At 42.7% G+C, this 143,034-nt stretch overlaps 5 protein-coding genes, 1 long non-coding RNA gene and 1 other non-coding gene across 25 annotated transcripts in view; 3 read left to right on the top strand and 4 right to left on the bottom strand.

The window, feature by feature from the left end:
- MPHOSPH9 (M-phase phosphoprotein 9) overlaps positions 1-38,917 on the bottom strand; it is a 61,747-nt gene extending 22,830 nt beyond the window's left edge. For 4 of the 14 annotated variants that reach the window (XR_003516788.1, XR_003516789.1, XM_027575228.2 and 1 more), the window contains exons 1-13: positions 38,734-38,914; positions 35,473-35,737; positions 32,854-33,007; positions 27,730-27,819; positions 26,998-27,518; positions 25,983-26,106; positions 22,105-22,195; positions 20,086-20,192; positions 16,500-16,625; positions 15,844-16,304; positions 15,361-15,516; positions 12,104-12,191; positions 10,325-10,540 (exon numbers count right to left, since the gene is read on the bottom strand). Coding sequence is in view for 11 of the 14 variants with exons in the window: in XM_027575228.2 (XP_027431029.1) it covers positions 10,325-10,540; positions 12,104-12,191; positions 15,361-15,516; positions 15,844-16,304; positions 16,500-16,625; positions 20,086-20,192; positions 22,105-22,195; positions 25,983-26,106; positions 26,998-27,518; positions 27,730-27,819; positions 32,854-33,007; positions 35,473-35,579 (2,241 nt within the window). In the remaining 3 variants the exon portion in view is untranslated. Of the gene's footprint in view, positions 1-10,324; positions 10,541-12,103; positions 12,192-15,360; positions 15,517-15,843; positions 16,305-16,499; positions 16,626-20,085; positions 20,193-22,104; positions 22,196-25,982; positions 26,107-26,997; positions 27,519-27,729; positions 27,820-32,853; positions 33,008-35,472; positions 35,738-38,733 lie in introns of those variants that run through there. The other 10 variants (XR_003516787.2, XM_027575221.2, XM_027575222.2 and 7 more) reach the window with 9 other exon arrangements.
- LOC113912285 (60S ribosomal protein L36a-like) lies at positions 36,281-36,688 on the bottom strand. Its single transcript, XM_027575238.1, has one exon. It carries the CDS (start codon positions 36,666-36,668, stop codon positions 36,348-36,350), a length of 321 nt encoding a protein of 106 aa, XP_027431039.1. The 5' UTR covers positions 36,669-36,688; the 3' UTR covers positions 36,281-36,347.
- A 10-nt stretch (positions 38,918-38,927) lies between the features above and the next one.
- Positions 38,928-51,118, top strand: C14H12orf65 (chromosome 14 C12orf65 homolog). Of its 2 annotated transcripts, none has more exons than XM_027575233.1 (3): positions 38,928-39,190; positions 49,406-49,713; positions 50,893-51,118. In XM_027575233.1, exons 1-3 carry the CDS (start codon positions 39,052-39,054, stop codon positions 51,109-51,111), a joined length of 666 nt encoding a protein of 221 aa, XP_027431034.1. In that variant the 5' UTR covers positions 38,928-39,051; the 3' UTR covers positions 51,112-51,118. The 2 variants fall into 2 exon arrangements, with proteins under 2 accessions (XP_027431034.1, XP_027431035.1); XM_027575234.1 differs by lacking the exon at positions 38,928-39,190 and adding an exon at positions 47,273-47,340.
- Positions 51,119-53,363: 2,245 nt separating this feature from the next.
- Positions 53,364-63,078, bottom strand: CDK2AP1 (cyclin dependent kinase 2 associated protein 1). 2 transcript variants are annotated; one of them, XM_027575236.2, is made up of 4 exons: positions 62,732-63,078; positions 58,094-58,191; positions 56,417-56,543; positions 53,364-54,119 (listed from the first exon to the last, which is right to left on the bottom strand). In XM_027575236.2, exons 1-4 carry the CDS (start codon positions 62,784-62,786, stop codon positions 54,052-54,054), a joined length of 348 nt encoding a protein of 115 aa, XP_027431037.1. In that variant the 5' UTR covers positions 62,787-63,078; the 3' UTR covers positions 53,364-54,051. The 2 variants fall into 2 exon arrangements, with proteins under 2 accessions (XP_027431037.1, XP_027431038.1); XM_027575237.2 differs by lacking the exon at positions 62,732-63,078 and adding an exon at positions 59,114-59,174.
- An 11,580-nt stretch (positions 63,079-74,658) lies between these two features.
- Positions 74,659-132,387, bottom strand: SBNO1 (strawberry notch homolog 1). Of its 3 annotated transcripts, none has more exons than XM_027575425.2 (32): positions 132,157-132,387; positions 122,966-123,097; positions 122,375-122,479; positions 120,464-120,776; positions 116,017-116,117; positions 112,508-112,604; positions 110,523-110,683; positions 109,005-109,138; positions 108,731-108,821; positions 106,940-107,101; positions 105,885-106,020; positions 105,701-105,806; positions 105,412-105,565; positions 104,229-104,411; positions 103,168-103,265; positions 101,417-101,568; positions 99,671-99,868; positions 98,702-98,869; positions 98,433-98,608; positions 97,873-98,004; positions 95,538-95,673; positions 94,315-94,427; positions 94,154-94,225; positions 93,589-93,688; positions 89,670-89,744; positions 88,812-88,958; positions 88,632-88,726; positions 88,445-88,537; positions 84,599-84,736; positions 83,913-83,989; positions 82,312-82,505; positions 74,659-81,158 (listed from the first exon to the last, which is right to left on the bottom strand). In XM_027575425.2, exons 2-32 carry the CDS (start codon positions 123,095-123,097, stop codon positions 81,016-81,018), a joined length of 4,182 nt encoding a protein of 1,393 aa, XP_027431226.1. In that variant the 5' UTR covers positions 132,157-132,387; the 3' UTR covers positions 74,659-81,015. The 3 variants fall into 3 exon arrangements, with proteins under 3 accessions (XP_027431226.1, XP_027431228.1, XP_027431227.1); XM_027575427.2 differs by having other exon boundaries at positions 81,016-81,158; positions 112,508-112,601; XM_027575426.2 differs by having other exon boundaries at positions 81,016-81,158; positions 120,464-120,773.
- Positions 132,388-132,392: 5 nt separating this feature from the next.
- On the top strand, positions 132,393-136,596 carry LOC118356247. Of its 2 annotated transcripts, none has more exons than XR_004819569.1 (3): positions 132,393-132,602; positions 134,137-134,235; positions 136,288-136,596. It is a non-coding gene; the product is annotated as an uncharacterized LOC118356247 (long non-coding RNA). The 2 variants fall into 2 exon arrangements; XR_004819568.1 differs by having other exon boundaries at positions 132,396-132,581.
- Positions 136,597-138,885: 2,289 nt separating this feature from the next.
- Positions 138,886-138,958, top strand: TRNAQ-CUG. The gene has a single exon. It is a non-coding gene; the product is annotated as a tRNA-Gln (tRNA).
- Positions 138,959-143,034: the final 4,076 nt, after the last annotated feature.

Here is a 143,034-nt window from a genome sequence, read left to right as displayed (position 1 = left end):
TCTTTTTATCCCAAGATCCCACTAAAGTAACAATGAGGCAGTTACAGAGAAACCAAGAGTTGAGTGCAACAAAGGAGCGATCTCAATGAAGATGCAACAAGGCAGAGGAGCTGTAAGCTTCGGTGCCTGTAAACGGGATGCTAACGGTGAGCCGGCTGGTATCTTCAGAACCCGGAGAGGCTCAGCACTTGACTCTCAGGTTCAGTAGCAGGCAGGGTGGAAGCACAGGCTGGCCAAAGGGAGCTGGTTAAAAGTCCTTAAGTTGAGTGGCTAGAGCCTAGGACAGCAGTGGCCCGCCCAGCCAGGCGACAGGACACAGGAAATGTGAGTGAGAGACGAATGCCACTCCGGAAACCCAAGTCTAACAAGTGGAAGAAGCAAAGGGATAAGGAGATGATGATTAAGGAAAAGTTTAAAACAAACAAAAAAAAACCACCTTGGCTCCCCATCCCTCACTGCCACCAGAGCATGACAAGAGACTGGGAGACTCTTCTTTGGGTAAACCAAACAATCCCAGAAAATAGACTTCTACATACTCACATCTGGAGGCTCCCTAACCAAACGGCTGGTCCGTCACTCTATGACTGCTTATACGGAAAGGCTACCAGGCTAGTAGGAAATAGGCCCCATCTGTGCACAGAGTCTCCAAATGGCCTTTGACCGCCTCCCCCTTAAATGTGAGTCTACAGTAAAAGAACCAACACTTTTTAAAAAAAAAAAAAGCAAAAACATCCAATATGAAGCTGACTTCAAAATGAAAGGTTAACTCAGAAAAAATAATAAATCAAAACTAAAGAAAGCATTTAAAAAGCTAGTAATATCCTCAGAGAAATCAGGGTTATATTCATAAAACAAGACCAGAAAGCAATGGAAAACTAGCAACTGAAGAACAAGAAACAGCTCTTAGAAGCTAGAAATGAGAGCAAAAATAAATGTAATACTAAGACGGGCGCCTGGGTGGCTCAGACGGTTAAGCGTCTGCCTTCAGCTCAGGTCATGATCCCAGGGTCCTGGGATCGAGTCCCACATCAGGCTCCCTGCTCCTTGGGAGCCTGCTTCTCCCTCTGCTTCTCTCTCTCTCTCTCTCTGTCTCTCATGAATAAATAAATAAAATCTTTAAAAAAAAAAATGTAATACTAAGACAAGGAGATAAAGAACAGAGAGGCCATGATGGAAACTAAAGCACACAAAAGTCTTAGAAAATCAACCCATGCAATACAACATCTACTGGCAAAAGTTCCAGAGAAAGAGAACAGAGAAGGAAGGAAGGAAATCAACAGAGAAATAACATTAGCAAGTCTATAGAACCAAAGGACATTAATTTCCAGATTGGAAGAATCTGTGCCTCCAACAGTGAATGAAAAAAGACTTGTATCAAGACATATAATGTTATGGAATTTAAGGGTACCAAGGATAAGATGCTAAAACTTTCAGAAGGAGCTTTGAACTCATTTATAAGGAATGAGAAACGCACTTACTAAACGCAATGTGTGGTCCTTGATTGGAGTGTGAATTAAAAAGCAAAAACCAAAACACCTATGACGGACATTATTTAGACAACTGGGGAAATCTGAACACAGACTGTATATTAGATGCTAGTATTGCATCAATATTAAATTCCCCGAGTGTGAGAACTGTGTTGAGATTTCGTAGGAGAACGTCCTTGTTCTGAGGAGACACCTGTTGAAGTATTTAGGAGTGAAATCTCAAGTGTCTGTAATTCACTCCCAAATTGTTTGGCGAAAGGAAAAAAATCTATAATGTTGTGAAGACATAAAGCAAATGTGGTAAAATATTCACAATTGGTGAACTAGACAAGGAATATACAGAGGTTTTCGTCATACCACCTGTACCATTTTTCTGTAGGCTTAAAGCTTTCAAAATAAGAGAGATGGGGGGAAAGAAGAAAACACAAAAGACACAGGATTGGGGCAGGGGGAGAAAGGAAGAGACTCAGTCATCAGGTATATTCTCACGGCAACATAAAACAATGGGACAAAATCTTTAAGAATCTGATGGGAAGAAAATATACCCTAGAATTCTATACTCTTAGCCAAATGACATGTGAAGGACCTAAATCTTCATCCATGATAATTATGGATAATGTTAAAAATTCAAGAAATAGGGGCGCCTGGCTGGCTCAGTTGGAAGAGCTTGCGACGAGGCACCCCTGCTTTGTTTTTTTTGAAGTAATCTTTTCACCCAGGTGGGTGAAACTCAAAACCCTGAGATCAAGGATCACATGCTCCACCAACTGAGTCAGCCAACTGCTCCAAACGCAGTTGTTTTTTTTTTTTTTATAAAATGTGATAAGCCGACAGTAATATTTACATGAAATAAAATGGCAAAAATAATTTTTAAAAGATAAAAAAAAAAGTTAAGGAAGCAGTACACCAAAAATCAAAGCTCCTTATAAAATGCTATTAAGATGATGTAGTTTCCTTTCAGGGACAAATAAACCAGCGAAACAAACTAGGGAAGCCCAAAACGGACTCATCCAGGAAAGCAACATAATATACAACAGAAGCGGCATTAGAAGTCAGTAGGGAAAAAATACTCTATTAAAAAATGGTGCCATCAGGGACGCCTGGCTGGCTCAATCAGTGGAGCGTGCGGCTCTCAATGCTGGGGTCGTGAGTTCAGGCCCCACACTGGGTGCAGAGATTGCTTAAATAAATGAACTTTTTAAAAAAATGGTGCTGTGACACTTGGTTAATCGTTTGAAAAAACAACCACGTTCAATCTCTATCTCACACCACACATAAGAGGCAATCTGGGGGTAGATTAAAGGCCTAAATGTATAAAGAAAGGCTGTATAATTTTGGAAGGCAATATACAGGATAGTAATTTTCTGATCCTTGAGTAGGAAAAGATTTTGTACACAAGACATAAAAGAGGCCCAAACCAGAAATGAAAAGACTGTATTTTGGACATCAAAATACAAAACTTGGGGGCACTTGGGTGGCTCAGTCAGTTAAGCATCTGCCTTCCACTCAGGTCATGATCTCAGGGTTCTGGGATGGAGCCCCACGTTGGCTTCCTGCTCAGCAGGGAGCCTGCTTCTCCCTCTCCCTCTGCCCCTCTACCCATGCTCTCGCTCTCTCTCTCAAATAAATAAATAGAATCTTAAAAAAATAAAATACAAAACTTGTACCCACAAAAGATAACACCAGGTGAAATGCAAGCCACAAGGGAAGAGAACTGCAATACATATTAACCATTTCACATCAAACAGAGTGGCAAAAATTAAGAGGTCTGACAATAGCAAGCATTGGAAATAATCTAGAAAATAAGAGTTCTCATACATTACTGGTGGGAAAATGAACTGGTAAGACCATTTCAGAGAGCAATTTAGCAATATCTAACGAAGATGACTGTTCATATTCTAAGTCCCAGCCACTACACACAGACGTACCTAGGTTCAGGGGACAGACTATATATCCCCAAAACGGCAGCAACAATATCTGCTCAGTCTTCCAGAACCTTGCTACACCCATCAAGAGGTGGTATCTATTTCTTCTTCCCTTGAACCTGGGCAGGCCTTTGAGATTATTTAAACAAATGGAATGTTGGGGTGCCTGGGTGGCTCAGTCGTTAAGCGGCTGCCTTCTGCTCAGGTCATGATCCCAGGGTCCTGGGATCAAGCCCCACATCGGTGTCCCTGCTCGGCAGGAAGCCTCTCCCACTTCCTCTCCCTCTCATTCTCCCCCTGCTTGTGTTCCCTCTCTCGCTGTGTCTCTCTCTGTCAAATAAATAAATAAAATCTTTAAAAGAAAAAAAGAGCAAGAAAAAGAAACTGACAAAAGGAAAATAGCTAATTGTGGAAGATTCAGAGTGACTGGACTACTACACAAGGATGAGAACAAATGAACTAGTGCTAATGCATCTGCTTGAATAGATCTTACCAATGAAAAAAGTTGCAGAATAGTAAAAACAGTGTGACAGCACTTATAAAAAGCTCTACAATATGCCAAATAAAACTGATTAAGCATACAGCACATGTAAGACACAGACATGGGAAGACATTCACACTGTTCAGATCAGTCACTCCCAGGAAGGCAGGGGTGAGCAGAAATGGGTACATGGGGGATGGGGGGCTTCAACTGTATCTGTTGTATTTTAAATCTGAAGATGAGTGGTGGGTCCACATGTAATATTCTTTTCATATACCTGAAAAACTTCAAATATGTTTAAATAAAAATGAGTAAAAGCTGCATGTATCAACATGGTAAATCTCAGAAACAATACTATGGAAAAACAGGTTGCAGGAGGGGCACCTGGCTGGCTCACTGGGTAGAGTCTGTGACTCTTTATTTTGGGGTCATGAGTTCGAGCCCCATTTTGGGCATGGAACCTACTTAAAAAAAAAAAGGTTGCAGGAAAGTATATGTGGTACAATACAATTCATATACAGTTTAAGGATACATCAGACATTACTATATATTGTTTACAGACACATGCATATGGAGCAAAAGTAGAAATGCAAGGGGAAAACCAACAGCACATTCAGCACAGCAGGCAGGAGAGAAAGGCCTGGAAGAGGGTATTTCAGTTGTATTTGCGGACGGCTGGTGTGCGGGTGTCCTACGTGTCACCTGGTATACCGTTCCCTGCGCTTAAAATATACGGATGTTCTATGTGTCACCCGGTATACCTTTCCCTACGCTTAAAATATTCGACATGATAAATGCAAAGGAAGACAGTGTTATCACTGGCAACATTCATATAATTTCAGCTCAAAACAACACTCCAGTGATCCCGTGCTCTTTCATGTTACTCCGACATAACTACGGTGAGTTGATGAATAATTAAAAACGATGGCATCCCAGTAGCAGTGAACATACCTAGTGTTAAGATCTTCCTTTCTCTTTTTTTTTTTTTAAGATTTTTTATTTTTTATTTGACACAAAGAGAGAGAGAGCACAAGCAGGGGGAGCGGCAGGCAAAGGGGGAGGAAGAAGCAGGCTTCCCGCTCAGCAGGGAGCCTGACGCGGGGCTCGATCCCAGGACCCCGGGACCATGACCTGAGCTGAAGGCAGACACTTAACTGTCTGAGCCACCCAGGCGCCCCTAGATCTTCATTTCTAAATATTATTTTCCACCTAAAGGAACCAGGGCTCCATGGAAAAATGACTGATTTAGGGCTGGGACTGGGAAAGTACAAGATGAGCCTGGAATATCTTGCTGGATAATGCTCAAAGAATGACATGACCATGTCCAAAGGACACAGGAGTCAGCCAGCCTGACACTTATCTTACTGGCCAAAACTAGGACAATGCAAGCATCAAAATTATAACTATAACAACAACAACAAAAAAGAACTGTAACTCACTGAACAAAATAAGAATTCGTGAATCCACACTAATATAAATAACAGAGAGCGGAGAGCTCCTCCTTTCAGTAAAATGTAGAAGGAGTAATAGAGGAACCACCATTTGGCAACCACAACAGTAATTACTTGTTTCAGGAAAGACTCCTCAGTGGATGCTAAAGCTAGTGGGTAAAAGTTTGATGAGAGAAAGGTGATTTACAAAGTCTTAAAATATCCCCTAATAGAACCCTCCTACACTGTTGGTGGGAATGCAAGCTGGTGCAGCCACTCTGGAAAATAGTATGGAGGTTCCTCAAAAAGTTGAAAACAGAGCTACCCTATGACCCAGCAATTGCACTACTGGGTATTTACCCGAAAGATACAAATGTAGTAATCCAAAGGGGAACCTGCACCCCAATGTTCATAGCAGCAATGTCCACAATAGACAAACTATTGAAAGAGCCCAGATGTCCATCGACAGATGAATGGATAAAGAACATGTGTTATATATATACAATATATATACCATGGAATATTATGCAGCCATCAAAAAAGAAATCTTGCCATTTGCCACGATGTGGATGGAACTAGAGAGTATTATGCTAAGCAAAAGAAGTCAATCAGAGAATGACAATTATCATATGATCTCACTCCTATGTGGAAGTTAAGAAACAAAACAGAGAATCATAGGGGAAGAGAGGAAAAAATAAAACAAGACAAAACCAGAGAGGAAGACAAACCATAAGAGACTCTTAATCATAGGAAACAAACTGAGGGTTGCTGGGGGGCTGGGGGGGAAATGGGGTAACTGGGTGATGTACATTAAGGAGGGCATGTGATATAATGAGCTCTGGGTATTATATAAGACTGATGAATCACTGATCTCTACCTCTGAAACCAGTAAAACATTATATGTTAATTAACTGAATTTAAATAAAAAAATAAAAACAACCCAATTAAAAAATGAACAAAGGGCTTGAAAGAAATTTCTCCAAAAATGATATACAAACACTTCTGAAACCAATAATACATTATATTCTAATTTAATTTAAATAAAAAGTGTGAAAGTGTGTGTGTGTGTGTGTGTGTGTGTGTATACACATATATATCTCCTAATACTTTTTAATTTCCAAATGGGGAGATAGAACTTTACAGTGGAGACACCTGGCAAACACCACCTTAACCAAGAGATAAGAGTTAATACAACGTTAACATGTGCGTCCTGCTAGGATGTGCTAAGAAGGGCTCAGCTTCCTTCTGCGGTATTCCTGTGCATTCATTCTAACAACCTGAATCTAACTGTGCAAAACACAGACCCAAACTGAAGAATATTCTACAACTGTGCCATCCAACAGAACTTTCTGCAATGCTGGAAGTGTTCTCTATACCTGCACTGCCCAATAGGGCAGCCACTGTCACATGGAACCACCGAAAAATAGATGAAGCACATACTGTTAAATGTTAAGACTTCGAATCATGAGATGCCTGGGTGGCTCAGTCAGTTAAGCATCTGACGTCAGCTCAGGTCATGATCTCAGGGTCTTGGGATTGAGCCCAGTATCAGGCTCCCCGCTTAGCAGGAGTCTGCTTGTCCCTCTCCCTCTGCCCCCCCCATTCATGCTCTCTGTCTCTCTCTCAAATAAATCTTAAAAAAAAAAAAAAAGACTTAGACTCAAGATGAAAGGTATATGGAGGGGCGCCTGGGTGGCTCAGTCAGTTAAGCATCTGCCTTTGGCTCAGGTCATGATCCCAGGGCCCTGGGATTGAGCTCCATGTCGGACTCCCTGCTCAGAGGGTAGTGTGTTTTTCCCTCTCCCTCTCCTGCTCCCCCCAGCTTGTGCTCCATCTCTCTCTCACTCTGCTCTCTCATATAAATAAAATCGTAAAAACAAAAAAAAGAAAGGTATATGGAAAGCTTTTTTAGTATATGTGCTGCCGAAGCGAGCACTATATGGAAAGCTTTTATACAATTTTTGCAACTATCTATAATTCTGGTATTATGTCAAAGTAAACATACAAGGAGCACCTGGGTGGCTAAGTAAGTTAAGCGTCTGACTTCTCAGGTCATGATCTCAGGGTCCTGGGATGGAGCCCTGTGTGGGACTCCTCGCTCAGCAGGGAGTCTGCTTAGTCCCTCTGCCCCTCACTCTGCTTGTACTCACTCTCTCTCAAATAAAATCTTAAAAAAAAAAAAAGTAAAACATACAAAAAGTCTTAAAAATCAGGATCTCATCATGTGTTCACACACAAAAATTATACTGTTAATATACATGAATAAGAACAGTAATAACCAAAATCTTGTGAAGTTCTAATCAAATATGACATACTGAACAGAGTATTTATATCCACTCTCTCCCAAAACTTTACTGACAGTAAGGAAATAAAAAAACATAGGGCTTGTTGATATGATGTGCTGAAAATGGTACTTTACCTCTGTGGTTTTCCTCCCAATATCCCATAACTACAGTCTAAGCATGAGAAAAACATCAGACAAATCCCAAGGACATCCAACAAAATCCCTGATTAGTCCTCCTCAAAACTGTCCAGGTCATCAAAACAAGGAAAGTCAGAAACTGTCATAGCCAAAAGGAGCCTAAGGAGACATGATACTTAAATGTAATACAGGATCCTGGAACAGAAAAAGAACATTAGGTAAAAACAAAGGAAATCTAAATAAGCTATGGAATTTACTTAATAGTTTACTTAATAATTATGTATCAATATTGGCTCATTAATTGTTACAAACATACCATACTAATATAAGACATTAACAACAGGTGAACCTGTACAGGGTATATGGGAACACTGCACTTCATTCTCAATTTTTCTATAAATCCAAAACTGCTCTAAAAATTAAAGTGCTTTTTTAAAAGCGTGACTGCAAACTATAAATGTTTTCAGATATAGAAGGCTTCAGAATTCATCTCCCATGTATTCTTTTTCATACATTCTCCCATGTATTCATCTCCCCTGTATTTCTAGAGATATACTCTAGCAAAACAGAATTAAACCAAGAAAGAAGACACAGGATGCACACAAGAGATCCATGGGGCGCCTGGGTGGCTCAGTCGGCTGAGCGTCCAACTCATGATTTCGACTCAGGTTCTGATCTCAGGGTCTTGGGATCAAGCCCCTCATCAGGCTCTGCACTCACAGCACAGTCTGCTTGTCCCTCTCCCTCTGCTCCTCCCCCCACTCTCTCCCTCTCTAAAATAAATAAAAATCATAAAAAAAAAAGAGAGATCTAATACAGGAAAACAAGCAAAGACCATCCCCAGAATGATGGTGAAGTCAAGTCCTAGACATCTGTGTATCTGACCTCAAGAGAAAGCAGCTCATAATGAAGCAAAAGTATCTGGAGGTGGGAGTAAGTGCTAAACAGAGGATACTAAGCAGTTTTAAAAAAGGCAATTACCAATTCCAGGAAAAATATAAGTTGTTAGAGAAAGGAAACATAATCACTGTACACTGCAGCTTAGCTCTGAACAATATTTACACGGACAATAAGAAATACTGAATACTGATTTAACTGGTAATGATAATCCATCTTGTTTTAAATCTAAGACATCACTGAACAGAAATCATACCATTACTTTATTTACTATTACTTACTACTAAAAGGGGAAAGAAATGCTGCCAATTAAGTAACACCATGGCATAAAGATGTATACCAACATCTCAGAGTTGTTAAAATGTAAAAGAATAGCTTCTCAAAATCAATTTAATATATTAATCACATTGAAAGGAGAAAGAAGTGTTTGCATTGGGAGCAGATGGTGTAAAAAAGCTAAACTGTGACCTTCCTTATACAGAAGGAAGTCAATATATAATGTCTGAAATTGATGGGGGAGAAAAGAAAGAACAATATAAGTTTGTTACATAGAAACATGGAGAAAAATGCTAGAAGAAACCGCTAAAAGAGCTGATAGTAAGGGCTTCTAAGGTAGGGGACACCAAGGTAGCGGGGAGGTGGAAAAGACTGCCGTTTTTCATTTGAGATTTGCCTATTTAAACCATTTGCATGTATTACCTTCATAAAAATAAATGTAAAAAATCAAAGCAACAACAGCAATAACAAAAATCAAAGCAACAATAATCTAAAGCTATCAGGAAGAAGATTCAACAGCTGAAATACTTGCAGATTTTTTTATGTACCATGACAAAGGATATCAAGAAAAACCTGAGAAAAAAGATATACAACCCCAAACCCAAAGCAGTCTCAATGTTATACAAATCCAAATTTTTTTTTTTTTTAAGATTTTATTTATTTATTTGGCAGTGAGAGACACAGCGAGAGAGGGAACACAAGCAGGGGGAGTGGGAGAGGGAGAACCAGGTTTCCCGCGGAGCAGGGAGCACAAAGCTGGGCTCGATCCCAGGACCCTGGGATCATGACCTGAGCCGAAGGCAGACGCTTAACGACTGAGCCACCCAGGCGCCCCTACAAATCCAAATTTTAAGTGACATTATAGCAAAGTGAAAATATTCAATCAAACCTATTCTAAATGGGGTTCATTTTACCCATCCAGCCACACAGAACTTGATTTAAGATAGCTCAAAAGTTGACCTGCTAGAGGCAAAAAGGCGTGGGAGTGACACCACAGCTCTGAAAGCTGACTTCCTGCTTCAAGATAAGACCCAACTGACTCAATTAGGAGGGTATATTATTTCCAGCTACAGCAAAGTTACATTACACAAAAATAAACTTGGAAAAAGTCATAATTGCCTGTAAGAGTATAACATCTAAAATTACTGGGCGCCTGGGTGGCTCAGTTGGTTAAGCGACTGCCTTCAGCTCAGGTCATGATCCTGGAGTCCCGGGATTGAGTCCCGAATCGGGCTCCCTGCTCAGCAGGGAGTCTGCTTCTCCCTCTGACTCTCTGACCCTCTTCCCTCTCATGCTCTCTATCTCTCATTCTCTGTCAAATAAATAAACAAAATCTTTAAAAAAAAAAAAATCTAAAATTACTTTTAGCCTACCCTGCCATTAAGTTTCCATTATGTGTCACTTACATCTTGAAACATTTTGTTTTCTTGTTTCAGTCTCGCTTCTTTATCATCTGAGAGTTTGTAAGCATTCTCAAATGCTTCTTCTAAATCCTGCAGTCGAGATTTTAGTCGAATGATGGTATTGTCTTTTTCTTTATTACTTATTCTCATTTCCTCAATCCGTTCCTGCAAAATTTTGGAAGCATTGCTGGCTGCATTGAAGCGTTCTCTGAAATCACTCTACAAAATAAAAACAAAGATAATAAATTGTTTTTAATTAAAAAACACAGATGTTTCAAAAGCACTTAACAAATTGTGGACATTAAACTATAAAAGAAAAGTAATAAAATAAAACCTAAAATGGGAATCACAAATTTAATATTTTGTTATGCCTTGGGATGGAGACTAAAAAGGATTACTCTACTAAAATAACAACTTCAGGGGCTCCTGGCTGGCTTAGGCAGTAGGCATACAACTCTTGATCCTGGGGTTGTAAGTTCGAGCCCCACACTGGGTAGAGAGTTTACTTAAAAACAAAATCTTTAAAATAAATAAATTTTTTTAAAAACCAGCTTCATGAGATTATCATGAAGTATAGACAAAAAAACCAGTGTTTGAGGCATTATAATGCTGGACTCACTTGTAGGCCACTTTAATGAAAAAAATAACCATGGCTATCAGGAAAATTATTTTGAAAGCACAGCTGGAATCTGTTGCCCCATGTTAATATTTAGAGAATAATAAAGCATTTCTTACCTATTCTCTCACTTACTAGGAAAATAAAAGAGAAAATTCAAAACACATCTGATATGTTAGTATTCATTCAATAATCATTTCTTAAATATCCACTAGGTGCCAGGCAATAGAGTGCCAGAAATACAAGATTAGCAAGAAAGACAAGTCCCTGACCTCAAGAAGCTTCCAGTTTAGGAGACAAAGACAACTAAAAACACATCAAAGAAAGACAAAGAAACAGTGCACAGAACATAACTGCATCTTCCATTGAAACATTACTTATAAAGTTACATATAGAAGAATAAAACTTCATAGTGAATGAAAAAAAATTTAAGTTTATGCATTCCAGTTATACATTCAAAAAAATAAAAACACAAGTCCACATAAAATCTTGTATACAAATATTCATAGCACTGTCATTCATAACATCCAAAAAATGAAAACCAAAACATCCATCACCTGGTGAATGGATAAAAATGGTCTATCCCTAGAAGGAATGTTACTTAGCCATAAAAAAATAATGAAATACCGATTCATGCTACAACATGGATAAAACTTGAAAACATGCTAAGTGAAGGAAGCCAGACACAAAAGGTCATATATATGATTACATTTACACCAATGTCCAGAATAGGCAAATCCAAAGAAGAGAAAGAAGAGTAGTGGTTACTAGGGACCGGGGAGAAGGAGTTTTGGAGTTAGGAGGGAAAGACTGACAGTTAAAGGATTCGGGGTTTCTCTGAGTGAGAAAATATTCTAAAACTAACTGTGGTGACGGTTGCACAAGTTTGCAAATATACTAAAAACCACAGAATTATACACTTCCAAAGAGTGAGTTTTATGATATGTAAATTATATCCCAATAAAAAAATAAATATTTTAAAGTGTAAAAGTTTATCCTAGCATATGAAGCCAGCAGCATTCAAAATATAAATAAGACATCCTAACAACAACAAAAAAACACATAGCCAATATTTTTATAAAACTATTAATTTGTCTCTAAAATTCGGTTAACAAAAAGGTTTCAGCTTTTAACATTAAGCCACTAAACAACAAGAGAGTACTTACGACTTCTATTTCCAGTAAGTTATTCTTATTTTCAAGTGTTCTCACATGACTGGTAGCTTCATTCAGAGCACTATCTAAGTGGCCACATCTAAAAACCATAAATTCAAACAAAAAAATTAGAAGATAAAATCCTTTCCCTTAAAAACATGCTATAAATCTCATTCTCTAATATGTAAACAAATTCTCCAATGTTAGTGAACACTAAGGATGTCATTTTAATAAATATATCCCAATAAAACTGATGATACTGTTTTCCAGAGAAAATAATATGAAAATATCCCTAATAGTTAAGTGAAAAAAGCTAAAATATGAACAGACATTTGTACACCCATGTTCACAACAGCAAAGTGCACACAAGCCAAGATGGAAGCAACCCAAATGTCCAGAAGGATGAATGGATAAACAAAGTGTGGTTTATCCATCCAATGGAGTAGTATTCAGCCCTTTAAAAAGGATGAAATTCTAGGGGCGCTTGGGTGGCTCAGTTGGCTAAGCATCAGACTTTTGATTTCAGCTCAGGTCCTGATTCAGGTTGGTGAGATCAAGCCCCTCATCGGGCTCTGTGCTGGGCACAGAGCCTGCTTGAGATTCTCTCTCTCTCCTTCTTTAAAAAAAAAAAAAAAAAAAAGGATGAAATTCTAACACCTGCTATAACATGGATGAACCTTGAGGGCACTATGCTAAGTGAAATAGGCCAGACAGAAAAGGACAAGTATACGTCCACCTATACAAGGTTCCCAAGTTCATATGAGGTGTCAAATTCATAGAAAGTAGGATGCTGGGTGCCAAAGGCTGGAGAGTTGTTGCTTAATGGGGACAGGGGTCAGGTTTGCAAAATGAAAAAGTTCTTGGGTGTCTGCATGGCTCAGTCAGTTAGGCATCTGCCTTTGGCTCAGGTCATTATCCCAGGGTCATGTAATCGAGCCCCGCATCAGGCTCCCTGCTCAGCGGGGAGCCTGCTTCTCCCTCTCCCTCTGCCTGCTGCTCCCCCTGCTTGTGCTCGTTCTCTCTCTCTGTCAAATAAATAAAATCTTTTAAAAAATTATATTTAAAAATACAGGATACAGAAGACTGCAAAGACTGCATAAAATAGCTTGATCTCTGTTATAGAAAAAAACATATATACATCTGTGCATTATAATTTCTAAGATATAAAACTTAAGTTTGGAATGTAAGCATGGAGGTTGGGTAGGGAGACCTTTCATATTACATCCCTCTGTACTTTACCAAATTAGCATGAAAGTATTATTCTTATAATTAAAGACCTTCGTAAAGTCAATCATCACAGAACCTCAAAATCACAAAATACACATTAGGATTCTGTTACCATTTTGACCTGGTGTTACTGAATTCTGAATAAAAGCTAGTATCTATTTGGCACTGATTATATGCCAAGTCTATGTTAAGCACTTTACATTCATCCTCACAATCCTATGAGTTAGGACTGCTATCATTATCATTTTACAGATGAGAAAACAGAGAAGCTGAATTCCTCCTGGGTTGTGAGCAATCACTGGAATTTGAAACCTGTCAGTGTGACTCCAGAGTTCACGCTCCTAACCACTGTGCATTAATGCCCTGCAGAAATCAAATACTGATGAAACTGCTCTTGAAAGAGGGCGCCTGGGTGGCTCAGTCGTTAAGCGTCTGCCTTCGGCTCAGGTCATGATCCCAGGGTCCTGGGATCGAGCCCCTCATCGGGCTCCCTGCTAAGCGGGAAGCCTGCTTCTCCCTCTCCCGCTCCCCTTGCTTGTGTTCCCTCTCTCGCTGTCTCTCTCTCTGTCAAATAAATAAAATCTTAAAAAAAAAAAAACTGTTCTTGAAAGAAAGAGCACTAAAGAGTCAAGTGTAGGTGTGTTAACTATAATTTCCTATTTTTACCACCACACCGATTGTGGTAGGAGACCGTGTGACAGAACAATCTGAGAGCACAGCTGGCCCACAATGAGTCAGTGGCCCCATCTGCAGTACCAGGGGGATGCTCCCACTTGCAATTTTAAGTTTGAAAAAAAACCCGATGTGTATGCTGACAACTTTAAATTGGCTTTGTCTTAGGTGAATCATTTCTCCAGTCCCGGGTGACGGCTCTCCGTACCCCACCTTCCACGCCCCTCCTGCTGCTGTCGCCTTCGATCCTGCCTTCCAATCCGTCCCACCTACACGGCCTCACCGCTCTAGCAGCCTCCGGACAGAAAAAGGGCTTTCCTCAGCTATCCTGTCGCAGGCGCCTTCTCCGGCAGCCTGTTGTTAACCTAAGGAGGCCTACTGGGGGGCTGCTTTCACACTTCCGTTTTCCACAGGAAGTACCTGTAGTCCTCTTTGCCGTCTTAAAAACAACAACAAAAAAAACAAGAACCGACTTCCCCTAGCCTGCCAGCTACTCTTTTCCTTTTATCCTAGAAAACCTAAACCTGGCTTCTTTCTGGCTTTTTTCAAACTACTGCTCTTTACCACTACCACCCAGGCCTACCCCAGCAGCAAAAGCTGCGGTAACTCCCAGGAATAAGACAGCCTGTTAACTACCACAGAAACAGCAAGCTAGTATAAAGGCTAGTTTACCTAGAATTCTGCAAGTTAAACTATTAACTGGACCAGATGATTTCAGTTCCCTCCTAATCTTTTCTCAAGGGGCTTTGTCTTTGTCTGCCTTAGAGAACAATTCTTTGCTGCTATATCAACCTCAGCAGTTTTCAATCTGTTTAAGTCCCATTTAAATGTAAAATATGAAGCAAATATGCTGTTATTACAGTTAGAGCATCGAATTTTGTTAATGATTCTCTCTCTCAAACAGGTATTCGGCTATCCTTAACGTAATTGTCCCCTGTGTTTCCATGTTGGTTTCTTTTTTCAGCAGGATAATTGCTTCCACAGGTTCATGAGTGTCTGGATTAAGTTATGTGAAATCTGGGTTTAAGAAAAGATTGAGGACTGCTCAAGGACGTTAGTCAGAGATTTCTTAGGAAATCTGTCCATAGTTCTAATCCACCCATAAATGACATTCCTTTAAATATACAAAATCTGCTCAACTATTTTAGTATTTTATCTGTATGAAACAAATGCCCTCATGTCAGCTACCAGTGTGCTATATAAGGTTGGTTCAAACCTATAAAAATAATTACTTAGGCAAATATATCTGTTAAGATTTTCAAATCTAAAACATGTTTTCAAACTCTTTTATCACAATATAGTATACTTGGAAAAAATAACATATCCAAGTTCGAGAAACACTAACTTCATAGTTGAATTATAAATTTTACCTGTCTACAAGAATTTGGTTGGTTTTCTTCCAATCTTCAACTGCAGAAATTTCCTTTGCCTCCAGTTTCTGTTTCAAACTATTTATTTCTGATTCATAATAAGCTCGAAGATCCGCTATGTGTCGAGCATGCTTTTCCTTCAGGTTCTGCCTAATTCTGGTGTTGAGGGCAAAAAAATGTTTTAGGAGAGCATTTACTCACTCTCTATCCCACAAGAGAAACCAAGAACACAATCTCTCATAAGCAAAAGTACAGCCTTTTTCCTCTGCGCACCCACATAAAACATAATAGATTAATACACACGTTGACAACTAATTAAGCAAAAAAAGAAAGACGTACATTAATTTTTAGATGTCCTACCTTAAAAATGCTGTATCTCTAAGATTTTATACATTAGGGAAGGTCAATAAAAATCATTTTCATCATTCAAGCAGACGTCATACAAAATCGATTAACATTACAAGCCATGCACTGAATACATACTTGGACAACATCACAGGATCTTCCAGGGAAGCCAAGGAAATGCATTCTGGGACACTGTTGACTGTCCCTGGAAGCTGGGACTGACTGACTGAGGCTGAGGTTACTATGGCAGTGTTTTCTTCATCTATAGTGTTCACTGAGATGTCATTACTAGTAATAGTATAAACTGAAGGAAACGTGGAACTGGTCCTACTTTCATTTTGGAATCCATGATTTTTCCAAGAGTCCACTGGTGAAGCTTTTGTATTTGAAGGATATTTTGGGAATCCAGGTAACTGAGAAGCGATATTACTTGCTTGTGAAAATGAGTCTATGTCAGAGTGACTAGACATACTAGGTTCTAGAACAGAGTCTGGTGAAAAGGATATTCTGTCATCAAGGGCATTCAAAAAACCTTGTGGTTGAATCCCTGAAATCTGCTGATTTGGCTTCATGTGTAACGTTGGATCTAGAGTTAGTACCTAGAAATAAGACAGAAAACAGTAAGGTTTTGCCCTCAGTTTTGCCCTTTGTTTTTGAGTAGGCTTTAGATCTCCTAGGGAAAATTGTTTTTAAGTGAGTAGGCTTTAGGTCTCCTGGGAAAATAAAGCTTAAGATGAAAGTTAAGAACCATAAAGCATCTTTCATTTTCACTCAGCAGAGTGTTGACAATTTACCTCTGGTGGATGATTTGGGTTGGAAGCAGAAGTGAGATTCCTCTCAGGTAACTGCTTGTTTTCCCTTTGTTTTTTATGATAAATATCCTTCAGTGATGGTAGCTTCATCTCATTACTAGTATTAGACTTAAAGATATGAAACAAAATTTAAATGGTATTATCAACGATGAAAAAAGTTTACTGATATCAAGATCAGCACCACAAAAAGATTTTTGAAAGATTTTAAATGAATTGAGACTCTAGACTTTCGGACTTATAAAACAAATTTAGAAGTCATTACCTGTTAATTATGAGTCTTCCTCAGAATGAAAAAAATTAATATCCCCTAACAATAAATATTAAGGTGATAATCTGAACCTAAGTTATTTAGTAGCCTAAGAATATGTCTAAAGAACAAAAAACTTTGGTAGTGCCCCCTACTCAAGATAAAAATCAAGTTTTGAGGTAAGAAAAGACTTCATCATGAATGACCAAAGCAGGAAGAGAAGACTTCTGGCTAAATTAGTATCATATGACTCAAGAGGACAGGTATAGGGGTATCTATATAGTTATTTTCCTTTTTTTTTTAAGATTTTTTATTTATTTGAGAGAGAGTTTATTTGAGAGAGAGAGAGAGCATGAGAGGGAAGAGGGTCAGAGGGAGAAGCAGACTCCCTGCTGAGCAGGAAGCCCGATGTGGGACTCGATCCCAGGACTCCAGGATCATGACCTGAGCTGAAGGCAGTCGCTTAACCAAGTGAGCCACCCAGGCGCCCTCCTATTTTTTTTAAAGGTTTATTTATTTTAGAGGGAGGAGTGAGCACACGCACACAAGCAGGGGGAGGGGCAGAGGGGGAGAGAGAGAATCCTCAAACAGACTCCCCACTGAGCGAAGGACCCCCCCGCCCCGCCCCCCACATGGGGCTCAATCCCAGGACCCTGAGGTCATGACCTGAGCCGAAATCAAGAGCTGGACGCTCAACCAACTGAGCCACCTAGGCGCCCCCCCTTCCTATTTTTTTAAGAGTTGGCAGACAAAAAAAAAAAAAAAGGGTTAAGAAACAAGTTACCCTATGGAAATAAGCCCCTTTTAAAAACTCATAAGAAGATATGACCCTAATTTCTACAGCTTGAAATCAGTGCTCTGCCACACTGGGAATGTTACGAAGAGGTCTAAGCTCCAAACATTAAAACCTCAGCCTTACATTATTTCAAGGTGGGATGTATTGTAGGGCAAGACAGTGGACCATTTAACCCTGGACCTCAAATTTAAACTGTGGACGTTCTCTTAAATGAGATTATAGATTTGGGCGCCTGGGTGGCTCAGTTGGTTAAGCGACTGCCTTCGGCTCAGGTCATGATCCTGGAGTCCCGGGATCGAGTCCCGCATCGGGCTCCCCGCTCAGCGGGGGGGGGGTCTGCTTCTCCCTCTGACCCTCCCCCCTCTCATGTGCTCTCGCTTTCTCGCTGTCTCAAATAAACAAATAAAATCTTAAAAAAAAAATGAGATTATAGATTCAGCAAGAGATACACTGAAAGCATTGAAAGAATACATTTACATGTAGCTTTAAATTGGTGTCCAATTTCCAGACCCTACACAGACTGCAGAATACCCACAAATATTTTTTAAATAAACCCTATAACTAGCTTGTGAATAAGATGATCAAACTTTTTGTGTGTGCATGGGGGCACCAGGGTGGCTCAGTCCATTAAGCGTCTGACTTCAGCTCTGGTCATGATCTCAGGGTCCTGGAATGGAGCCCCACGTGGGGGGCTGGGGGGAGGTCCCCAGGCTCAGTGGGGAGTCTGCCTGTCCCTCTGCCTCTGCCAGTCCCCCTGCTCATGACTCTCAGACTCCCTCTCTCTCAAATAAAATCTTAAAAAAAAAAAAAAACTTTTTGTGTGTGCATTAAAGGCATTAATTTGTTGAATGTACACCCTTAAAATTCATAATTTCTGTAATTCTACTGTGGAATTTTACTTTTTATATACCAACAACCTAAAGGCCCTTTCAAGACTTCCAGCCTGTAACAAGCAGAGCACTCCGGATGTGGCCTTGAGCCTGAGGAATACCTGCCTGGTGGTTTGGGTGAGCAGTTGCAATTCCTCTATTTAGAGCTCACCGTAGTACAAGGAACCATTTTTCACATTTTCCACTTCTATGATTTCTTTTCATATTTTAACATCTCTGAAGTGAGGATGCCTCTTGTAATTAACGGCATCTTACGCTGCTTCCAGTCAAGTAGCAATTGTGACATAATTGTCATTACCTGCTCATGAGCAAATTGTCGAAGACATCAAAATTGGCCAAACAGGTGTCAACAGTCTGGAAGAAAATCCTAGAGACTACACCTGAACCCCTGAGAACCAATATTTAAGGGACGGTGAATCCTATATGTTTAAGCAATGTTCCCCCATCTGGGAGCCAAACACAGGCCAGTTCTACATAACCACTAAGCCAGGTAAAAACTCAGCACCAAGGCCTTTCCGCCTTTTTTAAAGAATGTCAAATCCTCAAAGCTCTTGATGGCTCAAGGAAAACAGTATGTGGAAAAACACAGAAACTAACACTGAGTTGAAAAGAGTGTAAGCCTCTGTAGGTGAAGAAGTTTTAACAGACTTATTTCACTTATAACGTCCTTTTTAAGTGTGTATAAGAGTTCTTTGATAAAAATCAATGTTTAATTAGTCTACAAGCTCTTTCAATAAGAATAAAATATAAATTCTACTGTATCAGTGCTCTCTTGGTCCTTTTTGCTGGGTTCGAATATGAAACAGGAAGTCTTAAAGGTGACAGTATCTTAGAATCACCAAAATACAGTATTCATTTACTGATGGTGCAGATAATGTCATACACACAGTGAGCCCTGTCATCATGAAGCCCACCAAGCCTTCCGGCGGCTCAGAGTGTCATTCCTCAGTCTTCCTCTGTGTTTCTCTCTCTTTTTCACTCCTTTCCTGAAGGATGGGATGCTGGTTTCTGCCCCATTGTGGGAATCTGATGTGTATGCTGATATGTATGCCCTCTGCCCTGCTGATGCCGGTCACTCAGGCTTACAGCTCTCCTGGTTACTTTCATTGTAATCTCTCCTTTTCCCCAAACTACTTTCTCACCACCTGACCAAAAGACTGAAGTGAGATATGTACATGGATGTACACAAGCTCGGTAGTTTTATTTCGTTGTTCTGAAGCAAAGAAAATATTTACATTTCTTGCTCAAAGAAAATTACTACAAAATTAAAATACTCAAAATTATGATACAAATGGATTAGCAGGAAGGCATAATAGGATGGAGAATCAAAACCAGGTGTAGGAACAGCAGAAGTGGTTGTCTGCAGACCTACTATATTTAGAACAGTAGGCACAAAATCATCTCATTTAAATTTGCAACACATTAACTGGACATTTTTAATTCTACTCTTAAGTAACTTTCCTATGATCATATAAGGCAATGAATGAGAGACCCAATTTGAAAGCAGGTATAATTTAAAGCCCAGGCTTTCTTTAGTATATCAGAAATTGGAAAACACAAAATTCATAATGAAATGGCATACTTAACTACAATTGTATAATGCAAACACCCACACACAATGTGTTTTTAAATTACCTGGCTTGGGGACCTATCTGTGGAGGAGGCCGGTGCAAACGTCTTCTCTAGAGTCTCAGGCAAAGAGTGATACATGTCCTTCTCTTCCAGCTTCCAATAAGTCAGTCCTATCGCACACAAATATACAGAATAGAAGACTGAGGACAGAGAACAAAAATGCTTTCTAGGAAAACTTATTTCTACTTAAAGAAAATTAAATATGGGAAGTTACTAGTTTTAGGTCTATATGGGAAGTTGAATTTTGATGGCATAGACTCTTAATTGCCTTACCATGTAAGAGTTCTAATTTAATGATCCAAATATTTAAAACTGAAATATATTATTAAAAGGCAAGATATGGGGCGCCTGGCCGGCTCAGGTGATAGAGTATGTGACTTTTGATCTCAGGGTTGTGAGTTCAACCCCACGTTGGGCGTAGACTTTATTAAAAAAAAAAAAAAACTTAAGAAAAGTCAAGATAAACTAGTGCAATCTAAAATATATCTCTTAAAAGACAACAATTTCTTTATGAGCAGTACAGAAAAAGCAATATAAAGAATTCAATGGTTCAAATATATATTGAGTGTTTTCTGTGCCAGGCTGGGGAGCAGGAAATGTGAGACATGAACAGTAAACAAATCACAAGGTATATCCAGTAGGTTAGAAGGTGGTAAGCACCCTAATAGTTAAGATTTAAAAATCAGGTAAAACGGAATATGTAGTGTGTGTGGAGGGGTGCTCAAGGTTGGCTCACTGCAAGGTAACAAGATAGAGTAAAAGCATTTTAGCCATGTATGAGGGAGATCCCCTATATAAGAGGTGGGGGGAACATCTCAAATATAGGAAGCAGCAAAGCAGAAGCTCTAAAAGGAGAACGTATCGGGGCACCTGGGTGGCTCAGTCGTTAAGCGTCTGCCTTCGGCTCAGGTCATGACACCAGGGTCCTGGGATCGAGGCCGGCGTCGGGCTCCCCGCGGAGCAGGGAGCTTCTCCCTCTCCCACTCCCCCTGCTTGTGTTCCCTCTCTGCCTGTCTCTCTCTCTGTCAAATAAATAAAATCTTTAAAAAAAAAGATTTTATTTACTTATTTGACAGAGAGAGACACAGTGAGAGAGGGAACACAAGCAGGGGGAGTGGGAGTGGGAGAGGGAGAAGCAGGCTCCCCGCGGAGCAGGGAGCACGACGCCGGCCTCGATCCCAGGACCCTGGTGTCATGACCTGAGCCAAAGGCAGACGCTTAACGACTGAGCCACCCAGGTGCCCCATAAATAAAATCTTAAAAAAAAAAAAATATCTGGCACATTTAAGCGAACAGCCTCTCTGCTGAAGCAGAGAAAGGGAATAGCAGAAAATGAGGTCAAACAGAGCAAGACTAGATCTTGCTGGGCCTGTGGGTGCCTATAAAGACTCTGGCTGCTCTTCTGAGGGAAAGAGCACAGCAGGGTTTTGAGCAGAGGACTCACATGATCTGACCTAGCTTTAACAAGGATCCTAGAGGCTACTGTGTTAGGAACAGATGGAAGGGTGCCAGGGTGAGGGCAGAGAGGCTGGGCAGGAAGCTGCAGAACCCCAGGTGACAGGTGATGGGAGCTGTCTGAGGGTGAGAGCATGACGGTGGTTCAGTTCTGGCAATTTTCAGCCTGCAGTGCTAATTCATCCTGACAAACTGGATGTGGGATTGTGCAGGCGGGGGGGGGGGGTGGGGTGGGGTAGAATCAGTATGTTACATCATTGAAACTAAAATAAGCTTACCATGGAGAGTAAAGAATGGTTCACAAAGGGTTTGAATTTCTTAATTCATTCTGGAGCACCTGAAAAATGCTGAGATGACTTCTGCAACTGTTTGAAATAACTGTAAAAGTATTTTTCCATCTATCTTTACAGAATGTGTAACACAAATTAATGCAAGTAAGGAAATCAGACTTAGCAGAGGCACAACACAACACACAACAGATTTACAGAAACCCCTCTACTACACTGTATAGAATTATCTTCCTATTAGAAATGCAGATAAGTTGTTATAAAAAAATAAGTATCATACCTGTTCCTGAATCAGACATCCAAGAATTTGGACTCTCATCTGGTTTATTGAGGTAAAAAGCATGAGGATGCTTAGCAGCAGTGAAATTAGACTACAAGGCAAGAGAGAAAACTATTAGTTGACAGCTGAAAATCATTAGGCACAAACTGCTGACCCAAGGAATGAGAGCCAGGTGTTAAACCCCGGTGTAGAGAAAGTCTCAGAGGGTTCATGAAGAAGTAAGAAAGCCTGGTTTTCCCCATGATTACAAGAATGCAAAATGATAGGAATTAACCGTGGAGGATTTTTTCCTGTGTGTTTACAAAAGTTTATTTTGGTTCTGCAGAACCAGAAGAACACTGGCACCTGGAGCTACTTAATGAGTTCAAAATGAAATGTATTTATAATTTGCCAGCTACAGCCAAAAGAAATTCAAAGTGCCTGGAATTAAAGTCATTTAGTGTAAAAATTAATGTGAAAGCCCTAACAATTCATTTTTATTATTAAAAGTACAATAATTTGGGGGCGCCTAGATGGCTCAGTCGTTAAACATCCGCCTTCGGCTCAGGTCATGATCCCAGGGTCCTGGGATCGAGCCCCGCATCAGGCTCCCTGCTCGGCAGGAAGCCTGCTTCTCCCTCTCCCACTCCCCCTGCTTATGTTCCCTCTCTCACTGTGTCTCTCTCTGTCAAATAAATAAAATTTTTAAGAAAAAAAAAGTACAATAATTCAAACTCTGAAAATGGCATTCAGTAATCTATATGAACTTCAAGTAGTAAACTGTGTCTTACAGATAGGCAACTGGTTACTAATCCCAGAAAAGGCTCAAAATGCTTGCTTATCATCAATTCTAATAAAAATTCTGAGCTAACTACTCCTCACAGTATCTCTGGCGTTGTCACAAGAAATCTCTGTTTGCAAACAGAAATATTTTTATCAGAATTTTTCTTATCAGTTCCACCACCATCAAACTTTTAATTCCTGTTAAAAGGTATTTAAGTTGCATTTGCTTACAATCATCTGGGGACCCACAGCAAAAGTAAAAGGATACTGAGGTGACAGCACTCCACCTACCATGGAGGAGTTTTCATCTCAGCCTCCTAAGGCACCACTCAGTCCCTCGTTCATCAAATGAGAAATTCCTAGGTCATCTTTTGTCTCTTCTAAAATTCCTACCTTGACAGAAATTCAAATTTCTGTCAAGTCTCAGTACTGAACAGGCCAGAAAAAGCTGACAGCAGAAGGCTAAGTGAAAAATACCGAGTAACATATTTTGTCCGCTTCCCAGTCTGGCGGTGCCAACCTGAACGCACTCAGCTGACCCAGCGGTGGGCAGGGGCCTCCCCTTGCCCGGCGGGGGCCTCCCCTTGCCCGGCTGCTGCCACATTACTGAGCACACCAGGCCTCGCGTTTAATGAGAAAGAAAAGTATGGAGCAATGAGAAGTCCTTCCCAAGAAGTTGTCCCACACCTGGCACAGGGACCTTCACCGATGTCAGCAAGAGTCTCGTCACCCATCCAAGAAACCACTCCCGTGTCCTGCTTCCCCGGGAAATGGTAACGTCAAGTCTGTCCCCAACAAAGGACCAAGGAAAATCCTTATGCTAAACAAGAGCCATTTCAAGATGTGCTTCAAAATAGCCAACACCCCAAAGAAACTACCATTGTAGAAAGAGAAAATTGGATCCCAAGAGAATTCTGACCATAAGGATTCCCTGATTTAGACTGAAACTAGAAAAAACAGGAGAAGAGGAAGGATGAAATAGAGTCCCAACTTGGTGAATCCACAGAATTTGATTCAGGATTACACAGGTAAGAAATGTGTTTCAGGTGTGGGGCCTTGGGTTCATCAACTACCATTATCCGAAAATCATTTAAAACTCAAATATCAAAGAAACTTTATTTCCCATAACGATTTACTACCAAAAATACCACTCACCTTTAAAGAAAAAAAAAGGGAAAGAGGCACCTGGGTGGCACAGTCGGTTGAGCATCCTACTCTTGGTTTTGACTGAGGTCATGATCTCAGAGTCCTGGGATCAAGTCCCACATCAGGCTCCAAGCTCAGAGCAGATTCTGCTTGAGATTCTCTCCCTCTCCCTCTGCCCCTCCCCCAGCGCTCTAGTGCCTGTGCATGCACTTGCTCTTTCTGGCTCTCTAAAATAATAAATGGAGGGGCGCCTGGGTGGCTCAGTCGTTAAGCGTCTACCTTCGGCTCAGGTCATGATCCCAGGGTCCTGGGATCGAGTCCCGCATCCGGCTCCCTGCTCCGCAGGAAGCCTGCTTCTCCCTCTCCCACTCCCCCTGCTTGTGTTCCCTCTCTCGCTGTGTCTCTGTCAAATAAAGAAAATCTTTAAAAAATAATAATAATAATAAATGGAGGGGTGCCTGGGTGACTCAGCAGGGAGTTTGCTTCTTCTCCTCCCCCTGCTGTCTCTCTCTCTCAAATAAAATCTTTAAAAATAAAGAAAGAAAGACATTTTCTTTTTCTGCCAACCTAATCCAAAGAAAAAAGCAACTTTCACCCCCATCTCCAAATACCATTCAAGGATATAGCATCCTGATGGCACATGGGTTCAAAAGAACAGTACTGGGCGCCTGGGTGGCTCAGATGGTTGGGCGACTGCCTTCAGCTCAGGTCATGACCCTGGAGTCCCGGGATTGAGTCCCTCATCGGACACCCTGCTCAGTGGGGAGTTTGCTTCTCCCTCTGACCCTACCCCCTCTCCTGCACTCTCTCTCAAAAAAAAAAAAAAAAAAAAAATCTTAAAAAAAACACAAAAGAACAGTACTATGAATGCAATACTACAGGGCGCTTGCAGATCTTGGAGGCTTGACGGCCCCCCCCCCAGCTTTCTGCACCCTCACTTCCCTTCTGAACACAAATCGGAATACGTTCAAGAACAGTAATATGAAGAAGGCTAAGTATCACAGGCTGAAAAATGAAAACTTACTGGAAGAAAAAAGAACAGTGCCTTAGGAAGGCTGAGGGATTGTGTTCTTATGACTTCTATTTAATTTTTTTCATAGGATGATGGAAAGACCATGTTTACGATGATCAAGAAGTGGCCAATTTCTAAAGGTATCAAGTTTGCAGAGACCGGATTTTGCAATTTCAATGAATTATACTAAACAATGTTACTCTACGAAAATTTAAGCCAAAAGGGCTTCAAAGATGTTTAAAATTTACTGAATATCTGTAACTCTAACAAAAACAGCTGCTAGATTAACAAAAGGGCCACAGAGAATTTAAACACGTAATCTCTCACAATTTGGATTATAAATTCAGAGTTGTCTTGAAGCATTCACACATATAATACTACTTCTTACAACTTAACAGTAATACAAATTATTTGAGGGCTTAAAAAAAAGTTAAATGGATTACTCTCTGGCTAAATGTAAACAGTTGCAGTACAAAGACAATTAGGACCTTTACAACATGGTTTTCACTTTTTATAGTACTTTATCCCTCATTAGTTTTGATTTGCAGACTACTAAAGAACCAATACTTAGAGCAAATCATTGTTTCCAATCCTCTGAGACTCCTAAAGGCTGATAGGTCAATGGAACAAATTAATACCACAAAAGAAAGGGCAAAAAACTTATGTTGATGAGCATGTAGTATAAACTCCACATAATTATCAGTAGCTGGGGCGCCTGGGTGGCTCAGTCGTTAAGCGTCTGCCTTCGGCCCAGGTCATGATCCCAGGGTCCTGGGATCGAGCCCCACGTCAGGCTTTCTGCTCAGCGGGAAGCCTGCTTCTCCCTCCCCCACTCCCCCTGCTTGTGTTCCCTCTCTTGCTGTCTGTCTCGCTGTCAAAATAAATAAATAAATAAAATCTTAAAAAAAAAAATTATCAGTAGCTGAGGCATGCCAGAGTAAAGTGACTTATCACCTACTTTCTCAACTGGTGACTTCTTGGCTTGCTCATTTCCTTGCATAGATTTTGAACACCCGTCTTCTGTAAGTGCTCTCTTTGGTTGGTTCTGCTTCAGCTTTTGTGCCCATGATGTTACAGATTTACTATTCAAAAAGAGAAAACCAAAAGTATTCTCTTTAGATGCTGTTCTTCACACATAAAACTAAACACTAGTGGATACTAGTCAGTGGAAAATGCTTTGAGTTGTTTTTCTAATAGCAGAGAAAAGATGGATTTTTATTGATTCACCTAAATTTCTTTTTACAGTTTTTTATTACCAAAGGTAAAGTGAACAAAAAAACTAACGGTGATTAGTAATACATACAGCCGTAGCCATAGAGTAGAACAAAACTGATCACAGTGGCCCATTCAAGTACTCAATATATCCCTACAGCAAAGTCTTCTTTATTCGCGAGGACTAGTAATTATACTTATAGGTACACAAGATCTGTTGCTATAGCTGAACACTTATTTTAGAGGATACATTTTAGAGATATAAAACTGAACATTTAGGATAAATGACATAATTTTAAATGATTATTTGCTTTACAAACATCCAGCCACAGTTGTCATTAAGCTTACAAAAGTTCCTCATATACAAAAAGCATTAAATTGAATATACTCATGTATGATGTTTGGTTTCAAATTATATGCACATATGTGACAAAACTCTACTCTTGATACAGTCCTATACTCGAATTTTCAGCAAGTTTATAGTGACCAGAAAATATAAAAGGTATTTTTCTGGCAAGGCCTCCCACCTTAGGTTACAGTAGTCTTACAACATTGCAAATGGGAAGAAAGTCACATGTTGGTAATATATCATATCCTTTATTTCCATTTGCCACAAGCAATAAATACAAGACTTTGGTAAAGCTGCTAAGTGTTCAAATATGTCTCATTTTATCATACTCAAAAATGAGCTTGCTTTACTAGATTCTAAATGTAATAAACAAGCAAACCTCCCTTCAAATTATGGGAGAAATTCTACTTACCTGTTTGTTTTTCCACTGTATACTTCTGAAATCTTATTTTCGCCAAGAAAATCGTGTTCAAATTCACCAGGAAAAATGGAAATATCTTCCTTTACAGATGCGCAAAACTCTTCAGTGGTATGTATATGAAAACTCTTGTTTTTTCCACCATCTACAAGTGACTCCGTCTGCCCCAAAGGTGCTCCAAACTGTCCTTCAGAAACTTCTGTGTGCTCCATGAACTCCTGAGGGTCCTTAGATTTGTAGGCATTTAATTCAGAGACACAAAAGGTACCATACCCACTGCTCACTGAGCTACTATCCACATTGCAGTCTGGTTGTGACGTGGACGTTTCTTGCTGCATTTCGGGTTCTGTAGACTTAGGATAACTGATAATAGGTTCATTTCTCTCACTGTTTTCAGAAAAAAAACCCATTTGACTTTCTGAAGATAACTGTTTGCTTAAAGAACTATCAGAGGAAGCCCAGGAAGTATTACTGGTCTGTAACTTGACTAAATTTTTTATCTCCTCTTGTATTCGCTGAAAATAAAGTTATAGATCTGGGTAAGAAAGTATACTAAACATCATACTTTCATAAATACTATGAAAATATTGCTTAAAAATATGAGCTATTACTCTATAAAGAGAATCCGTTTTTAGTTCAAAAACCAAACTGATATGCAGTATTAACTGCTTCCTCTTGCAAATCTTAGCAATACAAAGAAAAGAATCAAGGTAACTAACAACTTACTTGAATTTGGTTGTGGAACTGTTCCTGCTGGGCAACTATCTGTTGTTGGCATTGTTTTTCCACCAAATTGAATAGTTGTAACCACCTGGTCTATTAAATTATAAAATATTTTAGTTAAAAATAATTTCTCAAGTAATATTCACAGAAAAATTCCTCCCGTGGGAAAGGACCTTTTTAAAATATAGTTTTAATGTAAAATGAATAAGCTGAATTAAAGAGCTACAAAGCTGTATTTAATGCAAAAATACAAAGGCACAGGCGTGGTCACCCCTTTCTCATGTAACCTGCAGTCTGGGTAAATTCGAAGGTCTGAGTAAATCCTGGTTTTCAAATGACATCTTAATTTGATGTCCTCTGCTATCATCAAGAATTGGCAGTTTACTTCATATTTGTCATAAATTTTTCTTCCTTTCCTTGTAACAGCTAATGATTTTCTTAAACAATTCTTAGAAAAAAGAATCCCACGCCTTAAAACAAGAAATAATTTGGAATTGTGGGATTTAAACCCCTAATTTACTTGTTATTTAAGTTAAAAAAAAAAAGAACCTTTTTCAAATCAGATACTGAAGTGTTTGACAGCATTACAGCTGAGAGAGGAATGAAAGCCCAAAGGAACTGGCTTAGCCCTCCCTTCAGTCACTTTTAGGTCCTGATCCATCCTTGCTCTCAAGAGGAGTCAGTACTTTTTTTTTTGAAGGCCATTAGCAGACAAAGGAGTCAGTACTCTTACAACCAGACTATAAAACATGGCAGGAAATGGGGCAGGGAGATGTCCAGAGGCTAAATTCAGTCTTCAGGCTGGTGTCCTTTCAGCAACAGACTCTATGCAATAATATACAATAAGCAGCTACCATGAAAAAGAGCTTCCCTTACAAACCATTCAATTATCTTTCCACTCCTGTATTCCTTACAGGGCCCTGAGTGATCTGGCCCATGCACAGCTCCCAACTTCATCTCATCCCTCTCTACCCCTCACTCAGTGCACACCAGCCTCGCTGGCCTCTATCTTTTCCCTGAGCATGCCAAAACTGTCTTGCACCTCAAAAGCTTTGTCCTCACTGTACCCTCTACCTGGAAAGTTCTCTCTCCAACTCTTATCATGGCTTCTGGCCCTTCTTGCAATTTCAGCTTAACTTCTCAAAGTTTCCCAAACCACCTCACATTTGGTTGTTCTCTCTCTAAACGTCATCCTGTGTATTGCCTTCATAGCCTTTACCACAATCAGAGAGCATCTCGTTTGTTCACTTTGTTAACCTGTCTCCAGCACCTGGGACACAGTGCCAAGGAAAGAGTGGGCACTCAGATATACAGTCTAAGTGGGTGTATAAAAATGTGAACTTCAGGGGCGCCTGGCTGGCTCAGTCAGTGGAACATGCAGCTCTTGATCTTGGGGTCATAAGCTTGAGCCCCATGTTGGGGGCAGAGTTTACTTAAAAAAAAAAAAAGTGAATTTCAAGCTGATTTTTTTTCCAGAGGCCCTTCAGATTAAAGCCAGTTTAATAACCGTAACAGAGCAGAATTAAATTGAAAGCTATATAACAGTATTAAAGCAAAGGAAGTAAAAACTCTCAGGATTGGAAAAGGAAACCTTCAAATTGAAACAGAGCAGTACTGACAGGAAGTATTAATTCTAAATCAACTAACTTCAGGATAAGGTAGGCTACATCAAATTCAGTTCCTTATCTTCTCAACTTTTTATCTATAATATGAAGTATCTTAATCAAAACAAAAAAGAAATCAGGCAACAGTTTTCTTATTAAGTTATACTAACTTAAATACTTTAGGAGTTATTTTAACCTGATAAAGTTATTAGTCACACAGAACTAAATGACAACAATGACAGAATAACATACATAACAACAACAAAAAAACAAAAATGGGTTATTATGTGACACACTTAACGTTAATCATATCCTTATTATCATTTTCTCATTTAAGATATGAATAGAGCTTACTCAGGATATAAACTGGTAGAGATTTTGTTATGCCTAGTCAGATTTTGTATTTTAATTTTCAATAAACATATTTAAGAATATAATAATGCAGCAAATATTATTCACATAATTATTAAGGACTATAATTCATTTCTAACTAAAATTATATGACCTGCATTTTACATACTTTTAGAGGACTTGGGCATCTCATTAAAGCCTTCCCCTGCAAACAGCTTTTGATGCTATTAGCCTGAAAGGGGTTTCTATAGTCTGGCCTTGTAAATAACCCATTGGCTTTGACATCCTAGGCCTGATTCCCAGCTCCCCACTAACAACCTGTGTGGTGGTCCTCAACAAGTAAATTTCATTTGTGCTTATGAATTTATAAAATGGGAAGAGTAACACCTCATAGGTGGCTGGGAGGATTAAATTTTAAATTCAAATATGATGCATGTGAAGCAGCGATCCCAATGGGGGGAACTACATTTTGAAAAACTGAGGTCACGGCTGTCACAAAGATAGCGAGGGCACTACCAGCACTCAGTGGGTCCAGGGAAACAATCAAAGGATGGTCCCCAACAATGAAAAACTGTCCTGGGTCCACTTTATATTATTATAAAAATACCATATATTTTGCACAGCTTTCAAATCATCAAACTGTCCAGGAATCCAACTACAAAGATGTTACGTTTGTTTCAGAACTCGGTCAGAAATTGGTCACCATTTCAGAAAATCATGTCACCAAATGCAGTGCTAGATCATCAGTACAACACAGTTGTATCAGTCCATGTCTATAGCTGCTGCCTTCCCGGTGAATCTACGTATCAACACCAGACTTTTCTTCTACTGTGGATGCGCCTGAGCAAATACCTGTTTTTGTATTATAAGTAACTTTTATTCCTCCTCTTTATCACAGTTAAGAGGATGATTGTTTTTACAGTAGGTACAGGCAAGATGTATCTGCGAATTTCATTTAAGTTGATGTTACTTTAAAAATTGTAAAATATAACTGTAAAATGTAAATTAGTAAACTGTAAAATTATAAAATGAGGGCTTTAGGTCTAATAAGGTTGAGTGCCACTGACAAAAAGTGTCTAGTATACTGCTTAGACACTCAATAAGTGGTACACTTACAATAACCACTATCACATAATAATTACTCTTACATAATCAGTAGTGCTAAATAGTTAAAATGCAAAAATAATGAATTAAGACAAATTAGCTAATAATGTGCTTTAAAAATTCACCATCACAGAAATATTAGCAACAGCAAGCATTTAAGTATTTCTATATAAAAGTGTTAAACTTTATTTTCCATGAATCAAAATACATAACCTTCTCAAGTTTAAGTGATGATAAACTTCAGAATTCCAGGAAAGAGGTTTTAGAAAGAAAGAAATCAGATCTCCAGAGCTCTGAGCTCCATGAAAGGTTTTACGTTTTGCTTTAATAACATAGATTAATCCCTTACAAATGGTAGAAATCAGACAAAATGTTAGTATTCCAAAAAGAGATGAAAACATGAAATTCAGGGAAAAGAGTCAGGAATAAGACTTGCACAATCCATACCCCTCCCATTCTTCCTAAAATGCTACACAGTAAAACAGAGGATTTTGTTTTTGTATGCTACAAAACATACTAATAAATTGGAGAGACTTTACTGAAATGACCAGAAGGATATTTCATATTCTGTCAAAGAAATATCTTAAGAAACTATTCACTGAACAATCAATTACATGTCTACATTACAAAAATTAGGTAGCCAATTAATATTAAACATAATGTTATATCACAGATGAGGAGAAAGGGTGTAAAGAAACTGGCTCAAATGTCAAGGTGTAAATAGCTGGTTGGTATGCTGGCTTATAAAAATCTGTATCTTAAATTCACAAATATATTCTGATTCCAAGATGCTGATTTCAAGTATTAAAAGTAACAATTTCTAGTTAAACATGAATTTGCCAGGAGAGCAATACCTTATTTTTTTTTAAAAGCATGCTAGTTCAGGTTCATAAGCTAATGGATAAGTATATTAAAGTAAACATTTCACAAAACATTCCATTTTTAATTGTCTCGTTTTACAGGTCTCTTGCATTAGCATATACTGATTATTATATGGAAAAAACACAAAAATTGTAAAAACTTAAAACTCAACTTTCTTGGGCACCTGGGTGGCTTAGTTGGTTAAGCATCTGCCTTTGGCTCAGGTCATGATCCCGGGATCCTGGGATCGAGTCCCATATCAGGGCTCCCTGCTCAGTGGGGAGCCCGCTTCTCCCTCTCCCTCTGCCCCTCCCCCTGCTCATGCTCTCTCTCAAATGAATTAAAAAAAAATTTTTTTAAATAAATAAATAAAAACTCAATTTTCTTAAAGTCTGCAGTAACAGTTATTTTTATAACTTCAATGATTATGGATAATGAATACAAAAAATTACTTAGGGGCGGCTGCTACTGAATCCTTAAAGCAGGTATTCTTTCATTCCACTTATACATTTTGAAAATAACACAAATAATGGTTTTAAGAGTATGATAAATATTTTTAAAAATTTAATAAAAAATACATTTACTAAAATCTGTTCCCTAAAGAATTTAATAATAATAATGTTTTATACATTTTTATAAGGTATTACCAAATCTAGCCTTGGAAAAATCCAACTTGGGCATTATTCTGTGAAACAAAATTTACATATATGTATTCTTTTAACTGCTAAATTTTATATCACAGTTTAACCTATGGACCAAAGAAACACAATTCTGAAAAACCAATATAATTCAATGTATCACAACTAAATGTGATAAGGCATTACAAACAGAAGTCTTAATTTATGAGTAGAGCATTCAAAATATTTCAAAGAGGATTTAGGTTTTTCAAAATAACAATTCTGTTACTTAAAACATTAGAATTAGTAACAATATTAATAATTTTGGAATTCTCACTTCTCTGAACAAAGCTAATATTTTAGTTGACATTTAAAATGTAAATTAGTGTCCAATCACTAATATTTGTTCAAACATACTCTTGATCATCTTTTTCATTTGTTCAATGTTGTTCCCCAATTACTGTACTTGACCACTTTAGCAATAAGAATCATGCTCTTTAGGATATCAATTTCTAATAATTTAGAGTTTATTAGAGGCACATTTACAAATATATTTTTTAAAATTCCACAAATAAAACAAAACTAGATACCTCACAGTTTTTCCAAAGTTCCGAATCAGTCCTTCCACTGTTTTGTAGCTCTTGCATTAAAGAGGTTAAGACTTCAACTGTACCTTGAATTACAGATGGTCTGGTCTTCCCTGAGAAAGAGGATACCCCATTTGTACTAAGGTGGGGACTACTTCTGTTGAAACATAAATAATTCAAATGGTTTCCTTCATTCTACCAAAGTGTTGAATATTTCAGCAGTTCAAGTTTAGCAGAGCAGTACAAAACCACTGATATTTAATCCTTCTTAATGGTACCTCGTTTGTTGAAAATCTGATCACGTTTGTCCACAAAAGGAAAATAGCAGTAAAAAGACACCACTTATTTTTTTAAAGAACCCAACAGAAAGACCTTCTCCAGAAGTTGGAGCACACTCCAAAGCACCAGCAGAAAATAAAAGTTTCTGCTATACGATAAGAAAAAGGTCCAGCTTCTCCAATCTAAATCATTCCAGAGGATTATTTTGCTCTACTGTAAGAACAGTCCTTTTTTTGTAGTGGGGTTTCTTTCTCCACTGCCCAGAATTGCAGTCAAGTCTTGTTAATTGGATCCCCCTAATTTGGTGTGATAAGCTGATGCTTATCTTTACGCGATCTTTGAATAAAAGTTGTGCCAAGCAAATTAGCAGCAAATATTCAGGACTTATTTAGACTATTCATTGTGTAAAATAGCACTGATTCTTTCCAGGAGGACTGCTTTCCCAAACTTGAGAGGAAGTTATTTCAGATTTGCTTTAGAAAAACACAAAGCATAATTAAGGACAATAAACTCTGTTCAAATTCCAGTCTAAGAGGTCATTTTCATTTATTTATTGATACCCTACATTGTTTCACAAAGAGTTCATTAAAAAAAAAAAACAACACTGATGAAAATAACAGAAAAATGGTAACAAATAGAATCAGAGAAAGATTAATAAAAACTCAAGGGAAAGAAGAACATACATGTTGTCCATAAGGGGTTACACAGTTGTGTAATAAGTCTAAATTTGACTGATTTCACTGCCAGTCACAATGAAAAGGGAGACAAGTTCAGTTACATAATCTTCATTAGAAGGGCACATTTAGGGGGTGCAGGGCTGGCTCAGTCAGTGGAGCATGTGGCTCTTGATCTTGGGGTGGTGAGTTTGAGACCCACGTTGGGGGTAGAGATTGCATTTTAAAAATTTAAATAAGGGCGCCTGGGTGGCTCAGATGGCTAAGCGTCTGCCTTCGGCTCAGGTCATGATCCCAGGGTCCTGGGATCGAGTCCCGCATCGGGCTCCCTGCTCCTTGGGAGCCTGCTTCTCCCTCTGCCTCTCTCTCTCTCTCTCTCTGTCTGTCTCTCATGAATAAATAAATAAAATCTTTAAAAAAAAAAAAAGATTTAAAAAAAAAAATAAAAATTTAAATAAAATAAACAAACAAATAAATAAATAAATTTTTAAGTAAAATCTTAAAAAAATAAAAAGGGAGGGCACATTTAGGTTCCCCCAGGCAAATTATGTTCTAAAAGGGACTTCTTCAAAGGGGCCACCGAGTGATACAAGAAACAAACTTTCAGTGCGTGGGTACAAATTACAAAGGCAGGCATCTCTCCTGGACCATTTCCCACACACATTCCCCCCTTTCACCTTGCTTTCTCATTTTATATGTTCTTGTAAGCTGCCTTAAATTCCTCCTGAGGAGGGCAGAGAATAAACAAACTTTTTAAAGAATTAATGAATTTATTTATTATACACAATCTCTTCAAGATCTATTATTATGCACAATTTTTTCAAGATCTACTGTGTTTAAAGACCTTTGACCCTTTACCAGTAGGACCCAGACTGCTGTATTTTTGCTTCCTTGTACCTGCTTATTATAGCTGGTCGCCTCTCTGACGGGTTTTGCCTCTTTGCTGTCTTTAAGCTACGAGAAATTTAGAAATCTAATAATCACGTTTGTCAGATTATATACAAAATGAGAGCAATGAGGCTCTGATTAAAAACAAACCAAAGGGGAGCCTGGGTGGCTCAGTCATGAAGCGTCTGCCTTCGGCTCAGGTCATGATCCCAGGGTCCTGGGATCGAGCCCCGCATCGGGCTCCCTGCTCCGCGGGAAGCCTGCTTCTCCCTCTCCTCCTGCTTGCACTCTCTGTCTCTGTCTCTCTCTCTCGAATAAATAAATAAAATCTTAAAAAAAAAAAAAAGTTATTTTTCACAATGTTCCCCATGCAAAAGTACATTATCTGTGGGAGAAATGAAAAACAGGGAAAGGCTGAAACTATTCTTTTTCTTTTTTTTTTAAAGATCTTATTTATTTATTCGAGTGAGAAAGCACAAGTGGGAAGCGGGGAGAGGGAGAAGCAGGCTCCCTGCTGAGCAGGGAGCCCTGATGCGGGCCTCGATCCCAGGACCCCGGGATCATGACCTGAGCCGAGGGCAGACGCTTAACGACTGAGCCACCCAGGCGCCTCCCCCCTGAAAACTATTCTTAACTAGTCCCAGAACAGCTCCTGTTTGAGGGTTGTCATCATTGTTTAAATAGAACAAATAATCACGACACTACTTGGATAAACTACACAAGTAAGCTTATTTTGATTTGTTGTTACATTAAAAAAAAAATCTATCTATCCCATTCTTACCTATTAGTATTTAAGTTCAGTCCAAAAGAATGGGGAGAATTTTTTATATCAGATTCTACAGAAGATGAAGATTTTCGTAAGGGTTTCACCAAATCAGTATCTTCCATAGTGTACAGAAACTGTTATACTCTCTTATTGGAAAATGTAGGTTCTTTCAATGTTTGAAGAAACTGAATCCGAGTCATCTTCAGATGCTTCATCGTCTACAGGCATTTTCAGATGCTAACATTCAGAACTGTGAAATATCCTAAGCTCCCAAGAGAGTCTGAAAATGAATGGAGGAAAAAATACTATAAAAAGCCACTAAACCTAGCAACTGTCTTTTCACTACTTTGGAAACCTTGATCCTTTTAAACAAATCTACATTAAGAACAGCAACATTATTTACAATAGTCCAAATGCAGAAACAACCCATGTGTCCATCAACTGATGAATAGGTAAATGTGAAATATACATATAATGGAGTATTTCTCAGCCATAAAAAGGTACAAAATACTGATACATACTACAATGTGGATAAACACTAAATTATTATGTTTAAGTAAAAGCTCAGCAAAAGATCACCTAGTGTATGATTCCATTTATGTGAAAAATCTAGAAGAGCTAATCTCTTGAGACAGAAAGTAGATTTATGGTTGCCAGAAGTTGGGGGAAGGAGACAATGGCAGTGACCAAAAAGGGGTATGGAGTGTCTTTTTGGGGTTAATTGTTGAATTACAAAGTGGTGATGGCTGCACAACCCATCTGTGAATATACTAAAAACCTATGAATTGTACACTTTAAAAGGATGCATTTTATGTTATGTGAGTTTTTTTTTTGAAGTGAACATAACCTCATGATTTTATTGTCTTCGTAATATTAACAAAATATGAAGCTTAGAACTGGATCACTTGGCCCTTTCTCTTCTTATCTCCTCCCAGTTCAAAATGCTTGCATTTCTTAATAGCCAGCATTCTCTTAGATCTGCAATTGGGCTCAACACATTCAAGCCTCAGCACAATCTTCTTTGTAGTTTTAGCCTTTTTCCGGAATATCGGCTTAGTCTGCCCGCCATAGCCACTCTGCTTCCTGTCATAACGCCGCTTTCCCTGGGCATAAAGAGAATCTTTGCCCTTCTTGTACTGTGTCACTTTGTGGGGCTGGTGCTTGCCACACTTCTTGCAGAAAGTCCGGCGGGTTTTAGGAACGTTCACCATATTTGCGAGAGCGCTATCGGCACGGAAAGTGTTATGTGAATTTTATCTCAAAAAATCTACAATAAGAGTGATTTGCGAAAGTAGCATCATCTTTTCCAGGTAGTATTTCAGAATTTTGTTGTGTTTAATTATTAGGATTCTAGACACAATTCTACTATGTAACAATTGGAATACTTAGATGCTTTGTTCATTTGTTTAATAAGTTCTACCAAGGCTCCATACTTGTTGGTTTATACTTCGAATAGATAAATTGGAACTACTTAGTATTTAATTTAGTATTAAACATAGCAAAATAAATGGTGGTTTTCTCCATTGGCTGGAAGGCAGGGTGGAAGAAACGCATTTTGCACTACCATAGCCTTTACTACTCTATGGATGTATGACTTGTTTAAAAACAAACTATTTGCCGGGTCAACTAAAAATAACTGCTTAATTGATGCAGGTTAACTGATGCTAGGTGTGTGTACAGAGACAAATTGGCTATAATAAATCAAACACCATGCTTCCTTCTTAGGGAATTCATGTATTTTTTTTTTTTAAGTGAAGGAGCAAGAGAAGAAGAAAATAAAAAAAAAATCGAGGGCGCCTGGGTGGCTCAGTTGTTTGGGCGACTGCCTTCGGCTCAGGTCATGATCCTGGAGTCCCAGGATCGAGTCCCACATCGGGCTCCCTGCTCAGCGGGGAGTCTGCTTCTCCCTCTGACCTTCCTCTCTCTCATGCTCTCTACCATTCTCTCTCTCTCTCAATAAATAAATAAATAAATAAATCTTTAAAAAAAAAAATCGATGCTGCTTACAAGATACAAACTTTAGGGAGTGCGAAGAGAGGAAAATGATCTATTCTGATTCCACTAAGGTTTCCACTTCCTAGGCCTGGTTTAGAAAGCACAACCTTCAAAAAACAGCAGCTCTTAAAGGAACCCTTTCCTTCAGGGGGAAAGGTTTTGTCAAAGCCAAGGGTAACAGGACCTACCTAAATGGATTTCTCCCCAAGGGCTCAGCCCATCGCCAACCACAAATGGGGTATTGAAAAAGTCTGGGGCTGCACCTTCCAAGTGGCAACGAAAATAGCTGGATTCAAATCACCCTGCTCTTCTACGGGGAAACACACACTCTCCAGGGACGTGGATCTGCAATCCCATCTATTATTTCCCCCCCTCTCCCGGCCGAGGTAGTCCGGATGCAGAAGATGCAGATGGAAAAACTACTTGAGATGCAAAGATGCTTCTCCAGTGGAGGGGCGGGGGGGTAAGGGGAGGGAATAAGGAAGGGGGCAGAAACCCCCGACCTAAATGCAAAATTAAAAAAAAAAAATACACACATACACACACAATATAAAACAAAACTCGATGGACAATGGATATAAGCACAGAGCCATTTTTATATTTCCCGGTAACGAAATGTCACGCTCTTTGTCCCCACGACACCCAGTAAAAAAGAAAAAGGGGGGGGAAGGTCGCTGGGGGGGGGGGCGGAGACCAGATCGGGGTCTGCTGATACTATATAAAAGTTAACCCGGCGCTGCGCTCTGCCGGGAGCCCGAGGGCGTAAGGAAGAGAGGATTGCAGAGGTTTTGAGGCCAGATCCCGACATCCTCGCCCTCACAGCCAGACCTCAATTGCTGGTGGTGGCTCTCGGGTCAAAGGCGAGGGAAAACCACCGAATGCAGCCGCCTAAACCGGAGGCAGCAAAGAGGCGAAAGAAAAAGCCGCCGTTCCAACAACTACAATCGTGATTCCCAAAGTAAACCAAGGAAGACCGTCAAAAAAAAAAAAAAAAGAGAAGAAAAATCCCACAGGCCCCCCGCCCCTGGGGAAGAGGCGCTCTGCGATTGGGCCCCCCGGGTGTCACTCAAGGGCACTGAGTCTAGAAAAGGCACACGGCCACGAGCAAAGCCCCCCACACACCGGAGGGATGCAATGGGGGGCCCGTGCGTCGTCTGGTCGTCGTCCTCTCCGCCCTGGATCCATCAGCACCCTTGGGGTTCTGCTAAGGCCGTGTCTTCCAAGCCTCGTCCCCCTGCCCCCCGTTGGCCGACGGCTCCCCGCAGGCCGGCGACCGCTTACCTGGCCGCTGCTCCCACAGACGATGTCAGGGTCGGGCGAGCGGCCTCTCGCGACCGTTAAACTCGAGGGAGCGTGCGCGCGCCCGGCACCTTGCCTGCGATTGGCTGTTTGAAAGGGGGCGGAGACGGCCGAACCGCGACACGCGCGTCGGCCGCCCCTTTCCCTTCCCGCCCCTCGCGCAAAAGAGGGAGGTCCGACGCCTGGGAAACGGAGGGAGGCGGGGCTGATGTCACGTTCTCTGGTCTGATTGGTTCTCTGGGAGTCGGCTGATGGCACGCGAAAAGAAGCCTCCGCTTACCGCATGCGCAGTTGGTAAGAATGAGCCTGGGGCAAGTGAGGGAAGCGGAGGCGGGAGTACGGCGCGTGCGCAGACCCAGGAGCGCATTTGTGATCCACCTTCTGCAGTGGTTCGGGTTACCCCAGAACGTTGCGGGTGGGAGGTCAGCGTTGAGGCCAGGTAAGCGTCCGTGGAGAATCCGGTCACCCGCGGTTGTCATGGTTGTCATGTTCCATGTCAAGGACTATGGAAAGAGGACTGGGAGCTGGGACGCCTGACTTTCCCAGCTTGCGACCCTGAGTCGCGCAGCCAATTGACCTGAAGCCCCGCTGGCCCAGACCCCGAGCTAAGTTTTCTCTGCACCTGGTTTACCCTAGGGGTAAACCTGCTGGGGGTCGGCCCAGGGGGTTCTTCAAGGACCTGGATGGGGAGGGGAGCACAGCCCAGCGGCTTGGAGAAAACAGTTGCACCAAGGCCCAAGAAGAAATGGAACATCTTCATTTACTTTGTTCTACGGAGCTCTTAGCACGCCGCAGGTGCTGTTTTAGGCCCGCACATAGCAGGTGTCAGCATTGCTCTTGCCAGGCCTTTGGAAGGACCACAGAGAATACGTGTCCCTCCCTGTGGGCCCCAGGCCATTTCATTCTCTCTGTTCAGTTCACATTTTTTTAAAAGATTTTATTTATTTATTTGACAGAGAGAGAGAGCAGGAACACAAGCAGGGGGAGTGGGAGAGGGAGAAGCAGGCTTCCCGCTGAGCAGGGAGCCCGATGTGGGACTTGATCCCAGGACCCTGGGATCATGACCTGAGCTGAAGGCAGACGCTTAACGACTGAGCCACCCAGGCGCCCTCAGTTCACATTCTTAAGACTAGTTGACCTTTAAAGCCAGCTCTTAGATTGCCCTCCAAGGGTCCTGGGCCCAAAGTAAAGGAATTTCGCTGGCCCTATCATGTAGATGTGGCTGAGAAGCCAGGACACGCGATATATTGGCAGGAATGACAGATCTGCGAGGCATTCCGTCTCATCTGAGCCTAACAATCGTGTCTCAAACAGTAAAAATTTAGTCTGTATCCAAAACCCCATCTGTGTATGGAAGATCTCAAGCTTAAATAAATTTAATCCACACCCCCCCCCATTGTGTGAGTCCCATCAGGCAATAGTATGCTCTTGTAATACCTAACCAAAATCAAACTAATTTTAAGCACATGGCTCTGATTTCACTGACCATGTTTCAAGCCCAACAACAACAACAAAAAAGTTTTATCACTAATTTCAGTTGGTCACAAAATCCATTATTTGAGACATCCTTTACACTTAGAAGAACTGAGAAGTGTGAATTACTGAGACATCTCCAAGCAGACAGAGTTGGGTTTCCTTACAAGAAAAATAACCCCTAAATCGAGTACTAGTGATTATTTCTCAACCATGTAAGGGGCAGGAGATGTTCACTTTTGACTACAAAATCAGATGGTTTCTGTTCAGTTTGAACATGTAGATTTTTGGTTTTTTGTTTTTAGGTGTGCGGTTTTAGGTAACTTTTTATCTGTTAATGTCTTAATAAACCAACGTATTCAGGAATGCTATTCTGGTTAACCAAGTTATCTTGTTAATGAAGTGATGTGGTAAAATATTTTGGTAAGGTTGCTCACACCATATTTCGTAGGTTAGGCTCTTTGGAAGGGTCGTAATTGAAAAAAAAATCAATGGAAATTGCCTTTGACTCTTTGGACTAAAGAGAAAAAAAGTATCTTTTTTTTTAAAGATTTTATTTATTTATTTATTTAATTGACAGAGAGACAGTGAGAGAGGGAACACAAGCAGGGGGAGTGGGAGAGGGAGAAGCAGGCCTCCCACCAAGCAGGGAGCCCAATGTGGGGCTCGATCCCAGGACCCTGGGATCATGACCTGAGCCGAAGGCAGTCGCCTAACTGAGCCACCCAGGTGCCCCAAAAAATACCTTTCTCAAAGCTTTATAAACAGCTAAAAAGGTAGTTTTTAAAGTCCATAGACTTTTTTTTAAGATTTTATTTATTTATTTGACAGAGAGACACAGCGAGAGAGGGAACACAAGCAGGGGGAGTGGGAGAGGGAGAAGCAGGGCCCCCCCCCCCCCCCCCGCGGAGCAGGGAGCCCGATGCAGGACTCGATCCCAGGACCCTGGGATCATGACCTGAGCTGAAGGCCGACCCTAAACGACTGAGCCACCCAGGTGCCCCCATAGACATTATTTCTGAGTACAGCAAACAGAAGTAGTAGGCTTCAGAAGTTCCAGTAAATGTGTTAAGTACAATCGCTATTCATCTAATCGAAACCTACCTTCCATCCTGGAGATTTTGCACTACTTGTATGCAAACTGACACCGCTATTTTATGGCCTTTTATGATGGTATGATTACTATGATTTTCTTTATTATAACATCAAATTGCCTAAGTATCTCTTTGACCTTGAAGGCTTCGAACTGACTTTTGAGTGGAGATCTTTCACATTGATGGGGATAAGACCATGCTGGGCAGTGATAATGGCTAATAATGGCTTGCGGCATTTGCTGTCTCTCAGCCCCAGCATTGCTACTCTTGATTGTTATGTCCAAACTGTTTATCATTTGGGGGGGCCAGTTCTCCACAGCGGGGGGAGGGGGATAAAGAGGAACTCTAAAACTTTAAATGTATAGTTTAATCATTAAACGTGAAATCATCAGACGTATATTAAAATATAAATTTTGTCTTCTTTCTTGTCCGAAATGATTTTTCTTACTCTATCAGATAATCCCTAAAGATCTCCATGTTTAAACCAGGACTTGCTTGGATGAAGGGGGTGTTTATCTTTCATTGTGAGCCTGCTAGAAAGTCAGACTGTATTCTTGGCATCATAATTATCTCCTTGGCACCTGATTTCATAGAACACAATTATGACCTCACCAAATAGCATATCTTTGGTAATTTCATGGTTTTCAAGTACTTCTTAAATTGGACCATACCAAATGAAATAATTTGCAGGTCACTCTTCTAGATGCCTTTTCACTCTGTGCTCTAAAACAAGTCTACGAAGGGGCGCCTGGCTGGCTCAGTCGGAAGAACATGTGACTCTTGATGTCCAGGTCATAAGTTTGAGCTCCACATTGGATAGAGATTACTTAAATAATTCATTTATTTTTTTTTAAAGATTTTATTTACGGATTTGAGAGAGAGAGAGAGCAAGCACAAACAGGGGGAACGGCAGAGGGAGAGAGAAGCAGACTCCCCGCCGAACAGGGAGCCCAATGTGGGGCTCGATCCCAGAACCCTGGGATCCTGACCTGAGCCGAAGGCAAATGCTTAACCAGCTGAGCCACCCAGGTGCCCCTTACAGGCTTTAAAAAACAAACAAACAAACTGGGGTACCAGGGTGACTCAGTCGGTTAAGCATCTGCCTTCGGCTCAGGTCACGATCTCAGGGTCCTCGGATTGAGCCCCACATCGCAAGTCTGCTTCTCCCTCTCCATGATTTCTCTCACTTTCACTCTCTCTCAAATAAGTAAAATCTTTATATATCAAAAAAAAAATAAAAAGCCTATGAAATAATCAGTTTCACATTAGGTTTCTGGGATAAGACCACAATTTATATGGTGTGTTAGTCGAAGGCTCTTCAGCTTTATAGTTTAGGGACCCCAAGTATCCCTCAGGGCTTTAGGTTTGCGGAGACATGTACGTTTTTTTCTTAGCCTCGGTGGTCTTACCTCCACTTTACAGATGAGACGTGGCCAGAATTGCACAGTGAGTAAATCATGAAGCCAAGATACTGACTACAGAGCAGTGTGGCCTTTCAGGGACAAAAAAAAAAATGAGAAGAACGTTCCAAAAGAGAAAGTTGAGGAAAATGAGCTAACACTTTTAAGAAGGTGGGGACAGGACAGATCTAGAGCCGTTATGAAAGGTAAAAGTAGAAAGGATAAGTTTAGTATAAAAAATGGAATACCTAATGTTCTTCCAAGTCTTCCTGAGATAATCCCTTTTCTTTATTTGTGTCAAATACAATAATGTATTTGAAAGTGCTTTGCAAGCATTTAGGTCCTAAACAAATATAAGGTATAGAGGCATTGAGAAGTTAAGGACATGTGGAGTGTTATTACTGCTGCTTTTTTTTTTATGTGTTTCTGTCTTATTTTAACGGTGTAGTTGATAAATTCTAAAGTTCCTGTTAGAATGCCATAAATAGAAGAAAATCACAGTGATGCACACAAATAGGGCAGGTGTAATTCTCTGTGGATTCAGAGTTTTCTGTATATATAAAAAAAAAGCAACCCTGAATGGGGTGTTAGTGTTGTATGAATAGAAAGCTTTTCTCTTTATCTACTTCATTAGTTGTCTCTTGAACTCTGCAGCAGGGAGCCTATTAAATTGAGACCAGACCCAGAGCAGTCTCCAGCGTGGCATTTCCTGCTCAATCTATGATGTTTGTCTGATTTGAGAAATAATTCTCTGCCAACACTTTCTGTGACTGAAAGGTGCTTTATCTTCAGAACGAACCGCCAAGCCCAGGAAAGGACTTGGTCTGTTTCAGACCTGAGCCGCAGCCCCTGGAGGTTCTGTTCTGGGAGGTGATCCAGCCCTCGAAAGGACTCCAGACCAACCAGAACAGGAGGATGAGCTAGACCGAGGAGGCGGGAAACGGCTGCTTTGTCTTAACTCCCATCTTGCAGGGAGCAAGCACCAAAACATACTATGAAACATGGACTATGGGGGCACCTGGGTGGCTCATTCGGTGAAGTGTCTGCCTTCGGCTCAGGTCATGATCCGGGGTCCCAGGATGGAGCCCCGCATCAGGCTCCCTCTCTCTCTGCTGCTCCCCCTGCGTGTGCACTCTCTCTCTAATAAATAAACAAAGTCTTTAAAAAAATAAAATAACATGTTTATTTAAAAAAAATTAAAAACATGGATTATGCTTCAGCATTTCTCAGAAAATCATTCTCTCACTTAGCTTCTGGTGCCATCAGCTGGCCATTTTGTCTTTTGAAAGCTGCACCATTTGCACATCAGCCTGTCTGAGTCCAGTGTCTGGTCCTTCACCACCGATTAGGTCATTGTTTTGAGACCTGTCCCTTTATCTCCTACTGTGGAAGGAGAAACAGGACCGTGACCAAGCACGCAATCAGCACTCCAGAATGCTGGCCTCAACTTCTTAAATAGAGGAAACAACAGCTTTTAAAAAGTGTCTGTCCCAGAAGCTGGAAGAACTAGCTTAATTCCTACGTTCTAGGACAAGGCTTCTCAGACTTTGGAAGTGTGCTTCTGAGTCACTTACGGATCTTCATAAAAGGCAGGTTCTCATTTAGGAAGTCTGGGGTAGGGCCCGAGAGCCTTCATTCCTAACGAGCTCCCAAGTGGTTCTGTCGCCGCTACTCTGTGGACCATAATGAGGAGCAAGATTCTGGAGCTACATTGTCTGATACGATAGCGTTGAAGACACCCCAGATTTTGAAGGCTTCATATAAAAAATAAAATATCACAATAATTTTTATATTGATTGCACATTGAAATAATATTTTGGATATACTGGGTTATATATTAAAGTATTTTTTAAAGATTGATTTATTTATTTTTAAAGATTTTATTTATTCATTTGACAGAGCACAAGCAGGAGGAGAAGGAGAGGGAGAAGCAGGCTCCCCGCTGAGCAGGGAGCCCGACATGGGACTCGATCCCAGGACCCCGGGATCATGACCTGAGCCAAAGGCAGACACTTAACTGACTGAGCCACCCAGGTGCCCCAAGATTTATTTATTTTAGAGAGAATGCATGAAAGCACCTTTCAGTCACAGAAAGTGTTGGCAGGGGGCGGGGCAGGGGAAGACCCGCCGCTGAATGTGGAGCCCGAATGGGGGCTTGAGATTATTACAACCCTGAGATTATGACCTGAGCTGAGATCGAGAGTCAGACACTTAACCGACTGGGCGACCCATGCACCCCTAAAGATTTTATTTTTCAGTCATCCCTGCACCCCACGTGGGGGTCGAACTTACAAGCCCGAGATTGACAGTCACATGCTCCACCAACCAGCCAGGTGCCCCTCTTTTTACTGTTTTTAAGGTGACTACTAGAAAATTTAGAATTTCACACATGCCCTACATTATGTTCATATCGGACGATGCTGTTCTAGAACACTAATGTAATAGGAACATCATTGGTGTTCTTTTTTTTCAGTTGACCCCATTCCTCAGTCCCCTTGTTACCCGTTTCCCCTTCTGTTAGCGCAGTTCATTATTTGTATCATTCTTCTCTCTGAATGTCTGCTGTTCCCACCATTACTCTCCTCCCCACCTTCCTCTTCTCCATCTTTGCCATCGGTGTTCTGGGGCTTCCGTCCAGTCGTCCAGCAGTCCTGAGAGCCACCACAAAGGCAAGCAGCTTTGCTCAGAGCTTTTGGCCATGAAACTCAAAGTGTGGTCCCTGGAGGCAAGAGCCTCACTGGGAGCTGGTTAGGAATGCAGAGTCTCTGGCCCCACCCAGACCCGTTGAAGGAGGCTTCTATTTAACAGAACCCCCAGGGGATTTGTCTGCTCCTGGAAATGTGCGTGGCGAGGGCTTTGCCAGTCACCTTTCCTAAAGCAACCCCATTTCAGTTCATCTCTACATCTGTTCCTTCGGTTGGATTTGATGAAGTCTCTACGAGGCTGAGATAACCCTAAAAGTTGTGGCTCAGAGAAACTATCAATCTCTCTCAAAAAAAAAAAAAAAAATATATATATATATATATATATACACACACATATAGTTAAGCAGTGAATTTTGGGCACATGACATTCAGAAGGTGAGTCCAGAGATTGAAATCCTATGACTTCCTGCAAATAGATTGAGATAACCTCTCTCTCAGAGACACATGACCATGCCCCCCCCCCCCCCCCCCCGGTCTCAGGAGCGTTAGAGCTGCTGGGGAAATGGACCTCACCCTGTTGCCTCTAGTTTACATCTGATGGCTGCAGTCACTGGCCACGATCCGAGCTCAACATACACCATCCCTGCAGCCAGACATCTTCTTAGGCGTGGGTTGACTGCGGGGGCCTGAGGAGGGAATGTGTGGTGGCTGGCTCCAGGTCAGGAAAGGGGGCACCTACCAGAATACAGGCCCCGAGTCCCGGTACCAAGCCCTCCAAGTGACTTAGGGGCCCAGCAAGTCACAGAGGCACTGCTCTGTGGCCTGTTCTCCATCCTGGGCTATTAGCATGGATCGCATTTGGGGGCATCTTTAATTTCTCTTTTATGCCACAGGCTCACTGGGGTCCCCAAGGCCCATGCCTGGCACAGAATAGATGTTGAAAATACTCATTGAGGACGCCTGGGTGGCTCAGTTGGTTAAGCGACTGCCTTCGGCTCAGGTCATGATCCTGGAGTCCTGGGATCGAGTCCCGAATCGGGCTCCCTGCTCAGCAGGGAGTCTGCTTCTCCCTCTGACTCTCCCCCTCTCATGCTCTCTCTCTCTCTCTCTCAAATAAATAAAATCTTTAAAAAAAAAATACTCACTGAACAAATTAGCATTCCCTTTTGTAAAGTCCTAACACCCAGCATCTCTGACTTGGCCAGTGGGCAGGGATGGGGACAATGAGAGGCCTTAAGCCAAACGGCAATCAGGCTGTTCAGCGGAGATGCGTCCTCAGAGGAAAAGCAGGGCTGAGGGGAAGTGAGGGTGGAGAGCCAGCCCCGAATCGAGGCACACGCTCACAGAAAGGAATTGGGGCACACTGTCATGACTCCCGGTTTCCCCTTACCAGCACTTCTTGTCACCATTTTCCTGTGGCTCTTTTTTAATGTCACGATGAGCTCTAATTTGAGCCGCTTTTATTGTCCCCCGGAGACTTTTGAGTTGCTCTGTGGGTATCACAAAACCTGAAACCCAATCCATATATCCTGGGCTTTGGGGAAGTGGGACCATGGGTGCACGGGTCATTTTGAGCAGTTGTTGGAGTAGAGCCAAAGCTCCCAGAGATACGGCAAGTATTTGAGAATCGCCCGATCGGCTGTTGGAATTAGCCGTTAAGCAAAACAGTCAGTAACTGAACACTGGGGACCTTCTTGAACTCCATTTGGGTGGGAGGCCTTCCAGTGTGCGTGTCAGCCCCGAACTAGGACAGAAAGGTAGAGAGTTGAAACACAGCGGGCCAGGGACAAAGCAGCTGATAGAGGCACTCTCCTCTCCGCCCTTTGTCTGGGAGTTTCGCCTCGTCTCAGACTCACTTCCTTTCTTTGTCGCTGCACTCTATTCCAGTGCTGTCCTGCCCGGTCGGATTTACCAACTAGCGGAAGAGAAACCCCAAGGGAGGCCCCGGGCTTGCGTTCCGTAATGAATCTGATCCAGGTACTCTGATGCTGTCTGGTACACAAAGGAATCCTGTTCTATGGATTGAAAGCAGAAATAAGGGAAGGGACATTTTGGACATTGACTCGGGTCTCATTCACTTAATCATTTACAGGGGAGCGGATTCTTTGTTGTAGCAATCTCAGAAAAGCGCCGGTGTTTATCATTTGTCTTTTCCCGAGTGTACTTCCGAAAGACTTGACACACAATAAACAAAACCTAAACCTTTTCTAAAGCGCCACTTTCCCTGGCATGCTCTGTTTCAAAATCGAGCCCTCCACAGCCACCGAGCATCTTACCAACACCACGTTAATTGTCACCCCCCTGGGACTGACACACTTCCTGAATGCCACACTTTTCGGAAAGAAGTTACGAGTTTAGGCCATCACGTCCGTCACAGAATTGAAAATGAGCATTGGCATCAGGCTTGGAAAAGTACATTTCATTGTATTTATTTTCCACAGAGAGGTTAAGAATATGGTATTGTGATTCTAAAGATGACCAGGATCCTCTCAGGACCAGCTAAACTGATTACTCAGAGAGATACCCGTAAAATAACAGAAATGTACATATTGACAAGGCAGCGGTGTCCACTAGCCTGCATCTGTGGTAAGCATCCTCAAAGCTTGTTAGAGACCAGCATGGGCTCATAGAAGTTAGCAGCCAGAACTGACAGGGGGCAAAAGGTAAATGAGCTGAGAGCAAACCTGCTGAAATTATTTGGTGCATGATTAAGCAACTTTGGGCTTAGGGCGCTGGCTTAGGTATACACCACTTCCTACCTAGGTTAGAGACCAGTGGCCCTCAGCTAGAATTTACAGGATTTCAAATGGTAAAAGCAGCTATTTAGAGCCTCAAAGGAAGCAGTTGTTAAAAAGGGCAGTACTTCTGTTTTTAGCACCTACATCATCCTGGATCAAGAAGCATGAAGCGAGGGGCACGTTCATCGTTCCCATAATCCTCCCGAGTGACAGGAATTTTGCTAAAAATCAGTCTCATGCCTTCAAAGGTATTCAACAAAAGCTCTTTCCAGATTTTTTTTTTCCCCTCTGACCTTTAAGCCTGTGCAGGATGGGCGGAGAAGGGCTTGTTCACCCATTTTCCAGGTAAGAAAAGAGGCCCACACTGTGACTTGTCCCGATTGGCACGGGGAGGTCACCCATCTTTGAAAAGAGCTAACACCCGTCAGCTCGTTATGCCTTCCTTCCCTGGAAGAAAGCAAAGGCCCATGGGATTCACCACGTCCTGGTAGCTGTTACTCTCTATACCATTCATTGTTGGCTAGACATTTCAGCCTTCTGCCACGTCTGGAGTAGCTATTTAAATCTAACGGTTAAACACTGCTTTCTCTTTTAAGCATCTTCTCTCTGACTAGACTCTAAGCTCCATGAAGACAGAGGCTCCCTCTCTCCCACCTCGCATCGCTCCCTACACCTCGTGTGGCGTTTTGAACCACGCAGGCACCTTCATAAAGAATCAGTTGATTCGAACGTTCCAGGGATGAGCTCCACTTGGATCATGTTATTGGCAGTGCATCTGAGGGAACAGATGTTCCTATTCAAATCCATGAAACTGGAAACATTAAAAAACAACAATCATGACATTGATTGATAGTGATATTTACTGTGTCAGACCGTGTAAGCTCAGCTATAAAATAGACTTGCATACTGTCATCTTTACATTTGGATTTCAAAGATTCTCAAACGTTTAAATAATGTCGCTTGACTCAGATCCTAATTCTTGCTTGATGCACTGTTTAGTGTTTCTTTATCGAATTACAGCCCTGTTCTTTGGAATGTCACCCTGCCTGAGAAAGCAGCACCTCTGGGTGCTTCGAAGATATTTTCGGTCTGTTACAAGAAACTATTTATCAGCTGGGAGGGCGCACACAGTGAAGATCACGGGAGATGCCCCAAGGCTGCAGAGGGCTGTGCCTAACTTGCTAAATACCTGGGTGGCCCTCGGTGGAACCGGTTTATAAAAGGTTGCCCCAGAACCCTTTAGTGTAATCCTGAGCACGAACGGACCTTCCTGAAAGGCTGTCTTTTTTTTTTCTCCAACTCAGGGCGTGGACGGGCAGAGCTCCTCTGCATGAGTCCCTCGGCCGGCTTCCCCTGGCCTGCAGCCCTGGCCAGAATCTGCGCCGCGCCGCGGGGCCTCCGGCCTCGGGACAAGCAGGCGCTGCTCGCCCCAGCGGCGGCGGTCCCTGCGGTCCAGGCGGCCAGCAGGAAGGACCGCCCCGCTCTGCCTCCCCTGGATGAGATGGATCTTGAAGAGCAGTTTGTGAAAGGGCACGGCCCCGGGGGCCAGGCCACCAACAAAACCAGCAACTGTGTGGTGCTGAAGCACGTCCCCTCGGGCATCGTCGTCAAGGTAGACGTCCCCTCTTTGGTAAACGTCAGTGACACCTGCCCCTTCAGGCACAGCCTTCCCAGGCCTCAGGATAAAAATGCGACGCGGGGCTGCCTGGAGGCGGCTTCCTTCTTTACCTGGAAGCCAGTCTCTGATCAGAGTATCCCCAGCTCTCAACACACCCCGAGCCCCTGGGAGATACTGAAATGCTTTCTCCCATTTCCTGGGTAGTAGGGGGTCCCGCTGGCTCTCAGTGTAGTCCCTTGTGAGTCGCCAGAGGGCCCCGAGAAGGGACAGCAAGGCAGGCTTTCCATATACCAATGACAGGGCAGGCCCCGGTGGGCGCAGCGCCACACGTGGACAGCCGTCACCCTCGCAAGCCCTTCCGCCTTGTCTTCCTCATGGTGCAGGTGTGGATTCAGGCCCAGAGAGGTTAGGTAACTTGCCTGAGATCCTACAGCGGCAGGCGTCGACCCAGGCCAAGCCCAAAGTCTGTGCTCCCAACAACTGTTCTTCACTGCCAAGTTTTTGAGCCAAGAGCCTATCAGTTAAAACCTCAATCGCTTTTCTTTTCCTCCTTGAGAAAAAGTGTCATTTATAAGCCACACGTAAAATTCTGAAACCTGACAGGATTTTTGTTTAACTGTTTTATACACGTACTGCAGATTTGCTTTCAGTACTCTTCTCTCGCTCTCATTTCACAGAATTGTTTTTCGAATAGCTTTGCAACAAGGCACTCGCCCTTAGTAACTCAGGGATGACATAATCAACGGTATGGTTGACTAATAATAAGGATGCTATCTTCCTCCCCGAGACAGAATTTTATGTTTATAAATGGTGCAGACAGAGGGCTTGTTCCCTGGCCACAAGCTAGACATATCAGTTGATATTTTCAAAATTATCTGGGGACTTTAAGTTATCTGAAGGCTATCATTGCTTCTGAACAAAGCAACACTCTTAATTATAAAACCATCACCGAGAAAGCCGCGTAATACAGCTGGGGGGTGCGACAAGGTGGAGGCTGATAAGAGGCAGGAAGGAGGGCGTACGGTCTTCGCTGTCACGGACTCCCTGGGATTCCTGACCAGGGGCCTCGCCTCTCGGGCCCGTCCCCATCTATAGAGCAAATGGGTTGAATTCCACAATTTGAGATCCTGTCCAGAACAAAATTTTCACATTATAAAATATTATCTCTTGCAGTGCCATCAGACAAGATCGGTTGATCAGAACAGAAAGCTCGCTCGGAAAATCCTACAAGAGAAAGTGGATATTTTCTACAATCGTGAAAACAGTCTTGTTTACAAAGAAAAACAGGAGGCAGAGAGGAAAAAGCAAGAGAGGAAAAAAAGAGCAAAGGAAACCCTAGAAAAAAAGAAGCTCCTGAAAGAACTCTGGGAATCCAGTAAAAACGTCCACTGAGAAAGAATCGAAGATGCTTTTCTGTTGTTGTCTTGTTGTTTTTAAGATGTTTACATCCAACGTGGGGCTTTAACTCACAATCCTGATCCCGAGATAAGAGTCACACGCTCTACTGACTGAGCCAGCCAGGCACCCCGGAAGGAATCGCAGATTCTAACTAAAGAGCCTGCCAGATGCAGGACGCCTGGGTGGCTCAGTCAGTTAAGCGTCCGACTGTTGATTTCAGCTCAGGTCATGTTCTCAGTGTCATGGGCTCGAGCCCCACATCAGGCTCCATGCTGGGCACGGAGCCTGCTTGAGATTCTCTCTCCCTTTCCCTCTGCCCCCACACCCCCCACCCCCCCCCCCCGGCTCCACTCTTGCTTGCACACTCCCTCTCTCTGAAAAAATACAAATTTAAAAAAAAGAACCTGCCAGATGCTTCCAAGGAAATGGTAGAGAGTAGCATTCCATCGCAAGCGTTACTCTAGCATTTCTGTATTTCTGACAGACTTAACATTTTAAATCAAAACTTTTTAAATGGCGGACTAAACTGGGATGAATAGAGACGCACATTTTGAGAATAAAACCATAGAGACACACAGAAGACATTACAAAAGGACTGGCTAGCTACTTTTCGTGGGGAGGGAGGGTGGTCGTGATAGGACACCCGGAGGGGCTGTGGATGGCTGACAAAGGGCTTTCTGGACCTGGGGGGGTAGTTAGAAGGATGTCACCATATTTTTTTAAGCTATACATTTGTTTGATTGTCTTGTTTTGTTATCAAAGGTTAAAAATAAGCACTAATAGTAATAAGGAAGGTCCATTTTGGGGGGAAAACTATGGAATGGAGTCAAACATTAGTGGCATTTTTGGGGCACCTGGCTGGCTCAGTCGGTGGAGCATGGGACTTTTGATCTCAGGGTCGTGAGTTTGAGCCCCATGTTGGGCGTAGAGCTTATTTAAAAAAAAAAAAAATACACATGACATTGCCTATGTGTTGATTTATAAGTAGATTTATAAGATGAGTTTCCAGAAACCTGATTTGTGAATTTGCACAATGCCATCACTCAAGCTGGATTTGACCCTACGGTTGTTTGGGGTTTTTAGGCAGAGGTAATAGCTTCGCTTGTCAGAATACATCTGGGGTTCACCCATGAAACGGGAAAAACCATGAGGGGAGAAGGCCACTGTCAAGACAGTCTGCAGTCAAAACCAGCCCATTCGGCAGGCACAGACCGAGTGCCCAGTGCCTGTGTCCGAATACACATTGAAGGCAGCCAGGTAAGGCTCTTCTCACCTCGATGCGAACTGGTCTGGAAGCTTAAGCATTGTGTGCAAGGCTCTGGAGACCGGTCGCAGCATCCAGGACCCGTCCCCATGCGGACCTCCATTCAGAAGGTAGCCAAGCGCCTGGAAGGGTACACGACAAGCAGGTCACGGCGGGAAGAGAAATTTTGGGAGCTGTAGACAGGAGGGACAGAGGCTTCAATCTCTCTCCTCTCGTGCCTTCTGGGGTTGGCTGTGCATGAAACAGAGGTAGACACACCCGCTCTTACCGGCCTTTCGACCTGTCATGGCTGGGCCCTTACCTCGTGCCTGCAAAACTGACCCCATCCCTCATTTGTCTGTCTCCCCCTCGCCACTGAGGACCACCATCCGCGTCCTCAAACACATCCAGCGCAAGCGGGCCTTCCCCAGCCCCGGGGCAGGGAATTCTCCCGGTGAGCACCTGAGGTAGCTAACTGGAGTTGAGGCTGCGCTGTAGAACTAGATTCCTGCAGCAGGACAAGCACCTGGAAGCCGAGGACGGCCTCACGGTGGGCAGGCCGTGGGCAAAGTCAGTAACGCCGCGTCCACTAACATTCTTGCTTTCTTCCCCGGCGCACACGGCCATCCGCGGCAGTGATGCACCGTGATGCAACTTCGTCTGACCCCCACCTCCTGACTTAGGCAAACGCCTTCTTCCCTCAGCCCGTCGTGGTTCTGGCATTGGCACAAAAAATGTTTCTGGGGCCAGGTAGGCAGACCCTCTATGGCAGGGATCTCCCACTCTCGGAGGAGGAGCTGTTTTTTGGTTTGTTTTTAAAGATTTTCTTTTTAAGTCACCTCCACACCCGACGTGGGGCTCGAACTTCGAAGCCCCAGATCAAGAGTTGCACCTCTAGTGACTGAGCCAGCCAGGCGCCCCTGAGGAGCTGTTTTTTAAAATACCACTTAAAAAACAACAACAAAAAACACAAGAATTCAAGGAACCCACACCTTAATACAAATTGTTAATGAAAATAAGCTTTATTACATCAAGTAATAAATACATACAAAGATGCAAACAGTTTTAGTCATTTTCTTCCAGATGTTTGGATCAACTTACAGGAAAAGCAGAACTGAAATCCACACACAGTCTTAGTAGGAAAATTTGGAGGGGGGGTTCTTGTTAGGTTAGGTTTGGTAGGTTGCTCTTTCTTCTGTATTTATAACTTGTGCATTTTTTAAATTGACCTCAAAGCACTAATAGTCATGCAAGCAAATGCTTAAGCACAAAAGAAGTTACATTAAGCGGAATCCACACGGTGTGGCAAACGTACGCACTCAAAAAAAAAAAAACAAAAAACCCTCAGAGTTGTATTAGCTTATGAAAAAGAACGGAGAACAATCTGGGTAACGTAACTGGGATCTTTGCTGTGAGACAGGTATCTTTTACGTGCATCTTTTAAATCAATGCTTAAAAAAAAAAAAACAAGAACAAAAAACCCTGGGTAATTCCTAACTATTTAAAATGTAAATCCTAGTCAACTGCAAAGTATTTCTCAATCTCAGAGCCTCATGAACCATGGGAGGGACGTGGGAAGGAGAAACCAAACCGTTACCCTTTTGAAAACAAGAGTTTCATCTGAACATGGGAGATGAGCTGTAACTTCTGGTCTTGGACGAAGATGGTAAACCTTCCGCCTGGCTAGGCAGCTAGGATCGGGCGTTCCGTTCCGTTTCGGCCAAGCACTCTCGAACCAGTCCTCTGGCGTGAATGATGCCTGGAGGAGGAGCAGAGGCTGAGGATCGTCCAGCAGAACCCACTCCAGGAGAGGAAGGGGGCCCTTCACAACCCAGCTGGAAAGCCCCCGCCCTGGGAGGGAACTCGGGACCTGCATCCCAAGCACCGCGGGGTTCCAGCGGTGTGGGGAGACAGACACGAGCGTCCCATCCCTCCTCGAAGGCCTTCCCTCCTCGCCCAGACTCCTCTTCGTGGCTCCTACCAACCCCTTCCCGCCCACACGGGGACGGCCGGCAAGCTCTCCGTGCACGCCAGGCTCTCAGAGGACGCAAGCAGATGTGTCCCCGCCCGCCTTCGTCAAGCCTGCCCCACTGTGGAGAATCCAGGACTCCAAATCCTGATTTTTCTCTGGCTTCTTCATAGTCTACGTTCTAGAAAGGGCTTGTCCGGTGTCCAGCCTGCACACTTAGGATGCAAGACTGCTCATTTATGTTCACCCTTGGTCCACCGTGACGTTGCCCGACAGGTGCCAAGAGCACCTTCGGCCCTACCACCCCCTGCCCATCTCTTCCCTCTGGTTTGGTGGTTATGGTTTGGTTGTTGCGTTTGTGTGGTGGTGGTGGTGGTGGTGGTGGTGGTGGTGGTGGTGGTGGTGGTGGTGGTGGTGGTGGTGGTGGTGGCCTTCAGCGAACGCCGTGAGACACTTAATCTCGTTTTAACAGACACAAAGAATCTACTCCTGAGAGAGGACTGCCGGAGGGCACTGTGAGTGACATCCCCAAGTCACGCAGGCATCCACATCTCACAAATCTTATCTCTGAGCTTCAGAAGACTTTTTTCTAGAAAAGGCCAGGCAGTAAATATCTCGGGCTCTGCCGGCCACACGGGCTCTGTCACAACCACCCAAGCAGCCGTTACAGAAGCAGTGGGTGTGGCCATATTCCACCAAACCTTTTTTATGAACGCTGAAGTCTGAACTGCAGAGCATTTTCACGTGTCACAGAATCATTTTCCACCATTAGAAATGGAAAACCGTGCTTGGCCTATCAGGCACGGTTTGCTGACCTCTCCGCCCTGCGCCTGACCCCCCCGTACCCTTTATGACCCTTCTTCACCCCGTTATGACACGCACTGGGCTGGCCTGGACTTGGCTACCGGTCCGCGTGACCGTGGGACCAGCTGCTCACGCAGCACATGCCCTGGGGCCACCACGAGGCATACCCATCGGTTGGCCTGAACCTGCTGCCTTTTTTGGGGGACTGCAGATTGCCCGTTAGACTCTGGGATCCAGCGTCTTCCCAGGGATTTCCACTCGCATAACCAGAACTCCAGGTGTCAGGACTGTCTTGCTTCCCCTGCCTCCAAACAGCAGTCCGGACGCAGAGCAAAGCCCACCTGCCCCCCCACCCCACCCCGTGCTGGATCGGGGTTAACCCCACCTCTCCCCAAGCCCTGTCCAGGTCCAGCCTCTCTGTCCACGAAGGCTTCATACCCACCAGCGAAGCCTGCTGCCGTGGGCCGGAGCCTGTCCTCACCAGCCATGCCCGCCGCCGTGGATCCATGGCCCTCCGCAGCAGGCCCCCTTTATGCCCCAGATTTATTCCCGGCGTGCCTCTCCAACCTTCCCCAGAAACACCAGATCGCTTCTGAAATTAAATTCGCACCTAGGCCACAGCTGCTCTGCCCTGCCACCTTCTAAAACAGAAATCCCCTTCTCCCCTCCCCTCCAGCGGCTTCGTGAGGTGGCAGCCGATTTCACCTCCCCCTGGAAGCAGCGGGTCAGTCACGTCTTCAGGTGAGTCACTGGGTTTCTGCGACATCATGCTCCTGCCCTCCCACCCGCCCTCCTCAGTCCTGAAGGAATTTCAGTGCTCTTGCTCTCCCTCCCCAGACTGGGACAGACCTATACGCCCCCTCGGGCTCCACTCCAAAGAGCTGACAGCAGAGGGCAACCCAGGACCCAGGACCTCCCGACTCCCCGGCCCCGGCCCACCCAGAGAAGGAAGCCTGGCACGTTTGGCCTCCCGCGGCTCCCTGGGACCAGCAGCCAACAGGAGCCGAGCAGGCAACAAACAAAGCGGCAGGATCTGGGCTATAATTTTAAAGCATATGGACCCTCCCGGGAGGCACGCAAGGCCTTCCCGTCAGATCCCAAGGAGAGTGTACATCCCACGGACCGGCCCACCCCTGCCCCTGCGGACGCCTCCACATCAGAGTAACAAAACGGGGGCCCCTGGGGCATAGGGGACCCCCCCGACCCCGAAGAGAATCTCTCACAACAGTTAGCGCCCAGCAGGGAGGCGGCACCCGTCAGGGAGTCCGGGTCCTGCCACTCACCTCGTTTTAGTCTCTCCATGGCACTCTTGCTCCCCGCGTAAGTGGGTCTAATCTCTTTCCCCAACTCCTCGATGATGGCCAGCAGTTCGGCATATTTGCTCTGGGGTACCTGGCTGTTCCCTGTTCCCTAGAGTCAGAAGGAAGAGTTTACGTGGCTCGAACCCTTCCCTGACCCCACGGCCACGGTCAGGACCGCACCACGTGCCAGCCACGGCGAGGACAGGGCAGGGGGGAGGCCCGCCCAGAGGCGGCTGCTGCCTCCGCCGGGGCCAGGCCTGTCCGCCCTGAGGAAGAACCACAGGCAGAGAGCTGGGCCTCTCTGCCGTCGTCCGACACCCAGGGAAACCACCAGCGGCCTCCAGAAGGCTTTCATCCTCTCGAATGAGGAAAAGGAGGACTGGCTGGTCTCAGCGAGCGCTGGGTATTTGCTAGGACCCAGGCGGAAGTGCAAGCACATCCCGGGGAGGACAGTCCAGAGCAGGGGGATGGGATGGGGGCCACACCCTGGGGTGAGCAGGACCACAAATAACTGCCAAAAGCCAACTGGACAGCACACAGAACGTGTTTCAATTCACCCATTCTCCCCCCCCGCCGGCAGGGCCCACCCCACCAAACCCCTTCTTCTCTAGACTCCCCCCGCCACAGCCCAAGTAAGCACCCCGACGGGTGAGGCTGGCGTCCCCGCGGGCCCCCCCAACCAGGCCCTCGCCTGCTCCTCCCTCCTCCGCCGCCGTCTCTGTCTCCTGGCCTCCAGGGCCTCCCTCCTGTCCTTGCTCGGCTCCCCAGCGCCCTCCGGGTGCCGCCTCCTGGCCCGGCGGCCCTCCTCGCCCTCTTCCCACGGCCGCTTCCTCCGGGGCTCCCGTTCCAGGTCCCGTATGTGCTCCTGGGACAGCACGGCCTGGCGGGGCATGGCCGGCCACCACCCTCTCGCAGGGCCAGCCTCCGTGGCGACCCCAGAACGCGGCCGCGTTCCGATGACAGCAGAGAACCTGACGGCAGCCACGGCCAGCGGGCACCGAGGCGGGGGCCTGGCCCGGTCCCCCCACCGGTGACAGCCAGTGAGGCCAGTGGCAGCGTTGACCCCGCTCGACGGCGAGGAACTGGGTCTCTGCGAGGTGGCCAAGCAGGGGTCAGGCTTGTAAGTGGCAGAACCCCGTAGAAACCCCTGCGGCCTGGCTCAAGGGCCCCCATTCCCGAGGAGGCGCATCTGGGCTCCGGGAGGATATGGGCCCTGTCCTCCTCTTTGCTGGGGCCACCACCTTGCGGAGAGTGAGTGGGAACGGGGTCCCCTCTCCTCTGTCCAGGCTCAGATCCAGAGCCCAGGTCAGGCCTTACTTCCTCAGGAATCCGGTACAGAGACTCCGGCCGCAGGGACACACGTGGGTGGTGGCTCCAGCAGGGCCTGCAGCACTCAGGCCTTCCAGCCCCCCGTGGGCTCTCCGCCCCCATCTCTTGGTAGCCCCGTGAAACAGCCTGCCGCCCCTCTGCTCCGACGCCCCGAGGCTTGAGACTTGAGGTCGCAAGGGCCGGAGGTCGACGCAGTTCGGAACGACTGTTCCACTCCATCATTTCTACCCCGTCCCACCGGCTCTCCTGCCCGGACGGCGGGAAGCATGTCCCCTCGGTGCCCAGGCCAGCCCCGGAGCCCCTCCCGCCCCACAGCCCCCACTACCGTACCTGGGTGTAGCCGAGAGACGGCGGCCCGTAGTCACTCAGCAGCTGGCGGTACTGGGAGGATGTTGCCATACTGGTGGAGGGCGGGTGGACGCTCCCAGCTATGGAGAAGAAGAGAAGAATCAGGAATCACGTGACTGTACCCAAAGCAAAGGCTCTGGGTCCCGAGACAGTCCCCCGACCCAGGACGCATGCCAGACAGCGGTCTCTTGTCTTCATGGGACAGAGACCCTGCCCTGCTCCCGTCCTCTAGTTTGGGGATGGCCGGCACTCAGCCCAGACAACGGGAAAATGTAGCTAACAGGCCACCACTCTTCCCACCCAGCACCACGGCAGACATCGCTCCTCAGTCCCAGGACCCCTTCCCATCCACGCGGTCAGGACTGGTCGCAAAGATGAAATCTGCGGCTACTCTTGGCCTCATCCTTGCTGGCCACTTTTCCCTGGGTCCTGCTCCCCAGAAGTGGACGACCGAGAGCCAAATCACCGCCACAGGAGCCCAGCTGCTGCGGAGGCTGGTCTATATCCCATGTGCCCAACTCTTTGCTGGACATATGCTAAGGAAGACAGAGGGAGGGTTCAGAGGCCTAACCCTGGCCAGAGACTGGTTCACTGGACACCAAGTCAGGAACCTGGAGTGTATCACAGTCTCTCTGTGTGTCCTCGGTAGCCTCTCAATCTCCCTGAGCCCCTGTGGTTCCCTCCCCAAAGAGGGAACAGGATTCGTGACAGTCTGATTCTACGCCGGGATGGCTCACATCCCAAGGGAGGGAGGGACAAGGCCCCGTCTATGGACTGCAACACTCAGACACCCTGTCCCTCAGCTGTGAGGGACCACGTGGGGACAGGGCCCGGCTAAGAATGGAGCCTCCTGGATGCGGGCTGGGGAGTCATCAGCAGGGAATTTTCCGGCTCCGGCTCAGTAGCTGGAAGCATGCAGACCCATAATGGCGTCCAAGTGGCCATTAGCGGGTAGCGGATGTCCTGCAGAATTACAAACAGCGGTAACCATGGAGAATTTACCTAGCCCTCCTCAGCAGCCGCCCGCCTGCCTCCACGCCCAGTCGAGGAGCAGCTCCCCCTCTGCCTGCCGCCCCCAGAGCCAAACGGTCTCTCAAGCACACGGCGGACTCCGCAGACTTGGCCCCGGGGATGGACAGCTGGTGCCAGGCTGGCCAAACCGACCAGCTGCTCATCTGGTGTGAGCAGGGGAGGGGACAGGGAGGAAGAAAGCTCAGGAGCTCCAGCTGGTGGAGTGGAAGGGGCCCTCGGGGAGCCCTGGAGCCCCTGACCATAAAGAGGCAGTCTGGAGAGGATGGGCGTTCTCCTGAGCCACACACCACAGAAGAGGCTGGTACCCCGACACCATATTGTCCCTCTGTCCAGGAGCTGGGGACAGCTCTGTACCCAAGATGTCTTCCCCGCTCTCGGGCCTGCCCTGGATTTCACCTCCCCCACCCCAAGCCGGGGCCCAGGTTTAGGCTCAAATGTGGGATGCCCAGTCAGGAAACATGGATTCTGCCACCTCTAAGCCGGTAAGTGGGCACATCACTGGGCCACTCCTCGCGCCAGTCGCCACACCTCTAAAGTGGGGACGTTAAGACACCTGTGCTTCGGGCACATACTGCTCGGGATGGGATGAACTACTACCATGTCTGTGACCGCCATCCGAGGCGACCACAGATGTGCAGTGGCCAGAGCACAGGAGTGGGGCAGCGTGGGTGCCCCCCAAGCACCCCTCACCAGAGCAGCCAAACAACCCCAACTTCCTGAACCTTCTGATGTGGGCAGTGAGTGTGGTCTTTGCAGCCCCAGATCTGGGTTCCAGTTCTGACCACCACAAGATAGCACACCTCTCTGGAAGGCCAGGATGCTAAATGCAAGACCACGGTGGTACGTACCCCTGCAAAGCAGCCCCGTGTCTAGGAGATTCCAGTTCCTGGGCAGGTGAGTGGGACTCGGGTGTGCATTCCCTGCACCACCCTTTGCCCTCACCTCTTGCTGCTCGGCACTGCTTCTCACCTCCCTGCCCTCCCGTCCCATCTGCTCTCCTACAGACAAGGGCCTGGACCAGGAGTTGGTCTGGCTGTGTGACCTTGGACGAGACCCTTCCCTCTCTGGGCCTCAGTTTCTCCATCTGTTTGAGGCAATGATTCCCAACAGACTGTCTAAAGGCTCTAGATCCCAGTCTTCCATGGGGCTAGGGTTAGGTCTCAGGTGGGGGGCTAAGACAGGGAGGGAGGAGAAATCACTGGGTTTGGGTTAGGGGGAGAATTGGGCAACAGCTGAGGGCTTGCCTTTCCCCTCCCCAGGTGACGTGGTCAGTGACCCCAATTCTGTGTCAGTGCCAGGCTCTTACTCTGCTGAAAAGGGGGGTGTGTGTGTGTGCGGCCCTGGGGAGAGTTGGCAGAAGGGCCCTGAGTTCTACTCATGCCCACTCCTTCCGGCAGACATGGGGAGGGCCAGTGCATCCGGCTGCAGGAGGCCAGGGAGAAAACCAGACTGGGCGTGAGCACGGCCGCTCCGAGCATCACAGACAATGCACGCAGTGTGCGGGGACCAGGGAGGGCCCGGAGCCGGGGGAGGGATTGGCAGAGGCCGGCAGCTCCTGGGGCCAGGCGCAGCTCCCCGCCCCCACGCCAGACAAAGAGCGGCCTGGGCCTGGGGAGCTGGCGGCCTTCCCGCCACTTGGGGCGCCTGGGGGGGGGGGATGTGCTCTCGGGCGGGGAGGCGGGGGCTTTGTCTAACTCCGCCACTGCCACCGCCGGCCAGGCCGCGGCTTGGCAACCCGTGAGCAGGAGGCAGGGCTGGAGGGCGTGAGGGATGATGACAAGGAAGCCAGAGGAGCGGCAGCGGAGAGTCCATCTTGGATGCAAATGGCAGGGGGAGAGTGGGGCTTTCTAAAGGGTCCATGGGGAGGGGCGCAGCCCCCCCCATCAAAACACCAGATATCTGGGGACCTCAGCAGTCCTCCTGGAAATCACCGCAGAAGAAAACCTGTGCACAGGTGCCAGCCAGCCCAGCACAGAGCTTCAGGGGTCCTGAGTGGGTGCCCCTGTCACTTGACCCCAATCCCCGCGGGTCCCAGTTTAGGGCACCTGCCTCAACTATACTAGGCCAGGCCTGAGATTTCCAGGGTGTCAGGGCTGGCAGCAAGACCTTCCGCCCTGCATACCCCAGAGACAGATGAAGTAGGCAAGGAGAAATCCTCTCTGGGCCACAAAGCCTATCTCTGGAAGGTCTGCAGACCCCAAAGGTGGTGAGAACATTTGAGAAAATCGTGGCTGTTTGCTCTTGGGACGCAGACCCCCAAATTGAACCAATTCAACTTTGCCCCCACCCGCAACCTGAATCTTAACCCTTTCCAACCCCCAAATCTGTGTCCGCTAAGTTAAAATACATATACATATATATATTGATTTTCTGGGTCTCTCTTCAGATTTTTGGAGTTATGGAGTCAGCGTTGGGAGACAAGGCCCAAAACTTGCGGCCAACTGCCAACGTGGCATTTCTGACCAGCAAGGCCAATCCCCTCCCCCACAAGGCCTCTGCCCCCTCCCCCCTCGAAAGCGCCTGCTTTTTTGGAAGTGTATTTCCAACCAAGGGTCTAAGGGAAAAAGACCCAGGCAAAGGGGAAAAGCCCGTCACACCCTAACCTCACCATCTTCCTTCCCCCAACCCAGCTCTCCCCTTGATCCCTGGGACAAGCCCCTGGGCACAGCCTGAAGCTGCCTGACAACTTCTGGAGGAGTTTCCTGGGATCGCCCAGCTCCAGCCCCCGGGAAGGGAGAGGACGCCCCTCCACCCCCGGCTTCCGCAGAAGGGGCCTTCGAAGCCCAGACTTGGGAGCTCCGGGATGCCGGGTCTGGGCTGAAACGCCGCCCTCACCCGCCGCCCGCAGGCACTCAGACGCCCCCAGTCTTCTCCAACTTCTGTCACTCCGCGCACGCCTGAGGGGACATCCGGCGTGCCGCGCTGTGGGCACCCCAGCTCCGGCGCGCCGGGCCGAACCCCCACCGATGATCGAGTCCCCTGCACCGCCGGTGACCCCAGCGGCCCCGCGCCCTCAGGGGCGCCTGCACCTGGCACGCTCGCCGCCCCCGCCCTGTCCACGCAGGGCCCGGCTTTGCTCCCCTGCACCCCTGCGGCCCGCCTCCCGACACCCAGCCCCGGGCCCGCGCCCCCCGCTCCCCAAGGGCGGCCCGGGCCCCGCGCCCCGCGCCCCGCGCCCGGCGTGGCCCGGCCGCTCCCGACTCCCGCCGGCAGGGGCCCTCGCCGAGCCGCCCAAAAGCCGGAGGAAAAAGGAGCAGAGAAAAGCCTCCCCCGCCCTCGCCCGCCGCGCTCCCCGCGATCCCTCGGCCGCCGGCGTGGGGGGGGGGGGGGGACCACGGCGGCCGCCCGCGTCCCCGGCCCCGGCCCGGCCGAGCCCCACCGCGGCACGGGGCGCCCCCGCGAACTTTGGCGGCGCGGGCGCCGGAATCATGGCGGCGGCGGCCGCGCTGCCCCGGGCCGGGACCCGGTGCCCGGCGCCCCCGGTCCCCGCGGGCCCCCGGGAGCCGGGGCCGGGGCCGGGCGCGCCGGCCCCCAACTTGGCGGCACTTGGGGCGCGGCGCGCGCGGCCCGCGGGGCGCACTCACTCACCGGCGTTGAGGGAGGCGGCGGGCATGTGCGCGGCCAAGTTCGGTTTGTAAGACATCCCCCCGAGCGGCGGGGCGCGCCGGGGCGCCGCGGGGCCAGGCCCGCGAGGGCGGCGGCGGCGGCGGCGGCGAGGCCGGGCGGCGGCGAGGCGGGCCCGGCGTCCGAGCGCCCGTCCGTGCGCCCGCCGAGCTCCCGCGCACTTTTTGTTGTTGACGGCTCGGGCCGCACCGGCAAATATGGCCGTCCCTCACCCTGACACCCGCTGCAGTATATCACCCATACATCGGGCGGGCGGGCGCAGGGGCGGCCGCAAACTTTGAGCGGAGCCAGCGGGGCCGGCCCGGGCCGGGAGGGGGCGGCCCGGCGCGCCGCGGCCCGGCGTCAGGGGGCGGCTCCGCCCGCGGCCGCGCCCCGCGCCTCCGGCCGCGCTCGGCGCCCGCAACTTGGCAAAGTTTGGGGGGCTGGGTCCCGGCGGCGCCCAAGGCCCGCGTGGGTCCCTTTCTTCTTCTAGGCTTCAGCGCCCGGAGATTCGCTATTTTACCACTTCGTCTCTTTCCTTCCTTTTTTTTTTTTTAAATAGCTAGGTAGGATTTCAGAATTACTTTTTCCCCCCCTTGGATGTGGGGGCAGGGATGGAAAATTACCTGGAGAAAATGGTGGCGAGTGGTATTTTTAAGCACGTAGATCATTCCAGACGCCGAAGTCTGGCCATTCCCCAGAATAAGAACAACCAGTTCTTGACATTGATTTCAAATAAATTTCGTGTCCCTGTCTGTATTAAGTGGTTTTTAACCCTTTGGGGGCCTATGAGACTCCTTGGAGACTGACAAAAGCCAGAGGCCTCTTCCCTGGAATATTTACTCTTGCATCCACATAAATTCTACATCTTAACTCATTCAGACATTTAAGAAGCGCCTACTATGTGCCTGGCACCGGTCCAGGCGCCAAGGATACAAGAATGAACTTGACAAAGTTTGTACTCTCCTGGAGTGTGCATTACAATTTTCGGTCCTCCTTCCACGCCCACCCCTCCAGCCCATCCTCAGGTCAGACTGAAACATATCATCAAATATACATCTTGGATTAGATGACTAAGCTTTTGAAGGTACCGTTTCTTGGAGTTCCGCTTAAATAGTAAAGCTCGTCAAAATACACAAGATACCCACCCTTTTCTCCCGTTTTTAATCGCCATGCCTTGCAGATTTTTTAATTAGTCACAGACCTTCAGGCACATCTGGATCTAGTGAAAAAGGCATCAACCTCCCTGCCAAGAGGGAAGGGTTACCACACATGCTTTCCCTCCTCCCCTCTAGGATTCAAAGTGCAGGTGGTGCCCCCTCTCCAGCTTAACCAGCACCCCCTGTGATCAGCTTTAGGCTAGTTCAGCCAAGGATGCTCAGTGAAATTTTATTTCGTGAATGAATTAATGCCAAGCTCTCCTACGCTGCCCCAGGGGCCCAAATACTCTAGAGTAGCATTGTCCGATAGAAATATAAATGCGAGTATATACATACATAATTTTACATTTTTTAGTAGTCAGTTTAGAAAGTGAAAAACTGGCGAAACTGATTTAACACGATATATCTTGAACAGTATGATTTCAGATGTAATGAACATAAAGAGATTAAGATACTTTATATTCTTTTCATCCTACAGAGTCTTCAAGACCTAGTGTGCATTGCACACTCACAGCACATCTTAATTCAAACTTAGTCACTTTTCAAGCGCCAATAGCCCCAAGAGCTAGTGGTTTTCCTATTGGACAGTGTAGGGCTAGAAGCTGCAAGGAGAGAGCTCAAAAGGCAGACACACCTGGGTACTAATTCTGGCCCCACCCATGAACTGTGCCCTGGGCCTCGGTTTACTTGATGCAAGAATCCGATCTCAGCGACCTGCCCCATCCCTCCCACAAATGGTCTGGGCTATTCTCTCTTGATATTAATTTTTTTTAAATATTCGATTATTTTTTTATTTTTTAAAAGATTTTATTTATTTATTTGAGAGAGAGAGAATGAGAGATAGAAAGCATGGGAGGGAAGAGGATCAGAGGGAGAAGCAGACTCCCCGCTGAGCAGGGAGCCCGATGTGGGACTCGATCCCGGGACTCCAGGATCATGACCTGAGCCGAAGGCAGTCGCTTAACCAACTGAGCCACCCAGGCATCCCTTGATATTAATTTTTGACGCGATGCCTATCCCCCTTACTTTATCACTGAAAATGTTTTTTTCCTTTTGTTTTTAATTGACTTACAATTCACTTCGCATAAAATTTACCCTTTTAAAATATATACTTACCCCTAGCTGTAGGCAACGGCTAATCTATATTCTGTCTATGAATGACCTATTCTGGACATTTCATATAAATGGAATTATACAATATGTGACCTTCTGTGCCTGACTTCTTAGCATGTTTTCAAGGTTCATCGGTGGTGTAATACATATCAGTACTTTGTCCATTTTTTTATGGCTGAATAATATTCCATTGTATGGATAGACTACATTTTGTTTATCCATCTACCCGTTGAGGGACATCTGGGTTATTTCCACTTTGTGGCTATTGTGAATAGTACTGCTATGAACATGGGTGTGCAAGTTTTTGTGTGAACATGTTTTCAACCCTTTGGGATCTATACCCAGGAATGGAATTGCTAGGCCATAGGGGCGCCTGGGTGGCTCAGTCGTTAGGCGTCTGCCTTCGGCTCTGGTCGTGGTCCAGGGGTCCTGGGATTGAGCCCCATGTCGGGCTCCCTGCTCAGCGGGAAGCCTGCTTCTCCCTCTCCCACACCCCCTGCTTGTGTTCCCTCTCTTGCTGTATCTCTCTGTGTCAAATAAATAAATAAAATCTTTTAAAAAATGGGGGGGGGGGAATTGTTAGGCCACTTAGTAACTCTGTTTCACTCTTTGAGAAACTATCAAAATGCTTTCCATAGTGGCTGTACAATTTTACATTCCCACCAGCTATGTAAAAGTAAGTGTTCCAATTACTTCTCACCAGCATTTTTACTGACTTTTTTTTGGAATCCTAGTGGATGTGAACTGGTATCTCATGGTTTTGATTTGCACTTCCCTAATGAATAGTGACGTTGAGCATCTTTCCCTGTGTTTTCTAACCATTTGTGTGTCTTCTTTGGAGATATAGGTCTATTCTGATCCTTTGCCCATTTTTTGTGTTCTTTTTTTAATTTAGGAGGTGTAAATACTTCAACTTTGTTTTTCTTTTTCAAGATTGTTTTGGCTATTTGGGTCCCTTGCCTTTCCATATGAGTTTTAGGATCAGCTTGTTCATTTAAAAAGAAAAAAGAAAAAAGGCAATTGGAATTCCAATTCAGGGCTTGTATTAAATTTGTGTATCAGTTTAGGGAGTATTGCTATCTTTTTTTTTTTAAGATTTTATTTATTTATTCATGAGAGACAGAGCGAGAGAGAAAGAGAGAGAGAGAGAGAGAGGCAGAGGGAGAAGCAGGCTCCCAAGGAGCAGGGAGCCCGATGCGGGACTCGATACCAGGACCCTGGGATCATGACCTGAGCTGAAGGCAGACGCTTAACCATCTGAGCCACCCAGGTGCCCGGGAGTATTGCTATCTTAATTGCATTATTTTGTCTTTCAACCCATGAATGCAGGCTGTCCTTACATTTATTAAGGTTTATTCCCTTTAATTTCAGCAATGTTTTATAGTTTACAGTGTGCAAGTCTTGGGATTTCTCTCAAATAAATAAATAAAATCTTTAAAGAAAAAAAAGATTCTCTCCCTCTCCCTCTGCCCCTCCCCGGCTCGTGCTATTTCAAATACATAAAAATCTTCTTGAAAAAAAGATCTTATTTATGTATTTGAGACAGAGAGAGAGGAAACACATAAGAGAGAGAGCATGAGCAGGGGGTTGGGGGGTAGGTAGAGGCAGAAGGAGGAGAGGAAGTAGTCTCCCCACTGAGCAGAGAGCCTGACATGGGACTCGATCCCAGGACTCCGGAATCATGACCTGAGCTGAAAGCAGACACTTAACCGACTGAGCCACCCAGGAGCCCCTAAGATTTTATTTTTAAGTAATCTCTACATCCCAAATGCAAGAAAGAGAGAGAGAGAGAGAGCGGGGGGAGGGGCAGAAGGAGAAAGAGACGGAGAATCTCGAGTCGACTCCACGCCCAGCGCAGAGCCCGAGGTGGGGCTCAATCTCATGACCCTGAGATCATGACCTGAGCCAAAACCAAGAGCCGGACGCTTAACTGACTGAGCCACCCAGACTCCCCATGTATTTCACTATTTTTTTTTTGAATGGAATGTCCTTTTTTTTTTTTTTTAGATTTTATTTATTTGTCAGAGAGAGAGTGAGCACAAGCAGAGGGGAGCAGCAGGCAGAGGGAGAAACAGGGTCCCCACTGAGCAGGGAGCCCACCGTGGGACTCATCCCAGGACCCTGGGATCATGACCTGAGCCGAAGACAGACCCTTAAGCAACGGAGCCACCCAGGTGTCCCAGTATTTCACTATTTTTGATGCTATTGTAAATGGAATTGTTTTCTTGATTTTTGGATTGTTCATTGCTAGTATATACAAGTAATTTTTGTGTATTGTCTTGTATCCTGCAACTTCCCTGAACTTATTAGCTCTACTGGTTTTTGTGTGTGTGTATGTGGTTTTCTTAGGATTTTCTGTATATAGGGGTCTCTGGCTGGCTCAGTCAGTAGAGTAAACCCTTGATCTCAGGGTCCTAAGTTCAAGCCCCACATTGGGTGTGGAGCCTACTGTAAAAAAAAAAAAAAAAAAGGGCATCTGGGTGGCCCAGTGAGTTAGGCGACACTTGGTTTCAGCTCAGGTCATGATCTCAAGGTTGTTAGATGGAGCCACTTGGGTTTCTCTCTCCTTCTACCCCTCCCTCCCTAACCCCCATGCTCAGGCGCGCGTGCACTCTCTTTCTCTCTAAAATAAATAAAATCTTTTTTTAAAAAAAGGCCTTTCTGTATATAAGATCATGCCATCTGTAAAGAGTTTAACGTCTTCCTTTCCAAATGGGATGTCTTTTATTTCCGTTCCTTCCCTAATTGCCGTGACTAGAACCTCGAGAACAAATTGGGTAGAGGTGGTGAGAGCAGACATCTTGTCTTGTTCCTTAGGGGGAAAGATTTCAGCATTTCACCATTAAGTATGATGTTCACTGTGGGCTTTTCATAGATGCCCTTTATCAAGAGGAGGAATTTCCCTTCTATTACTAGTTTTTTCTGGAGTGTTTTTATCGTGAGAGTTGGACTTTATTATTTTATTTTTTTAAAAAGATTTTATTTATTTGAGATAGGGTGAGAGCGAGTGAGAGAGCGAGTGCACAAGTGGGTGGGGGAGTGGCAGGCAGAGGGAGAAGCAGGCTCCCCACTGAGCAGGGAGCCCTATGAGGGGCTCGATCCCAGGACCCTGGGATCATGACCTCAGCCGAAGGCAGACACTTAACGACTGAACCACCCCGGTGCCCCGAGAGTTGGATTTTATCAAATGTTTTTTCTGCATCTATTGAGAAGATTATGTGGAATTTTCCCTGCTTTATTCAACAAATATTTGTGGACTTTTTTAATCTTTTTTTTTTAATTTATTTATTTGACAGAGAGAGAGAGAGAGAGAGCGCACAAGCAGGGGGAGTGGCAGAGGGAGAAGCAGGCTTCCCACGGAGCAGGGAGCCCGATGCGGGGCTCGATCCCAGGACCCTGGGATCATGACCTGAGCCGAAGGCAGACACCCAACCCACTGACCCACCCAGGCGCCCCTCAGCAAATATTTGTTGAGAGTCTTCTAAGTGTCAGACACTATTCTAAGGGTCAGCAAAGGAAGACAGTCCCCATGCTGTCATGAAACTTACTCTTCTAGACACAGAAGCCACATTTAGCGATCCCCCTTTACCCCACCACATCAGAGTCATTACCTTATCCCTCACCTCCCACTATTTCTTATTATTCTTCAGGCCAGACTGGATCTTGAGCCTGGTTCTGGTTCATCCCCACACCTAAAACTTCATTACATTAAACTTACCCTTGGGGCACCTGGGTGGCTCAGTTGATCAAGTGTCTGCCTTCAGCTCAGGTCATGATCCCAGGGTCCTGAGATCGATTCCCACGTCGGGCTCCCTGCTCACTCAGCGGGCAGCCTGCTTCTCCTTCTCCTTCTGCCCTCCCCCTGCTTGTGTGCTCTCTCTGTCTCTGAGGGAAGGTGGGAAGGAAGGAAGGAAGGAAGGAAGGGAGGGAGGGAGGGAGGGAGGGAGGAAGTTGCCCTTAGATTCCGGTTGGCAAACTCCTGCTCATCCATCAAAGTCCAGCTCAACTCTCCCCATCTCTGAGAAGTCTTCCCTGGCTGGCTGCCCTCTGTCAATGCCTGCTATTATTGCATTTAATCGGGTCTGTCTCCTTCATGAGTCTGAGCTTCCCAAAGCAAAAAACTGCGTCCTTGAATGTTCTAATCAGGCACACTGAGCATTTCATAAATGGCTTCAGTGTGGTCCTAGAGGAGGGACAGAGGGAAAGGAAGAGAGAGAGAGAATCCCCAAGCAGACTCCCTGCTGAGTGTGGAGCCCAATGGGAGGCTGGATCCCAGGACCCTGAGATTGTGACTTGAGCCGAAATCAAGAGTTGGACACTCAACCGACTGACCCACCCAGGTGCCCCAAATAAGCACCTTTTACTGAGTGGTTTTAGAATGATCTAGAATGGTTCCTTATTAGTTTAATGAGCATTTCACAGATGGGCATGCCAGAGAGCACAGCAGATGAACCAAGGAGACCAGGGAGCCCAGTGAAAGAGCTTAGCATAGATCAGGAGACAAAGTTTTAGCTCTGGATCCACCTTATACTTCTCCTTAAGTCTCAGATAGCTTGTTTAACCTCCCTGGGCCTTAGTCTCATCTGTAAGATTAGGGAGGTTTGATGTGACAGAGCTCTAAGAATCCTGGAAACGCTAACATCCTAAAAAGGCAGAGAGACAAAGCACGGGCCATTTTCTTTAATTTTCATCAGCCCAAAAAAGGCCTTTGCATCGTGTTGGAGACATTTCCATCACTGGACAACATTCTGGGGCAATCTGCTCAAAGTGGGGTGCACCTGCTCCAGGTGCTATAGGGGGACTCACTGGACTATGGAAATATGAGAAATTCTATTTACGTGGGATTTACTATGTACACATTGAAACAGAAGCACACACAGAACTTACAAATAACCTAATAAACAGCAGTAGAGTTTTGAGAGGAAGAGAGGAGGGCAGGGAGAGGGGGAGAGAGAATCTTAAGCAGGTACCACACCCTGCGTGGAGCCCGACGTGGGACTGGATCTAACAACTCTGAGATCATGACCTGAGTCGAAATCAAGAGTTGGGACGCTTAACGACTAAGCCACCCAGGCGCTCCAGAAAAAAAAATTTAAATATGTGACCAAAAAAAAAGTTTGGAGACCATTGACCTAAGAAACTAGTTAAGTAGATGGTCAAACCCAACAGTCTTGACCAGCAAAGTTGTGGATTGCAGTGTCATGATTAGCTTATCACAGTTAGCAACTCTAATGTGGTTTATGTCCTCTCAGGACAGCAAAACCATACTTGATTTTATATCAAGTTGGGTTTTGATCAGAGGTCTACTTCTAAATTTATTAATTTTCAGTTATGTTTCTGCCATTACTCCTGTTTGTAGGCCAGGAGCCTGCAAGCTTCTCCTGTAAAGGGTCAGATAACAAACTTTTTGGGCTTTGCCATAGTTTGGCCACAGTCTCTTAACGATGCATCTCTGCCATTTAGTGCTAAAGCAGCCTCACACAATACATAAAAGGAATGGCATGACCGAGTGCCAATAAAACTTTATTTATGAACACTGAAATTTGAATTTCACATAATGTTCGCATGTTACAAAATAATCTTTTTCTCCCAACCATTTAAGAATGTAAAAAAACTTTTCTTAGCTTGCAGGGGCACTCAAAAGCAGGTGATGCACTGGCTTTGACCTGTGGACCAGAGTTTGCCAATCCCTGTTTTAGACCACAGAAGTTTGTTTCTTAAGCTTGATTCCCTATGAGTAGAACACCAAAAAAATGGGACATGCATTCAAGGATATAATGAATTTATTTTCTTTTTTTTTTAAAGATTTTATTTATTTATTTGAGAGAGAGAGAATGAGAGATAGCACGAGAGGGAAGAGCGTCAGAGGGAGAAGCAGACTCCCTGCTGAGCAGGGAGCCCGATGTGGGACTTGATCCCAGGACTCCAGGATCATGACCTGAGCCGAAGGCAGTTGCTTAACCAACTGAGCCACCCAGGCGCCCATAATGAATTTATTTTCATATTAATACCTCTGAGCAAGAAACACATGCAAAAAGTAAGCTGTGGAAACACAAAGCTAAACAAAAACCCAGTATTAATGCAGGAATTGAGAGAAATGTGTAATTTATCTTGATCTTGGACTTGAGGGGAAAATGGAGGGAATTCCAGGAGAGTCTTACTGCTCTAACCAGTGGGTACCTTCACAAAACACTCAACTTTCTACTAAGGGTTCATGCTGCTAAATTTCTTAATTTCCTACAATTAGAACTTATTCTAGTTTGGATTTCTCTAGTAATAAAGGGCTCACACATCAATCTTTGTTGAAAGCTAATCTTGCCAGGAACCACAGGTAAACAACAGAAGCTAGAGCATTTTGTTGTTGTTACTAAAAAAAAAAAAAAAAAAATTACCTTCCAGAGTTCCCCAAGAAGGAATACTGAAGAAACTGGCAAGGCTGACCACCTTGAAATGGTGGAAGAGGAACGGGGGGACCAAGTGGTAGGAGTGGAAACAGTGTTTGCTCTATGTTCTCATCTACTTATTGACTTCAGTCAGGTGGTGTTATTCAAGCAAAGAGCTAATCACAAACATAAGAAGTGTTCCAGACTAATTTAGCACCCACCCTGTCATCCCACCTTTGCATGATACTTTGTGGTGATTCTTAAATGATGATGATTTTGGTGATTTGGAACCAAAAGCAAGGCACTTGCCTCTCCTAACCCAATAATGCACTTGATGCCCAGAGTGGGCAGCTTTCAGAGGATGAAGCCAACATGCCGAGAATCGGACTCTAAAAATAAGCATTTTGCACATTTCTTTTAGCCTCCTTTCTCTCCATAAAGGCCTCCACAGATGGCTTCTTTACATCATGCTCTCAAATGACTAGCTGTTAAATATTCATACTTATGGAAATTGTACTGTACATACTCCAAACCCCCAGCCAGTTAAGCATTTGTATTTTCCATATCTCAAGGCCCTTGTTCATGGACCTCGTCCTCTGTAAAATACAAACTCGTGCACGGGCACACACACACACCCATTGTAGACACCAACTTTTTACTTCCTTATGACTAATTTGCCAAGGAGAGTAGTTCTTAACCAAGGGACCAGTGATTTTGCCACTCAGAGGACATTTGGCAATGTCTGGAGACATTTTGGGTTATCATGACCCAAGGCGGGGTGTGTGGTGCAGTTGGGTGTGAGGAGCAGTGTGTACTACTGGCATCTAGTGGGTAGAGACCAGGGACACCGCTAAACATCCTACAATGAATAGGACAGCCTCCTGCAAGGAAGGGCCTGGCCCAAATGTCAATGGTGTGGAGGCCCAGGGGACACATGGTGAGGCGAAAAGCAGACTTGAGTGCAGATAAAACAGGAAAGGGAACATGGTCAAAGCAAACTGGAACCAAACACTTGGGGCTGGTGGAGATGCTCAGTGAAGGTCAGGTCTCTTAATTTCTTACTCAGATGAATACCCTAACTTAATAAGGGTATACATGTAAAATCCCGTTTCCTTGCATGACAAGCTCAACTTACACGTAATTTTTAAAGGATTTTTATTTTTTAAGTAACCTTTCCACCCAACATGGGGCCCAAGCCTACAACCCTGAGATCAAGAGTCACTCACTCTACCAAAGCCAGCCAGGGGCCCCTCAACTTACAAATATTTTTTTAAAAAATTTTGGTCAGGGGGGCTCCTGGGTGGCTCAGCCCTTAAGTGTCTGCCTTCAGCTCAGCACATGATCCCAGGGTCCTGGGATTGAGCCCCACATCGGGCTCTCTGCTCGGAGGGAAGCCTGCTTCTCCCTCTCCCACTCCCCCTGCTTGTGTTCCCTTTCTCGCTGTCAAGTAAATAAATAAAATCTTAAAAAAAAATTTTTTTTTTGGGTTAAGGGATGCCTGGGTGGCTCAGTCAGTAAAGTGTCTGCCTTCGGCTCAGGTCATGATCTCAGGGTCCTGGGATTGAATCCGTCAGGTTCCTTACTTAGTGGGGAGCCTGCTTCTCCCTCTGCCTGCTGCTCCCCCCCCACCCCACTTGTCTTCGCTCTCTGACAAAATCTGAAAAAAAAAAACAAAAACAAAAAATGATGCTATCCCTTTAAAAAATTTAAAATAAAATAAAAACTTTGGTTAAAATGTAAAGTACTCCCTTTCACTTGTTCAATTAATACTCAATTATCTCATGTATTTGACAGATTAAATTCCCCTAAACATTAACACCATTTACAAATTTGCTTAAATTCCCTTAAGAATTCCAAGCTACAAATTATGATTCTCTTAACACAAAGACTAACAAACAAGCCATATTCCAAACATTAAAAAAAAAACACACCAAAATCCGGGGACACCTGGGTGGCTCAGTCAGTTAAGCGGCTGCCTTTGGCTCAGGTCATGATCCCGGGGTCCTGGGATCGAGTCCCGCATCGGGCTTTCTGCTCAGTGGGGAGCCCGCTTCTCCCTCTGCACCCCCTGCCTCTACTTGTGCTCTGTCAAATAAATAAAATCTTAAAAAAAAAAACCAAAAACTATCCATGCATCCCCATCCCTCCCTCCCCACACCCCTTCCCTCTGCCTTTCTCCAGGACAGCAGTGCTAACTCCTGGCCCAGGACACCTAGGCTGGACAAAACCCCACCCGGTGCTGGCTCCCAGATCTGTACTTGTCTCCTCATCTGTAAAATTAAGAGTGAGGGTACACAAACCTTACAGGGGAGGTCACTGTTCTGTGTCTTCTCTTCCCCTTTCCCTGTTCTCTGCTTCCCAAGGCCAGGGCAAGGAACTGACCAGAATTCCTGGCCAATCCTTATTTCTCTATCAATGGGCCCCAGAGCTCAATAGTAGCCTGAGACGGCTCCACTCCCTTCTCCATCCACTCCAGCTTCCTCAACACCATGGGCAGTCACCTTCTAGCTCAAGCACATAGCATTCCTGATGTTTTCTTAACCCCCATGACAAGAATCCCATCTGCTTGCTCGTTTACGGTCTTGACATGAGAGTAAGTACCCAGCATGTGACCCAACGCTAGGCGCACAAGTTACTTATAAAACCCTTAATACAGGTACCAATCCCACAAAAATGAGAAACACCCTTCATGGCTTCTGAGCAAAGTGACTTCCTCTAAAACCTACAGGACTGAAAGCAAAGGAAAGGAATAGGGTAAGTGCTCCACAGTGACTGGCACACAGTAGGCACACAATATGCTGACAGTTTTCTACACTAGTTTGTTTTTTCCTAAGCAGAGCTCAAATTTTGGGACTCACAGACTAGGCGGTTGCTCACCACCAGGAATGATTTTAAAGAAGGAGCCTTGTACCCCCAAGCCTTCTAATACTTGTGGCCACCCTTCTGTTTTGTGGCATCTTTCGGGAAAGACTCTGTAAGTCTCAAAAGCCATGGCAGGACCTCTGCCCAGACCTACTGAGCTGTTCCCATGTGTGGCAGGGTGTACCTTTTCTGCTCTGAAGAGTGCTGGGTTCCATCCTAGCCACATTGTGAGAAGTCTTCTCTAATTCATTCTAAATAAAATGCCAACATTAAGAAAGTCCAAGCCCCCAAAAGGAAAGCTCTCTAGGCAAAGATGGTGGCATAGATACAGCTCAGACGGGAGCTCAGGACCCAGAGAAAGAAAACACAAACAGAGAAAAGACATATTAGCCAGTTTAATTTATTTAAGAATCTTACAAAAAAAAAAAAGAAAAAACAAAAAACACGACAACAAAAAACTAAATACAGAGTTTGTTATGCTTCATGGTTGATCGTTTTTTACTTGCAAGGGTAAACCTCGCTAAATGCAGCCAACACATGTTTATTGCATGAGACCCAATTTTTAAAGTTACATATCAAAATGGTTGGAACAATCGCTTCTGGACACTTGGTACTAGATTAACCGTGGAAGGCTGAATGAAGCAGTGCAGTATCATCGAACAGTGCGTACCCTTCATACACTAACGGACATTCAAGACAGAGGAGCAATATAAAAAGGGAGATATAAAAAAAGAGAACCAAATAAAAACAACCAAGAGTTTACATCCACCTTAGTTTCAAATTGTCTTTGGATTCCATCACACGTTGTCTCAAGATGCACCAAGTCAGATCAGTAAAGGAGGAAGATCTATGCCTACTTAGTATAAAAGTATCCTTTGCTCAGCAGAGGTAGAACCTGGCAAAAGTTTTATTGCAGAGATACAGCATACCTCTTCCCACCTCTCATGGTTGATGGTAGATACAAGTGGTTATTGAAAAATAATTATCAGTAGTTTGCAAATTCCGTATAAACCATGAACAGGATGGTTTTTCTCTCTAATGGCGGTGAGACTACAATGTGCTATGTAGAAACAAGCTCTCTGCCCCTGATGTGGAAGTCGGAAAGAAGGCTCAAAGCTTCTTTATCCTCTTCAGTGCTACAGATGCTGTCATAGCAAGAAAGGCCCTCAGGGTAGGGAGGTGGAAGAATGGGGTGTTCTCACTAAGGGGCCTGCGGATTGACCGTCAGACCCGGGGGAGGCCTGAACTTTGAGAAGCAGAAGAACCGACTTGGCCAGGCTGCGTCCCTTGCTGGGCTCGCGCTGGCAGGCACTCTGAGCTGTCCCGCCACTGCAGTGCCCAGGACAGCGGCCGCACACCGCCCCACTCACCACTCCTTGGGCACCAGAGGCAGGGAGTGGGCAGGGTGGGTCTGAGCCGGGATTCCCACTGGAGCGCATCTCTGACAGGCCCTAATTTAAGATATGCTAGGTTCCAAAGGCTTATCTACATGCAGACAACTTGTAAATTTTCAACAAGTCTAGCAAGTTCGATAGGTAAATGAAACATGTACATGAGCGAAAGGCCCAAGAAATGCTCACGGCAAGCCCTCCTAAAAGTCATGGAGGAACATTTTCTTCAAGGTGCAAAATTTTTAAGTAAAAAAACCCAATGTCTGCCTCCCAGCGGATTATTACCACCATTTTCAGGAGCCACCCCTGGGTCTTCTCTACTGGCAACACTCATCATCAAGAATGCCTTAATCCAGCTCAGCAACGAGGTTTCTGGCTGCTCAATGCAGTCAAGGGTAGCTCCCAGGAGCACACTAGTGGTGAGGGCGGCGCAGGGGGGGCCTGCTGGCCAGTCCACCCAGAGTTAACTGCCTCTTCTACCCTCAGCACACCATCAACCCATGAACTGAAGGCTCATGGAAGCCTCCACAGCAGTTGTGTTGCTCTCTCTGGGAGGACAACTGTTCCTTAAAGTACATTCTTTATGGACACCCACATGTCCCGGGCCAGTCTCCCCATCCGCTATTAATATCCTTAACAGGTGAGAGCAGAAGCAGATTACCTGTGCTCACTGCAAAGTAAATTTCTGATTTCTTATTTGCAGGTTAAAAGTATAGGCCTGACTTCTTTAAAAGAAACTTTGCAGCCAGCAGCAGGCCATCAATTACTGTTCAGATCTGCAAGATTTTCTTCTCAGTTGGAGAGCCACGCAGATGAAAACTTTGGTACAGGCCTGAAAAACTGCAAGGGTAGGAGCAAGTCGGGTTACTGAAGAGATACACTGGATCCCAAATGCACTGAAGAAGTTAGAGGAGCTTAAAGGAAGTCTTGGGAGGAAATTTTTTTTATGTGAAAACATCAGGCTCACTATAGCTTCCAAAGAGCAACATAAATGAGCATTAACTAGTCATATAATGACAGTATCAGAAATTGCACTCAAGTACATTCCCCCCAATACAATGCATTGCACACAGTAAAAATTTGTAATAAAAATGCGAACACAATCAGGCATGTTGAAAAATATTAACACAAAATAGACATAGGAATTCTATAGTAAAGATGCAAAACTGAATTCTAAAATATATGAACAAATTCAACTAAGAAGTTTTCCATACTTTTGTATAAAAAAAAGTGTAAGATGCCCCATATGGGAAGTCAAGAAGAGAATAAATAGGATTGAAGGGAAGAGGGAAAGGGAAAAACAAGTGGGTGGGGTCCCAATTTACAAGAAATATTTACAGTCAGAATTCAAAAGAACTCAACATTTCTATATATACACACTTATGTACATATATATAAGTACAGCCTAAAATAAGAAGGTGGGTCTTGGATTTCACCTCAAGTACTCAGAAAAAAACTATTAGCTAGCTTGAGTTGCGGGTATCTAGATGTGTTTCCTTCACTTATATGCCCTTAAAAGACACTGCATTTGTATTCGATAATTGGCATCCCATGAGGAATTTACAGAAATCGTCTCTGCTCGCAGCTATAGCCACGACATGAATTGCCTGCCGTACTCCAGCAGCAAAGTGTGCACAGCCCTGTGTGTGGGTATGTGGTTCGCCAGGGAGAGCCCAGACACAGGGGTGTGATGTGATGCCCATCATCACAGTGGCTGCCTTTGCCATTGGGATGCCTGAACTAACCCAACGTCCGGCTAACTGGATCCCAGCCTCACAGCGACTCTTACGTAGCACCGTTCTTAGACACTACCAAATATCACTCAGGTACGTTTTTAAAGTAAGAGATTGTAGACATGGACCTTCCTCTTAGTATCTCATCAAGAAAAGGACCAAAAGGCAAAATACTTTTCCTCTGCTCCTACTTTCATAAACTGAGATGCACCAATCATTTGTAATCTACTGCTTTTTGCCTTAGTGCTAAACTGGGAAGTAGAGGGGTTGGGGGAAAAGGCTCACATTAATACCATTGTAAATGCTGTCCTGGTGCCCTTTCTGGTCGTGCCTGTTAGAGGAGTTCTAATAGCATCACACGGAGGCTAGCAAATGAATGCCCCAGGGGCTGCAGACATAAAACCGTGCCTCTAAGATGTTACAGTCCCCCGGAGCTTGGTAATCTAGAACTTTTACCTTTACAGATGAAGCACGCTAAAATGAAAAGGGTTCCTGTTGCAGCCCAAAAAATTTTCTGAAGTGCTAATTAATTGGACTGGAATAAATATATGTACACAAACACACACTAGTACATTGCTTTGGATGCAAGTTCTTGCTAACTTATATACAGATGTAAAGAAAAGATATTGAAGAGTCTATCTGCAATATAGCAGCAAAAAGGGAAAATTGCTTAAGATATTTACTTTTTGATCAAGTTGTGTTTAAAGAAATACTTCGTTAATACTTTGAGGAATACCCATCGTTGATGCCTATATCTGGATAATCCCACTGAACTGCAGATAGAGACCTTGTGGTGTGGAGATTGCTAACCTTGGGGAACATGAATTACCCACAAGATACCATCTGAGCAGCTCTGGACTCAGAAAGTGGTTTTCAGCACAATTGACACTGTAAACTCTGAAAACACGAACATGATTTACAATCAAATCTTTTGTGCTCAGAGCCATATTGCTAAAAGGGAGGAAAGGCATTGCAAGGGCCAAATGGACTCACATCGGGTTCAACAAGGCCCTGGGGTCAGACGTGGCATTCAGATCCTGAAATACATGGACCTGTTTTACAGAAGTTAGCTGTTGTTAAGACTTGATTTTTTGACAAGAGGAGGACCTTGAATCCTGGGTTTTCCCATGCTGGCCAACCTGAACTTGCTGACTTAGATAAGGGCACAGTGTAAAGGTCCTATGTTCAACCTCCAGAGAGAAGGATGAGCAGCAGACTCTTGGTGCTCAACATACCCCACACCATGACGGGCATGATGGGCAGGGGCATGTGGCACCTCAAATCCCCCTCCATTTACATTGGTTGTCTTTTTGAGGTCTCCTCGGAGACTTTTCAGAGGCCTTATTTCTGGACCTTTTTTTAAAAAGCAAAACAAAGCTATTCCTCAAAGAACAGTACATACACATGCCCTTTGCATCAAGATAGCTGTTCAAAGAGCAAACATTACATCACGAATTATGGGGGTCAACCAACTGCATGCTACAGAATTCTCGTACTGATGCTGCTTGGAAATAAGCATACCCTGCAAAAAAAGATACCCCCCAACACACAAAAGAGGAAGTTGGGCCAAGAGCCTATGAGAATGTGTCTTCCCTAATCCTGCCATTTTGTTTCACTGAGGGGAACTGGTCTGTTAGGGTTCCCTTCCCCAACTCTATTTCACTTTAGCGTGTTGATGGACGCTGAGCAGACTACCGGTTTAAAAAGAGAGGAATTAACTGAGAAATTTTGCTGCAGGTGGGACAATCTGCTCTTGGCTGTCAGCTGGGTCTAGTGGCCCTAACAAGGAACACTGGTTGATATTCAGATGGATCACTGCCTGAGATAGAAAGCCTAGACTGAGGATAAAAGTTGCATCCACTTGGCAAAACATGCCAAAGAACAGAAATTACTGTCAATGTGTTCTCCTAGGTATTAAGAATAAATAAATCCAAAGGAAACTTATGGTAAACTTGACATAAGCAAACTCAGGCTTAAAGAAACACAGGAAGATGAAAGCCCTAGCTTTCCATGCTGAACATCCATCCCACCTGGTTCTGCTAGTAGTTTAAAAAGTAACAAAAGAGAACAATTCAACTTGAGCAACATTCAAAAGTACTATCATTTCACCCCTTCCTCAACACCATCTCAATTTTGAGGGCGAGCCCAATAGAAGCCCAAACAGAAGCTCCCTGGAATGCTGAGCAACACACAAGTTCTGCAGAATCCCCGTCACAGACTGCTTCTGAAAGTGGTGAGGGCCTAAACACGAGTCCACTTCTGGTTAGTATAATAACTTTTTATTAGACATCTACAAGACTGTGGTATCTTGTAGCTTTTGACCAGGTTTATACAATCTCAATTTTTCAATAGTGCAACCTGTGCAAGCAAAAAAAAAGGGGGGGAGGAAAACAAAAGGAAACAAAAAAACCAATTGTCCCCTCACTTGTTTTTATAAACATCTATTATAGGCGAAACAAAACTTACCCATATTATAGATAAGTGTCTATTCACATTTGTACATTACCATTTTTAACAGCTTGAGATAAACTCTACAATGTCTTACAACACATTAAACAATATTCAAGTTACTGGGTAACAACAATAACAAGAAATAAACATACAGCAGAAGCCTCAAGTGTCTCCTCATTGTCTAGTTTACAGCTCAAGTACGGTTTCCTTTTTTATGAGTGACAAATTAAGATAATGAAGTAAAAAAAAAAGATTGTTTGCAAGATGGAAGCCAATTTTACTTCTAAAACTATCTTTAAGTTAAGGAAAATGTAATTTTAAGAAAAGCAGGCTTGTAGCCATTTCTGCAGCACACATTAGGAATACTATTAATACATTAAAATTAACTTTTTAAGAGTTTTACCACAAAAAAAATGTTATGTACTCATTACCTTGACAAGAAACCTGGGGCAGGGAGAACGGGCCAGGGGGTGGGATTCACAGGGTGAGAAGCAATACCCAGGTATAAACACTATAAAAATGCAATAACCAATGCTGTACATCTACAAAGTTTCTCTCCGTTACTTGACTCGTTTTAATCTTGTTTACGCATGCTTTCAAAGACATGCACTGTCAGAACAAAAACTAGAAAAAAACCTGAATGCATGATATGCAACCTTTCATTTCATGCTTTAATAAACCTATTGTTTAATAAGTTGGAAAAAGAAACCAATATATATTTTCTATATTTATAGACTCAAAATACATGCATCTGGGGATAACTCCCACAGCAATTGCATGGATGTACTGCGTTAACCCTGAGCACTGTATAACATAAAAGTAAAGCCAGTTTGGGAAGTTCCAAGCATTTTTAAACCAATTGTGGTTTGTAGCCTTTAACAAACTCACAAACAAACAGACACACACGCACGCGCACATATCCCTCTGCTCACCCAAAGTAAAAGCATATGGGAAGTACCATGGGAAAAGCAAAGGAAAGACATATGTACCACCATCGGCACTGCTGATTTTCAGTTTTGCTATCTATTCCAGGTTTGTCCTTATTCCCAAAAAAATTAACTAGAGAGAGCACAACTGAAAAAAAATTATAATTCTTTGGAAACTGTCCCTGATTTTTATGCAAATGATATGCTTCAACAGCATTTCAGATACATCCATGTCGAAACCTGTCTGTTCTTATGCGTTGCTCAAGTTGGCGATGCTCTGTGGGTGACGCTGCTGCCAGAGCTGTTTCTGTTGGACCGCAAGCTGTTGAGACTGGTCTGAAGTTGACAGGAGATTTACAAGAGGAGACACACAATTTGCAGGAATGATCAAACCTGCAATTAGAAATAAGAATTTAGGAAGGCTGCATCCAGGAGAGCTGGTATTTTACAGCTTCACAGCACATCCCAAAAGAAGCATGGTATTAAGTGTAACGAAGACGCCGCCACACAAAAACTAAATGAATACCTAATAACTGAACTGGCGCCTTCAGAAGTAATCCAATTCCTCGGCAGCGTTACCCACAAATACCTAAGCATATGCATGTCTACGGCAACACCACCTTCTTGGTGGTGGAATAGAAGGTCAAGTATAGTATCTCTCTATCTACTATCTTTGTAGCTCCACAAATGCACGTAAACACAACCTTCTTTGGCAAGTACTAATGTAGCAAAAGACTACAGGACAGTGGCTGCAAATTCAAATGCTGACTGAAGCAGCCAACTTCCAAGTGGGCACAGTACAGATGTTAGTAAACTGTGGAAAGTATATGTCCTGGGTTAAGGAACTTGAACTCCTCTCATCTGGGAACAGGGGCTCAGTATTTCACATAAGCTGATGCGTGTATGTGTGCGTGCACACACCTTTTGAGAAAACGAAAAACCAGGCTTTTGACTTTTAAATGGTGGAAACTAATTCAAATCCAAACTTGCAACAACCGAGAATATTTGAGGGTCAAAAAAACGTTCACAGACGGACTCTAGCCCACAGACTGCCCATCTGCAACCCATGATAAAAATGGAAGGTTGTGGCAAATGAAACAAACATGAAGTGGCAGGGATCCCTGTGAAGCCTGTCAGTGAGGGAATGGCGGGCAGAGCTGGCCCGCTCTGCCCATGCTCTCTGCACAACTCCAAGCTGGCCTCTGTGCACGGTAACTTTAGTTTCAGTCTCGATTGGGCTCAGTGAATGTAAAACAGTAGACTTCAGGGACTCCTCGGCAAGAGGCTGGGCTTAGTCTTTACACTAGTGAGGAAGGGGACAGGAACAGCTGAGAGGAGCATAAAATAAATGACCACGTCATAACGTACGCCAGAATCAACAACGCCCATTCAAAGGCTTAACTTCCATTCAACCTTTTAAGAACATATAAATCAAGCTCTATTCCACTACTGTAATAGATACTGAGGTTTTAAAATGTAAGAATCAAAATAAAAAAAACAGGATCTGATTTTTTCCAACAGCTCAACCCCCCAAAATTAGACTCACCTACAATCCGCTGTCCATCCTCTGTTCTTAGCCGAACTATCTGCATCTTCACATTTGTGCCACTGACAGATGCCAGAACACCTTCAACTTTTGTCCAGACACTCAGAACGGAGCCACATAATACGTAGTATGTGCGGCAACGAAGACCTATTTCACAAACTAATCCCAAGCTGGCTTTTTTGCAGTTGCCACGCCTAGGATAGATGGGGGGGGGGGGGGGGGAAATATATATGTGTATACATACACACATTTACGCGCACACAAAAGGCTCACAAAGTCTACCTATGTTTCAAGTGGAAAATATCCTGGCACGATTTGCCTTTCTTTATTGACAGTTTCATAAATAACATCTTTGACTTTTGACATACTGGATTATCCTTTCCAATTTAAGGTATCACTGCCAATTTTATGAAATTGTGATATAAAATCTTATAAAATTTATAAGATTTTATAAAATAAAATTTCTGGGGCCTGACTCCTTGTAAAAGGGTTGACTTACTAGTTTTGATATCCATTTAAAAGGTCTGTCATTTTAACATCCATTCATTTGCTATACTGATGCTGGTTTATCAAATAATTTTGCCAGTTACCTCTAAAAATTATTAAACAACCAATATATTCTAAATCATGTAACTGGGAAAGGCTTCAGCAAACCAAAATAATGAAACCAGTAAATTTTTAAAAAACTGTAAAACAGGAAGACATGGTTTATGGTTAAATTTACATTATTTATCAATAAAATTATCTTTCAAATAATAATTCAAGAGAATACATAGTACTGGGCACCTTTCTTGCTGATATTCAAAGCAAATGTTTTAGAGAGGACTTTTGTAAGTTAACTTTAAAAATATTTTATCTTGAAAGCTTTTCCTAATTTCCAAAAGCACTAATATGCTCTCAAAATGAAAACAAAACACTGCTCATATCAAATTTATCTACCTACATGTGTCTAAAAACCACCTAGCTAAATTCATGTATATCCTATATTCCTTTTCATAAAGTGGGCTGGATATCCTATTGACTACTTAATGGGTAAGAAAACAGTGAGAACTATGATCTACAGTGTATTAAAATATCCCATACAAGGCCCTGAAATGAACATTGTAAGAGATATTTATTACACAGTGACTTGAAAGAACATCCCTGCAGCCAACTAGTAGCACAGCAGGATCACTCCTAGGCTCAACAACACATTTTCTGGTGCTGTCAGCAACAATTAGTTTCCTACAAGTTCCCTAGCCTTAAAAATGAAACTGATTTGGGACACCAGTAAAGTTTTTAAAGAAGAAAGGAAAAAGAAAATAAAGGAAGGGAAGCAAAAAGAGAAGGAGGGAGAAAAAGGAAGTCTTAACAAGAAAAATGACAGTCAAGTCCATACTGCCGGACAACAGTTGGTCAGAAGTAACAAAGCATTAGTGAAGAACAGAGGGGACACCTAGAGAGCATGTGGTCCACAGACATACAACAAGTATTTCTGAGAGAAGGAATGACACCTAACAGTAATGTGTTTGTAGACTGAGACAGCTAAAGAGCGAAGGTGCTTTTAAATTAAATCTTGATTACATTTTGGAAAATATGGTGAGAAACATGAAAATACTAACCAATAAGCATGAGTACAAGTATCTGCAGATGAATTATACTGATCTAACCAGTGGATCAGGGCATCATCTGAGACTACCTGTGAAAATAAGACAAAAATTCCATTGAAACAGTATTGTTTTAAACAAACTGGTTGCCTTATGGTCCCTAGAGCCAACTTACAGTCATCATCATCTTGACACGGACAATCTGGCCCTTGCTACCGCCTGCATTTGCATGCCATTCACAAAGTCCTGCCATTAGGTACTTCCTACATAATAAATGTTTCAAATCACTAGTTTAATTATAATTGTTTACAAGTGAAACTGGCTAGGAAGAACAGTAATATAAGGTAATACTAAAAATTAACACTGTTAGAAAAAACCGTAGTCATTCACTGTTTTACTACAAATCATTGCAAAGTATAAATATAGCGGTTCTAATTTCTGTAGTTAGCATTGGAAGTTTCCTTTTTTGACAACACAAGCTGTTTCAAATAATCATCGTACAATTAATGGTTGATAACATTAAGACTGGGATTTTAATGTAACAACACTTCACAACATGTTTTCTGAAAACAATTTTCCAGTAATCAAATAGGAAAAATTGACAAAATAACTTTATAGACACATAGCTCTCCTAAACATAGTTTCAATATATTATTTAAAAAGTATTCATAAATAGTATAATGTACAAATGAAAAAAATACCTTCTTATATTTCTTTTTTAGATCAGCATAAATTTCTAATTTGAGCTGTTTCCCAGTATTTGGTCTATAAACTAAGAAAAGCTTCTTTTTAGGGTTCACTTCTTTAACTAAGATGGCAGTTTTCTTGTTGTTCCTTATCTATTTAAAAAAAAAGTGAGAAAGCATAAAGATTTGTGCTGTACACTTTAAGATAAACTTGTTGTTTGTACCATATTAGTAAATGCAATCCTTTGAAAGACTGTAATGCCGAGTAAGCACATGAATCTGTGACTGTGGGGGAGGACGGCAGCTGCTCATTTCCCTGAGTTTCACAAGGCCCCACCCAAATGAAAGTTCTGTGATCCTAATTGTGAAGTACGCTGAACACATATGTTGGGGGTCAAGATACTCCTTAGAAGATTGTTTTGAATAAAGCTTTAAAGCACAAATGTCCAGTGGAGACAATTTGCTTGTTCTAGTCCATGTTCTTGCCTCAGACATCCATGAGGGAAGAGTCTAGGTAGTGAGGCAAGGTCTTTAGAGGAAAATCCTTTTACCTCTACTCTATGTTTAAACTTTTTCATAATAAAACGTTGTTAAAAAATGTTCCTCTCGGGATGCCTGGTGGCTCAGTCAGTTAAGCATCTGCCTTCGACTCAGGTCATGATCCCAGGGTCTTGGGATTGAGTCCCGAATTGGGCTCCCTGCTCAGTTGGGAGCTGCTTCTCTCTCTGCCTGGTACTCCCCCTGCTTGTGCTTTCTCTGACAAATAAATAAAATCTTAAAAAAAAAACAAACCAACTTCCTCTACTTGAAGTTACAATGAAACCTAACCTCCAAGACAACGATTTTCATCACCCATGGTTCCCTGCATTCATCTACTAATCCATCAGGGTTGTCTCTCCCTATGGTTGCCGTTAAGAGTGAAGTGAGAGGTCACATGATTTGTAAACAGTAAAGCTATGACAGGAAAAAGCCAAAATGTTGAGCAAACAATACATAAATATGTACGCAGAAGTGGAAGAAATGGATGCATCAGACAAACGATGGAACTTACATATATTTTTAATTTTTTAAAAAAGTTAGACTTATGGCAAAAATGTTAAGAGGAAGGAGTTATTAAAAGGCCCATTAAACTAAAGGAAAATTAAGATGAGAAAAATTAATATCTCCTCTAAGAATGGTGAATAATTTATAAGCAATAGTCTCTGGAGGAAAATTGAAGGAAAAAGAAAAGTTTCAAAATAAACTTTGCCAGCTCCTCTACAAAACAAATTGCTCACTGAGCTACTTTTGATATTAAGACAGTTCTTACACTGATAAAAGAAAAAAACAATATTTTACTTTTCTCTTCATGGATATTAAAAATCCTTTATCGTTTACTTGTTCAAATGATTTAAACATTATTTATATAATTACCACAAAGACTATAAAATAATGGTTAAGGTAAAAATTACATTTTACATGTTTTATCAGTTGACATGAAACATTCAATAAAAGTATTAGAGTACTTAGAGGACAGTGTTTAAAGCATGTAACAGTGCAAACTGTCTTTACAGTGTCAAGTTAGCTCGTTGTAATTACAAAATAAATCATCACACCACAGTGGAAATAAAAGTAATTCCAACATGGTTTTCCTAATGTTAACACATGGTAAACATTGTAAAGCATGTCTGACAAACACCTGCACCTTCCTGGAATGATGCCCCTTCTAAGGCTGCCTCTCCTCACATCCAATCACCTGCTGCCATGCAGGAAGTAACAAAGAACTAATATTACCATATCTTTTCACTCAAAGGAAGATGAGGATCAGCACTTTCCTCAAAATCTACTGGTATGTAAATTCTGGCAATAATTTGGAATGAAAAACCAATAACCAAGACCCTAATCTGCACCAACCAAAATCCCACCTAAGGGAGAAATCTGAATAAAATCTGGTGAATTATGTAATAGTGATATAATGCTGGTTTTGATATTATGTTATAGTTTTGTAAAATGTTACCACTGGTGAAACTGGTGTACAAGGAACTTCTCTATCACTTCTCATAACCTCATGTCAATCTACAAATGTCTCAGTAAGATTTTCTTTTATTTGAAAGATTTTAATTTACTTATTTTAGAGAGAGAGAGAGCACGCGCAATTGGGCGCTTGTGAGCCGGGGGAAGGGCAGAGGGAGAGAGGGAGAGAATCTCAAGCAGACTCTGCACTAAGCATGAAGCCCAACGGGACTCAATCTCATGACCCTACAATCATGATCTGAGCCAAAATCAAGAGTGAGACACTCAATCTAATGAACCACCCAGGCACCCCTCAATAAGATTTTCAAAAAAACAAAGTAACTTAATTAGGAGCCAGATTCAATTTGAGAGCTTTGCTCTTGGATCAGGGACCAATAAAATCAGGAGTGCGACCAAACTGGGCCCTGAGGCTCCTAAGTTTAAGAACAATGGAAGGAAGGAGGGGGGGGGGGGAGGAAGAAAAAAACAGTAAGGAAGAATAGTAGAAACTATACAGAGCCTACAAACCCTGAAGTATTTGCTATCTGACCCTTTATAGAAGTTTGGGGACACCTGCTCTAGATGGCTTACATGGTCTCACACTGTCTCTGGCATCACCATATATGGTCTCTTTTATGCAGTTTCATCTTGAATCTGGTCTTTGTTTACAGTTGGGTCTCTCCACAAATTTGGCAAATAAAAATGTGGTATATACATACAATGGAACATTGTTCAGTCACAAAAATGAAGCACTGGTGCACCTGGGTGGCTTAGTCAGTTAAGCGTCTGACTTCAGCTCGCTCAAGTCATGATCTCAGGGTCCTGGGATCGAGCCCCATGTCAGGCTCCCTGCTCAGCATGGAGTCTGCTTGAGATTCTCTCTCTCCCTCTCCCCCTGCAAGCAGGCATGCACATGCGCTCTCTCAAATAGATCAATCCAAAAACAAACAACCTCAGGGAGTAATGCTTCCAAGAACTTGGGGATTCTACTGCAGAACAGTCTTGAAACACAACGATGAGAGATAGTAACTGGTGAGAGGTGAGCATTAAATTTAAATGAATCACCTTAAGAGCTAAGATTAAGTATTAAAAAAAAGCACACTTTCGAAGTGCCATATTCTGACATGCAGAAATAACACAACTATGTTTTAATGAAATGGGAGAATGGGGGGGAAGCAAAAGAATAAAAAGCTTACGCTTTTTTCCCAAAATTATTTTCAGGGAATATTGGGGTATAGTACCAGTAATCTTTTATCATCCTGTGTGCCATAGAGAATAAAGATTATTAGTGTAGAAGAAAAGGCACACAGATAAATATCAGAGAAGAGGTGACATAAAAATCCCATAGTCTTTAACCGGAAAATTCAAGATACTGTACCATGACTATGGATGATTACATATACGCATGCATGCATTTCTGGACGTGCGTATGTCTATATGTAAATGTATGGGTATGTACACACATACATATTTACACTTCCCTCCTCTTTAGCTCTACCCACCGATACTAAGGAATTATTTACACTAAAAAAAAGAATCTTTCAGATAGAAAACTTACTAAAGACATACAGAACTAAGGATGAATGCAGTGCTTTATGTAGGCCTAGAGATCACTGCACCATGAAACAAAAGGGTCCAATTAACTAAGAATATGTAATAATTCAAAACTCACACCCAATAACACCCCTCAAAATACACTAAATGAAAGAGTCTATAAAAGGACAAACCCAGTTACAATGACAAGTTATCAAAACAGAGAAAACCTAAACAATTGGAAAACCGGCACAAAGCAGATAGATAATTGCACTGCTGACAACAACAATGCATTACATATCTGAACAGTTAACATGGCAAGGAGACCAGTCTTACTTGCAACGACAAGTAAAAGCCATCATCTGGTCCTGTCAGCTCAGCCCAAATCTTGGTAGCTTCCTCCCAAGACATGCCCCTCTCCACACTAATCTGTAAAAGAAATAATACAACTTAAATTACACTCATTTCTGTGAGTGCCAATGACATGTAGTTATGCCTACACGTGCACATTTCGCAAACTTACAGTGTATAACTCTACGTGACCAGAAGTGGAATATCCTGGAGTCAAAAACTTCTTAACATCACTTTTCCTCACTTTTTCATCTCCAGAACCAAGATCTTGAACAAGAAAAAGCAACATATAAATGGAAAAAGAACACTTTATTAGGAATACACAGGACATTTTCAAAATTTCTCCACTTACCTAAAATTCCCATATCATATCTTCCATTTTTTTTGGCATTTTGAACAACTGCTGTAAGTGTGTCTGCAAAATACTGAAATAACGCGTTCTGCTGATGTACTTCCATGCCCAAAATTCTATTTAAGAATTTTCCTATGTTGTTATAATCTGTAAGAACGAGATTATATGAAAGATTTAATGCATTCGAATAGCAATTAAAATCCACTTGCCCCTGGAAGTAAAAAACAAAAAACATTTATTCATCTAAGCCTAGACCAAGTCTCACTTCCTCCACCATGGTCTTCCCTCACACCCACAACCTTGTACTGCTCCCAGAACAGAGCTATAATTTGACCACTTCTACCTCTAGCAATTAGCACGACCACATACATTCTCCAAAGATGGTTGCCTTATTCAATTTGTGCACTGTCAAACTTCACTTACTGAAAGTACAAACACAATTTAGCACATGAGAATGTTTGTTCTCCAACATGAAATCTTGACTTGTAAAAAGGTCTAAGTGCTGTAAGTCTGTGAAGCTCAACTTTGGATACAAAATTAGAAGCTTCGGAAACATGGGAAATTACCAAAGTCTAAGCCTCAGCACTGGCTTCGGTATTTTTTAAAAGCTTCACAGCTGATCATATATGCAACCTGGGTTGAGAATCGCTGCTTTGCAGACAGAATAAAGGTTTAATCTCTTCTGAATAACCACAGTAGCAAAAACCACCGAGAGTGCTCTATGAGCACTCAAGGAGGGATTGAGAACTACAAACTTGAAGCTTCCCCTTCAAGTTGACAAAAGCATAAAGAAAATGGTCTGCAATGATACAGCAATGGTTATGTCTTACGTCTATATATAAAACTCATCACTCTTACCTTTATCTAGAGTAAGAATTCCCGAACGATCTTCTACATTTATCAGGCCAACTCCTATCAGTCCTTGTCGAACATCTGTCAGAAAATTAAAAAACCTTATAACCCAAATAACTCAATGAGCTATTATCTGACTAATCAAACTAGATCAAGTTCTTTTTTCAGATGCCTAACTGACTGAGCCACCCAGGAACCCCAAACTAGAACACAAGTTCTAGCATTAAACACAGCATAAGGTATTTTGCATAGTTTCTATTAGCTGAATTAAATGGAACACACAATCCTCAAAGGTCTTCTAGGCACTCTGAAATCCTACAGTACTCAAACGTCATACTGTATTATCGCTATACAGTTGTCACCTACAGAATATAAACAATTTTGAACATACAGACTAGCTGATTAAACAACCGTGTAAATAAGCTATTAATCTTGTTTCCCTCCCACACATTATCAGTATTGACAGGGTGCTGCAAAAGATAAGCAACATGTGTAACAGTTAACATGTTCTGAATTGTTACTGAGAAGGCAGTTTATGGGGCTCTTTATTTATTTTTTAAAGATTTTATTTATTTGACAGAGAGAGGGAGAGCACAAGTAGGCAGAGAGGCAAGCAGAGGGAGAGGGAGAAGCAGGCTTCCCACGGAGCAGGGAGCCCGATGCGGGGCTCAATCCCAGGACTCTGGGATCATGACCTGAGCTGAAGGCAGATGCTTAATGACTGAGCCACCCAGGCGCCCCTATGGGGCTCTTTAATACGTATGTTCAGGTTCCAACCCAGACTTACAGAATAAGGGCGTTAAGAGAAAAGGGTCAACAGAAAAGGAAGCATTATCATATCCTACTTACAAATTTAATAAATCAGCTAATACTCTGCTACATGCACAAAACTGTTTAGATTCTGCAGGTGACAACGGTGTAACCAAAAATCCTCCTTTTGGAAACCAATCTATATAGAATAGCCATATAATTTCAGCACTGTTTGTGATGGTGCAAAAAAATTGAAAACCACCTGAATACCAATAAGGGAATGATTAAAAAAAGAAACTACTGTATAAGCCAGCTGCAGAATATTATGCAACTATTAAAAAAAATGTTAGTGCTGGGCGCCTGGGTGGCTCAGTTGGTTGAGTGACTGCCTTCGGCTCAGGTCATGATCCTGGAGTCCCGGGATCGAGTCCCACAATGGGCTCCAGGCTCGGCAGGGAGTCTGCTTCTCCCCCTGACCCTCCTCCCTCTTGTGCTCTCTATCTCTCATTCTCTCTCTCTCAAATAAATAAAATCTTTTAAAAAAAAATGTTGCTGTGCACTTTAAAAAAAAAATGTTAGTGCTATAGGTACTGGATTGTAAGAGGTGTCTGTCTAGGAGATATGAAATGAGAAAAGTACACTGTAAGTAATATTAAAGTAATATTAGCAACATTTAAAAGAAAAGCTGTGTTTAAACAAACATGGACAAAAGATGTGCCAGGCTGCCCCTGGTTCAGACTGTCAACATTTGTGACCTCAGCAGGTGAGAATGGAAGGTGGGGATTAAGGGGAGAACACAGACTCTTACTTACAGTAAGTAACTCATAATTTATTTTTCTTAAAGATTTTATTTCTAGGTAATCTCTACAAAACCCAACACGGGGCTCGAACTCACAGCTCTGAGATCAAGAGTCACATGCTATGCCAACTGAGCCAATCAGGTGCCTCTAGTAACATGTAATCTTAAAATTACAAGTAAACGGAGTCGGGGCGCCTGGGTGGCTCAGTTGGTTAAGCGACTGCCTTTAGCTCAGGTCATGATCCTGGAGTCCCGGGATCGAGTCCCGTATCGGGCTCCCTGCTCGGCGGGGAGTCTGCTTCTCCCTCTGACCCTCTTCCCTCTTGTGCTCTGTCTCTCATTCTCTCTCTCTCAAATAAATAAATAAAATCTTTAAAAAAAAAAAAAGTAAACGGAGTCATTTTAAAAACAACAAAAGAAAAGCAGAGAGGAAAGGAAATGGAAGAAAAAGACAAAAAAGTCTTTACTGGGTTTCTTTTGCTTTGTTAATGCCATCAGTATGTCAATGTGGCTTGCACCAATACTAAATACTGGTTTCCGATTGGAAAGGACTTTCTAGTGAAAAGTCCTAACTCTACAATGATAGTGTTTCAAGTATCTTACATCTACCTATTTTCCAAAATATTTTCATAGCTTCCTGAATTTTAAAATAAATTATCAAAACTCAAGGGCGCCTGGGTGGCTCAGTTGGTTGAGCGACTGTCTTCGGCTCAGGTCATGATCCTGGAGTCCCTGGATCGAGTCCCGCATCGGGCTCCCTGCTCGGCAGCGAGTCTGCTTCTCCCTCTGACCCTCCCCCCGCCATGTGCTTTCTCTCTCTCTCATTCTCTCTCTAAAAAATAAAATCTTTAAAAAAAATCAAACCATCTAGACTACTTACATTTATGGGCAAAATATATTCTACCAATTTGAGAGATAGGTCAAAGAGTTTCTATAGCATATGCTGGATTTTTCTTTAATATGGAAATTTCCAAAAACATACAAATGTAAACAGAACATTCTATGAATCATATACATGTATCCATCACACAGTTTTAACTATGAATACACAGCCAATTTTGTTTTATCTACACCCTATGCCAACCTCCACAGACTATTTACCTCGGTACTTTAAAATTAAATTTTAAAAACTGTCTGGCATAGTAATTTTAAATTAATCTAACAAAACCACTTTCTTCTACTAATCTAGTATTAACATGTAATAAACTGTCAAGAGCATAAAATACTTCATATGAATGAAATTTAATAATCTACTGATTATAAGAGGCCAACTTAGGTGTCTATTAAACTTTAATTTCTAAATTTTTATACAGTTTATATCCAAAGAAAATGAAAAACAAAAGCACATGTCAGAAGATGTTTTATCCAAAATCTATAAAGAACTTATCAAACCCAACACCCAAAGAACAAATAATCTAATCAAGAACTGGATAGAAGACATGAACAGACATTTCTGCAAAGACGACATCCAAATGGCCAACAGACACATGAAAAAGTGCTCAACATCACTCGGCATCAAGGAAATACAAAACAAAACCTCAATGAGATACCACCTCACACCAGTCAGAATGGCTAAAATTAACAAGTCAGGAAACGACAGATGCTGGCGGGGATGCGGACAAAGGGGAACCCTCCTACACTGTTGGTGGGAATGCAAGCTGGTGCAACCACTCTGGAAAACAGTATGGAGGTTCCTCAAAATGTTAAAATAGAGCTACCCTACAACCCAGCAATTGCACTACTGGGTATTTACCCCAAAGATACAAATGTAGTGATCCTAAGGGGCACATGCACCCCAATGTTTATAGCAGCAATGTCCACAATAGCCAAACTATGGGAAGAGCCCAGATGTCCATCAACAGATGAATGGATAAATAAGATGTGGTACATATATACAATGAAATATTATGCAGCCATCAAAAAATGAAATCTTGCCATTTGCAATGATCTGGGTGAACTAGAGGGTATTATGCTAAGCAAAATAAGTCAATCAGAGAAAGACAATTGTCATATGATCTCACTGATATGTGGAATTTGAGAAACAAGACAGAGGATCATAGGGGAAGGAAGGGAAAAATGAAAGAAGACGAAACCAGAGAGAGAGACAAACCATAAGAGACTCAATCTCAGGAAACAAACTGAGGGTTGCTGGAGTGAAGAGGGGTGGGAGGGATGGGGTGGCTAGCTGATGGACATTGGGGAGGGTATGTGCTATGGTGAGAGCGCTGTGAATTGTGTAAAACTGATGAATCACAGACCTGTACGCGAAACAAGTAATACATTGTATGTTAATTAAAAAAAAAAAAAGGTTTTAGTGCCTACTTTTGATGAGTACTACTAGTACTCATTTTCCTCTTCTTTATTTTTAAAAGTTACCTTTAAAGAATTCTCCAGGGTAGTCTGGAGGTGGTGATACCATAGGAGAATCTAGGTTGACAATGGATTTCATGACAATTTCTAAAGCATTTCTTCCATACTGCAATAAAAAAAAACAAAAAAATTTAACTAGTCAGCATTTGGATACATTTCAATCACATGACCAACTGAACACTATAAAAACTATTATGGTACCAAAGATTCAGAAATAGCAGGACTCAATTATCTTTTTATATATATTATATACTATATGGCCTAGTGCCTAGTTCACACCTATGCACACAACAGATGTTCAGTAAATAATTTCATTTCTGGAAATTCACACTTGATTCATTCACAAGGATTTATTATATTCCTATTTTCTAACAGGAATGAAAATAGGATTATACTGCAGAGTTGACCACCAAAGATCTGATATGTGAAAATCTTACAGGATGCTATCATTTTACAGTGAAACCGTAAGAAGAGGTAGTTTTAAGTTTTAAACAGTAACCACTTTCCGTTTTTGTTCACCACAGACACCAAACACCACAAAATACCAGAGATACTGAAAGCTGAAATGTACCTTATTATCAAAATTGAACCTGCTCAGATCTCTAGATTCTGTTGCTCTTCTGTCACCATGTGTAAGCGCTCCCTAACAAGACATAAAATTTCCAATCAAGGCAAAGACGACAGGTTGTATTCACCATCTTTTACACACAACAACACAACCCAAGAACTTACCAAGCTCTCAAGTCTTTTAGCAACAATAGAAGCAAATCTTTGTTCCCCTGCCAATTCAGAAATCAGAAACACATACTCGGGAGCAGTAACTTGGTTTGATCTATGAGTTCGTCCTGTAAAGACATTAAAAATACTGTGTTCACTAGACAAAGAGTACTCTGAAATCTATTCCTAGCATCTTAACACTAAGATGGTATTCAGAAACCCGTAAGAGGAAAAATTAAAGAATGTAACAATTACTGGACACCTGGGTGGCTCAGTCGGTTACCCGGCTGCCTTCGGCTCAGGTCATGATCTCAGGGTCCTAGGATTGAGTCCCGCATCAGGCTCCCTGCTCAGCGGGGAGACCTGTCCCTCCCTAGTCCCCCTCCTCCCCACTCGTGCTCGCTCTCTGTCAAATAAATAGGTAAAATCTTAAACAAATAAAGGAAGGACAATTACTGTAACTCCCCCAAAGGTACAAAATAAAAAAAACTGAATTGACTAACATCCATATTCAGAACAATTCTCCTCCTTACAAAGAACAGAAACTGCCACGGAACTGTTCAATGATAAACATATTATTACCCCCCACAATGGTGCTGAAGCACAGCTGCTCTGGATTCTTCAAAAAAAATTTTTTTTTTTTTAATTTGGAGAGAGAGAGAATGCACACACGGTCTGGGGAGAGGGAAGATAGGCAGAGGAAAAGAATCTCAACTAGACTCCCCGCTGAGCACAGAGCCCGACGCAGGGCTTAATCCCATGACCCAGAGATCATGACCTGAGTCAAAATCAAGAGTTGGATGCTAAACTAACTGAGCTGCCCAGGAGACCCAAAAATTGTTCTTTTAAGTCATCAGGTCACAGGGACAGGAACATGTAAGGCAAGGGAAGAGCAATATGCCCTAAGGCCACCGAGGGCTGAAAAGGACATGAGGTGGCAGGTGCTCTGACAAAGACCACATACATCCTGAAGATCGATAATGAAGGTACTCCCGAGGAACGCTGTTTTGAGATATAATGCCAGAAACTCCAAGAAATCCAACAAAAATCTTTTACATTTCTTAAAACAGGTAAGAAATGTATTCATGTATTCTATAGTTTTATATGTAATACACAAACAGCTCCAAAATCTATGTCATGTTTTAAGATATCTGACATTAAATATAGGTTTTGATGTGTACACATTTCCCCAATGATTCCTAGCCATCTATTAAGTGAAATTCAATGTAGGAACTTACCAAATTGCTGAATTGCTCTATCAGCACTCCAGGGTAATTCCAAAGTCATATGAACTCTTCGCCTTTGATTTTTAGCTCTCCGATCTGCTTGTAATGAAATACCCGAACTGGCGGCTTCTGAGATAATAGCAATATTCTGTATCAAATATAAGGGGGAAAATGATCACCTCTGCACAAAGACAAGTAGGCGAGTACCCTAAATAAAGTTCTTAGAGTACTAGTGGCCCACCAATACCTATTCTCCCCTTCTTCCTAAATTATACCCCCCCCCCAAGTTTAGGCAGGTACATGGCTGCTGAGAATCAAGACTACATTTCTCACTTTCCCCTGCAGCTAATTGTGGGCATACTCCAGTAGGGTGTAGATGGTATGAACATTTAAGAAATGTCCTTAAAAGTCAAGGACGTGTCCTTCTCTTCTTTCCTCCTCTCTGCTATGTGAAATATAGAGGTATAATGACTGAACCTGAAATATGTAACTTGAAAATCCTCACATGTTAAAGGAATAAGACAGAAGTAGCATTATCTTCAAAGAGCCACAACAGCACTGGTTTACCTACTCAAACTTGTACATGGAAGAAATTTTCTACCTCCTTTAAGTCAATACGAGTTTGAATTTCCTGTCACTTAACAGCTAAAACTAATTCCAACTAATACAATTGTAATGCACCTGGGCATAAATTCATGAAACAAAGTTATGTAACACAACTGATAATACCTCTACCTACAATCTTTAAAACATGTAACATGAAGGGCACCTGGGTGGCTCAGTCAGTTAAGCATCCAAACTCTTGATTTCGACTCAGGTCATGATCTCCGGGTCATGAGAGCAAGCCCAGTGTTGGGCTCCATGCTCAGCGGGAAGTCTGCTGGAGATTCTCTCTCCCTCCACCCCCGCCCGCCACCATTCTCACCCATGCACTCTCATTCTCTAAAGTAAATAAATAAATCTTAAAAAAAAATGTAACACAAGCTATTAAATATATTTATAAAAGGTAACTTTGGGGGCGCCTGGGTGGCTCAGTTGGTTAAGGGTCTGACTACGGCTCAGGTCATGACCTCAGGGTCCTGGGATTGAGCCCCAAGCCTGTGGGGAGTCTGTCCTTCTCCCTCTGCCCCTGCCCCCTGCTCATGCTCAGTCTCTCAAATAAAAAAAAAATATTTGTTTTTTAAAATAAACTATTTTAAAAAATAGTTTATTTATTTGACAGAGAGAGAGACAGCGAGAGAGGGAACACAAGCAGGGGGAGTGGCAGAGGGAGAAGCAGGCTTCCCACGGAGCAGGAAGCCCGATGCGGGGCTCGATCCCAGGACCCTGGGATCATGACCTGAGCCGAAGGCAGACGCTTAACGACTGAGCCACCCAGGCGCCCCAAAAAAAATCTTTAAAAAAAGAATAAAGACAACTTTGATAGTGGTAACTATCCTTTTTTTAGTTGCAGAAAAACTCACTGAAATATAAAGAAATATATGGTTAAGTAGAGATTTTATTTTACCGTTTAAACTAAGGAATTAAGTTTAAGTGGTACTCCTATTTTTTAGAAATCTCATCAGCAAACGCTTATGGCAATTCCAAGTAAATGGGGAAGAACTAGCCTGAGAATCTCAAAACTGACTGACATTTCCTGAAGAGTATACAAAAAGCCTCTGGCAGCAACCAAGGTCTCTACAGTGGTGAGGTATGCAAGCCAACCTACACATCATTCAGAATGATCATCCTAATGTGACATGTCATAGCAGTAAGAGAAACAGCAAAACCAAAGGACATTAGTAATCTGGGTATGCTTAAATATATTTCTGGAGTCAAAATTAGACTGACACTGGACAGTAGCATTAGATATGAATCTACTAAGACGTCCTAAGAGAACACAGTATTTTAATGCTCTGATTAAAAATTTAAAAAGCCTCCAAAGTTATTAAGAGCCACATCTAATTCTGTGCACAATAGTTTATTACATTCAATTTGTGAAAAAATGAAAATGTGTAACATGTTCAGTGATTATAGGCAATTATTAAAAATTATAGAATAACAACATTCAACACAATTTCTTTTAGAAGGAAAAAAACCCTAAATATTCATTTAAATATACGGATATTGTATTTTTCATTGAAAAGCATTCCACAGGGCGCCTGGGTGGCTCGGTTGGGCAACTGCCTTTGCCTCAGGTCATGATCCTGGAGTCCCAGGATCAAGTCCCACATGGGGATCCCTGCTCAGTGGGGAGTCTGCTTCTCCCTTGGGCCCTCTCCCCCCTTGTGTTATTTCTCTCTCAATCAAATCAAATCTTAAAAAAAAAAAAAAAGGAAAGAAAGAACAGCATTCCAGAAAAACATACCTTATCTCCATCCATAAATCTTTGTTTTTCCGTGATATTTAGTATTTCCACGGGGACATCAAGTTCCGATCTCGACTCATAAGATATGCTTCCATCATCATTGCTTACAACCCTCCCTTTGCGACCAGTCATCTGCAAAGCCAAACAGAGTCACTTACAGTTAAGGTACCTGATTAAGAGGCAGGAAGCACAGGACCCCTGCATTAGAGAAACTTGGTGGGAGAGACGGGGATGATGAAGCCGACATGCACGGTGCAGCTTGCCGTGTCAGGGAGAGAACACTGCAACACAGTCTGGTTTTTGAAAGGTTTCAATTCCAGCAGACAAAGCAGGTATGTAGCAATGATCACAGAGGCTGCGTGACAGGTACAATAACAGATCAGTGTGTTGAGTAAACACACAGATGCTAAGGACAAGAATTCACTGACTCTAGGATGACAGAGAACGAAGGTTCTAAAATCTAAGAGAAAATTAAGACAATTACGTGATGATACCCAAAATATTACTCATTCTAACCAAAAAAAGGGACGAAGACACAGCCCTGACCAAGTCATATTTACCTCAGCAACATTCTCAGGGCCACCAAGTTCATCAATAAGTTCATCCAGGGTATTAGGAGGGAGGTCTTCAGCTAATTTCTCTAGTTTATCAAGTAGGTCTTTCTTCATCTGCTGGGCCCTTTCCACAGCATCCTGACTTGTTATAAGGCTATTGTTACTGTTGGTGTTACTGTTAGCTAGATAAAGTACATTTGTTAAAAATCAGTACAAAGTTTAAGTACGTTTTAAAAGTACATTTCAACAGACAAAGCAAGCTTCCCCATAGATACCTGGTGCACTGTTAGGAGCAGGCAAAATTACCGGTGTAGATGAAAAACTAGGTCGTTTTGATCCAAGACCTGATGCTAATAAGGCACTTTGAATAGAATCTGGATCTATACTTTTCTTTTTTTTTTTATCTTTGCTTTTTTTGTGATCTTTTCTGATTAACCAGGGATCTGAAAGTTAAGGAAAGATATGTGTCAAATCATTTGTAAAAGAAGCTGAATCTTCAAAGGAAACAACCCTTGAATTTTCTGTATTAACTGGTAACTTATAAATCATCACCAACTTCAGTGGTCCAATAATACCCAATACACTATAAGGTACAATTCCATAGTATGAGGTTAAAAATCACTGCACGAGTGACTGGGTGGCTGGGTGACTGAGTCAGTTGAGTGTCTGACTCTTGGTTTTGGCTCAGGTCATGATATCAGGGTGGTGAGATCGAGCCCCATGTCGGGCTCCACACCCAGCGCAGTCTGCTTCTCTCTCTCCCTCTGCTCCTCCCCCTACTCTCTCTCTCACTCTCTCTGGATAAATAAAAATCTAGTAATAATAAATCACTGCATAAAATTGAGGCCACTATCTCACACAAATGAGCTAAACTACCAAAAGACAGACAAGCTTGGGGAGGAGTTCTCCACTAAGCAAAGATTAGATTCTGTGCAATGATCTGTACTGCACTGGGGAAAAAACAGGTTTTATTTATTTATTTTTAAAGATTTTATTTATGTGACAGAAAGAGAGGGAGCACAAGCAGGAGGAGTGGCAAGTGGAGGGAGAGGGAGAAGCAGGCCCCCCCCATGGAGCAGGGAGCACGATGCGGGGCTTGAGCACATGACCTGAGCCAAAGGCAGACGCTTAATTGACTTGAGCCACCCAGTGCCCCAAAAAAACAGGTTTTAATACAATATCCCATTTCAAACACACAGAAATAACTATCCTTTCATTAACATTTAATATACTGACGAACTTACCATCTTCATCATCCTCACTAGACTCATCTCTGAACGGGTTGAAATCATCGTCATCTCCAGAACTCATGTTTTTAGAGCTCTCATAGTCACTTTCTTCATGATCAGATGCGTCAGATTCACTTCCACTATCATCGGAACTGCTACCAGTAAGGCCACCTACTTTTCGTGCTTTTTTGGCTTCTCGAGTTATTTCTTCACCTACCCTCAAACCCAAAACAAGACAGTCAGTCCAAACACACTCTTCTAAAGATCTAGAAAACTACATTTAGTTCAAGAGTTCAAGTGAGAAATATACAGGAAAAACATTTTAAGTGTATAAATTTCACAAGTGTTAACCTTTTAGATTTCCCTAAGAAATCAGGTTATGTTCAATTATTAAGAAGAAATTAGGCACGTAAATACAAATTCAAGACTGCCTTTAAGTGCACATTTCAAAATAAATTCAGGACACAATCTCCAGCATTTTCACATTTCAGTGGTGAACAGTTGAGAGCAGAGGCCTAATAATTACAGGTTTATAGAATAGTTAAAAAATAAAATACTTTAAAAAGTAATCTATGGAATATTTAAACAAATCTATAAAACTGTATTTGTAAAGAGTCAAACAAGGTGCTGATTTGAATTATTTTATTGAGTATTCAGGGAAGACATCTGGAAGGTGCCTGGGTGGCTCAGTCGGTAAAGTGTTCAACTCTTGGTTTTGGCTCAGGTCATGATAGCGTGGTGATATTGAACCCTGAGTTGGGCTCCACGCTGGGTATGGAGCCAGCTTAAGATTCTCTCTCTTTCCATCTGCCTCTGCCCCTCCCTACCACTCACGGGAATGTGCTCTCTCCCCCTCTCTAAAAAGAGGGAAAAAAAAAAAAGGAAAACAAGAAGACAAAGACATCTGGAACAAACCATTGAAAGTTTACCTATTAACAAGACAAATGGTAGAAAGAACATAATTTAGGAAAGAGAAACATGACCACGTAACCATTTTAAGATGTCACTGATTCTAAAACACAGCATTACTTTTTTTGCCACAATAAAAAAGTATTGTCAATTATAATAACCAATCCACTTTCAAGTATATTAAAAATGTAAAAAACTGTCCTTCTTAGAACAGATGAAATAAGGTTAAAGTGTCAGCCACTGCGTTTAGAACACACCCAGCATCACAGACAGCTGTTCCCATAGAAGTTATCACCATCTTGAAGAAAGCCTGTGAAGTTAACTTCTGAAAGCTGAACAGCTTACTAAGCATCTTAACACAAATCCAAGTTGGCTATGATAAAACATCTAATAAGCACTGGGTGTATCCCTAAGAATGAAATAATTCTTAATTATGAATGCCTCTTTAAAGAAGACTATAAAAACACTGTATGTGTATATGCATATGCAGCTTTAACAACAGCAAGGCCCAGATTTTGCTTTCCATATATTGCCCACTAATGGTGTAAACCTGGGAAGATTCCTTAAACTTTTAATCTTTCTGTGCCTTTGTGTCCTCTGTCTAGAAAACAAAAAATAAGACCTATTTTCATATGGAGTCCTTATGGGTTAAATGAGATAATAGAAGGCCAGTGCTTAACATAGTGCCTAGCACCAAACTGTCACTTGTGCATTTAAAACTACACAAGCGACAGTGAAAATATGCAACCACATGCCAATTTAAAAGGCAGGCAAGCTCAATCCCAAAATATACCTGCTTCAAAATGCTCAAATTTTTACTATTTTCAACATCATTTAAAGAAAAGAACCCACCTTTCCGCTTCTTTACTTTATTTTCTTTACAAGGACTATCTCTTGGTGAACTATTGTTACTTGGAGCTGTCAAATCAATTCCTAGCAAACTATAAAGTTTTTTCCGGTCTGGAGCAGGGAAGTGTTTTTCAATAAGTGACTGCAACACTCCTCTATACAAGAGAATAAGTGACAATTAGTGGTTCAGTCTGCAAAACAATTTATTATATATAAAATCTTACTAAATATATTCTTATGCGGTGCTTGGGTAGTGCAGTCAGTTGAGCATCCAACTCTCGGTTTTGGCTCAAGTCATGATCTCATGGGTTGTGGGATCAAGCCCCCTGCCAGGCTCCATGCTCAGCAGGGAGTCTGTTTGAGGTTCTCTCCCTCTGCCCCTCTCCCCGTGAGTGCTTGCATGATCTCTCTCTCAAAAAAATTTAAAAATATATTCTTTAAAACATGTTTCTTAAAAATAAATATACTGTTTAATACTACAAAATATTGATAATCCAGCTGAAACAAATTTAATATTCTAGGCAAAGGCTGTTGAATTGAAATATAGTTCAAGCCCAGCCAAATATGCGACGTTTACATTTTCTAGTAGTTACATTAAAAAGTTAAAGAAAACTGGAGAAACTTTTTTTTTTTTAAACATTTTATTTGGGGCGCCTGGGTGGCTCAGTCATTAAGCATCTGCCTTTGGCTCAGGTCACAATCCCAGAGTCGTGGGATCGAGCCCCGCATCCGGCTCCTTGCTCCGCAGGAAGCCTGCTTCTCCCTCTTCCACTTCCCCTGCTTGTGTTCCCTCTCTCACTGTGTCTCCCTCTGTCAAATAAATAAATCTTAAAAAAAAAAAAAAAAAGATTTTATTTATTTATTTGACAGAGAGCCCGACACAGGGCTTGATCTCAGGACCCTGGGATCACAACCTGAGCTGAAGGCAGATGCTTCACCGACTGAGCCACCCAGGTGCCCCGAACATTTTTCTAATGATGTATTTCAGGATAGAGATTAGAATCATGTATCAGTGTATCACTTCAACATGCAATCAGTGAGATGTAAAACATTACTTTTTTTGTAAGTCTTGTATTTTATATTCACAGCACATCTCAATGTTGGACTAGCCACTGACAGGCGTATGTGACTAGTTCCTATCATTTTAAACAATGCAGTAATAGGCACACAAGTATAGAAAAAGATTAGTAGATACCATGTTTTGCTTTTAGAAGCAGTTCTGAATTATATCCATCTTAAAAGGAGCCACTTGAATATATCTCCTAACACAAGAGATAGTACAGTGGGGCAAAGATTATTTTGCTAATTTTACTATTAGAGTTAAAACTGGCAGGGTAGGCAAATAAACTGAAAACAATGCCTATATCTTCTTTTTAAAATTCTCATGACTGTCTACAATTTTTATACTACAGATAACTAAACTTAAGGGCAAACTATACGTATTGCTCCTCTGGATAATGGTAATTTCAAACACACAAAGCTCAAACTGAAACTGAAACTAATCCAAGCTCTCACAGATTTCCAAGATCTATAAGACAAAAATCACACCTTTCCAGTAGTCCAAATACTGGGCACAATATGGTCAAAATGCTTAACAATCGAGTACTTCTATGTTACTGTTTTCCAATAGATACACTGTGATGAACATGCACAGAATGCAAAAACGAAGATCAGAAATGAATCAAAACTTCGGCCTCCAGGAAATACCAACACTTAAACTAATCTAAATAAAAACTCAAAACCAAAAACATTACTTGGCAGTTGAAACGAAATCATTTAATTCTCCTCCACCCTCTTCCAAGGCTTCTAATGTTCTAGCTTCTCCTGTTGATTGCAGACCAATTACAACACACTGGAGAGAAAAATAAAATTATAAATAAAACTATGCATGTAGTTTCTTAGGACCTATTTTAAATATTTAGCTTAAAAAAAAGATTTCAAACAAGAATGACTTTTTTTTTTAAGACTTTATTTGACAGAGAGAGACACAGCGAGAGAGGGAACACAAGCAGTGGGGAGTGGGAGAGGGAGAAGGCAGGAAGCCCAATGCAGGACTCGATCCCAGAGCCCTGGGATCATGACCTAAGCCGAAGGCAGACGCTTAATGACAGAGCCACCCAGGCGCCCTAAGAATGACCCATTATTGCACATGTGTGCTCATTTATTTATTCTACATATATCTGGGGCATGTTATGTGTAAAAAACCTAGCTAGGAAATAAAATTACAGCAGTGGACATCAATTGAAGTCCCTGCCTCAGTTCTTTGTACTTTAAATAGATATAGATATATATATATATTGCTAAAAAGAAAAAAACCGTATGGCAATCTACGCCCACACATCAGCAATAGTTGTATCTATGGATGATGGCCAAATTACAGCGATTTATTTCTTTATATATTTTTTGAGCTACCTAAATTCTACATCAATAGGCACTGCTTTTATTTTCTTTTAAAAAACATGGATTTTAGGGGCGCCTGAGTGGCTCAGTTGTTAGGCGTCTGCCTTCAGCTCAGATCATGGTCCCAGGGTCCTGGGATCAAGCCCCACACTGGGCTCCACGCTTGGCGGGGGGCCTGCTTCTTCCTCCCCCACTCCCCTTGGCTTGTATTCCCTCTCTTGCTGTGTCTGTCAAATAATAAATAAAAATCTTAAAAACGAAACAAAAAAAAAAAACCCCATAGATTTTAAAGTCTTACTACGTCAATACTTTAACTCTCTCTCAGAAAGAACAGGCTTTACAAGTAGAAAGTCTGAACACCCAAAAGACTAGGAAATATAACCAAAGAATAAATCTCTCAATGTGTCCAACTTACTTTTCCATTCTTGATTTCTTCTCGAGCTAGTTGCACAACCCTTTTAACTTTGGACGCTATGCACAAGTATTTGAAAAATCTCTGATGCGCAGACCAGAACTGACCCCACATGGATTTCTTCATGCGTTGCTCAGCGTCAATCAGATCTGCGGCTTGCTGAAATCTCTCTCTGGCAATGACCCACTGAAGATGCATAATCGGTATTTTAGACATTTCATCTATGAGTGTGAATTACTTAAAAATGACTGATTCAAGAAAATAATGGTAGGTGCAAGACTACTTAACATTAATTTAACTACTTAACATTATTTTAATGAACCATCTTCAGTAACTTGGGAATCTCTGAACAAATGTTTTTCAAGATACTCATACAGAGTTGCCTCTAAATTCTTAGTAGCTACTAGAGTCATTTCAGGGAATAGTTACATTGTAATTTTTAAAATTATGCAACTTAAATAAATGGCTTTTTTAAAAAAAGTTTAAGTGATTTTTACACCCAACATGGGGCTCGAAATCACTACAAGGATCAAGAGTCGCATGCCCTCCTGACTCAGCCAGCCACGCGCCCCATTACAACAGTTTTTTTTTTTTTTTAAGGATTTTATTTATTTATTTTACAGAGAGAGACACAGCGACAGAGGGAACACAAGCAGGAGGAGTGGGAGAGGGAGAAGGCGGCTTCCTGCCGAGCAGGGAGCTCGATGTGGGGCTCGATCCCAGGACCCTGGGATCATGACCTGAGCCGAAGGCAGACACTTAATGACTGAGCCACCCAGGCACCCCACAAATGGTTTTTTAAAATAAATTACTTTGGGGCACCTGGGTGGCTCAGTCATTAAGCCAGTTTGCCTTCGGCTCAGGTCATGATCCCAGAGTCCTGGGATCAAGCCCCACATCGTGCTTCTCCCTCTCCCTCTGCCCCTCCCCCCACTGCTTGTGTTCCCTCTCTCGCTGTCAAATAAATAAATCTTTGGAAAAAAAAATAACAGGCTCTGTGGCGCAATGGATAGCGCATTGGACTTCTAGTGCTGGAAAAAAAAATAATAAATTACTTTAACAAAGAGAAAGCTTAGAAAATTAGGAAAATAAGGATCTAGTACCTTATCTGTTGTGTTATAGCAAAATATATTCTTGTGGGCTGAGAGACATTAAAAATACTAGGAATTAAGAAAAAACTTCTCACCAGCTTGACTGCTTTGTTATACATTTTCACATAGCTCTGAGAAAGAAGAACTTCCTCAATTTTGAAGGTCACTCCAGTAAAGCTCAGCTGTCGAGCAATGTACATTCCTCTAAGCTTCATATCCATAGCAACTATTTCCATGGCACCAACACCTCTGAATAAAATTAAAACACACAGTAACTATCATTAAATATAGTAGGGCTTTAATATAAGTGGGAAAGGCTTTAGCGGTAACACCTCTTTTAGACTGTAACCGAGAACAAATAGTGTATACTGTAAATTGCTTTACCTCCGTTCTACTGCTTGGATAAAATCACTGAATTCTCTAAATGGAGTTCCCTCACCCCATATTCCAAGACGGTTCATATAGGCCATGTTTCGTGGTTCAGAAGCACCTGAAAAATCCCGAAACAAAAAATTTTATAGCTGAAAAAATAACCTACACAAACCTTTCAAATAAAATAACAACTCACCAGTGGCACTAGCATAAACAACTCTGGCCTTTGGCAATTTGTTTTGAAGCTCTAGAACTGCTAAGCCTGTTTTGGTTGGCTTTGAGGAACCAACAGGACATAAGTTTTTTGCTTTATGACATTCATCAAACACTATCTGTACAGAATGAATTAAGGAACATAACACAGTAGCAAGTATCTCTAATCTTTAAGGAAAATTTAATGTTTATTTCAAGGCCTTGGGAAACATCCCAAATTTCTGGGGTGGTAGAGTGGGCTAAATTCAAGACAATCAGGAGGGGAAGAGATGCTGCTGATAATAAGCCCCTGAGCATTAACTTTTTAAAATAACACCAACAAGCCCATCATTACATCATTACAAACCCTTTGACAAGGCTTTGTCAAACCTAAACATTTTACCATATTTGCCTCCAACTGATTTCTTTTTAAGATTACAAACATAAATGAAGCCCTCTATGTGCCTCTCCTTGACATCACCCCTCCCTCTCAAGTCTGAGAGGCAACCACTAATTTTGGTATTTATATTGACTGGATATTTAATTCTTAATTAGAATGGAAGAATGAATCCACTGTGGCAAGAAATGTCCACCACACAGACAATTCTGGCAAATTTTCTAAGTAGAAGTACAACTGGTGACTAACTTAATCACTGTTTGAAAAACATTCCTCATGCATGACAGTGAAAAGGTCTGCCATGAGCAAATAGGTCTGGAAACCAGTAAGTTCAGTTTTTGTCCCCTTAGTCTTCTCAGGTGCTTTACTATGTAATATGCAGTATGAATCCCCAAAAGTGGAATACAGTATTCATCACTTCCCACACCTATTAACATTTTCCTAAACCAGGAGCTTAAATATTGGCCTTTTATATGACAGCTAGAAAAAAGACTCCCCCTTGGACACTGGGAAGTCATTAAAGCTCTCATCCAAGCAATTTCAGTTAATCTCAAGATGTAATTTTAAATGTTTATCCTCACATTCACTTTTGTGTCATTAAAAAATATAAAGAGAAAATAAAGAAATAAAGAAAAATTAAAAACATTTGTTGTAAAGGATACCACTCCATCGAAGTCATCACCGCACCAATGCAGAAGTTGTTTTAATCTAGTTTTATATTTACCGCCAGACTGACTTTCACCAATAAGGGAAGAATAGGTAGCAAAAATAACACCCTTTTTCACGCTCCCATTATGTTTGGAAGAAATTTTTCCATATTTAAACTAAAAAAGAAAAAAGAAGAATTTAACATATACGCTTTTCTCTCTGAAAAATCTATCCCACCCAAATTTCTATAGCAGGGAATTGGTGGGTCCATCACAGGTTTTTAGGGAAGTCAAAAGAGCCCCTAAGACCACACACAAAACTTCTACATATGTATACACACACACACATGCATGCACGCACCTATGTTTATATATACACACACAACTTCATGATACAATGATCTAGTTTTCATCAAAGTCTCAAAAAACTTTCTTTAAAAAGATTTTATTCATTTTATTTGAGAAAGAGAGAGTGTGTGTGTGCTTGAGCAGGGGGAAGGGCAGAGGGAGCAGACTCCCCACTGAGCAGGGAGCTCGATGACAGGCTTGAACCCAGAATCCTGGGATCATGACCTGAGCCGAAGGCAGATGCTCAACCGATTGAGCCACCCACGTGCCCCTCAGAAAACTTCTATCAACAAAAAAAAGATTATAAACCAAACCCCCTCCAAGAAAAAAAAGTCACAATATTCACACTACAAAAATATTGTGCACTTCCTGTATGTCAAGTCACTATAATTAAGTTCTAAGGCATATATAAAGAATTATGATTAATAGTTAATATACCCTTCTTCAATTAAACGGACTAAGAAATCAAAAATATTTCTAGATGCCAGTTACAGGTTTTTAGTTTTGAGCTGTGAGGAATCATTCAAGACGTAGTACTTTACCTACCAATCCAGTCATACCCACCCAAAAAAGCCAATGATGAGCAGAGCAACACTGAACCAACCTAGGGCTCACACAGAAAGTAGATTTATATTTACTTATTTTTTTTTAAAGATTTTTATTTATTTATTTGAGAGAGAGAGAATGAGAGAGAGAGCACGAGAGGGAAGAGGGTCAGAGGGAGAAGCAGACTCCCTGCTGAGCAGGGAGCCCGATGTGGGACTCGATCCTGGGACTCCAGGATCATAACCTGAGCCGAAGGCAGTCGCTTAACCAACTGAGCCACCCAGACTCCCTATATTTACTTATTTTCAAAAGGCTAAGAGAGAGGTACCTGCAGGAAATAAGTCTGCCTATTGTACAACTCCAGCTCTTAGTACATAAGAGGTCAGTAAAGATTTGCCAAATGAACCTTAAGATTCCTATCACATTAAACTACGCTTTAGATATTGCGACACATTTTCTTCCACTCGACAGAATTGTTTTAACAAAGGTACAGATGTAAAACTCCAGTGCATATACAAATATCCAAATCAGTCTCCAAGCCTCAACAATTCCCTATGTGCTGTGACTACCTATCCACACAGCTTTACTACACACTGCATCCTTATACTCAGTTATGAGTTTCAGCCATATAAGGTCACCTCAGAAACAAAGACAAAAAGAACACCAAAATTGAGAACTCCTTAACAACAGAGACAAGGCCTATTTTGGTTGCCACTAATACAACTGTACCTGGCATAGTACTCAATGCACAGTAACCTACAAACCAACAAGAATGGCTAGCACTCACCAATGCTTTCTGTAAAATGATTCACTTAATCCTCACAAGAACTCTACAAAGTAGAAACTATTATTCCCATCTCACTGATGAGTCAATATTTACTGAATGACTAACCAAATAGAAAACTTTCATACCTTGTTTAATGAATGAACCAAAATGTTTTTTGCTCCAATATCCCTCAAATCTCTTTCAGCATCATACTTTAAATCATTTGAAACACTGAACCTGCCACATAAAAAAGAAAAAAAAAACAAATTAAATGCAAATTCCATCAATCTAGCAGTATTCAGGATAAATAAAAACAGGGCTTGACACTTAAAAAAAAAAATACACCTACTCATTAAAACCCATCTCACATGCTGGAATAACTATTCACAAAATAAAGTTTCCACAGTCTTTGGCACTTACCATAATGCTCTTTTTCTACTCAACAAGTAATTTTCATAGATAATTCCTGCTATCGTCCTTCCTTTTCCCACACCAGCACCATCACCTATTAAGAAGCCAGCACGATCTCCATTAGGTAGGAATGTTTCATGTTGCTGAAAAAGAGAAAGCTGATAATCAATCTACTCCTTTAGATAACTGTGGTGATCAGTCTTTAAAACACTGTTGTAGGAATATATTAATGTGATCTATGTGTATACAAATGGCACACAGTTTGGCTCAATATGGATACTTTCTTTATATTTACTATGTATTCTTTCTGGCTACACTCACATGCACCAGGTAACTGATGTTACTGAAGTTAACAAATTGGTGAGCATTCTTCTGTGTCTCTTTCAATGCCTGCATAGACAAATACAAACTTTTCATCACATATAAATATGGAGGATGGTTACCTGTTCGGCTGTTACTTATTTACAGAAGTGGAGTACAAAACAAGTCGTCTCAAGAAACTGGCCTAATTAATTCATGGTTTTGAAAGCCAGTACAACACCCATACAATACCACAGTTCATTCAAAAAGCCACCAGGGTATGGGATTTTAGATCCTTTCTAGCATTCAGCAAGCAGGGTTAAAAGAGCTAAAACAAACAGTCATCCATCCATCCATCCATCTCCTTAATATATGTATTCTTAATCTAACAGTTCTATCGGATAGACTACCAATAATGGAATTGTTAGGTCAAAGGATATATATGTATTTTTCATTTCAAATAAGCTCTACGATCAGTGTGGGGCTAAAACTCATGACCCCGGGATCAAAAGTCATGCTCTATTGACTGAGCCAGCCAGGCACAATAGGCAATATGTATTTTCAACTTATTTATTTACTTATTATTTTATTTATTATTTATTTATTTAAAAAGAGAGAGGAAGCACATGCATGAGAGCCGGGTGTGGGGATAGGAGAGAGAGAATCTTAAGTAGGCCCCACACCCAGCACGGAGTCCGACGCAGGGATTGATCTCATGACCGTGAGATCATGACCTGAGTGGATCAGAGAGTCTGACACTTAACCAACTGAGCCACCCAGGCACCCCACATTTTTAATACACATCCCCAGTGAATTCCAAAGAGGTTATAACATGTTTCATTTCCAGTAGAAATGAACCCCCTGCATCCATGCTACGCCTTTAATTTTTTAACACACGAGGGGCACCTGGGTGGCTCAGTAGGTTAGGCGTCCAACTCTTGATTTCAGGTCAGGTCATGATCTCGGGGTCATGGGATCAGGCCCTGCATTGGGCTCCACGCTCAGCACAGAGTCTGTTTATCCCTCTCCCTCTGCTCCTCCCCCTGGCTCACGCACGCTCTCTAAAATAAAAAAAATAAATAATTTTCTAACACATGAAACTTTTGTAAAAATCACAAGCACAAGTTTTTCATTCAAGAAAAATTACCTTTGTGTTAAAGCAACTATACTACATGGACTAGGATTAAAAAATAAATATATTGTATGTAGTTATGAAATATTGCTTACCTGGGCTGCATAAGTAATTGCCTCAAGTTGTAATGCTGATAACCAGCCATTATCAATGGTTTCTTCAGAAATGGATGTTTTGTACCAAACATCAGGAGGAGTAACACTTGATAAAGAACTAGTTTCCACTACAGCATCTGGATGACGTAGGCCAATTTTTACTAAATGAAATTTTAAAATACTTCATTTTAGTTTTCTAGGTAATAATGCTCCCAGTTTTATTGTATAATATTGCCATATTTTTGCTATCACAGAGAAAATAAAAGTAACTAACTAACTATACACTCCAGGATACTAAAAAGGCACTGACAGGTGGTAAATTATTATTTAAATTTGATAAAAGGACCTAGTTATCAAATACTTATGGTTTAAATAGAGACCTGCTGATTTAAAAAAATCTAGAAAAATATCAACTTAGTTCGTATCACCAGGTTCTCCATTAGCAACAAAACGTAATCTTAAATTTGGAAATCTATTTGAGGGACGCCTGGGTGGCTCAGTTGGTTAAGCATCTGCCTTCAGCTCAGGTCATGATCCCAGGGTCCTGAAATCGAGTCCCGCATCGGGTTCCTTGCTCAGTGGGGAGCCTGCTTCTCCCTCTGCCTGCTGCTCGCCCTGCTTGTGCACTATCTCCGTGACAAATAAATAAAATAAAATCTTAAAAAAAAAAAAATCTATTTGAACGCATTAATATTTACAGCTTTGCTGAGCATTTGGTCTATTACTGAACAATGCCATTGTAGCAATGTAAAAGCAGCCATAGCCAATAAATAAATAAACTCAGGGGCATGGTTATTTTCCAGCAAAACTTAAACAGGCAATGGTCTAAATTTAGTTTGCTGACCTCGGTTTAAAGGGCCATAGATAAACTTTCAATTCTTTTATGAAAACTATTATGGGAGAGTGAAGGAAACCGCCCATTTCAGATACCACAACCTAAGATTCATTTTTTAAAAGTTTATCGTATGTATACGTTATTTTTAAGTAGACTCCATATCCAACGTGGGGCTTGAACTCATGACTCTGAGATCAAGAGTCGCATACTCAACCAACTGAGCCAGCCAAGCACCCCCTAAAGTTAATTTTAAATTACCAGAAATTATGGGATCCTGAAGTCGATACGTAGTTGGTAAACAGAAATTTTGAGTTTACGTAGTAATATCAGTGGCTTTTTATAGAAACTCAAGAGTACATAAAGGATTCCAGCCATATATTTTTTTCATCTTATCACCCCCATATAATGAAAAAGTGAACATTTTTACATCAAAGCTAAAACCTATTAATTTTTGATTTGACATAGTGGCCACTAAAAAAATAAATCATGGTTGTTATGGAAAAAAGGGCAGAAGTGTTAATGTACACCACTGAAATAAATAGCACATTTTATTTTTAAGATTCCCACTTTTTTTTTTTAAAGATTTTATTTTTTTTTCAACAGAGAGAGAGACAGCGAGAGGGAACACAAGCAGGGGCGTGGGAGAGGGAGAAGCAGGCTTCCCACTGAGCAGGGAGCCCGATGAAGGACCCGATTCCAGGACCCTGGGATCATGACCTGAGCTGAAGGCAGACGCCTAACAACTGAGCCACCCAGGCGCCCTAAGATTCCCATGTTTTTATGCTTTGTATAAAGTATAGAAAGCGAAGATGGATTTGTATCTCCGCAATTTATTATGATTTTATAATCACTGCTAATAAGAGCAAAATTACCTTGAAACAAAATAAAACCCAAGCTTTTTTACTCTTAAAGGACTTCAACCCAAAACAGTTCTAAGTTTCTAAGTTTGCATAGGGAAAATAACCCACAAATTTTCATGTATATATTTTAAAACATATTATAGTTCAAAATCTATTACAAAGCTCTTGTCAAATTCTGAGGTACCCAATATTGACAGATCCTAATAGATAATAACGTGTATGGGAAAGTTACTTAAATTCAAGAAGAACCCGGAAGTCTTTCATTATTTTGACAGATCCCAATGACATACATTTTATCGGCATATACTCTGCATAGGTTTCTGCATGACCCATCTCTTCTTCATCTTCTTCCTCTGGTTCATCTTCCTCTTTCACAACAGGGACCTTCTATAACACAGAGGGAGCACAATCAGAGATTGGAGGCCTAAGTAACACACAGAAAAAGTCTTCTGTAGGAATACTAAACAGTCTTCAATCTTGGAAACATGACATACCACTTCTATATTCCCTAAAATCTGGGTCACACTTTGCATCTTCCGTGTTTCTCCAATGTGTACAGATAATCCATGACCTAACTCTCATCCCTAACACAACACTGGGTCACTACAGGCTCCACCATCCTTTTAACCACCATTATCTCAAACTACTTTCCCCTTCAGTATTGCCTTCCACCTGCCCTGACGCCCAGAACTCTTTTTAATAACCTCAGTCTTCAATCCTCATTTCAGTACCAAGAACAGAAAGACCAAAAGATTTGGGGAGAAAAGGTGGATGAGCCCCAGCAGCTCATCCTACAACCTCAATGGCAGAACTCTGTTGAAGTTACACATCCCACCCTCGTTTCAGTGCACCTTCAATTCAGCTGTCTTCTTTCCATCGGACACTGAAACCAAAACCCCAGAAAATTCTGGATTTAAAGGTTCTTCTGAAGGACAGATAATCTACTTCAGGCATCTATGTCTCCAAACAACAATCATATGTAAGATAGCCAAGCACTTACTCTCCAAACCCTGGCACACCCAAAAATGCAATGGGAAGCTCTTAGTAACTACACCAGGAAAACGAGAATGAAGCCAGACTGTCTCAGGCAACTTGAGTGAATGGTTACCAGTCACATGTTCCTTTGTGTCTTCACAGAATCTTAAAGGGGTAAGGTAGGGAGGAACAGGGGAACAGAAAGATCCTGAACTAGCCTCCTCTCACTACAAGTAAAACCAACAGCAAAGCTCTTTATTAATGTGCTTGTTCAAGAAAAATACAGAGAAAAAGCTGTGAAACCCAGTATATGTAGAAAAGAAGAAGAAAAAGAAAGAGAAACCAGTCAGGACCTATAAGCAATGCCAAGGACAGCAAAGCCTTGAAAGGTAATGGCAGACTTTTTTGATTTTTTTTTCTTTAGTCTAGAGTATGATAGCTCACTAAAAGTGGGAGATGTAGATAAACATCCAATCAATCCATGGAATCCTCAGGAAAAAATCCAAAACAGATCTGAATGCTCTTAGAAAGTTTGCCAAAATGAGACTCAATTTCAGAAACTAGACAAAGTGGGGTTGGCCAAAGAAACAGATGTTAATCCCCATTCTGCTGTTATTTGTGTGGCCTTAAGCAAATCACTTAAATTCTGAGTCCTTCCCATCCCCACCTTCACCCCTTCCCCCACCTATCAAATAATGCATACTAAATGACCAGCCTTCCTTCTCTAGCTTATCTTCCCACATCTGAATTAAAAAAAAAAAAATTACCAAGAGTATAACTGGAAGATAAGTTGGTGATACTCTCTGGTCACAGGGACCAGACAGGTAAATTGCTAAGCCAGTAAAATGGCAACTGAGGGTCACCAAGCTTAGGGTCAAGGAGATAATCATGAGAGGGAGTGGGGAAAGACTGTGGTACCTGGAGAAGGCCTGCTGCACACACAACACAGGTGTTCACTACTCAACTTCAAGTGTATTTTACTAGGTGGGGAATGTGGACCCAGGGTTGTCAGGTACTCCTATTTTTCGGGATAACCTGGAGATCAGGATCTTTATGTGGTATCAACAAACTGAAAAATTTTCAAAATATTGTGAAGACCAAACATAACACATCTGTCAACTGGCTTTGATGCATAGTCTACCAGTTTGTAATCTCTGCTAGATGTTTCTTTTCTTTCCTTTTTTTCTTTAAAGTAAGGTCTATTCTCAACATGGGGCCCGAACTCAAGACTTCAAGATCAAGAGTCACATGCTCCACCGACTATGCCAGCCAGACGCTCCTGTTAAATGTTTCTTAACTCTAAGAACAACATAGAACTTTTGGCACATTATGGGCAACGTGGGCTGGACTGGGAATCTGAGCACTATGTACATTTCTTAAAGGAAAATGCAATCTTACTTTCTAAAAATCAACTTCCCCGTAAGTTGCTGGCACACAACCATTAAGTAAACTGAGTCCTGCCAGCATTCATTCTCCTGGTCCCTGTTCAAAACCTCAGGCACAGATTGCTGTCTTTCCAATTCCATATTCCATCCCCAAGTCCTAAAAATCCTTTGGTATTGTTACATGCAGTCATCTCCTATTATCCTTTTTTTACTTTCCCCTTACCTTTTTCCAATATTCTTTACAATCCCCCAAGTTTAGTCTCTTAACACCTCCCTTCTGGAGTACTTAACCAATCTTCCAACCTGCCTCTCTTCCCCACCTGACTCACCCTGAATCACCAACAGGATCCTCCACTTCCAGGGTCCCCCACTGGTGCTGCACCAAGTCCAAAGTCATTGTTTTTTTTAAGATCTATTTATTCATTTGAGAGAGAGCACACGCACGTATGGGAGCGGGAAGGGGTGGGGAGCAGAGGGAAAGAATCTCAAGCAGACTCCCCACCGAGCACAGAGCCCAGATCTCACAACCCTGAGATCATGACCTGAGCAGAAACCGAGTCAGACACCTAACCAACTGAGCCACCCAGGTGCCCAAAGTCTTTGGAACTCAACTCAGGACCCTCCACAGTGCCAAAATCAACCATTCCAACTTCCAACTTCCTCCTGGCTTACCGCCATCTAAACATATAGCCACCACCTCCTCTGTGCCTATCAATGCTTTAGCTCCCTTCCTAAAATGCCCTCTTAGAGTCTCTCCAAACTCAACACCTAATCTCCATTATACCTGCTCCACAAAATGAAGTCTTCCCAGGCCATTTGAGTCCAGGGAGATTTCCTCTTCCTCCAATTTCATAATCCTAATTGTGAGCATCTCAATGTACTTTTTGCTGTACTTTATACTACTTAAACCATGTGCTTGTCAAATTGTATGATTATGGAAGGGGGAGCCATGTAGTATACCTCTTGTACAAACCCACCACATACATGCAGTGTTATACACAGCACAGTTACGAAATAAATGCAGAGTTAATTAACCCAAGGCATTTCCAAAATTTAAGGAAAAAAATTACTTATAACTAGAACATTATGTGATCTGACAGCTCCTAACTAATTATTCAGGTTCAATCCCAAAATGGACATAGTTATCAAATACTTTAGTTAACTCCACATTATCTTTGTCTCTGATCAGATGAGATTCACAAAAAAAGGATGGCAGTACTGCGTGTGATACTAAACCCTATCAAATATGCAAGCTACAATAACCTTGTTTTTTGTTTAGTATGTCAGTTTATGTTAGAGATTTAATGCTTATTCATTAGTTCATGTAGTTGAGTAGCCCCCCTTCACCCAAAAACAAGTTTTCTGAGGGTCGTTTTAGAGCATTTTCAGCCAAGTGTACTTCCAAACCACACAATACAGATGCAGCTTTTGAAACTCACCATGGTTGGAGAAAAACTCCTCATTTTCATGTCGTTTATCCATATTCTTGCTACTTCTTTATTAGAAGATTCTTTCTTTACTGTACCATTGCTTATATCAGCTGAGGGGAAGAGTTATTAGATTTTAGAACAAAATCTCAATTTCTTTTCATTAAAGTTTTACTAAAAAATTTTTTACATTCAGGTTTAAAAAAAAATGTTAAATCTAAGGAGTCAGTAAAGTTTACTGAATTCACAAACCAAAGAATACCAACCTACTTGTCACTAACTTAAAATAAGAATGAAAACATTCAAAGCTATGTGTTATCACAGAGCTAAGATTTAACCTTAGAAAACAAGTAACTTAAACAGAAATGTGTAGGAGACTTGAGACCTAGTTATGAAAAGGACATCTTAACCAGAAGTGTTTGATAGTGTATTTTAATACAAATACCAACAACCAGCATTACCTTGGGACACTTCACTTGGTTCATCAAAAACAAACAAACCAGAATGGTGTTATTACCAAGACAGAATCAATCTCATCTGAGTTGGTGATACTTATTTTCGAGGCAAATAATTATTTCTTGGAAGAAAAAAAAATTGGGGAATTCTATTTTCCTCCTCTCCTCAGAACTAAGATCCAAACAATAAATCTTTTCTTCTTCTATACCAGTGGTTTACAAACTCTATACAGATACAGCAAGAGAATCCCTCAATCCAAGTATCAGGCCAAGTAGAACTGCTTGACTGAGTAGCCTAGAGCCGCTGTAACCAGCCTGCATCCCTGAAGCACTCACTTCAGGTACTTGGGATTTCTGAGATCAGTGTGAAAATCACACCAGAATAACTGATTAACACCTTATCTGTTCTACCAAAAGACAGGGAGTGTATGGGAGACTGTCACTTGGGACACCAAAATGACAACTGAAGTGTTAACAAAATAAAGAGGCTGGAACAGAGATAACAAATTAATGTGTTTAATGTAACTGTGGGAGAGCAAGTGAACAGTTTGCAGAGTACAGAACTGGACCTTACATGAGAGCTCAGAACCCAAACAAGAGAGCCAAAGGGCTCAAGGCTCCAGAAGGGGCAACACCCACAGATAAGTGAGAAGGGAACATGCAAAACCTTGCTCGTTGCAGTTTCATACTTTTAATGTTCTTCCCTTCCAGTAAAAAGATGACGCTCTGCTACAACACAAAAGTATGCTTATCTCTGGCATTCACTTACATGTTTCTTTTTCAGCCCTGGTCTAGTCTGATAGTTTCTCAGGCTTCCACAAAAGGATGGCCTTGACTTGTAGTCTGTCTTTTTAAAATTACTCCACTGGATGTGGGAGATGTTACTGTACTAAGCATTACTCAATTAGCTCCAAACCTATCTGTTTTGTTTTACTTTCCAAACTTCCCTCACAATAGCACAGTCTTCTTTAAATTATGAGAACATGTGCTGATTTGAAGAGTGGAATACTCAGAAGCCACTCACATAAAAGCAGCAGGATTTCTCCTCAAACCCAAAGACTTCAATGACAGCTGCTTCCACTAACTGCTGATCATCCTTGTCTCCCAGGAGTCATTCCAGATGCTGCCCTGCACCCCAGCTAGGTCAGGGCCATGCCTGCTCTCCATGGTGGAGCAGAGTAAAAATGAGCCCTAAGACAGTTAAAATGACTTCTTAATGGGAACGTAGTTACCAGGTTGCAGTCAGTTCAGGACAATGACCTTGAGAGTATACTACAGCCATAAGGACACAATCGTATGGACTCAAACAAAAGATTAGATTATCTGATATTTTTAATTACATCTGTCACTAAAGACAAAGTTAGTTCTGTATCACCCTACAAACTCTTCTTGGCCATTGCTTTAGAATGTCCCAGCCCTCTACTTCACAAACATGAGCACAATTTCCAAGCAGTCCATTCTGCCACAAAATTATATATTGGTCTATATCAGGTATTAAAACTTATCTCCCAATATTAGAAAAATAAGGCAGCTTTTGGAAAAGGAACTGTTTAATACTTATCAGCTCATTCCAAACCCTAATAAAATGCTATTTATGTACCAGTATAAATCCTCAGGAACCTCCAAGCCCAAAGAAATTTACAAAAAAAAAAAAAAAAAGGCACCCATTCCTAGGCTAAAACTATAAAATAGTGGTCAGCTCAGAATACAACTGAGGTCAGTTATCATTTCCAACTGTGCCACCACTGTACTGTTATATAACAGGTACTCAAATACACTTCAGCTGAATGTAGAAGGGAAGGGAAGAATATCCCTCTTGAGAGTTCACGTTTTTCAGTTTTTAAAACTTTACTACTAAAATTGATGTAGTCAAGATTTTAAAATACATCTAATAACTCTACTTTTTTAAAAAAGATTTTATTTATTTGACAGAGAGAGACATAGCGAGAGAGGGAACACAAGCAGGGGGAGTGGGAGAGGGAGAAGGCGGCCTCCCACAGAGCAGGGAGCCCGATGCGGGGCTCGATCCCAGGACCCTGGGATCATGACCTGAGCCAAAGGAAGACACTTAACAACTGAGCCACCCAGGCGCTCCAATAATTCTTTTTTTTAAAGATTTTATTTATTTATTTGAGAGAGAGAGAATGAGAGATACAGAGCACGAGAGGGAAGAGGGTCAGAGGTAGAAGCAGACTCCCCGCTGAGCAGGGAGCCCGATGCAGGACTCCATCCCGGGACTCCAGGATCATGACCTGAGCCGAAGGCAGTCGCTTAACCAACTGAACCACCCAGGCGTCCCGCCCCAATAATTCTATTTTATCCTTAAAAATTACCTTACCAAACATGAAGCTTCCTCTGAACACTGCACTTAAAACTATAACCTCTTTCTGCCCCACACCTCATTTTCTCTCCACAGCACTTATTCCTTTCAGACACACTATATAACTTCTTTATTTTGTTTATTGTCTCTCTCCACTAGAATGCAAGCTCCATGACAGCAGAAATCTCAACAGTTTTCTTCCCAGCCACAGCCTCAAAATCCCAGAACAGTGCTTGGCACATAGTAGGCACTCAATAAATATTTGTTGAATAAATGAGCAATAACATTCTAAAGAAAAACTAACAATAAAATCTATATTCATTATCCATAAACAAACTTTTTAAAAAATGTAATCAAACCACTGTTGAACTTTTCCCCTTTAAACCCTATCCTTAGGGGTGCCCGGGTGGCTCAGTCATTAGGCGTCTGCCTTCAGCTCAGGTCATGGTCCCAGGGTCCTGGGATAGAGCCCTACATCAGGCTCCCTGCTTGGCGGGAAGCCTGCTTCTCCCTCTCCCACTCCCCCTGCTTGTGTTCCCTCTCTCGCTATCTGTCAAATACATAAATAAAATCTTAAAAAAAATTAAATAAACCCTATCTTTAAAGGATTAGCCTGTGGTGATGGTTGAACAACTCTGTGAATATACTAAAATCCATTCAGCTGTGTACTTCAAAAGGATGAATTTCATGGTATATACAATGTATCTCAATAAAGCTGTTTTTTAAAAAAGGGTTATAGGGTGCTCATTCTTTAAGAAACATATAAATAGTATGGGGCACCTGGGTGGCTCAGTTGGTTAAGCGTCTGACTTTGGCTTAGGTCGTGATCTCGGGGTCCTGGGACCAAGACCCCCCCAATCCTCTCTGACAGATAAAATCTTTTTTTAAAAAAACGAATTATTTTACAATAAAAAAATGTATGTATCTTACTTTGTTTTAAAAAAATGTTTATTTGAGAGTGTGTGTGAGCAGAGGGAGGGGCAAAGAGGGAGGGAGAGGGACAAGCCGACTCCACACTGAGGCCTATGCCAGGCTCAATCCCAGGACCCTGAGATCATGACCTAAGCCAAAATCAAGAGTCAGATGCTCAACCAAGGCACCCCAAAAATGTGTATTTTAAAAGAGAATTTACTAAATACACAACTACTCACAAGCAATGAAGCCAATGACAGGCAAACTAATAAAACTGTAAAAGTCAGAGTTAAAGCGTAAAGTATCAGTTTAAAGCTAGTTACCTCACGCATGGTCCACGGACTACCAGCAATAGCACCTCCAAAAAGCTTGTTAGAAATGCAGAATCTTGGGCCCTACCCCAAGACCTACCAAATCTGATTCTGTTTTTGAACAAGATCTCCAAGTGATTCAGAGGCACTTCTCAAGTTTGAGAAGTACTGATTTAAAGGACTGAGAAAATGTTAACCAGTTATTCCCAATATATAAAACTGAGATCTCATGGTGATAATTAATGTAGCCACCTGGTAATTCCACACTTCATTTCAAGGTAAATGCTAGGGCTCCTAAATTTCTCCTTCCTTTGAATTGTATAAATACTGTAACTGTACAAAGTCATACAGATATGTCCTTCACACCCAGTTCGTTTAAGACCCAAGGAAACCCTGAAAAACACACTGACACATCTTACCAACAGGAGCCAGCTGACACTACTGAAAACAGACAGACTTACTAGCTGCTGTTGCAACTGGCTGAGCAATATTAGCTGGTGGCTTCAGTTTCATGAGTTCATTCAGACTATTATTTTTCAGCAGATCCTTCAGCTGAACCTGGTCTTTTGAGGGTGCAGAGGTCATGGCATTTCGTACTGCTGGTGCTGAGACTGAAGGGCGTGTGTTTGCAGTAGTCTGGATAAACTTTGTTAAAGTGATGGTCTGCCTATTTGTTGTTACAGGCGGTGTCTTAGTCATTACAATTGTAGATCCCAGGGTTGGAAGCTGATTTATTTGATTCAGCACAAATGTTGTAGTAGATGGAGGCTGCTGCTATAAAAGAAAACCGTAATACATCAGACCACTGAGAAGTACTGAACTCTCTAACGTGGCTTAGATTCACCAACAGGGGAGGCCATTTAAACATCTAAAACTGACTTTAATTCTTACTTAAAAACTGGCACTGTTATTTTTAATTGAATATGCCTAACTATAAACTACCAAGTTAAAACACACCACTTTGAGGGAAAAAAAGGTACAGTAAGAGTGAGACATTTTCTACAATTGTCGGGGGCAGCAAGCATAAAATGGGACTATCCTCAGTAAGCTGTGATATGTAATGATGCTATATAATACAAGGACTAGAAACAAAGAATTTCTAATCCCAGCACTGCCCCAACTAGGTCGATAACTTTAGGCAGATCACTTCACCCCCAGAGGCCCAGGCTCTCTGGGATCCATCTTCCATTGCTAGCATTCTATGATTCTTGTCCAATGCTTTGTTTGCTATCATACAGACTATACCAATGTTTAGAATTTAAAAGATAAAACCACCAAGCAGAGTTTTAAATACCTATGCTGCATGAATGATCCAGTCAATCCACCAATTATCACATACTGGTGATAATATGGGTACTACCTCTGAGCCTAAGACAAAGCTACATAGCATTTTATTTTTTATAGTTGGGGGTAGAGGGAGGCATTAGGAACTGGACAAAAATGCAGTAAAAAAAGGTCAAAGATTGGGAGGATCACAATGTGTCTGTGACTACAATGGACTGAAGTACAATCAAGATATTTTTAAATTTCAGTCTATTTCTACTTCCTTTCCTCCTCAAACTATTTGTTATTTTTCCATGACTCCTATAACAAGAATCTTAGAGATTACCACTCATCACTCTTATTTTTTAAAGCAGGCAGCTTTGGGGTGCCTGGCTGGCTCAATCGTAGAGCATGCAACTTCTTAATCTAGGGGTCGTGAGTTTGAGCCCCATGTCGGGCATGGAGTCTACTTTAAATAAGTAAAGCAGACAGCTTTTTATATACACACACACACACACGATTTATTTATTTAAATAATCTCAACACTCAACGTGGGGCTCAAACTCTTGTGAGATCAGGAGTCACATGCTCCACCAACTGAGCCAGCTAAGCATCCCACCACTTATCACTTTTAAATAAAACTCTCTACAATAATTTATCATAAGTTATAAAATTTTTAACCAGGTTTCTAATAATTTTATATGCTCGGCTTAAGTTAATAATTGCTGTTTAAGGTAAAATCAGAGGAACTCTATATTTAAAGCACAATTACCATTACATAAAAATCACATACTAATGGACAAAAGCTGAAATCAACAAGGAAAAATGAAATGTGTAGTGGAATAATGTGTAACTCATCTTTACTTCATGAATTTTGTATCATTTACAATAAGTAAATGCAAAAAACTCTGTTTTGTCCTAATTATCTTTTGATCAACGTAACTACAAGAAGAATGAAAAATGTTTTATCAAATAGGAGCTGAGAGTAGCATATTGGAAAGTAGCAAAAAACAGAACTGGTAAGATAAAACTACTTCATATTACAGGTTATTTTCTTACTATAATTCAAAGCCATTTTAGCAGTCATGCCAAATGTAAATCATTCTTACCCTAACATTTAGTAGCGCTGGAGTAGGTACCGTCTCTGGCTCTGGTTTCACAGGAACTGCTGCTTCAGTCTCCAAACCTAGTTCTAATGCACTAAGTGGCATGGACTAGAGAGAAAACAACATCAGAGAAAGAAATAAAAAATGATGGCAGTGAATTGTTTCAAGAATAAAAGATTATTTACTAAAACAAAAAAAATGTCAAGTTTTAGACTCAAACACATTGTAAAATCTCTGATACCAGGTAGGAACTAATAATCTTTGGAAGTGCATCTTCACAAAACTATACTGACAATCTTATTTTTACTTTCAGAGAATGTACATAGTGAAACCTCAGAAGAGGGTCCCTATAAAGTACAAACCAGTAAGGAGATTAACAAACCTCCCACAAGAGCTCTAAGCAATTCGTCTCTTAAATCAAAGCAGGAAATGTCTTCTCACTGCAAATATTTTCCATCTCATGAGTGAAGACTAATATAAAAATAACACACACATGCTTATTTAAAATTATGTCTTAATGATGCCTGTCTCCATAAGTAGAAATTAAAATTAAGAAACAATCTACCTTTTACAGAGGCTTAGGGAAACTCTTACCTGCTGAACTGAAGGAGTAGGTGTTGGAGTTGCAAGCCCTGCATCTCCCCCATCAATATCAAAGAGGTCATTCGGACTAATTCCACTCTCACTCAAAGCAGCAAGCAGTAAATCTTGCCCTGGCTCCACCATCTTTAGAACAAAATATTTAATATTAACATAAAAAACTTAAAATGCCAATTAACTCTCTTCTAAATACACACCAACATCTTCTACCAGATCCATCCATTTGATATTTATGAAGAATATGCTACATAGCAGGCAAGAAGGATGAAAGAGAAATAGTCTCTGATTTCAAGAAATTCACAGTAAGATGAAAACAGCAGAGAAATATGTAAATCACAGCAAGAGTGTATGTGTACAAAATGCTGTGGGAACAGAGAAGGAATGCTGAACTTTGCCTGGGGAGAGAGGTTACAAAGATGACTGTGGAACTGAGTCTCAAGGAAGAAACCACCAGGTGGATAAGGATCTTCTGAACAGCGCATTCAAACTCACGGAGATATGAAAGACTTGGCGCTCTTTAAGAACAATGGTTAGAGTAATTCATTGTTGGTATGGAAGTTCAGAACAGAAATCTAAGCCTCAGGCAGGTGATGACAAGAGATGCGGAAGATACCACCCATGACCTTGTATACCATGCTAGAGTGTTCAGTTAATCCCACGGGTAGTGGGGGTCAGAAAAGAGTTTTAGATAGAGAACTGCATGACACAGTCAGATTTGTGACTTAGATTATTCCGAAGAAGTATGGGAGCAAACTGAGAATGGGTAGAATAAGACCAGAAGGAGGGAGACATTTTAGGTAACTGCCACAGCAGACCAAGAGAGAGATGATGTGGGGCGCCTGGGTGGCTCAGTCAGTTAAGCATCTGCCTTCGGCTCAGGTCATGATCCCAGGGTCCTGGGATGGAGCCCTGCATCGGGCTCCTTGCTCAGCGGGAAGTCTGCTTCTCCCTCTGCCACTGCCTGTCCCCCTGCTCGTGCACGTTCTCTAATAAATAAAACCTTAAAAAAACAACAAAAAAAGAGAGACGATGTGCTATAATAGCAGGGTGTAGAAAAAAGGGGGGATGAATTTCATTAGGAAGGACAATCCATAACACTTAAGTTTATTATAAAAGCTCAAAATGGAAGAGAATAAGAAAGACACAAAAAGCATGAGTTGATGGATGATTAGATTTAAGCCAGGAGAAAGTGAAAAAATAGAACACTGAGCCTGGGAGACCCCAAAATGAGTTTATATAGAGTTTAGCGAGAGAAAAATACCTATTTAGGAACAAGCAAATACATTTTATTTAAAGGTTTTATTTATTTATGGGGGCGGGCAGAAGGGGAGGCAGAGGGAGAGAATCTCAAGCAGACTCTGCGCTGAGTGTGAAGCCTGAAGTGGGGCTCAATCCCACAACCCTGAGATCATGACCTGAGCTGAAACCAAGAGTTAAGACGCTCAACCGAATGAGCCACCCAGGTGCCCCGCAAATACATTTTAGGTTGGGTTTTCTTGATACAATATATCAAAGTAATTTACCACCAAAATGGATTTTTACCCATTTTGTAAGGGGAAAAAAAGCTTAACAGAACTTTGATTTTTAAAGTTTGTCATTAACTTAATCTGAAATAACCAACTTATATAGACATGAAAAGTGACTGTACTTGTTTTTCCCAAAAAACTAATTTCATGTTACATAAATAACACACTAACCTTTTTTTTTTTAAAGATTTTATTTATTTGAGAGAGAGAGAATGAGAGAGAGCACAAGAGGAAAGAGGGTCAGAGGGAGAAGCAGACTCCCCGCTGAGCAGGGAGCCCAATATGGGACTCGATCCCGGGACTCCAGAATCATGACCTGAGCCAAAGGCAGTCGCTTAACCAACTGAGCCACCCAGGCGCCCAACACACTAATCTTTAGCTAGTTCATTTGTTCTCAGGCTGTGTGAAAAATTGTCACTGTTTTCATTCTGTCCTACAAAAAGAAAGGTGTTAGCCTCTTTGACCATGACTTCCAACATATAAGAACTACTATTTCAAATGAAAGTATGATATTTAACAGAGAAATCCTCTACTAGGTAGGTCTTTGTCACATAAGCCTATACATCATTTAGAAAGAAGTTCAAGCAGAAACATGAACGAGTTTAAGGTAGAAACCACAGATATCCAGAAATGAAACTCAGGCAGACCTACTGTTTAAAGGGGGGTCTTAAACAGATAGCCCCAAGGAAGAAGAAATAGCCCAAAGATTTCCCCAGAATTTTTCAGAGAAAGGAAAAGTCTATGGAAAAATACGTTTTGAGCAGGAAGGAGGAAGGTAAGGACGCTGACAGTGACTAAGTATCTTTAACAAGCCTGACACAGTGTTAGGCTCGTTGTGTACACTATGAGACCACAACAACCCCGAAAAAGATAGACATTATAATTTTTTAGAGATGAAACTGAGGCTCAAAAAGCTTAAAGTACCTATACCTACCCAGACCTAGATTGTTCAAATTCCCAAACCCCATGCATTCTCTTTCCAAAGAATAGATCCAGAAGTCAATGTTGCAAACCTAAGTTTCAGTATTTAACTTTGGAATAAACGCCAGTCTGAGGTTAAAATCGGAACGGAGATAGATTATTGGATAGCAAGATGGAAACAGTATGAAGGGACTGAACAGGGGACAAATAGAGAAATGTCCCGATATAGATTTAAAATAAAGTTGATCATTTTTCTAACATAGACACAGCTGACCATACTTTACAAATTATCCTCGGGGCGCCTGGGTGGCTCAGTTGTTAAGCGTCTGCCTTCGGCTCAGGTCATGATCCCAGGGTCCTGGGATCGAGCCCCGCATCAGGCTCCCTGCTCAGTGGGAAGCCTGCTTCTCCCTCTCCCACTCCCCCTGCTTGTGCTCCCTCTCTCGCTGTCCCTCTGTCAGATAAATAAATAAAATCTTAAAAAAAAAATTATCCTAGTACATAGTACAAACATGTACCAAGAGAGCTAAATCAATGCTTTAAAAACATTTCAACCAGGGCGCCTGGGTAGCTCAGTAAGTTAAGTGTCCAATTCTTGATTTCAGCTCAGGTCATGATGCCAGGGTCGTGAGACTGAGTCCTGTGTCGGGCTCCCAGCTCACTGGGGAGTCTGCTTGAGATTCTCTCTCTCTCTCTGCCCCTCCCCGCCAACATGTGTGCACACTCTCGCTCTCTCTCAAAAAAATAAATAAATAAATAAATAAATAATAAATCCTAAAACAGCAACAACAAAACATTTCAAACTACATTAAGACCAATGATCTGTGAGAAAAGGGGGTGGTTGTGGCCTGCTTGCTATGGCTAATCCTGACCTAGATTAATAGAACTCCAGAGACTATCAAAATGTCATCTTTTTAAAGTAAATACTGAAAATAATGATTTATTTACATTTGAAACAAAAATACATTGTTTTAAACCAACGACTCCTAAATGACAGACCAAAGAACACTTGGAAGCCAAAGGATCCATTAATCCATTAGATGCACACCAAACCCTGTCTAATTATACTAAAAAAGTACAGAAACATCATTGATGAAAGCCAACAAAAATCAGAGAAGCATTACTAAATTCATGAGAGGTTTTTGAAATGTATTTTCTGAACAATGAGCAATGAAAGTACAAAAATATCATGGAAGGGAAAAATTTGGGGGGAAAGTTGGTATTTTTACAAGAAATTAATAGTACAGTTTATAACACTATCAGTGACCTACTGAAAACTCTTTCACAGGTATCATAACTTGAGACCTCTGAGTAGTGACTTAATAATGACAATGTCTTTTATAAACTATTTTTTAAGAATATTTTATTTATTTGAGAGAGAGAGAGAGCGTGCGCAAGCACACGAGTGAGGGGTAGAGGGAGAGGGATAAGCAGACTCTCCGCGGAGCAGGGAGCCCAATGCAGGACCCGATCCCAGGACCCTGAGATCATGACCTGAGCCAAAAGCAGATGTGTAACCAACTGAGCCAGCTAGGCGCCCTCTTCCAAGCTACTAATGAAAAATATCTTAGGTTTATATACATAATATACACAAACAAAATCTAGGGATGCTTTCTTAGCCAACTGGGTACAAATTCTCTACTTGAACTTTTTTGCAGTGAGAAAGGGAGCAGGGGATACAGAGGAATATCGCTATCTTTCTCTAACTCCATTAGGCAAAACCCTTAATATTAAAAAAAAAACCTTGATATTTAATCATTCTCCTATTCTGAAACTATTACAGACTCAAAGAATTTCAGTCTTCAGGCAGAGAGCCCTTAAAAGGTTATATTATTCAATCTTCTCCTCCTCACCCTATAAGTAAGATTTATTCTTGAGAGGGAAAACATTTTCACTTTGAACATACTAAATACAATATAAATGCAAATACTGTTAGATGTAAGAGAACTGTGTTACAGTGTCTACAAAGGATTTCATAGACCTTAGGTGACATTTAACATGTAGCAATCCAACAAACCCAAAAGTTACCAAACCCAGAGTGACTCTATCTAAAAAAATGGGTGACAAAAAGGTTCCAAGGTTCCATTTCTATCATAAATACTTAGGAAAATACCACCTATTTCAAAATAGTACACCTATGAAAGCGTCTAGTAAGATAAATAAGAAACAAGGACAAGGTAGTAGAGAGAAACTAAGCCATCCTTGGCAGGAAGAGAATCCTGAGAAACAATAGCCAATCAGAAGAATGAAAGGATACAGTTCCCACTGAGAATACCAACACAGAAACCTATCAACCAGGACAAGGTTCCTCTTGTTGAGACCTAAAGCAGATCTTTACAGCTCCGGGCAGAGATACAAGGGATCCATCTGCAGCAGTGAAAGCACACCCAGAGGCTAGGGTAGACTATGAAGTCAAACAGAATATCTGGGTTCAAATACTGGCTACCTCATGCACCAGTAATAGAATATGGTCAAGTAATAACTTGTGTGACTCAGTTTCCTCATCTTCAAATGGGAATAATAATAGAACCTATCTTATAGAATTGCTGTTGAATAAATGTTATATTACTGGCTATTAACTATTATTTTGATATTAGTATCATGTCGAAAAATAGGTTTTCTCCTACATCACTGATACAACACTATTTCCCAGAATACCAACTCTGTTGGCAATCCACTCAATAATTAACTTCCAAATGAATTCTTTAAAATACACTAGTTCCTGGGCACCTGGGTGGCTCAGATGGTTAAGCGTCTGCCTTCGGCTTGGGTCATGATCCCAGGGTCCTGGGATTGAGCCCCATGTCTGGCTCCTGGCTCAGCGGGGAGCCTGCTTTTCCCTCTGCCTCTCCCCCTGCCCATGCTCTCTCTCTCTCTCTCTCTCTCTCTGTGTGTCTCAAATGAATAAATAAAATCTTAAAAAAATAAAATAAAATAAAATACACTAGTTCCTTTTTACCTGTGTCACGTATTCAATTTGTCCAGTTAATCAATTGGTGTGTCTAGAGAAAACTGGTAGACCTCTTTTTATGTGCAAAGATATCACTTAGCAAGTATCTTCGCCTAATAATAAACAGGACTTTTTCTCTTTATTTAACAGCACTAACTATGTCTGACTTTTAACTCAGCTTCAGCTTTGCTTTTACGCAGCCCAGAGGTGATGACTGACATTTAGTTTAAGAAGCTGGAAGGATAATGATCCTCTCAAAATTTTAGCTGATATAGTTCATGGACAAGGTATTTATTTAGTGTCTGAGTGCTGGTTCTTTAAGAACATCAGGAAGAAAAGAAGATAATATGAAGAAGTTCATTAACAAGGATTTTCATTACCTACAAGGGAAAAATCTGTAGTTTTTAACAGCTATTTTTCAAGCGAACACTTGCTCAGTAAAGTGTGCTTCTCCCTGCTCTCAGTGAGAAACTTTTTATAGGAAGAACGGATTCACAAAGTAACATGCAGGTAACAAAGTTTTAAACATGCTTTACCAAAAAAGCACAGAAAAGAAATGGGGGGGGGTGTGTGAAACAACTTTCTTGGTTACCACCGTCATCCAGATCCCTAGCCGTTTTGAGATTTACTATAGGATCGGATTTTTTCTCTTTTAACCCTCAAGATAACGCATGAGTAAATACTAAATGTTATCCTTCTGTCACAGATGAAAAACTGAGGCTTAGAGAAATGAATTGTAACAGGTAACAAAATAAGTGTGGAGCAGAATTAGATACCCAGGAGCTCTGATCCCATATGCCTCCAAGATTCTGTATTCTTAAGCCTATACCACATTTTTCAAACTGGTGGTCACACCACAGTGAGCTGTCAAGTCAAATTCAGTGTATCATGACCAGAATTCTTAAATATTTCAATACAGAACAAAAAACTAACACACAGCATGTAAAGAGAATAAACATTATTTCATGACGTGAGTTTTTGAGTTCTATGCGTGGATACGTAGTAGGTCACAATGTAAAACACATCTTAACCATACGATGCAGTAAAAAGGTTCTAAAATCATTGCTCTGTGCTATACACTGCTTTCCAAGAATTAAATAAACAAGTGAATTTGCTGGGTTTTGTACTGTATTTTATTCATAAAACCGGAGTTCCTGCTCTTCAAGAGCCTATCCTTTCCATCTACAGAAAATTTCAGTGGTATTCCAAGATTATCCTTAATATTTACCAAGTTCAACCATATTAAAGTATATGTCAGCATAAACAAAGACATTTGTAAACACTTTAAGATTACATCATTCTATTAATTAGCTATATAATGTGAAAACAATTCCTCTCAACAGAAAGTATGCTTTTAAAGGATTTTTTATTATTTTTTTTTTAAAGATTTTATATATTTGGCAGAGAGAGAGTGCACGAGCACACAAGCAGGGAAAATGGCATGGAGAGGGAGAGGGAGAAGCAGGCTCCCCACTGAGCAGGGAGCCCGACGTGGGACCCGATCCCAAGGCCCTGGGACCATGACCTGAGCCGAAGGCAGATGCTTAACCGACTGAGCCACCCAGGTGCCCCTAAAGATTTTTCATTTATTTGAGAGAGAGAGAGAGAGCGCGCGCAAGTGATAACACAAGAGCAGGGAGGAGAAGCAGACTCCCCGCTGAGCAGGGAGCCTGAAGTGGGGCTTGATCCCAGGACCCTGGGATCATGACCTGAGCCAAAGACAGACGCTTAATGGACTAAGCCACCCAGGCGCCTCCAGAAAGTATCTTTACATCAACTTTAGGCAAGCAAAGCATGGGAACTAAGAGACTCATGAAGTCAGGTTACTTGGTAAGACCAGACCTCAGATCTGAGTGTTCACCACCTTCACAGGAGGCAAGTCTCAAGTCAAAGCTCAATTTAGAAATTTTAAGAAACACCAAAATATATCTGTAGCTTTAATCTTTAAGATGAATCACTTAAAGGAATCTTTACACTTTATACATTTATATTGCATCATATTAAGCAGTACGTAATTTCAGCAAAGCCCTTAAGTAAAACTGCCTGACACTTAAGAGCATCCAATGAATGAATGAACGTAAGCCACCACTGTAAGCCACCAACTAAGCCCTCCTTTTTAATACTTACCCGGCAGCCAAAGTAAAACCTACTTAGAATTCTACAGACAAATTGTGTGAAATTAAGTTAGACTGGGAGATAAAAATGCAGAAACCAAAGGAAAAAAATAAAGATGTTCTTTCTGGTAAGATAAATTTTGGAAACAACTTTTTTAAACATGAAAATAAACTGTTCTCTTGCTTGCAAAATTACTGTCCCGCAAGGCACCAATAGTAAATTCTGCATTTTATCCTAGAAATTCTATACAAACTATCTTTTGGGCAACGATAATGGTTTTCCCAACAGCTTAAAGAAAAATCACTTCTGACTGCAGTAAATATACCGGAAAACATGGAATCTTTTCGCACTGTTAGCTGGTTTGTATCTACAAGTGTTAAGTTTATTTCCTCTAGGGCAACTCGGGGTTTGACAGCTTTCTGGACCCCCCTGGCCGACTCGGTAGAAGCCCTACTCCGCCTCTAAACGTGGTTGTCTGGAGAAAATAAAACATTTAACTCAACATAAACTGCTAATAATCAACTTTCAAAGGTCAAAGGGGACCCAGTTTTTAGCCTTCCCTCAGCAACACGTGTTTAGTACAAACTTCCGGGTGCGGTTACAATTGGCTGCGCAATTCAATGGATAAAAACGTTGCTTTATTTGACGCTCATTTTCTTGCCAGTTCTTTCCCCACGTTTCTCAACCAGCAACTCCCCAAAACAAAAGCTTCCTACAGTAAACGGAGCCCGAACATAAAAAGGGCTTCGCTGTGCGAGGATCAAGTTAGTGGTCCGCAAACATTAACCAAACAGCAGCACAAAGCCGGGGTGGAAAGGGGAGGAGCTGGATGCCAGGGTCAGGAAAGAAACAATCACAAGGGTTCAGGAACATCCAAATCTCCTCAGCGGTTAAACGGATCCCAAACCACTTATGGGAAACCACCAGCATACACTGGTTTGGGGAACTTCAGATGCTCGTTACACCAAACACCCTTAAAGTAAGCAAATCCCCAACGCCTTTCCCTACACAGATGCTTAGGGTCTAGAAGGCGAGGGAGCTCGAGACAAAATTAACGTAATCACCCGGTGAGGCTTGAAGGTGGCCCCCACGTGTCCCATGTACCGCCTCGACGCCCTGAGAGCAAGGTGATCAGAAAATTGCAGATGTGGGGTTCAGACTTACGGCGCCCCTACCTCGTCCCGCACTCGCCCCAAGCCGGGAGCAACCCTCGGGCATGAGGACTTTTGAAGGATTGCGGAGCTCACTTTCCTGCGGGTCCGGGACCTCACAGTCCCTGAGAGGAGCAGGGAAAGCAAGGAGGGCGACTCAAGTGGAGCCGGAGCCGGCGTCCGCAGATCCTGCCTCCCCGCCCAAACTGGGTGACTCTGGCCCGGGACAGCGGGGGCCCCCGGGGCCCGAGAGCCCCCACGCGCAGCGACCGCAGGGCCCGGCGCTGACGGGCGGAGGAAGCGAGCGCGGCGGGGCCGCCGCCGGGACCTTGCCCCCAAGAGCCCTGGGGCGCTCAGCTGAGGGGGCGGCGAGAGGCGAGGGAGGCCCCAAGCCGGGGTGAGGTGGCTGCCCCCCCCCCCCCAGCCCGGCCCCACACGGCCCCCTGAGGAGGGTGGGAGTGGGAGGCTGGCTGTCCGGGAGGGGGACTGTGGAAGCAGAAGAGGGCTAAGAGAAAGACTTACTTTCCCCGCGGGAACCGACGCCGGAACAGCTTCTCTCGGGCGGCGAGAGCTTGAAAAACTAGAGGCGACTGGAGCGGAGGCGGCGGTGGCGGCGGCAGCAGCGGCGTCCGGCTCTGCCTACCTCCCCGCCGCCATCTTGACGCCCCTCCCCCCAACCCCCCGCCCCGCCGGAGGGGAGGGGGTGGGGCGACGGATGAGGCGCCGCGCGCACGCAGCGCGCGCCGCGCGCCCCACGTGACTTCCTCCCTCCCCCCAACCCCGCTCCCCAGTGCCCCCCTCCGCCCCGCCTCCCTCCTAGGTGAAGGAAGATGATTTCCCCCCCCCATCTTGACCGCCCCCTGCCTTCGCTGCCAAGCACGGACTCCGCCGGCTCCAGCCGACCCGGTACCAGTGGTTGGATCCAAGAGAATTCCGGAACCCAAACGGTCCATTACCGCGGCTCCGGGGTGGGCGAGGGGTGAGGGGGCCGGGTTTCCGAGAAGGGGGAGGGGGGAAGGCGAAGGCCTCCTAGAAGAGTCACGTGTCTACTGCTTCCGCCGGCGCTCGAAAGACCTCGCGAGAATTCCGTTCCCCCTCCCTTTCTGCCCCGCGGGCTGTCGGGAGGAAGGTCTGAGCGCTGGGTTGCCACGAGGAGGTCAGCCGGTGGGCCGGGCGCATGCGTCCTACACCTGCTTACAAAGTCCGGCTAGGAGGGGCCCGAAGCTATTTTGATAGACCCTTTGGTGTGTGGCTTCGGCCCAGGAAGTTACCTAGTGGCGTCTCTGTTACTTTGGGAAGCTCGTCATTACACAAAAAAAATATTCGCGTGTTCATTGCTTGTTAGGCTCGCTCAAAGCACTTTATTCAGTATGAAACCGCAGTATAACTCGGAACCCCTCTTCTGGTCCACTGCCATTATCATACCCTAAGGGGTGTGAGCAGAGTCAGCTCCACTTTTTTTCTGAACAAACTATTGCTCTCAATTAATAATTGCTGCAGAGATCTGTCGCTACCATCTCTCGATTCCCTAATTTCTCCTCTTCCACTTCCTCCTCCTTTTTCTTCTTCTAATTATTATTATCAAATGACCTAACAGAATAAACAAATTAACTTCTTGGTAACCCTTTTGTAAAGTCATTCTGAATGCTGTTTGACTCCGTTGCTTAGGTAATAGGCACGCCTGGGTGATTCTTGCCCCCTACTGGTGGCGCATCCCACTGGCCTTGAGCTGAAAGAAACCCTTGGAGTTTAAGGTGTAAACTCTTCAAGAGAAAGAAGGAAAGGGGGGAGGAAAATAAAAAGTAGTCATGTTAAGATGATTATGAATCTTCCAATTCGGCGTCTGTATACATAAGTATGTATTATATATGTACATACATATAAATACATGCAGACTAATCACTTTACTTCCATTATCTCATTTCATCCTTACACATCAAAAAAAAACCTGGTAAAAGTAAAAATGATAAAGCTAGGTCCATAAGACCAATGCCCTCATCTGTCTTGTCCATTGCTAGCCACTAGACTAGTTTATGGTCTAGTGTCAGCAAGCAAGCTCTTACAAATCTGTCCATTATGGAAGAAGAAAGAACTAAGGGAAGGATGCAGGAAAAAAAATCTAAAACATTGTAGTTAATGCATCAGTGTCTTCCAAGCTTGGTTGGTACAGTTCAGTTTCCAAGGGACCCTCAAACTCTCTGGACACTAGGACTACATAAGTACTAGATTCTAACAGTGTAGGTCTGAGCTAGAAACTCCCACCCTTACAGGTACTTTCTGAGCATCCAGGCTAGATCCTTGCTGCCATCTCTGCATCATCTCCTTCTCTGGGACCCAAGTAAAAGGTGGTGTTTCAGGAGATACTTGCAATGTAACTGTGCTTACGCACACCAATGTCATGCATAGGGTTATTCCCTGCAGCATTATTTGTAGAACCAAAAGATGGGAAACAACCTAAATGTCTTTGAAGAAAGTTAACTAAATTGTGGTACTTTCCTACAGCGAAACAGTTGTTCAAGAGAGTGAAGCACTTCTGCCTCTGGAAATGTGTAGTAACATACTTTGCTTGTGTGTACACATGCAGCATCTCAAAATGACAGTGTGAGTAGCAGCTGTTACCAGTGGATGGGAATCAAGCTACTGAGGATCAGAAGCAGGAGGAAGACTTATTGGGTACATCCAGAACAGAGATGCTATTGGAAGCAGATGATTTGGGGGAAAAAAAAATTCCCTGTTAAGGCATGGTATTGACTGTTACAGCTGCACTTTGCACTCCAAAGAGCCCTTACTATGCACCAGGTACTACGTTAGAGATGAGGGGCACAGGGCGCCTGGGTGGCTCAGATGGTTAGGCGTCTGCCTTCGGCTCAGGTCATGGTCCCGGGGTCCTGGGATCGAGTCTCGCGTCGGGCTCCCTGCTCCTTGGGAGCCTGTTTCTCCCTCTGCGCCTCTCTCTCTCTCTCTCTCTCTGTCTTTCATGAATAAATAAATAAAATCTTTAAAAATAAAAAAAGAGATGAGTGGCACAAATTTAAGAAAACCAAATGAAGGGAGAAACAGGGATGGTCCCTGCCCATATGTCCTTACAGTCTAGTGGGCATCAATCCAAAAATTACACAGAATGTAAACTTGTAGGGGCGCCTGGGTGGCTCAGTCAGTTAAGCGTCTGCCTTCGGCTCAGGTCGTGATCCAGGGTCCTGGGATCGAGCCCGCATCGGGCTCCTTGCTCAGCAGGGAGCCTGCTTCTCCCTCTCCCTCTGCCCTTCCCCCTGCTTGTGTTCTCTCTCTCTCTCTCAAATAAGTAAAATCATTATTTTGTTTTAAGATTTTATTTATTTATTTGACAGAGGGAGACACAGTGGGAGAAGGACACTTCTCTCATCGCATCGGGCTCCCTGCTCAGCGGGGAGCCCGCTTCTCCCTCTCCCACTCCCCCGCCTTCTGTTCCCTCTCTCGGCGTGTCTCTTTCTGTCAAATAAATAAAATCTTAAAAATATAAATAAATAAATAAATGTAAACTTTTAAGTGTGACATTGCTGCAAAGAAGCTAACAGCCTTTTACAATGTAATTTGATGTCATCAGGGAAGTCAAAGAAGGTTTCCTTGAGGAAGTGATAACTGAGCAAAAAAGTAGGTATTATGTAGGCAAAGAGAAGAGGGAACTGCATTTCAGGAAGAGGAAACAGCATATGCAAATGTTCTGACACAGGTGGGAGCCAAGCAAGGAGGGACAGTAACAGGGCAAGGGCATCAGTTGTTAAGACATTGTCTCTCAGCTCCAAACCCAAGCTTCCACGGTCTGCAAAACTACATTTCTGCTTTCCCAGCTGTTTCAGTATTTGCTTCCGCAATAGGGAGTGCTGGAGGGAGACGACAAGGCTGGAGGAAGAACGAGTTTCTTGTGAATGTCATCCCAGCAGCACGTCTTCACCCTGGCAGCTGCATCTCCTCCCCATAGCAGCCGCTCTACTCACTTTTCCCCAAGCCTGCAGCACTAGCCTCATGAAACCCTCCTCTCAGACAGGAGGACCAGCAGGAACTTCCACAGGGTCACCCTGTAAGGTCAGAGACACTAGCACCAGCTGAGCACAGCCCCCTCCTTGGAGTTTAAGTTTCAACAACATGGGGCCCCTCTTTTAGGTTTCTCAGTGACTCCAACCCCTTCCTTTTGCCCCCTTAGGCTGAGTGGCGAGAGCTGCTTCCTGCAGTTGCTACCTCTGTGAGGCCTTAAAGTTCTCTTTTCACCCTTTCAAGTTATATAGTTAGCCAGTTTAGACCTAGTTAACAATTTTTTAAAAGATTTTATTTATTTATTTAGAGAGAGAGAAAGAGCGGGAAGGGGGCGGGCAAAGGGAGAGACAGAATCTCTAGCAGACTCCCCACGGGGCACAGAGCCCAACATGAGGCTCCATCTCATGACCCTGAGATCATGACCTGAGCCAAAATCAAGAGGCGGATGCTTAACACACTGAGCCACCCAGGCGCCCCCTTACATTAATTTATCTCTGTTCAAAACCTGGTGTGGTTTTTGCCTCCTGTGTGAACTTTGATTGACATAGCAAGTAACAAGGAATTATCAGCAGGATTACAAAAATAGATGAAGGCCATTCTCAAAAGAGCCTTCTGTAACTGAGTTTGGACTTTATTCTGTAGGCCACAGGGAACTCAGAAGCCTGCTATGCAGAGAACTGCTATGGTTGGAGGTGCATTCTAGAAGGATCACTCTGGAAGCAGTGTAACACATGGATCTAAGAACTGGACTGCAAGTATGAGGAACAGAGCGGTGGAGAGAAGAGAAGAACAGAAACTGAAATGGAGCAAAATTGTTGAGCAGGGGGTACCTGCGTGGCTCAGTCATTAAGCGTCTGCCTTCAGCTCAGGTCATGGTCCCGGGGTCCTGGGATCGAGCCCTGCATCGGGCTCCCTGCTCCGCGGGGAGCCTGCTTCTCCCTCTCCCACTCCCCCTGCTTGTGTTCCCTCTCTCGCTGTGTCTCTCTGTGTCAAATAAATAAAATCTTTAAAAAAAAATTGTTGAGCAAAGGAAGAGGGCCAGATTCAAGAAATATTTGGGAGGTAAAGCCAGCAACACATAGTGGCTGGTTGGATGGGGGTCGTGGGGAGGAAGGAGTCTAGAAAGAAGCCTCAGTTTCTCCCTTTGGTACCTAGGTAGATAATAGTGCCATAGCTGAAACTATGACTTCAGGAAGACAAACAGATGTGAAGAGAAAAACAATGAGTTTAGCTTTAGATACTGTGGAAAGTTTTGCTTATCTATTGCTATGTAATAAACAACCCCCAAACCTAATGACTTAACATAACAACCATTTTGTTATTTCTCATGATTCTGCAAGCTGGGCTGGGCTCAGCTGGACAGTTCTGCTGGTCTTGCTAATAATATTCACTTGTGTGACTATAACTAGGTGGGCTCAGCTAGGATGCTGGGACCGCTGTATTTCCCTCTCCATGTGGTCTGTGATAACTGAGCAGAGATTTGAAAAGTAGGTATTAGGTAGGCAAAGAGAAGAGGGAACTGCATTTCAGGAAGAGGAAACAGCATATGCAAATGTTCTGAAACAGGTGGGACAGTAACAGGGCAGTTGCCTCATGATTCTTACCTGGTGGCTCTGAGCTCCCAAGAACTCAAAAGCAGAAGCTTCTAGCCTCTCTTGAATTTTAGCCTTGAGACTGACACAGTGATGTTTCCACCACGTTCTGTCAATTAACAAGGCCACACAAGACTCAAGGAAAGACAACACAAGAGTATGGGGGTCGGGGGAGGCGCCTGGCTGGCTCAGGTCAGTAGAGCGTGCAACTCTTGATCTTGGGGTTGTGAGTTCAAGCCCCATGTTAGGTGTAGAGATTACATAAAAATAAAATGATCTTTAAGTTAAAAAAAAAGGGGGGGGGCGCCTGGGTGGCTCAGTTGGTTAAGTGTCTGACTCTTAATCTCAGCTCAGGTCTTGATCTCAGGGTCATAAGAGCTCAAGCCCCACGTTGGGCTCCACACTGAGCATGGAGCCTACTTAAAAAAAAAAAAAAAGTATGAATGGTGGGAGGAATTGTTCATTAGAGGCCATGAAAGTAAGTCTATCTTGAGGAATTTTAGGGGGCCAGTGGGACATCCAATTGGAGATGTCTAGCAAGCAGCTGGGAGTCTAAGCTTAAGGATCTAGACAGGGATTAAAACATGAGAGAGGGGGCACCTGGGTGGCTCAGTCGTTAAGCGTCTGCCTTCGGCTCAGATCATGATCCCAGGGTCCCAGGATCGAGCCCCACATTGGGCTCCCTGCTCTGTGGGAAGCCTGCTTCTCCCTCTCCCACCCCCCCCCCCCGCTTGTGTTCCCTCTCTTGCTGTCTCTCTCTGTCAAATAAATAAATAAAATCTTTAAAAAAGAAAACATGAGAAAGGATAAAACTAGAGAGAATACAGAGAGGAAGGGAACCAAGGGCAGAACCCTAAGGTTGTATATCTAGGAGGTGAGCACTCAGTGAGCCTGATGAAGGTCGGTCAGAGAAGTCAAAGCAGAACCAGGGAGAAATTACATCATGGATGCCAAGGAAACAGAGTTTCAAGGACTGAGTGGCCAGCAATATCGAATGTAGCTGACAGCACCAGAATATGACTAAAGCATCTATTGGATTTCTCACAATGGCAGACATCATAGTGGACAGAAGTTTTTTGTGTTTTTTTTTCTTTTTGAAGACTTTATTTTTTTTTAGTTTTATATTCAAAGCAAATTTAAGGGGAAGGTACAGACTTCCCATATACCCCCAACTCCCACACATGCACAGCCTCCCCAATTATCCATATCCCTTACTGGAGTGGTACATTTGTTACAGTTGTGCTAGACCTACCTTGATGTATCATTATCACCCAAAGTCCATAGTTTACCTTAAAGTTCACTCTCGGTGGTGTACATTGCCTGGGTTTGGACAAATGCATAATGACATGCATCTATCACTATCCTAAAAATCTGTGCTCTGGAACATGTTGTTTTTGACTACCCCAAATCCATCTCTCCTTCTTCAGATAGTGGCACGTTAATTTCATCTCTCTCTCTCTCTCAAAGTCCATGTGGTTTGGAAAGCACTAATCATCTCCCATACACATTCCCCCAGAGTGGAGTTTTTAATTCAAGTCTGGCCAGTTGGAATGCAGGATGCACATCCAGGCCCAATGGATAGAATTAGTGCCAAGCCAATGAGTTTCAGTTTCAGAACTTTACATTGAAAATATTAGGAAAAAGAGGTGCCTGGCTGGCTCAGTCGGTAGAGCATATGACTCTGGATCTTGGGGTCATGAGTTCAAGCCCCATGTTGGGCATAGAGCTTACTTTAAAAAAAAAAAGAACATTATAAAACATAAGACATCAACTGAAAGTAGTAGGAAAAGACAGTGCCTCACCACTGGTGTTGCTAAGAGCACTGGGAAATGGGGGCAGAGGCCATGTGGAATGGAAGACCATTCTGTGAGGCCAACCTAAAGAGTGGTAGGGCAAAGAAGTGGAAGGGAGGGAGAGGGAGAGGACTAAATCCAGATGACATTCTTGGACTCACTGGATCCCATCAGGCCTGAAGTTACCCCTACCTTTGAACTTTTCTGTTACAAGCAATAGTAGACTTGTTCATTTCCTTAAGCCAGGTTGAGCTGGGTTTCTTTATTTTTTTTTTAAGATTTTTATTTATCTATTTGAGAGAATGAGCAGGGAGGAAGGGCAGAGAGGGAGAGAGAGAAGCAGACTCCCTGCTGAGCAGGGACCCTGACATGAGGCTTGATCCCAGGATCCCAGGAGCCTGACCCAAGCCGAAGGCAGGACACTCAACTGACTGAGCCACCCAGGTGCCCCGAGCTGGGTTTCTTTAATTTTCAATCCGAAACAATCTTGACCAATACAGATACTAATTAAAAATGGAAAAGTTGAAAGGTTGAAACATATATTTAAACTAATTTTTTAAAGTTTTTTTTAATTTTATTTACTTTTGAGAGAGAGAGAGAGAGAGAATGACAGAATGAGAGGAGGGAGGGGCAGAGGGAGAAGCAGACTCCCCACTGAGCAGGGAGCCCGATGCGGGACTCGATCCCGGGACTCCAGGATCATGACCTGAGCCGAAGGCAGTCGCCCAACCAACTGAGCCACCCAGGCGCCCCTAAACTAATTTTTAAAAAGTCTTCACTGGCCTCATTATTAAAACTTTTTGGAGTACAGACTGATATGGACTCAAACTGTCCCAAGAGAGTATGGACATTTTTTTTTTAAGATTTTATTTATTTATTTGAGAGAGAGAATGAGATAGAGAGAGAGAGCATGAGAGGGGCAAGGGCGGGGAGCCCGATGCGGGACTCGATCCCAGGACTCCAGGGTCATGACCTGAGCCGAAGGCAGTTGCTTAACCAACTGAGCCACCCAGGCGCCCCGAGTATGGACATTTTTAATCCACATAGAGTTACCTCTGTAGGAAAGGAAAAACAGAATGGAAGAATGGTAGAGAGATAAAGGCAAAGACTTCAGGCACAGGTCCTTAGGCCCAAGTAACAAGGGTTGAGTTTTCTTGCCTTTAAACACATCAGGTATCCAAGAATCATTACCTGTTTCTTTTCTTTTTTTTTTTTTTTAAGATTTTATTTATTTATTTGACAGAGAAAGACACAGCGAGAGAGGGAACACAAGCAGGGGCAGTGGGAGAGGGAGAAACAGGCCTCCTGCCAAGCAGGGAGCCCAATGTGGGGCTCAATCCAGGACCCTGGGACCATGACCCGAGCCGAAGGCAGACGCCTAACGACTGAGTCACCCAGGCGCCCCATTACCTGTTTCTTAATATGGATTTTCAGAACGTTCTGACAACTCTTCACACACAAAAAGTGTTTATTATCATTATTTGTTTGGATCATTGCTATCACCCGGCTCTACCTTCTCTTAAGGTATTATAGTAGCATATGCACAGAATAGTGCTGGAGCAGGGGAATGATATTTAGGAGGAGAAGAGGTTTCTGTTTAAATTTTTCACTCTGTGTGTGTATTAACTTCAAATAATACTTTTTATTTTTTTTAAGATTTTATTTATTTAGGGGCGCCTGGGTGGCTCAGTTGGTTGGGCGACTACCTTCGGCTCAGGTCATGATCCTGGAGTCCCGGGATTGAGTCCCGCATCGGGCTCCCGGCTCCTCCCTCTGACCCTCCCCCCTCTCATGCTCTATCTCATTCTCTCTCAAATAAATAAATAAAATCTTTATTAAAAACAAGATTTTACTTATTAGAGAGCAAGAGCATGTAGGAGTGGGGAGGAGGGGCAGAGGGAGAGAATGAAGCAGACTCCCCACTGAGCAGGGAGCCCCATGTGGGGCTTGATCCAGGATCCCAGGATCATGACCTGAGTCAAAGGCAGACACTTAACCGACTGAGCCACCCAGCACCCCGTTTTCTATGTTTTTATAATGGATGCCCTGCTATTCGTTTTTGTAAATTTCCCTTAAAAACGTCACATTTAAGATATCTAAATTATTAAACACAGGCACACTAATGTCACGGGCTGAATTGTGTCCCCCATGAATTCATATGTCAGAGTTCCAACCCCCAGTACCTCAGAATGTGACCTTGGAGACAGGGTCTTTTCAGATCAAGTTAAAATGAAATCATTAGTGACCCCTAATCCAACATGACTGTATCCTTATAGAAGGGGAATTTGGAGACATGTAGGGACAGGGGGAATGCCATGCGGAGATGAAGACAGAGGTCAGGGTGATGCTTCTACAAACCAAGGAACGCCTGAGTTTGTCAGCATACCACCAGAAACTAGGGGAGAGTCATGGAACAGACTCTTCCCGACAGCCCTCCAAGGGAGCCAGCCCTGCCAATACTAGAACGTGAGGCTATTACGTTTTTGTTGTTTAAGCCACTCAGTTTGTGTGCTGTATTACAGCAGCCCTGGCAAACTAATCCAACTATTATGTACACCTCTCTGAAAGAAAATGATGTCTAGTCACCCCTTCAAATTCACAAATTAAAGGTCTATCCAAAAAAACAAAATAAAAGCCCACACAGAAAAAAATTTAAAAATCACATTGTAAATTTAGAGTTTGATCTGTGCTCTTAAACCACCTTTAAGCTGACTTTTCAAACAAACACCCTTACGGGCCAATATATACATTCTCCATTTGCTTTTTTAAGAAAATGATAACCTTTAATTCCCAATCAACTGAAGAACTAGTTTATAATACCTTTACTTAAAAGGAGATACGGGAGGGACGCCTGGGTGGCTTTTTCAGTTAAGCAGTTAAGCACCTGACTCTTGATCTCAGCTCAGGTCTACATCTCAGGGTCGTGAGTTCAAGCCCCCCGTTGGGCTCCAACGCTGGCTGAGGAGCCTACTTAAAAAAATGGGGGGGTGCCTGGGTGGCTCAGTCAGTTAAGCGTCTCCCTTTGGCTCAGGTCATGATCCCAGGGTCCAGGGGGTCTGCTTCTCCCTCGCCCTCTGCCCCTCCTCCCTTCTTGTGTGCTCTCTCTCTCAAATAAATAAATAAAATCTTTTTTTATAAAAGGATGTGGGATGGATAGAAGACACACCCATTTAACAGATGAGTAAAAAGACTCAAGCAAAGAAGCCATTGGCTCTATTTCGTCTGATACCAAATTTTATGCTATAGACATCATTTTTTGTGTATTCCTTCCATGCTCAGTAACAAGGAGCTTGACCACAGAATCCTCTCTTGAAATGCTACTTGGTAGACAAGTTTTGGCTTCCTCTGAGAACACCGAGAAAAGAATGGAGTTAGAGAAGAAAGTGTTAATAGCCCAAATTACAGCAATTCCCTAAGATGCAATTTTATAACTTTATTTTAGTCACTGCTAAATGGCTACCATTTCCAACTCCTACATCTCCATATGCTTTATATTCATTCTCTCATTTAATCCTAACAATAAGCCTCTGAGGTAAAGAGTATTGTTTTACTGTCACTTGCTTGAGTTCTAAATGTATTACATATATTGTATATATATTACACGTTAATGCATGCATATGTATATATACAGAGGGGAAATTTTATTCTGCGCGTGTATCCATCCATCCATACTTACATATATATTTATATGCATATATAAATACACACACAGACATATAAAAGAATACATATGTGTGTTTATATATTACACGTATTCACGGAAGAATAGATTGGATTTAGTAGATTGCGGTGGCCACCAGCTGAGGAACTTTAGGATACACATGCCCCATTTGATAGAACCTTACAAGAACTGATGCTAACATGAAATATTTAACAATAGCAGAAGCCTGGAGCAAATATGAATGCAAAAATAACACTGGAGTAAGGAAAGTAATCTTAGCACTGGTGTGATTTCACCCACATGATGTAACCATCTTAGGAAAGTGGGGATCATTAAGCAAACA

The sequence above is a fragment of the Zalophus californianus genome, chromosome 14 (genome assembly GCF_009762305.2).
Source record: "Zalophus californianus isolate mZalCal1 chromosome 14, mZalCal1.pri.v2, whole genome shotgun sequence".
Lineage (NCBI taxonomy): Eukaryota > Metazoa > Chordata > Mammalia > Carnivora > Otariidae > Zalophus > Zalophus californianus.
The sequence above is the reverse complement of the archived record's forward strand: the minus strand, read 5'-3'. Positions and strand labels throughout refer to the sequence as shown.

Coding starts and splice junctions, on each gene's coding strand:
- LOC113912285 (XM_027575238.1), bottom strand. CDS start 36,668: ATGGTGAACGTTCCTAAAACCCGCCGGACTTTCTGCAAGAAGTGTGGC.
- C14H12orf65 (XM_027575233.1), top strand. CDS start 39,052: ATGAGCCTGGGGCAAGTGAGGGAAGCGGAGGCGGGAGTACGGCGCGTG. Junction 39,191..49,405: donor GAGGTCAGCGTTGAGGCCAG/GTAAGCGTCCGT, acceptor TCTCCAACTCAG/GGCGTGGACGGGCAGAGCTC. Junction 49,714..50,892: donor CCTCGGGCATCGTCGTCAAG/GTAGACGTCCCC, acceptor TATCTCTTGCAG/TGCCATCAGACAAGATCGGT.
- CDK2AP1 (XM_027575236.2), bottom strand. CDS start 62,786: ATGTCTTACAAACCGAACTTGGCCGCGCACATGCCCGCCGCCTCCCTC. Junction 58,192..62,731: donor CGCCGCCTCCCTCAACGCCG/GTGAGTGAGTGC, acceptor TCTTCTCCATAG/CTGGGAGCGTCCACCCGCCC. Junction 54,120..56,416: donor CATGGAGAGACTAAAACGAG/GTGAGTGGCAGG, acceptor CTCCTCCTCCAG/GCATCATTCACGCCAGAGGA.
- SBNO1 (XM_027575425.2), bottom strand. CDS start 123,097: ATGGTGGAGCCAGGGCAAGATTTACTGCTTGCTGCTTTGAGTGAGAGT. Junction 112,605..116,016: donor GGAGTTTTTCTCCAACCATG/GTGAGTTTCAAA, acceptor TCTGTGTTATAG/AAGGTCCCTGTTGTGAAAGA. Junction 104,412..105,411: donor ATAACAAAGCAGTCAAGCTG/GTGAGAAGTTTT, acceptor ATGCATCTTCAG/TGGGTCATTGCCAGAGAGAG.